The following is a 144179-nucleotide window of genomic DNA, read 5'->3' as shown; positions in this document are numbered from 1 at the left end:
CATCAATTAACCTAACCCCATTAATTGCCTGTCTTTGGACTGTGGGAGAAAGCCGGAGTACCCAAAGAGAACCCACACACACACAGGGAGGGAACATGCAAACTCCACACAGAAAGGTTCCAGCCAGATGTTGGAGTCGAACTCAGGACCTTCTTGCTGTATGGCAACACAGCTAACCACCGACCTTGAAGTGAATTTCCTGGGATGTCCACATTACACATAATAGTTTAATTTTCGTGTGACTCTATATACATATATGCATTTAATGAGATATCGAATCTGGCGCTCCAGGCAGGAGGATGAAGTGACAGTTGGTGACAACAGAGGATGCTAGGGGTAGGGTGAAATGGAGACACATGATGTGTAGTAGAGGCTGCTAATGGGAGCAGCTGAAAGAAGAAGAAAATATTGTCTATATATTGCATCAGTGTATTTCACAGAAATGTATTTTACATAATGATAACAGATAATGTCATTAGCCCTGTCTCTTCCCTCCTTTACCTACACTGTCTGCTCTGATTAGAGCAGACAGTGTAGGTAAAGTTGTAATCATGCAGTCGGGAAGATAACTGTAGTGTCCCACTCCCATGCAGGATTACCTTGTCAAATATCTTTTGGACCTTATTTATCAACTCAAAACAACATATTGCTAGCACATTGCATAAAATACCAGCATGCATTTGGAGGATTTTTCAACAGTTGTAATGGTTAAGTCTGAAAGCACACATACCAGATCGAAAAAAGAAAAATCACAAAGGTTTTTGGGATCAGATCGGTGTTTTGGGACGTTGACTGCATTCGTGGTGTTTTAAATTTATGAGTAACATTAGCTTGGTAGAATTATTCCCATCTAATATATGCCTTTAAATATCTACAAGACTGGAAGCATTTCACATGGCTCAAAGAGTAACACTGTAAAAGGATCTAACCAAATGACTTTTGGTGGATCTCAGTAATCCAGTTGGGAACTTTAAGTTCTGTCCTCTATTAATATAATAATGTGCTTAATAACTGCTTTTCAAAGGAAATTTAAAAAATCACTAGATGAATCCCTCTTCTTGATTCTTCAAACCAAATAGAGAGAAATAGATAAGAAAATTAGATTTTCCTTTTCGGAAATTAATTTTTCAATACAGGGTTAAACAGAAAACTAAATAAAGACCAAATTAAATCAGCTGACTATGTATGTAAACACTTAACTTTTGCCATCTCAAAGATAGACCTCTCAAGTAGATCAGTCTGTGTAGCTGCTTCTGTATATGCTTTCAGCAGACCATTTTATAAGATTAAAGCTCAATATACAACTGTTGTGGAAAGCCTCCACATTTACATTAAATCCAAGTAGAAAAATACAATTTAGCATACAATGGGCAATTACAGCTTGTCACATATCAAAATAATCTGGTTCATGGTGATCATGTGTTATATGGGCTGTTCATGCTCTAAGTCTATACTTTAATTTTCTCACAGAAATAGTTTATGACAAAATTTTTGGAGACTCAGTTCAATTCAATTCAATTTTATTTATACAGCGCCAAATCACAACAACAGTCGCCTCAAGGCACTTTATATTGTAAAGTGGACCCTACAATAATACATACAGAGAAAAACCCAACAATCATATGACCCCCTATAAGCAAGCACTTTGGTGAGAGAAGGAAGGAAAAACTCCCTTTGAGCAGGAAGAAACCTCCAGCAGAACCAGTGGTCATCTGCCATGACCGGTTAGTGTGAGAGAATACTCTGGGAACAACAATTAAGCCTACAGTGTGTACTCCAATGTGGTGATATGGTACTATAAGGTCATTAAAATAAGCTAGGGCCTGATTATTTAAGACCTTGTATGTGAGGAGCAGGATTTTGAATTCAATTCAAACAGATTTAACAGAATGGCATTAGATTGCTAGGAAAATTAAATAAAAATACATTTGCACCAGCAAAAGAAAGCATGACAATATACCTTAATGACAACATACCACTACAAGAGAACCCAATACAATTGGGACTAAAACTTAATCAAATAGAATTTGTGTTTTTCTGATGCACTGTTGAGGTCTGGATGTTTTTCACAGCAACCTCATTTTAATTTATCTTCTAAAAGTCTTCATGTAAGCAGAGATTCTTTGAATTTTTTTCAAAATCATAGGAAAGAAACATTAAACCGGCCTAAGGCCAGACAATGTTAGACCATGCAATTTTGACTGATTAACATTAGGAACACTGTAAAAAATACATAGCTTCATCTCATGTCTCTCTGAAAACAGTTACATGCATTAGTGTACATACAACTATTAGCAGATTACTTTCTATGAAATGTAATCCACTCACACCAACACTGCAGTGTGTCCTATTTGCTAAGTGTTGGTAAATGATCCTGTCTTCCTTATAAGTTGGAGCCGTCTAACTTTCAGCCATTTGTATAGTGTGTCACATTTTGAAAAACGGATTCTGTATGCCACTTATGCAAAGCTAGAATAACACCCCAAAGTATTTGGTTCCATCTGGAGCATAATGAATGTTGCACAGCAAACAGAAACGTGATCAGAGACCTTAAACCAGAAAGACCATAAACCAGAACACCTTTTGTCAAGCAAAAAGTCCTTTAGAAAAAAAAAAACAAAACATGAACTGAGAAATATTATTTTCCATATTGCCGTCAGATTTCGTCAAGCTGGAGCGGGATTGAGACAGCAAATGAAATGAAACGTCTCTACAATTCATCATCATTATCTGCCTTTCTGCACCTGTGAATGTGTCCTATTAACTGTGAAATCTTTTTGTCCTTTCCTTTGAATCACCTTTTCTCTTTTTTAAAAACAGTTGTGCTTTCGATTCTGCAAGTTTTTATAGATATTTCTTTGAATAAATAATTCGATGGCATGTAATTTACTGATAAGCTTAGTTGTTAAAAACTGCAAGTTGTGGATGTCTTCAGTATCTTTTTTAATCAAGACTTGACTGATTTATTAAAAGTTGTGACTTCACTGGAGTTTAACATGTCTGACACTCATACAGTAAGACAAATGGTCTTAAGGTGTGAAACAGCTGTGTACTGCCTTTTGTTCCTGAAGAAGGTATTTAACTGAGAGCCATGCTAGGCTCAGTGAGACTCTGCTGACCTGCCCCGCGGTCATGCAGGCTCTCCACAAGCTTGGTTGTCTGTTCTTTGTGTGTTTTGATTAAAGAATGTTAGCTACCGCTCACCGCTCGTCTGCAGGCTTTATTTAATGAAAAACCTCCACAACAAACACCATGCTTTAATTAGTGCACTCATCACTGGAAGCTTCCACCAACCGAGCTTCACACATGTAGGGATGCTCGGTTGCATTTTATTACATCATACCGGTGTCTGCATTGTGCTATGTTGTGTAGCGCTTTCTAATCCTTAAACCCATGTAATGTATACATCATCAAGAACAAAACAGCATCATCAAGAATGAATTGCCTTTACCTCAATCACACAAACAATCACCCTTTTCCCCCAGTAGTTCTCATTTAGGTATTGCCCATAGATACAATGTCCCAAACAATGCGTGACACCTTTTTGGAACAATTTTGCCTTTTTTTTTCTTACCTTACCTGAAGGATTGGTGCTGCTGGCAAAGATAATACATTTATGATACAAACAAAATATTTATTTTATTGTCCCCTTTGGGGTAGATTTTCTCTACTCAACAGTTTTAATGGTAACATCTCTTTGTTCCAGAACAATTATTTGAACACATACTGACCAGCAGCCTTGCAGACACTGAACAGATAAAACAAGCAGACCTCTAAACACAATAAAAAAATCTATAATAATAATAATTAACAACATAATAATAACAATAATATGTTTTAAATACCAAACTGCACCAGAATATATATTAATTTTACATACAGTCCCAATATAAAGTGCCACCATAGACTATAAAGTTGGATCTCAGAAGAGTGAAGCAAAATCAGTGCATTGACAACCTCCATTTCTTCTAAGGGTCAGGCACACTTGGGCCTTGGGCCCTATACCAAGAATCCATTCCAACATATCTGGGGTATCTTTCCAGTATCTGGATTCATTTATCCTAACACTGGGGATCAGGATAAAGTACTATAACTCTTTAAGTTAACTCAGGGTTTCCTGTTTGTCCTGTTTTTTTAATTTATTCTCTGTGTCTTACTATTTATTTTTTATTTTTGCACAGCTGGTGTGGAGCACTCACAGTTTCATTGGACATGCACAATGACAATAAAGGGCTATTATATTCTAAAGTAGTTTATGCCCCTTAGGGTAATAAGTAAGCTGCACCCCTAGAGGTGCTTATGGCTCTTTTTATCCATCTCCATCAACTCCTGCTTTGACAACAACAAACAAAAAAAATAGCTGAATACATGAATAGGTAAATGAAGAGTGGGTCTTTTTTTACATCTTAATGTTCATTCCTCATTGCTATGTTTATTTATGTTTATTTTATACATGTGCCTTTATTAAAATCCATAGCCTACACACAAAATGTCACCACCAAGACTGCTGGCTTTCTGGTGTGCTGGATCTGCAGCAAGAAACTGGCAACTGTAGCTGTAGCTCAGGTGGTAGAGCAGGTCATCTACTGATCGGAAGGTTGGTGGTTCGATTCCTGGCTTCCCCTAGTCTGCATGCCAAATATCCTTGGGCAAGATACTAACCCCAAATTGCTCTCCGATGCGTCCATCGGAGTATGAATGTGTCAGTTAGAAAGCACCTAGGAAAAATGTGCTTGTGTGAATGGGTGTGAATGGGTGAATGCACAAGTTGTATAAAGCGCTTTGAGTGCTCAGAAGAGTAGAAAGGGCTATTATATTGCTATTGCTCAGAAGAGTAGAAAAGCGCTATATAAGAACCAGTCCATTTACCATTTAACTAACAAAAATAGTAACACAGAAAGACATATCAAGAAAAAAAACTGCTGAAAAGTAGGCATCTGTGGAAAAAGCAAGAGCAGTTTGGGAAATTCTGCAGAAGGCACTGCAGAGCAAAAGCGGTTTTAAGAACTGGATCTCATCTGCACACTTCATAGTGCTGCTGGTTTTGTGGCAGGTCAAGAGAGAGCGAGGCAATAAGAGGAAGGTATTGTATAGGAATTTCTTTCATTTATGTATTAACTTCCATGTGTTTGTCACCCTGAGAAAACAAGCTCCAAAGATCTCTCCCTGAAGACAAGAAATGCAGTTCCAGAACAATGAGATGGATATCAAGAGCTCACAGCAGTATCCTGAGCAGTGAAGAAAAGGTCCAGCAGCAGCAGCTGTGCAAGACAGCGGCAGCAAGGAGAAAAATGGCATCATCATGACTGGATGGATGGATGTGCATTTCCAAGGAGTTGCAACTTCACTGTGTCTGTGTGTGAATGGACCTTTGAAAAGACTGCCTGAGTTGGACATTTGCCACTTTTGGCGCAAAAATGGCAAGATGAGCCTTAAGGTATGAAACAGCTGTGTACTGCCTTTTGTTCCTGGAGAAGGTATTTAACTGAGACCCATGCTAGGCTCAGGGAGAACTCTGCTGATCGTCTGTCCCGCAGACATGCAGGGGCTCCACAAGCTTGTTTGTATGTTCTTTGTGTGTTTGGATTAAAGAATGTTAGCTACCGCTCACCGCTCGTCTGCAGGCTTTAAGTGAAAAACTTCCACAACAGTATTCATAGATGGTGAATGACTCGCGCAGGCTTCTTTTTTTTTTTTAATTGTGACATTGATAGGCTCATTTATATTTTAGCTGGGTAACTGTCATTATAATTATCAGATATGTTGAATTAAAATTGCTCTAAAATTGCTTTTTTGATAGTCAGCGTTATGGACCCCTGCTTTAGCATGTATGGCAAAGTTGCAATAGATTTTATGAACTTGCAATAGATTTTTCAGCTAGAACCAGCAATTGCTCTGGATGTCTAGTTTCAGAAGAACAAGATGGCAACAAGAAAAAATGCTCAAGCCAAGCTTTAAAATGTGACTTTAAAACCCATGAAGTCATGTTTTCCAATGCCTACATCCTTCTTTTATATACTGTCTATACTCCCACCAATATAGCTTTTAACTAAAGGCCTTTCACATGCACTAAATTTAACACCGGTGATTTGGTGATGTGAAAAGCAGGATCTGTATGGATTCTTCAAAGTAGGCCAGTTTAAACATAGCATTATTCCCCCAAAAAAACACATGTGCGAGGTCCTGATATTATCCTGGTGCATTTAAAATGCACATTACTTTTGTGGTTTAAAATTGCAGTTTGTCACATTCTATTTATTTAGCAACTGTATGATAGTCCAATAAGAAATGGTCGTTTAAAAACGTTTATTCCAAAAAATGTCAACATGCAAAGTCGAGAATTTTTGGCAGAGACCGACATCATGGAGCAGAATCCCAGATCAAAGTAGGAAATGGTGATTAAACCCCGTAGAGTCTCAAGGTTGGTTGTGGTGGAGCAGGGTAAGCAGATGGTTGAGAAAGATTTTGGATGAGATGCCCTGAACACTCTGGATAAGAGCTGCATAACAGACAGCCTTAAAGGGAGATTGACAGAGCACAATGAATTTAAAAGCTGGGGGCTGAGGACTAGAGGCTGATTGAGGTGAATTTGAGAGTTACTGAACTTGGATAAAAGGAAGGCTTTCACATCTGTTTGATAAGTACTCCTACATTTTAACTAGGGCTGGGTATCGTCACTGATTTCTAGAATCGATTCAATTCCGATTCACAAGGTCCAGAATCGATTCGATCCACGATTCGATTTAATTCGATTCGATTCACTTCGATTTGAATATGGGAAATTTTGACAGTCAGAAATATTATAATTCAGATCAGTACATTTACATATTTTTGTATCTATAAAAAGGAAGCTGACACACGCAAGACTTTATCAAAGGTGTGAGCGTCACAGCAGATGCCTTTGTGTCAAAGTAGCTGAAGATAAAACACAGAAACACATGAAGGTGATTTTTCCTGGCCTGGGATTTTATAAAAATATTCTGCAGTACATCAAAAACGAAAGAAAACCATTAATCAACATATGAACATTACCTCTGAAGTTACAGCGGTTTTATTAGAGACACGGCTAAGCATTTTGCATTTTGCATAATTTTAAAAAGTTTAAATTTGTTCAGCATTGAACGGCAGAAATTAGGTTTTCTTTTCGGAAGTATATAAAACGGAAAGAAAAAAAAAGTCGGCCGATAGCGCTGTAAACAAAGGTAGACTTGTGCGTAACAAGCAAGCGAATAATGCAGAAAACCATACAGAGAGAGAGAGGGGGAGAGAGAGCTGTGCATCATGGTAGAAGCAAAACAGTAAAAGTAAGAGTGAATACATGACGATGTTTATGTGAAGTGTAGTTTGGATCTTCTTTTGCTGCTGGTTCGGTCAATATTGTTTGGAGAGACATCAAACTAACAGCTTTACAATCAGCGCATAAAGGGCGTGAACACAAAGCGCGGACCCGCCGACAGATCAGAATCAGCGGGCTGTCGGCTTTCAGCCCCGACTGTGAGAAATTCGACATCTGATTCTGATCCGCGGGCTGCGCTGTGTGTTTAAGTCTTTGTGCAGAATCCGTGTTCCTGCTCTCATTTACTGTTTTAGCTGTTTGGTGGTTGTTGAAGTTTTGTGAGATTTCACCTGAGATTCTGGCATTTCGGGCAAAATAAATTTATATTAAAAAATCGATTCAGGATTTTAATGAATCGATTTTACGTAATCCAAGCCAGAATCGATTTTAATCGATAAATCGATTATAAAAACCCACCCCTAATTTTAACACAACAACATCATAAAAGAGGTCAAACATAATGTTTTTTTTCAATATTTTTGTGCTTTGTTTTTGTTTTAACATGCATGAAATATCTCAGTGGCAAACATCTTAGAAGGCTGTGGAAGGAATGAAAAAGGTGTCCTTGTGCGGTTGAACAAGGATTATTCACAACTAAATTTCACTAGCTGGGCCCACGTCCTCATTTTAGGTTTGACAGCATTTTAGTAGGAGAAGGTGAATGCTTGGACATGAATTGAGCTGCGGTTTAGGGAAAGCCTCGTAGGGCACTGGCGACAGCTCCTGCACTGAATAGAAGTAAAGAAGTTAAAGAATTGAAAACAAGGAAGGAGGGACGGTGGGGCACGTAAACAAGATTGAAAAGCTTGCAGACCTGGGTGAACCCATATAGATGACAACCGGAAGGAGCGTGTTTGGAGGCGTGGTCCTACTCCTAAATAGTAAGTATTTAAGTAAGTAAATACATACAGTACCAGTCAAGAGTTTGGACACACCCATTCATTTAATGTTTTTTCTTTATTTGCATGACTATTTACATTGTAGATTCTCACTGAAGGCATCAAAACTATCAATGAACACACTTGGAATTATGTAGTAAACAAAAAAGTAAAATAACTCAAAATGTGTTTTATATTTTAGATTCTTCAAAACAGTCATGTTCATGATCCTGAAATGGTTTTCCAACAGTCTTGAAGGAGTTCCCAGAGATGCTGACCACTTGTTGGCCCTTTTGCCTTTACTTTTTGGTCCATCTTATCCCAAACCATCTCGACTGGGTTTAGTTCAGGTGATGCCCCTGGAGGCCAGGGCATCTGGCGCAGCACTCCATGACTCTCTGTCTTGGTAAACTATTTCTTACACAGCCTGGAGGTGTGCTTGGGGTCATTGTCCAATTAAAAAATAAATGATGGTTGAACTAAACACAAACCGGAAGGGATGACATGTCACTGCAGGATGCTGTGGTAGCCACGCTGGTTCAGTGAATCTTCAATTTTGAATACTTAACACCGTCACCAGCAAAGCACCTCCACACCATTACTCCCCTTCCTCCGTGCTTCATGGTGGGAACCATGCATGTAGAGACCATGCGTTCACTTTTTCTGCATCACACAAAGACACGATAGGTGGAACCAAAGATCTCAAATTTGGACTAATCAAACCAAAGCATAGATTTCCACTGGTCTAATGTCCATTCCTTGTGTTTCTTAGCCAACAAATTCAAAAAAATCTCTTCTGCTTGTTGCTTTTCCTTAGTAGTGTTTTTTTAGCAGCTGCTGTTTTGCACAGTGTCTACTGAACACTTGATGCAGAGATGTGTCTGGTAATGGAACTCTTTCTGGCATTAATCTGGGTATAATCTGAGGTGCTGTTAAGTTTCGATTTCAGAGGCTGGTGACTGGGATGAATTTATCCTCAGCATTAGAAGTGACTCCTGGTCTTCCATTCCTGCAGCGGTCCTCATGTGAGCCAGTTTCATTGTAGCTCTTGATGGTTTTTGTGACTGCACTTTGGGCCACATTCAAAGTTCTAGCAATTTTCCAAACTGACTGACCTTCGGTTCTTAAAGTAGTGATGGACTGTCGTTTCTCTTTACTTAGCTGATTGGTTCTTTGCTGTAATATAATTCTAACAGTTATCAAATAGGGCTGCACAACATACTGATTGTCCCAACCACATGAAAAAGGCAACAAATTCAACAAATGAACCCTGACAAGGCACACCTGTGAAGTGAAAACCATTTCAGGTGACTACATCATGAGGCTCAATGAGAGAAGGCCAAGGGTTTGCAACGCTGTCAAGAAAGCAAAGCATGACTACTGTGAGGAATCTGAAATATAAGATATATTTAGAATTGCTTATCACTGTTTTCTTGTCATCCTTATCTCACCCCAACCAGTCGCGGCATATGGCTGCCACTTCCTGAGCCTGGCTCTGCCGGGGGTTTCTTCCTGTTAAAAGGGATTTTTGATAGCACTGTTACCAAAGTGCTTGCTCATAGATGGTCATGTGATTGTTGGGTTTTTCTCTGTATGCATTATTGTAGGGTAAACCTTACAATATAAAGTGCCTTGAGGCGACTGTTGTTCTGATTTGGTGCTGTATATATAAAATTTAATTGAATACATAATTCCATATCTCTAGCTTTATATATTTGATATTTTTGGAATGTATCTACAATGTAGAAAGTAATAAAATTAAAGAAAAACATCAAATGAGAAGTTGTGTCCAAACTTTTGACTGGTAGTGTATATTAGAGAAATATTGATTGATTACCCCTGTAAACAGCTTAGTAGTAATATGAAAAAAAAAAAGAAATATATGGTTGTCTTGCTGCATTTATAATGTCTCTTAGGTGTATGTAATTTAAAGAAGCCAAAATAAATCCCGGTATTTGCATCAACAGGAGGCACAAAGAATGCATGTCAAATAGTATTGTGAGGTAGATCGATTGAGTTCTGCTACTTCTATATGGCACAGAGTAAATGCTCCTGGCAAACTAAATAGATTTACTTGACAAATACAGACTTAAATACCCTAAAAACCAAAAATATAAAATGAAATATATCTGCATCCTAAAAATAATATTACTGACAAACAGTCCATCTATCTTTTGGAAAAAGGCAAATTTGTTTAGAGCACATATATTTCTGAATCAGCAAAAGCACAGGGTTATGTGTCTCAATCCTATTTATGATGATTCAGAAACTGTAGAGGCTGCAAAAAGAAATGCATATTTGCACAATTTCTCTATGAGCGTTTATTTCAATTATTTTTCTACAACATTAGTAGATACTTAGACGCTAAACAGAAAATACGCAGTATTCTAAATAGAAGTACTTAAGCAAGTAAAATATGATAATGTTGTATTTTAAATTTCCAAAAAAGCACAAGCAGTATTATGCCACTGCTGTTTCAACAATTTTATAATTTGCAGAAAAAGAAATGTTTTAGATACTTGGCTAGTTTTTTTTTTCAGTTCCTGCTCCTCTCTTTCAAATATTATTCCATGGATTTTAATTTATTAAATATAATTTTTAATATCTACCACAATTAAATGTAAACTATTAGGATTACATAAAAAATAGATATAGCAACACTGGACAAGATACACAAATTTACCATAACAATAAAACCACTTACCTAGTATTTTGTGATTGCATGGCATGAAGGCGTGCCCTTGGAAGGCAGAATGTGCAAGAAAAGCCCGGAGCAACAACTCAGGCTCTACACGCTTTAGACAAGCATGGTGTGTTTGGAAGGGTTTCCAAACACATCATGCTTGATTTCTAAATGGAAAATAGCACGACTGCTTAGGTTTCCAAAGTTATTGGGGAAAAAATCCTTTAGATAGATAAGATCAAAGTGGAGATGCTTGGTCACAGTGCAGTGCCATGTTTGGGCTTGTTTTACAGCTACCAGACCCAGGCACCTTGTAGTCATTGAGTCAGCCATTAACTCCTATTTATACAGGAGTTTTGAAGTGTGAAATGTGGAACTATCTGTCCATCTGTTTTTTGTTAAAACAAATAATAATACATTTGAATCTATGTTAGTTTGTTGTTGACCTGAGGTTGTATTTAACCCATTTTAGAGGCCGATTTCTTTTTCTTTCTTTCTTTCTTTTTTTTTTTTTTTTTGGGGGGGGGGGGGGGGGGGGGGGGGTTATATAATTATACATAGAACCTTAGAATTGAAAAAAAATTACTGTGACTGAGCTACTACTTGCCAACTGGTTAACCATAGAAATGAGCACAACACAACTACTGAAAAACAAAACCTTTAATTAAATCGCTAACACCTGCAAACCACATGTCTAGTGTCATTTCTGTCACTTTTTTTACTCTCTAGCATTTGCTGCCAACCCTCCAGTTTTGTTTTGTTTTTTAATTGGATGAATAAAATCAGCTCAGAAATTCTTTCAAAATGATGAGTAACCAAAAACACAATATAACTGGCTCTATATGCAGCATGAGCAGTTTCAGATCTATGTGCAGGTTAGTATATATCAATTCATAAATCAGCAGTAATGTACAGCATGTTTAATCAGCATGTTGGATCAGAACAGCAACGTTATGCTAAACACGAACGATGTTTACAAATCTTGGTTTAATCACATAGTACTATTATTATTTATTTTATTGAGTATGAGTCAGTGAGGAAGTTTCACTGCAAAAACAAACATTTTTCCGTCACAGCACTTTCCACTGTTTTTGAAGTAAATAGGGTGACTGTTCATTTTGTCTTCAGGAATAAAGAAAGCAAAAACTTTTCTTGACTGCTTCCACCAATTTACAGTTTTGTAAAAGGTGACAGCATGAAATGAGATGGTTAGAAAAGCCATTTAAAGTGCAGCGTCAGCAGCATTCACTCCTGCTGGTGTGGCTTCTTATGTCTTTCTGCTTTGCATTTTAAAGGGCTGCATTTCCCTTCTTCCTAATGGTCAAGAATGCTGTTGAAAAAGTGACAAGTAAGTGTCACCAAAGTTCAAAGAAAATATAACAGATTAGCCTTGTGGTGCATGAAAGGGCTTTTAAGTTGAAACAGTTATAGTTTTTCAGTACTTTGAATATCAGAGCCAACAGCTGTCTCCCTAACTCTGTTGTTTTATCATAATAATTATCGGAAAATGTCACCAGAGGTAGGAAATGTGACTTTTTCTGCACTGCACAATATATACTTTTCTTTATTCCTTTATATAGAGATATCCCAGGGCTATGGGCTATGAGTACATGTGAGCGTTTTAGAACTGAAGCCATACTGGCTTAGCCATCTCCTGGATTAACAAGGCCAGCATCAGGTACATGGTGCATGGAACGCCATAACCAGGTGGCTGGTATAGTATACTGGAACATCTTTGTCAAGTGTGGCCAAAATGGGATACACTCACTGAGTGGCTCAGAATGATGGCGCCTCTGGGGTTTGCAGATACAGACAGACAAACTGATGATTTGTGGCTAACCAACAACACATGATAGTGATAGACAAGTAGAGGAAATGTAGTCATACCAACTGGTAGCAACATTGGGAAGAAAGAGAGATTTGAGAAATATCAAGGGCTGAGAGAGAAACTTGATAAGATGTGGAGGGTTGGGGCAACAGTGCTTGCTGTGGTAATCATTGCAGTGACACCCATCAAATTGGGCAATTGGCTCCAGCAGATCCCAGGAACAACATCCACGATCTCTGTCCAGAAAAGCCCTGTCCTAGGAACACCAAAGATAATGCACCAGAACCTCAAGCTGACAGGCCTAAACACCGACCGCAGTGATGGATGGATGGATGGATGGATAAAGCTTTCTTTTTCAAATTAGGTTCTTGTGTTTAAAAAAAAATAATCCAGCAGTAGTGATTTAACACTGGTGGTGCCTTTCTAATTGTACAAACTTCATGTTTTGATCTGTTTGACCACAGAACAGTTTTCTGTTTTGTCTCATTCCCTTAGCCCAGAGAGGACAGCTTCATTTCTGTATCATGTTGTGGAAGTTTTCCATTAAGTAAAGCCTGCAGATGAGCAGTAGCTAACGTTCTTTAATCCAAACACACAAAGAACAGAAAACCAAGCTTGTGGAGAGCCTACATGACCGCGGGGCAGGTCAGCAGAGCCTCACTGAGCCTAGCATGGCTCTCAGTTAAATACCTTCTTCAGGAACAAAAGGCAGTACACAGCTGTTTCACACCTTAAGGTTCACACTCCCTTGCTACCTCCCAGAGTCCTCGAAGAGACAAAAGGCTCTTCCTGTGGAGTGGTCTGCTCCCCCCAACATCCTTACTACACCCCCACCATTTGTCTTACTGTATGAGTGTCAGACATGTTAAACTCCAGTGGCACCAAGGCATTATACAATAAAATAATGTGATTAATACATAAGCAAAATAAATTCTTATACAATCATTTCCACAAATGACTTCTTCGCATGACAGAATACTTGTAGGTGGTAGGTTGGGATTTCGATAACATCTTTTGTAATGCAGTGCAGTCTTTGAGGACCCAAAGATCATGGTCATATTGATTTTCAACCTTGTCCCTTGCACACAGAGATTTGTCCAGATTCTTTGAATCTTTCAATAATATTATACATTGTAGATGATGAGATATTCAGTAAGTAGTTTTATATTGAGGAACATTATTCTGAAATTGTTCCCAACAAGAATGTAGACATGGTGTTCTGTATATTGGTGAAATAATATACAAAATATAATAATAATAATAATAATGATGATGTATACTTTATTGATCCCCGTGGGGAAATTCTTCTCTGCATTTAACCCATTCACTCAGTGAAGCAGTGGGCGGCCACCAGTGCGGCACCCGGGGAGCAGTGTGTGGGGACGGTACCTTGCTCAGGGGTACCTCAGGGTAGTTCAGGGAATTCGAACCCCCAACCTTCCGATCTTGGGGCAACCGCTTTTCCCTACTGAGCTATCCCTGCCCCGATATCAGAGCCATCTTTACTTCTGAGAATTTTTGCCTCTCTAAAGGGCTTTTTCTATACCTCCATAACAACATGTCATGTAACTGACATGTTGCTCCAACCTTTTTTTAGGCATGTTGCGATCATCAAATTCAAAATGACCCCATAAAGGAAATAATAAAATACCAGTTTGATGTTTTCTGTATTTGACTGTATTTTGAAATTTGCCAATCATTGTATTCTGCTTTTATTCACATTTACAGTGGTCCAGCTTTTTTGTTCCAGTTTGTTGTCCTTTGCATATTTCATTGTGGTTTTCTTTAGTTTACTGTAATATCTATCAGTATTGTGTCTCACACGGTGATAGTTTAGATCACACCACAGAGAAAAGCTGTGAAAAAGCTGGATAAGACTGCGATGTGCTATTGAAAGCCAAATGATTTACTATAGGTTTTTGATTTGAAGAATAAAGTCCTTCATATCCATTGTCTAAGGTTCTTTTGGGACTTAAAATTCTGTTGCTGGCTCAATGAGATTTCTTTAAGTGTAAAATTAAAAACAAAACAAAAAACTAGTGACGAAGTTGTTAAAATGCAACATGCAATGATTATAAAACACGTGTTGCTTGTTGCACAGAATTTGTTTGATATTTTGACATTCCCTGAATAAGACCTGTGACTACCTGTACTTGGTGTCAACATCAAATCTCCAGTCTGACAGTTTCTTCTTTCAAGGGCACTTCAGCGGGGAATGGCTGAGCCACATGAGCTTCAGTCTCCATCTTATATTTGAAGGATGACTTCATGGCACCCTGCTGTTTTTTTCACACTCACCATCTTTTTTTTCTCTGTTTTTCATTCAAACGTTTTGTTTCATATTTTTGAGCATACCAACCCAAGTGTATCAGCAATCTGTCACTGCATTCAGGCTTCTCCTATGAAGACATTTTAAATTACTTTTAAAAATGTTATGAACGCTCTTGATGTGACTGTGTTTGTCTCGAAGTCCCATTTCACCCTCATGAATTTTAATAGTTTTTTTTTCACTTAATGTAACATTTTGTGAAACTAAACTTTAGTGATTGAGATTTAGCATAATGAGATTTTTTCTTCTGCAAACATAGCTGCCTTCAATCTCAAGAATGTTTATGTAACAAACAATAAAATCTCCAATGAATGGTAACTTATTCAAACCTAGGCTTTTGCAAAGTGTATTATTTCCCATTTTTGATGTAGATGGGAAAAAACCCAATGAAAAATAAGAAGATGGCAGTTAGTCTTGTCTCTGGACTCATGCAAAGTGTTATATTGATGTCTTTGCTTTGAAATTATTGAATAGCTTAGAGAGAAAGTTGAGAAACTGTGTGAATTTTTTTTGGGCATTAAAAATGTCAAAATATCAAAAATATAACAATATTTAGACACATTTTCAAAGTCTAAGACTTATGTTTAGTTTGTATTAATAATGATGATCCAGTGGGAAGAGAACAGTGAACATTACACAGCCAATAACCATTTTTCACTGAACATCTTTCCAGTTGAATGCAAACGAACGCACTTGGAGCTGATGATAAATAATAATTATAAACTAGTAAGTTAATAAATCAGTAACATGCCAATGCCACAGTCTAATACTGAAGGTGAAGGTTATGCTGTTTTCTCCATTGCATGTATTTTCTCTCTGGACCTCAGTACTGTTTTTTCAAGCGTCTTACATAACAAAAACTACTCAACAAGATTATTCTATCTGACTCTCAGTAAGACAGATGGAAAAGTGTATGTCAAAGATAACAATAATGGAGCACAGCAAGAGACAGAGAAAGAAAGACTCTGCAAAGAAGGTGATAGGAAAACTTAAAAAAGAGAATTTTGAACATCAAAGACTCCCTCTTGAATATTAGGTAGAAAGTAGAAGAACACACTTGCATGTGTGGAATACTTATGACTTATCTCTGTGAATTTTGCAACGTCTTCAAAAGCAGGTATGCCAGTTTTTTATATATTTAAGAGTATCACTTCTGTTCTCTTACAAGTGATTAAAGTACACATTGCTAAAGGGCACACTGATAAAACAGCAATTTCAAAAATAAAAGTGTAAATTATGACATTATGAAATGTAGAAAATGTCCTGTGATGGACTGCTTGTTGTAACCCACTCCTTGCCCGATGACAGCTGCAATATGCTCCAGCAACTAAATTGGTCTGATGTCTTATTGTACTACTATCAAATAAGAGACGTTAATGATTTCTGGTTTTATAATTTGGGTTTCTAAAATGGTAAAAAAGTGGCATTTTAAGGGCAAAAAAGTGGCATTTTAAGTCAGTGTCCTTGTGTTCAATTAAGATTAATTCCTATGCAGAAAAGTGGGCTGAAGCTGTAACACAATGCTTTTAAGTGCACTGTTACTATTATGTCTCTTGTTTATAAGTTATAAATATTTTTAAATATGAAATATGACTGTTTCTAAATTTCAGTGGTTTCCAAGAAATGTACTGCTGTCTAAACAAAAACAACAAAAGGCAACATCTTAGCTAAATATAATCATAAAGTAAAATATTTCTAGCAAAGCTTCCATTAGCCATTTATCCTCTTAATAAGGACTTTGAGTTAGCAGGAGGGGGGTTTAATCATATAAGAGTGTCATATACTCTGCAAGATAGGTCATTCTCCAATTCTCTAAAGCTAGTTTATTATGCTAATATATCTTTACTTCATTCACTTTCATCTCTTTCTGAATCCTTAGTTTCTCAGCAGAAGGCTATGTGGTACTTTGCACTCATTAAGATAAGATTGTTCAAGACCTTGTGTTCAGTTCTGGATTCACCAGGAAGAAAGTAGTCCTACATAATTGTTTAATATGCACATTGAAGGACATATCCTGGTTAAAGATTCCTCACAGTGTTACTTGAGGCCAAGGTAATGCAATTCAGATGTGGTTTGAAACCAATTTCTAAGGTTTTTGATCTGAATAAACTAACCTCAGTTTTAGCTGAATTGAGAAGCAGGAAAGTAGAGGTCAACCAGGTCTTTTTTTCTTTAAGACATGCCTGCAGTTCAACTAAAGTGACTAATCTTGCAACAATATTGATTTTGATGCTGAAGCACCATCAAGGCAATTATATAAACTGATAAAATTAGTTATTTCTTGGTCAGCTCAGATAGATAGATAGATAGATAGATAGATAGATAGATAGATAGATAGATAGATAGATAGATAGATAGATTGCCATTTATTAAAATTATAAATATATATTTTAACTCAAAAGTACAGTTTTTAAATTTAATGTTGCTGAAATAACAAAGTAATAAAAAAAAGAAATCTATCTGATTGAGAAATCACTCATCTTTGGAAAAGAGTTTATTACAGAGAAATGGCTCTTTCCAAACTAAAAGCTATACTATACGCTTTTTCTGGGGTATATTCTCAGCAGCATAAGACTGTTTCAGTAGCTTAACCTTGCAACTTACATGTTTCCCTTTACTTCTTGTTTAATGCTCGTTTTAAAAAAAGAAAGAAAATTGGAATTTTCTGAACTCATTCCAGGCATATTTGCATCTTCCCAGTGATCACCTACTGTACTTTGTTAATCCCATAAGGAGAATCATGTGCTAACGGCTGTCTAAATGACCCGGGTAAAGTTTGTAGCATGCGTGCTTGTTGTTTTTCTCTGCTTCCACTTGTCTTTGCACTAGGATGATGTTGGCATAAATGTGCAGTCATATTCGTTGTGTTCCCACTAGTGCTGTCAGCGTTAATCTGAAATAACATTAACGCCACAACACGGCAAATCTCCGTTAACGAGCTACCGCGGATCGCCCCGTGCGTGGGGCTGGACGGCGTCAACATGTTAACGAGCAAACTGCGCTAACGCAGTAGTTCCCACCCATGTAATTGAGCATTGCGTGGCACATCCGACATACTGTTTTACTTCTGTCCATGACGCGCTTACCTTCAGGGTCATACTTCACATGAAGACCAAAATAGTTCCAAAGGCCAGATCCTAATGAGGGTGGGGGAGGTTCAATTTGCCATGTTGCAACGAGCTTAGCTTCTGTCTTGCAAGCTTGCGCTGCGCTAAGTGGATCTGCGCTCAACAGTGCAGCCTAGGCGGAGTAGTCGAACGCAGATCCACTGAACTCTCAACACAGACAGCATCGTCAGAAGAAAAGTTGATAAAATAAATTAAAAATTTTGTATTGTTCGATACATATGCGCACCGAACCGAAAGCACTGTAACGAACGGTTCAGTATCGATACGAGTATCGTTGCACACCTAATAGATAGATAGATAGATAAACTGCAGTGATTCAAATGTTTCACACTCACAGGCTCCAGTACAACTCTTGCTGCATGACAAATGCACCATCAGTATACATCAGTGGAGTTCTTTGGGTTCAACTGTTATCTACAGCAGGTCTTGATCATTAGTTCATTGGTGAGTAAGTGTTTTAGTTATTCAACAGAAACTACATAGGCATTCAGCCTATGTAAACAATGTAGTCAATAAGATACCAATGCTGTCAAATGTAAACTGTTATTGTATCATCATAAACATGTACATATGACATCCACAGCCCAATGATGATTTGGATGTGCAATTTGGAGTGTTCAATATGTCCAGTTAATTTGCCTAAATAGTGCAATTTGGCTTTCACGGTTGAGAAATAATTTGCAGTGGAGTCATTTACTCCCCTGCAGTTTGAATCATATTCTTCCATCATTAATAACCCAGCGGGGTGATTCTTTCTGTAGCCTGCCACATAAAAACAAGTGAAAAGGCATATAAATACGAGGTCACATAAAAAATAAAAAAACAACAACATACCTTTTTTAAACCTGCTTACAGGAAGTGCTGTTCAGATTGAATGTAATTTCAGATTAAATGAGGACAGTTTGGTTTAGTAATTCATGAGGCTGATCCCAATTCATTCATTCTAATGTTTTGTTTTATTTTATTTTAATTTATTGCAGATGTCTGTATTTTCACATGACAGGTCTCCAATGTGGCAGACTGTGACAATATTTATGACAATATTGATCCATACAAACCCATCTAGAAAATGTGAATATAGCTGAGCTGCAGCAGGTCTTGGTCAATACTGGTGATGATTTTCAGCCAGTTATCACTGATCAAATTATTAGATGTGGCAGCCAGCTGGAGCCATGTCAAGTCTAATTTCAGCAGAAGGCTACAGTAAGTTTTTTTTCTTTGGCCATAATGTAGATTGTGTTTTTGTTTTTTTGAGTGAATGTGAGTATGTTGTGGTTAAAGACTTGTGTTTGTTACTAATATTATAATATTATGAGAAAACATAAAGCCTTTAAATGTGTTAAATGACTAACAAAGCCAGTTGTGTAATAGAAACCTTGCTCTCTTGAGGTGTTTTTCAGATTCTATTATATTAATCGCATCTTTGATGTCTTAGATTCTTGCCTTGATTTGGGTTTTTTTTTTATTATTCTCAAAACCAAGTTTAATAACTTGGGGACTTGTGGTGTCTTTGATTTCTAGTTGTTCTACAAAGGTTTCCTAGTAACAAGCTGTAATTGTTTTGCAAAACTATGTTCTGGTTAATGCTTCCATTGTTCTTTTAGTAGTTTGAGTTTGATTTATTTATCATCTAGTTATTAGGAAGGTTTGATGCTTGTTAAGATGGATTTCTGTTCTTGTGTTTTGTTTCTAGTTCTGACAGGGATGCCATACTGATCTGTTGTGGTGCAGAGAAAGCCAAGCATGAAAGTGAAGATGTTGAATTGACGGTCAGTATTTGTTTCTACCCTCACCTATGGTTGCAAGCTTGCGGATTCAAGCACCAGAAATATGTTTTCTTCTAAGTGTGGCTGGGCTTTCCCTCAGACATACGGTGAGAAGCTTGGTCATTCAAGAGGTTAAAGTTGTTTTTTAGTTCAAGTTCTAAACTCTTGATTTCTATGTAGTTTCAGTTTGTGTTTAGTTCCTTTACTGTTTCCTGTATTGTTCTTTTCTTTGTCACATCGTCATGTTCAGTGAAAACCTGCTTGTCTCCTAGTTTAGATATTGTCTTTTGATTAATTACAGTTTACTTTGAAGGTTTGCCTTCGTGCCATTGGTTAGTTTTACTTGCCATATTATGATTGTCCTGATTGTTGTCACTTCTGTAATACTTTTCATACCCATACATCCTTCCCCACCTGTCTTCACTATCCTATTAAACCATCCATTTATACATACCTCGGGCTTCTCTTTGATCATATATTTCTTTTGCCTGTAGAGCAGCCTTTGTCCGTTAACTAGTCTTTGTGTTTTCATATGATTCACTTGCTTTTTTGGACTCCTGGGAAGTGTATACTACAAAATAAGTTCAATACAGCTTTCTGTGTCATAACTGGCTTGGATAAACCCAAAGGTTATTATCAACTTCTTTTTTAACCGCTGTTAAAAAGGGGCATTTCACATATCATTTAAATTCTTGCACACACAATGATCCCTGTGAGTGCAATCTAATCTAATTAGAGATGTTACCACGTAGTGATGATGATGATGATGTTGATGATAAAATTCTGATATTAATGCTGCAAAAAGGTAAAATAGATATTCTTGGTGAGTGTTCTGTGTTCTGGTAGCTGCAGTTCTAGCACTGTAAAAAGACTTAACAATAGGTTAGAACCAATTATGACAACATAACTATATTTTCTGCACTTAGTTTGTGTTTAATTCAGTTGGTTTAGTAAGGTATAGTAAATAGGTTGCACAGAAAACATAGTCCCCCAGCAGAGAATCTATGGTTCGCCTATAACACAACATTTGAAACACAAAACATAACAGCCTCCCAGCTATTCTCTGTGTTTAGCATAAGATATTTGTTGTTGTTTTTGTTTTGTTTGGTGGGGTTTTTATGGTTGTCAAGTAATTATTTTATGCCACGTTTCTTTATGTCCTGCATTTGGGCCCTCCTCACAATACTCTTCATGACAAACTCAGACTTCCTAGATGCGATGACTAACCACAAAGTCGTCCATTTTCTGTAGCAGATAACAGCATGAAAAATTCCGCAAAAGGGACAACCACACACATGTTTAAGAGGTCCTGTTTTATGGTGTAAAATTATGAAAAGAAAGCCATTGCATGTTTGTTATGAAGGGGTAAATAAGTTATTTTTGTATGAACATGCTTTAGTGTCTGTCATTATAACACAGGGACATTATAACATGTTTTCTGGTGGGCATTTAAGACGAACAGTGGAGTGAAATAGATATACATTTTTCATCACTTTGTTGGCTTGTTCTTTAACTCATCAAGAACACTCATACTTATGGACTGATAGTAGTCATGACCACATCATGGTTGGATGTGGTGAGAGATAAAGTATTTCAGTTTACATAAACAGCTGTCCTGACAAAAGAGCCAGAGCTGCAGCACAACTCCTTTTATGACTGTGTTAGTGTCGTACTGCATGTGTTTCTTCTGTATACCAAAACTGGATACTACATGTTTATGCTGTCAAATGGAGAAACTCTAACCTACTACTGTTTCTGAATTTCCAAGAGCAGGGAGTACTACAGTTTAAACAAAGTTCCATACTTTAGTTGATTTGTTTTGGGGATTTTTTTAGCTTCTTCTCCCAAGTTCTACCAAACAAATTAATAAGTATATTCAGACAACCTTGCTATCTTGTGATGACAGTTTTAGTCTGAGTAATATTCATGACAAGAATTAACAACAGAATTGGAAAGATGAGACAACGCTAATACCAACAAGCGCCACAAAGTGCAGGTCACATAAGGCCAACCTCTAACACAAACCAAAGCTGCTGCTCGCTCAGCTCTTAAAATGATTTTAAATCTCACATTTTTTATGTGTCGCTGGATTTCTTTTTCTACTTCAGTGTTTATCCAGGAAAAAGAATAACATGACATCTATCATTTATTAGCTATACTGACACCACACAGCTTTATCTAATCAGCCCACTGGGTTTTGAAAATGATCTCTTCCTTCTCATTGAAATTAGTAATTCAATTTTCAGCCTGACAAACACTTCTTTGTTCTGTAGCAGATAACAACTTCAGTAGTTTCTTTCATAGCAAAGAATTTGAGTGTGCCAGAAATCTTCTCGGTGCAAAAAGGCATTCAAATTTCACAGATAAAGTTTTAAGGTCATTTTTGTGATACAGTACTTGTGCTCTATAATAACTGAAATATTTATTTATCTTTTAATAGGCCTTAGGGTCCAAACTCATTTTATACATATTATGGAATCATATTAATATTTTCCATATATTTATATATATTTAACATATATTTATATATATTAATTAACTTTTACAATAAAGGAAAGTCACACTGTAGCGTTTTAAAGAACTGAGGTTTCAGTTTTTAATGCACTATCAGCATTCTGATTTAAAATGTCATGGTGATTTTTAGATATCAGACCTTTACCTCTTTAAAATTGATACAATGTCTATTTTTTATAAACATTCCACCAAATCAATACATGATAACACAGGTCCACAACCTGTTCTAATGCTTTTTCTTTATATCTGTAATTAAAATCAAGTGCATTACATCAGCTATGAACATGTTAGAATTCAGGTTTGATAATAGAATAGAAACTTCCCTGGGTTGCTAAAACACTGCTCTTAAAGTCTAAAATGAATTCTAATTAAGTTAACACTAAGTGGGAAATATTAATTTCCAATATGTGAGAAAATATACATGCCTCCCTTAATCCCCCTAAATCTAAATATGTAAAATCAGGGCTTATCATGCACCCACAAAAAGCAACTAAGGGGAAATTTGCATACTAGCAAAGCATAAAAATAAATATGCAATTTCCTTTTCAAAGAACAGCGAAAAGATATGAAGATGAGTTCCTTGAGGAAGCCGTCAGTGGTGTAATGTAAGTAATTCATTGACTGCCAAAATATTACGTAATGCTGCAGCTTGCCAAGCACCCACAGGGCTTGTTTGTATCTGATCTTACAGTCTGAGGCTTGTTAGAAACCACAACACGGTTAAAAACAAAGATATTTAATGCTGTCAGTGGTAAGTGTTGTGGTATTTTCTTTAACCTCCTAAGACCCGAACTCTTCCACGACATGCATTTTTAATTTCTCTTTGATTTCTGGGCATATTGGGGCCCGATGAATGTAAAAACAAAGAATTGCCAGATTTTTTGTTTTTACCTTATTTTTGTTTTTAAGAACAATAAGAGACACATATGAGGATATTCGTTTAAATTTTGATAGAACAGCAGCAGTATAATGTCCTCGTAAGTGGATATCAGGCCCATGTAGAGCAAAATTGAGTATTTTGGTCTAAATAACCCAAAATGTGATGTCCACATATGTGGACGACAGGTCCTAGGAGGTTAACAACCTCGATTAAAAAAAAAACCCTTAAAAGAATTCACCCTCCTGTTTTTAGAAGTACAGTAATGCTCAGCAATTCCAGTACACCATAGCAAATATTGTTTATTCTTTATTTTTCCTGTTTGATAAAGACTTCTTACTGAGGTCAGGGCTGGTTAGAGTTGGTAGGTGGCTTCTTTTGTCTTTTTCCCCCCAAACAGCAGCAATGATTGCTTAATCATGAATTGTGCTGCCTTTATTTTAATTATGTTTCTGACTAGAGATGTAACAATCAATGTCAGCCTTTGGATCAATTAAAGTAACTATAATAGGTGTATTTAACAACTGAGGGACAGCAAAATGACACAAAAATGCTCCTAACAAACACAGTGCAACAATATCACCTATTTTGAGTCATGTTTCTGGTTGTGTGAAGTATACCATTGTGGTCATGCACTCATCATGGACATGAATGTCATGATAATTTGGGGCTTTTAAAGATGTATTTGATATTATATATATTAGCTTGTATTTTGACCCTGTTTGTATGAGAGAAAATGCAAAATAAATTAAAACCGGTGCACCCAACCCTTGTTCCAATCTGTTTTTTAAGCCACTGAAGATGTACACCGTGCAATCATTCCGAAGAACAAAGAAACCAGTAAAAAAGCAGTTACTGGTACATGGAATAATTATTAGAAAAGTCAGTAAAAAGTAAGCCCAAAATTACCATTACATTCATGCCCATGATGACTTCTGACTACAGGTAAGTCCAGGATTTCTTTTAGCTCAGGCTTTGGTCTCACAAAGTGCATAAACCTAAGACTCTTTAACAGCTGATCCATTACATTCACCAGTGTGTGTTTGCCATCAGGCACCAGGCAAGCAGCATACAGTTGGTTCATTGGGGAGTTTATTAGATGAAAATAGCAGCTGTGTCTTGAAATAACACTAAAGTGAGAATGAATCAGAACAGCAAGTCACTACCTTTTAAAGCAAAAGAGTGAAGGATGCGGTGAAAGACAAAATGCAGCCTGCAGTGATAATATTCACAGGTTCTTATTCATTCATACATAATTTATATTGACTTGTTAAAACACACAGACATTAATATGTAAATCTACCCTACATATAATATCTTGTACATCTTTTACACTGGCTTTAACAAGCACTACTAAAAGTATACTTCAACTTACAAGCAAGCTGATGAGTTGTTGTTATCGTGTGATGAACGGCGTTAAAGCTAATAATTAAATCTGATAGTTCAGATATTTGTTTTGTATCTAATTGTATTGATCATTCTTTCTCATGGTCCAAACATACCAACTTTTTTTTATTTTTTTAATTTCTATAATACAGGAAAATGTTTAATGTATGTGTGTGTGTGTGTGGGGGGGGGGGGGGGTATTCAGGGAAAATCGTGTGCGCTATCCCACGCTCAGACGTTTTTTCAGTGATCTCACATACACTCCTCTGATCCTACTAACACATGAATTGTCATTGAGGCTTTTGTAGACTCTGCAGGGTGCTGTGCTGCACAATTAAAGTTTAGCGCTCAGTACAAACACCTACTGATTACAAATTTGATCAGCGAAACTGATTATTGCTTTTGGACTTTAGCTGTTCCTCCTATTCAGAGACCCAGATTGCTCCCCCACCCCCTTTTCTCCTGCGAGCGCCCTCTGCGCGCTGCACCTGTACTGCTGCGGCTTGTGCGTCAGAAGATGGCAACTGGTTCTTTAGACCCCTCTGCTAGTGGAGCTGGCTGCAGACCGAGTCGACTTTGCGAAGTGGCAACGGGTTCTTCTCTAGCTGCATCTGCACCGCACGCGTTTATTACGTAACAGGAACACAAGGGCAAACTTTTGGTGACATTTTTACGCACAGATTCCCAGTTTGCACGAGTAGACGACCAACCGCGCGATATTCAGCAAAAGAAAAAAGAAAAAAAATCAAAGCGCCACGATGCAAGTTTATATAGCTGTGGCATTCGCTTACGGAGTGTGGGGTAAGTTTAACAACTTCTTTCTTCACGAAAATATGGGCTGGCTGTAGATAAGTTATCTTTTTTCAAGTGTTCTAAAATCTATTGTGTTTTTCACACCAATTTTAAAGGGAACATATTTTCTAATAATGCTTTTTAAGAAGTAGCCGCTGGGTAAATCCAAGTAAATATCTTTCACATAAGCACGGACAACAAAAAGGGTAGAGAGGGAGAGAGAATAGTGATTTCCAGGGTTTCTATCGAATGCATGACAGAAGATATAGCAGAATAATTCTGTTGCGTTCACGATAGCTTGAATTGGTCGTATTTAAAATGGTTTTCGGTGCAATGGCTATTCTACCCACTAATAACCACCTCTAATATTATACAATTTAATCTTATCTAAATGTGGACGTAATTGTAATCAATAAACATGCCCAGTTAATGTCTTCAGTCCCATTTCATGTTATTATGCATGTGGGTCTGAGGATGTTTGTTTTGCATGTTTATTACATTTATTGGACTGCAGAGAATTTGCCATTTGTTAGATTTTTTTTGGAATTATCTTCGCTGTTCTTCATCTAAAGCATTCATAATCTAATAAAACTGCAGTGCATTCACTACTGTATCAGTAACTGTCCGCCACTTGTGTGGCATCCTGTATTAAGGTTTAGAGCAGGGGGAAACCTAAAGGGAACACCAAGTTAAGTCTGCCAGTTGTTGTCGCTGATGTAGTCCAAAATGAAGTCACCGACCAAGGAAATGTTTGGGATATTAATATCTCCCTGCGATTTTAAACCTATTTAGTGCATTATTTGGACTGATCATACATCACTCCGTGTTCAGCTGTAGGTTTGAGAAGAAGCTTTTAAGACTGTCATACAGCTTATAAACTAATGGCACAGCAGGGCAGTGATAACCTGTCCCAGGATTTTCTTTGGGATAATTTTCATTCCTTTTTTCCCCCATGACTGCTGTCTTTGGTTCCCTTTGTCTCTCTTAAGGTTTCTTTGCAATGACTTCTTGTTTGATTTTGATAACTTTCTGCGTTTTCTGTTGATTTTTGCCTCATTTGTGATCCTCTGTCCACGCTCATTCATTTCACCTGCGTTCAATTAGCTCTCTGTGTATTTAGCCCTGTGCGTCCTTTGTCAGTTGCAGACTTGTCTGTTTCCCTTCCGCCCCGGTGGTTCTCTGTGTGACTCCCCGAGGCTTTGTTTTCCTTTTTGAACCTTCCAAGTTATTAGTTAGACTTCCTTTTGAGTATGGTGCTCACTCTACGGTGCCTTTTGGTGTGTAGACTTGATTACAATAATTAATGTCAGCTTTGTCTCCATCCTGTTTTCTTGTGTCTGCATTTGAATCACCTCTGAACTCTACGCTAAAACTAGTCATGGAAGAAATGAGCTGCATTTTCTTTGATTAGATTCTAGATACAACCATGCACTGGAAGACAACATGTCTATACTGTGTGCTGTATTGTGAAAAAATGGATCTGTCGCAGCATAGTTCGTATGTTGTCACAGTCAAACAGCTGATTGGCTTTATCCCAGAATCTCACAGAGCATGCCACAAAGCTCTTTGGAACCATAATCCACAATCAGTCAGTAGAAACTGTTGGACCACATCTGTGGCAAACCATCTTCTCTGAGTTTTTTTCAGTGTGCTTACCTCTTTCCTTATCAGCTTTTGTGGGGCTGCAGCATGTTGAAACAATCCCCAAGACAGTCAATATAATATAAGAGCTGTCTGAGTAGTTGCAGATTAATTTTAGAGCATATTTAATGAATTTTCTCACATTTCTTTCACTTGAGTCCATGTTTGAACTTGTTATTAAATGCATTATTATTTCATATGACATATATACAATGTATAAGTAAACATATAAGACATTCATTTGCATAAATGTTGAATATTTGCAGTTGGTCTTTGATGCCAGCTGAAAAGTCAGGGATAGTTAGTTAGGAAAGTAGTGAAATTAAATTTTGGGGAATATGAATATTAAAGAGTTATTTTCTCCATTTTTTCTTCACTATGCTGTAACCCTAACAGCAATTATCCGCCTGAAGGGTTTATGCTCAAAGTGTAAATATCACACTTTTTTAGATGAGCAGCTTATCTGTAATACAAATTGCACGCTCATTTAAGTGAATGTACTTGTGTCAGTCTAAATATTGAGGAACAGCATATTGTAACTGAACGGTTACGTGCAAATATTACAAATAAACAATGTTAGACAAACAACCAATGAAACGAGCTGATATAAGAGTGTATAATTAATAATAGAATAATTTTCACTGTTATTTGTGATATGCTTTATTATTCTTATACTGTGTAGTACAATCACTGAAATGTCCAGTCCTGAAGAGTGATTAATGGGATTATTGATTAGTTAATGTTGAAGAAGAATATAAGTAAGTGAATGTAGAGAAACCTTATCTGATATGTGTCCTAGGAAAGTAAGCAACTGATTCTCAAATCAAGTTACAATTAGAGTAAAAAAAACCCATTTATTGGTATTTATAATGGCTATAGACCTTTTTAAAGAATTAACCATGTGAAAAGTTTTTATCTAGATAAATATTACAGTTTGTTAATTACTTGGTACTTTTTTAATTTTCAGCTTACTGAGAAAGTAAACTGAAAATGTAAAGTACTGAAATGGCTTGTTGTGGCTGTTATTTGTGGATGTCACTTTTAACCAGACAAGTTATCACCAAGGAATTCATATATCATCGGCAGCCAAGTACGTTCAGAATATTTAATTCTCTGTTCAGTTATTATGAACATCGGGCACTGGCAGAGGCACAACGATCACGTCCAGACACTATCTGCCTGACACACATGGCAGAACTTGTGACCGAATTTCCCAGAGGAACCCACCCGAGGGATTAATAAAGTTTTATCTTATCTTATCTTATCTTATCTTATCTTACTATCAGCTGAAGTTTCTTTTTCTTGCATGTTGCACACAAAACAAGGCAAGGACATGTTTTCGCTACAGTAAATAGTCTGGTTAAGGGGTGTCAACAGAGCCTGCAATAGGGGTTTGGCAGAGACAAGACCATTTAATGTCCAGCAATGTGAGCTGAACATTTGACTTCATGTATACAATTCCATTGGCTAATAGCTAGAAACATTTAGGGATTAATTGTGAAAAGTTTAGTCAGTAAATAATCTTAAATGGTAATGCAACAGAAGCATTCCTCCATGTGATTTCTAAAGGAATATTCCCTGCAAGTTGTGCTATATATTTTGATTGGATTTTTTTAAAATAGAAAATAAAATACAATCTAATATATACTATTACAGTGCATGATGCTGTCATACTTTATAGTTCTCCACTGTTAAAGAGAGATTTGTGTGCTAGTAGAAGTCATTAGACATTAGGGGATTAGGGGTTATGTGTTCAGATGCTGGTTTTCAAAGGAGAATTTAATCGTTTACTTCGCAGCCTTTATGCTGCAAGGCTAGCAAGTCTTCCTGTCTGTCTATAGCGAGTCTTTTAGAGTTAACCAGAAATGAATGTGTTTGATCACCCTAGTTTAACCTGATGCAGATGCTTACGTGACATATTCCGCCGTCGCAGAGGAAATAGATTCATGATGAGCAAGGAGAAAATCAGCTGTCACAGATGATGAGCTCAAATTAAATGAAAATATAAACCCTTCCCTGCACAAGTGTCTCAGAAGGCTTCTAGAAACCTCGGTTAAAAGACTAAAAGGGATAAATGAAATGTTAAACTACAAAACTGTTTATTCAATTCTGGAAGCAGTGGATTCAATTGAATCCACTGAATTAAACAAACTGACTTTGCTACTCTGCTTTACAAGTTCAGCAGCAACTAATTATCTGGTATAATTGCCTTTTCCTTGAACTGCAGAGTGGGTCATGCAAATGCACTTCTTTTGAAAAGTTCATTTAAAATTACAGCCACTCATATTTCCTACACCAGCTATTTAAGACTGTTGGCAGTTAGGTTACGTGACAGCATGAGCATCTACAGGCAAAAGCTAACATCTAAGAATTGCTTTAATTTCCGTTCTTTGAGGAGGGAAAAAGCAAGAAGCCAAACATCGGAGGTTTGGGTTATTCTTATTTATGTATTAGACTTTAAACACTGCCAGCATGCCATCTTATTGTGCTGCAGTGAGTAACTACTGATGTGTGAGATCTATATTAGTATTCCCAAACTGATTTCAATTACAGATTGAACTATTTAAAAAACAATAATGGGGTTTTGAAAGCTAAATTTTAATATATTGTTCATAATCCATCACTAACATGGTGATTTAGGAAGAATCAAGAAAAGACTGATAGTGTTAGTGAGTAATATGATGATTTTAACTGTTTTAAATATTAAGGGCATGTGTTTATTTTATGATTTCAAGTGCTGCTAACCCTTCCATGGTATTAGCGCACTGGTGTTGTATTAGTTGCTTTCAGGAAAAACAAAAAGGAGGCAGAAATGTTGGGCACACCAGGTGTTATCAAAATAAAAAGGAGATGAAAATTATTTCCCAGCATTTTCAGCATAATGAAACTGTCCAGCTTGATGTATAAAATTCAGTGACTTTTACTCGACTGAATCTAATTTCATGCCGTCGGGTTTCAAGATGTGAAGCTGATATGGTTTTGTTTTGGGTTTTTCACAGAAAATAAAGTGTGAGGGGAATTTATTGTAAACATAATCAGAAATACGAGCATGTGCAGCATGCCATGAGTGAAACCTTTTGATTAATTTGCACCTTCAGCTGTTCAACTTGTTTGATACCTCAAAGGTGCAATGTTTCAAGTCAGGAGCAGGTCTTTTAGGCCTGCCAACATGAGGCATTGTTTATTATCCCAAAATATTATTTAAAGAACACACACAAACACATTATATAATACCAAATAAAGCACCTGCATTTACTTTACTTTAACAGTTTGCACTAAGGGCAAGAGAAGGGATTGAAGAAAAGGAGTAGATTGTGATTATAATTGGGTGTCAGTCCAGGAATGCCAGTATAGGTTTAATGTATGACCTAAAGTTGGGCCCACGTACTGTTTTTTGAACCAAAGGCAGACTCACTATGGAATTTTAATAGTTAGAGTGCGATTGAAAGAATAGAGAAGATGTCCATGTTTCATAAAGCCCATTTTACATTTGATGCAGATACTAGTTTTTGTTCTGTCTCTGAAGTACATCAGTTATTTAAGATTGCTTAATGAAGTACAGCAGCTTGTTATGGATTGCAGAAAGAACAGCAGCCTGGATGTTCAGGAGCTCACAAAAATATCAAGATGAGGTTGATAAATGTTACATTTTACTGACACATTTGACAGGAATAAAATAGAGTATCAGAAACTTTCTATTCAATCATATTGCTTTTCTGCTTTGTTTACAGCACTCAATATGACAGAGGAGAGGAGGACTTGCCCACTAGGATATTTCCCCTGTGGGAACCTGACCTTTTGTCTCCCTCAGCTCATGCACTGCAACGGTATCGATGACTGTGGAAATCAAGCAGATGAGGAGAACTGTGGTGAGTCATTGTTTCTACTTGAACACTTGTTAATAAACTCATATGCCCTGATGCATACATCTTCAAAATACCAGCTCCAGAAAGCCCTTAGGTAATGGCTGACACATACACAGTGTTTGAGATTTTCCTGGTTTATTGGTTCATGTGATAAATTACTGGTGTAGACACTCATACATACAAACACCCTTGCTTTTGAGTAATAACCACTGCTACTGTATTAGAGAACCTTGTTGATGCAAGCTGTGATTTGTAAATGTATAAACTTAGCTTTCCTCGTCACCTGCTGGTGGCATGGGCAGTGGTATTAATATGCATGCTGGCTGCTGTTTTTTAAAATATGTTAATTTACATCTATGATGTACCTTCGAGTCCTGCACTGGTAAAACTCAGTACTGAACTCAACCCGACCTGGACCCAGAAGCAAAGGTTCAGAGCTGGCTTGAGGCATAAGGACTATAAATACAGCTGATGGGTGTCAGGATACGGTAGGAATGAAGAATTCTGCTCAGAAATAATCATTATTCATAACACTAAATCATTTGCATCTTATGCACAGCTGTCATAGTAGCTCTTAACCCTTTAAGACCTACCATATAACCAAGTCCGCCAGAGCTTATATTATATTTTTACATGCTGTAGTGTCATTTTTGGGAGCATTTCAAGTTGATATACATCAATACAACCATTATAGCCCAAATTTTAATAATATGTCTGCATTAAGTGCATAGTAATTACATACATTGCCAAAAAGTGCAATAAACTACAAAAAAATGTAAAATCGTTTTTGTTTTTTTAACATATATTTCTAGTTAGAGAAATTTAAGAGGCTTATCCCTCAAAACTGTAAATACAAAAAAGTTGCACAAACTAGTTTCCCACCACAGGAAATTTATTTTAAGTGTCTTCATGGTTTTATTTTTGAAATACACCAATTTTTATATACTGCAGGAAAAACGAAAATAAATATTATAATGCAAATTTGCAAAAAAACAGCATATGCATCAAAATAAACTATTTTCAGCAGTGCAATATGAGTCCTAAGCATCCCAGAAACAACACAGAAAGTCATAAACTCAAAGATAACTATACACCAGTATAGGCTCATAAGGCCCTGATGGTAAAAAAAACTACATTTCCGCAAAATGACGTCACTTCCGGTTTCGGAAAGCTGATGGACGTAGGAAGTGTTACAAACAGCTGATCAGATCCGCAAAGCGTGTTTCTGGAATATTATGTTTTTGTTGCCGCAAGTGCTTTTTATCCAGTTTTTGCAAAGCTATATGTGGAAGGAAACTGGGACTTAAAACAAGCTGATGGCATAAGATGTAAGAACAACTCCTCCGGTTTCATATGCAAAAAAATTATTGCGCTAGCTTACGTGGTTGCAGAGCTACCGGGATTTAAAAATAGTTACGCAAAACAGAGCGTGCCTGCTCCTACCGGCTTTAAAGGGTTAAGCATTATATAATATAAAGTTTGAACTATAAAGCAGTTCAAGAAATTAAATTACGATGATAACAAACCAAACTCCTCCAATGTTTTATTTTTAAGTGTGTTTCTCTTTTGCCTCACCCATTGATTTCCTCCTCTGTCCATTTTTTCTTTATTAACCTTGAAATTATATATACACCAAATACCAAGACACAAGTCCAGTTATTAAATTTGCTTTAAAAATATGTGCTTATCTATTTATATCCTACACTGGAATTACATTACTCAAAGTGATTTTTCATCATAACTAACATTTATTGATAACAGAGTGAAAAGGTCCAAAGCACCGTAAAGCATAGAAATGCAAACCTTTTAATGTTGGAACTTTCTCACGTGTGCTGATCTGCAGCTCGGATTGGTAGAGTAGGCTTATGCACGACTGATTTCAAGAATTAATCTTGAGGAGACAATCATCAATCATGACTCCTGTGGTGAAACAGGTGCAGCTTATAAACCAACTGTCACATTATAATGAATGACATTTTTTTTTCTTCATGACTTCTATCCATTCCCCGAGCTTCGTTTCATGATCCTGCAGGAAGAATTATGACGTGATGTCAGTTTTGTTTTCAGCAGGTGCTGGTGTGTAGCAGTTAAAACTATTTCACAGTATGCAATCACAGATTAGTACATTGCCAGATAACACAGTGGTACACTGTAGAAAGAATAGTCAGTTGGTTTGTTTTGTAATCCAGCACCTAACTGTTAAACATATAGCGTCCATAAGTATTTAGACATTGGCACAATTTATAAAAACTGTACAAATGAAACTAAATCATAAGCAAGATGTGATTGAAGTGTAAACTTTCAACTTTAATCCAAGAAGTTTAAAAAAGTTTTAACTTTTTAGGATACTTTAATACATAATACATCAAATGCTGTGTTTCCTCCCTTGAGAAGCTCTGCTAGGCCTTTACTGCAGCCACCTTCAGCTGCTGCTTCATTGTGGGACTCTGTGGCATCAGTATTATCTTTAATAAAGCATGCTCTGTTGGGCTGAGAGGTGACTGACTTGGCCATTGAAGAATATCCAATATTTTTGCCTTGAGAAACTCTGGGGTTGCGTTTCCAGTTTCTTTGGGTCGTTATCTATCTGCACAGTGAAGCTCTCTCTGATCATCTTTGCTAAATTCTGCTGAATATGAACAAAGAGTATCGTTCTCTGCACTTTAGAATCCATCCGGCTATTTCTATCAGCAGTCACATCTTCAATAAACACTAGTGACACATTTCCATTAGCAGCCATACGTGCCCCCGCCATAACATTGCCTCCATGTTTAACAGGTCATGTGGTATATTTGAGATAATGAGCTATTATTTTCATTCTAAATTCTTTGATCTTCTTAACTATGGTACAAGTTAATTTTTCTTTCACTTCCCCCCAATTTTATTTTTTAAATTTCAAACTGTGCACTTCTGGAGAAGTCTTTTGATGTTGCTGAGCTGGCCAGTGCAGTACTTTTTGTTTGTTTGTTTGTTTGTTTTTGTTTTTTCAGATATACCTGATGTTTGGCCATTGCTAAAGTTTTTGCTATCAGATTTTTTGGGTTGTTTTTTTTATATTTTTTTTTATTTTGGTTTTTCAGCCAAATGATTCCTCCCTCACTTGCAGTGACACCTCTTTGGACCTCATATTGACAATTCAAATTCTAGTAAACAGCTGTTAAATATAAATAATCAACACCATATCTTTTTTCTGCTTCATTTGACATGGAAAACAAACAATCCTCTCCTGGCAATGAATTATTAATAATAAGTTATTCAGTTACTTTTGAGCCTCTGAGAACAGGAGACTGTGAAAAAGGCAGTTAATGCAATCTTGTTTTTAAAAAAAGTCTTTAAAGATGAAAATCCAACACGTTGATCCACTTCTATCCAGGTTAATTTTTCGAATATATTTATTTGTACACTGTCAGTAAAAAGTTTGGACACAACTTCTCATTTAATGTTTTTTTCTTTATTTTTACTACTTTCTACTTTGTAGATACATGCTGAAGACATAAAATTTATGAAGCTAGATATATGTGTGTGTATATATATGAATTATTAAAAACTCTAAATATGTTTTCATATTTTAGTTTACTTAAAGTAGTCACACTTTGCTTTGTTGACAGCGCTGCAAACCCTTGGCTTTCTCTCAATGAGCTTCATGATGTAGTCATCTGAAATGTTTTTCACTTCACAGGTGTGCCCTGTCAGGGTTCATTTGTTAAATTTCTTGCCTTCTTAATGGGGTTGGGATTATAAATTGTGTTGTGCAGGTGATGTACACAGCTGACAGCCCTATTTGAAAACTGTTACAATTATATTATAGCAAGAACCAATCAGCTAAGTAAAGAGAAACGACAGTCCATCGTTACTTTAAGAACTGAAGGTCAGTCAGTTCTTGCTAAAACTTTGAATGCAGTCGCAAAAGCCTTCAAGCACTACGATGAAACTGGGGAGCGCCCCAGGAAAGGAAGACCAGGAGTCACCTCTGCTGCTGAGGATAAATTCATCCGAGTCACCAGCCTCTGAAATTGAAAGTTAACTGCACCTCAGATGAGAGCCCAGATAAATGCCAGACAGAGTTCCAGTAGTAGACACATCTCTACATCAACTGTTCAGAGGAGATTGCACGTATCAGGCCTTCATGATCAAACAGCTGCTAAGAAACCACTATTAAGGAGGAGCAACAAGAAGAAAAGATTTGTTTGGGCCAAAAAAACCCCACAAGGAATGGACATTAGACCAGTGGAAATCTATGCTTTGGTTTGATTAGTCCAAATTTGATATCTTGGGTTCCACCTGTTGTATCTTTGTGCAACACACAAAAAGTGAACGGATGGTCTCTACATGCATGGTTCCCACCATGAAGCATGGAGGAGCAGGTATGATGGTATGGGGGTGCTTTGCTGGTGACACTGTTAGGGTATTTATTCATAATTGAAGGCTCACTGAATCAGCGTGGCTCCACAGCATCCTGCAGCGACATGCCATCCATCATTTATTTTTCAACAGGACAATGACCCCAAACACACCTCAGAGCTGCGTGAGACAGAGAGTCATGAAGTGCAGCGCCAGATGGCGTGACCGCCACAGTCAGCTCACCAGAACCCAGCTGAGATGGTTTGGGATAAGATGGACCACAGAGTGAAGACAAAAGCCCCAAAGATCTCTGAGAAACTCTTTCAAGACTGATGGAAAACCATTTTAGGTGATGACTTCATGAATGCCATGAATGGATGCTAAGAGTGTGCAAAGCTGCAATCAAAGCAAAGGGCGGCTGTTTTGTAGAATCTAAAATATAAAACATATACTCACTATGGAAATATGGAAAATACTCACAAATAAAAAATAGTTTTGATGCCTTCAGTGAGAATCTACAATGTAAATAGTCAAAAATTATGAAAAAACATTAAAAGGTCTCTCCTAACTTTACAGACTGCTCTATTAGTGGGTGTTCTGCCTTGCTGTCCATATTTTTGCTAGTCTGCAATGTTGGTCCTGATGGGACGTAAGCACAGATGTCACCAGATGGTCAACAGCTGCTTCTGACTCTTTTATTTCATCATCTGAAAGGCTGCCTCAAATTCATTGATCATTCAGTTCCATTTTTACTCTATGATTCATGAAGTAACTAAAAAAAACTACTGTGATTTTCCATTTCACTGATACAACTGCACAATCAAAGGAAAACACGCTAGGTCATCACTGCTATTACATTTCATTAGACTGGAAGAATAGGTCTTTCAGCCTGTTAATGCCTCACTGTGCTGACTGTCTGATTAAAACAAAGCCAGTTGGGAAAGATTGTCCTTTTGTTTTGTCCACAGATGTAAAAACATAATGAGTGAATCCTAACTCTCTAAAACTGCACACTCACTGCCACTAACTTCTTAAGGGAATATAGGTCTTGGAGATAATTGTAAAGGCGGTTGAGAAAACCTTTGCGTATAAAACCTGGAGGTGCCCAGGTATAAGGATAACAGGATTATCATTGCATTTGCTATGCAAAACCAAAACAAATACAAGCACCTGAACCAGTAATAAGGAGGAAACCACACTAATGAATCCTGACAAAACACTCACAAGAAAACTATACTACTTTATACTACACAGAAAGAAGCTAAACAAGGGCAAAAAACCACCGACACTCACATTTTCTGACATTTATCAATGCCTGTTTGTGGTGAGTACCAACATATCAAACTAATTAAAAATTATAAATCACTTCAAGCTTGCTTTCTGGCATGTTGGACTCTCGGCCACGGAGCTGTGGCTCTGTGATATATGGAGACAAAGATGTTTATATAGTTTTTTGGGTTTTTTTTACCTATTATTTAATGTGTTACTGGAACAATTTTTATGCTTTTTAATGATGTATTTCAGTTTTATATATTTTATTTTATATTATATCATATCACTGCATACAAACAGTACTATGATGTTTTACTTTGGTATTTAGTAATATAACATATAATATCATTGCCATCTATCCATCCGTTCGCTTCCGCTTATCCTTTTCAAGCTGTATTTTCAACAAAAGCATAAAGATTTTCTTTGATTTGTTCACTCCAAGTTAAGTTAGTAACCCAGCAAGTTAACTGATTTATGTCAATGCTTTGAAAACACAAACATACAGTGCCCAAATAATAAATAAATTGAAGGAAGACATCGGATCTGAAAAGATGATGAATATCTTTACTGATATTGAATGAATGATGGTGTCGCTGCCTTGCCTGTAGATGTCTGCGTGTCCCTCCATGGATACGCCTCCCCAGACCATCACTGACCCATTGCCAGGCCGGTCATGCTGAATGATCTTACAGGCACCATAGTTCTCTGTCTGTCATGTGTTGGTGGTGGACCTGCTAATTCTGCTGTTGTGATTTGACGCTATATAATTAAAATTGAATTGAATTGATTTGAAATTAATAACATGTACACTACAGGTGTAACACTGAGACGACTCGTAACAAAGGAATGTAATTTTTCCTGCCTTGCATTTGACTAGGGTCAGTGCCACTACTAATAGTTTAAGTCCTCCATTATTGCACATCAACACGTGCCTTTTCCACTGTGATTTCCGGCACATTCTCAAAAATATGGAGGAGGTTCTAAGAGATAGACAGTTACTCTAGGAGAGTTGGACAGGGCCATGCAAGATCCTTAACTCATCAGCACGATTGGCATCTGCTTGGCCACTGAATGTCTCTGACCAAACAAACAAAAACAGACTTCATTATTTAAGACCTTGTATGTGAGGAGCAGGATTTTGAATTCAATTCTGGATTTAACAGGAAGCCAATGAAGGGAAGCCAAAACAGGAGAAATCTGCTCTCTCTTTCTAGTCCCTGTCACGACTCTTGCTGCAGCATTTTGGATTAGCTGAAGGCTTTTCAGGGAGTTTTTAGGACATCCTGATAATAATGAATTACAGTCGTCCAGCCTGGAAGTAATAAATGCATGAACTAGTTATTTCAGGTGCAGCTGAAACAGATTACGACCTCCTCTCCTACTTAAATGACCAATTCAATATTCCAGGAGTTGAATGTGATACTCTGATGTTTTTAGTTTGTTTTCCAAAATGTTTTTGAAGGTTCAGGATTTTCCTTCTTACAGCTGGTACCTTTCATACATATAGTTTTCATACATTTTACAGCACAGCAACTCACCACTCTAATGTCCACAATTCAACTTTAAGACCCCAAATTGATGTCTCCTCATCAATATACACCTGATTAAAAACCTTTAAGGGTGAGTGACCTGAATTATTCAAAAAAGAACAGTGGTGTATTGCAATATAATTGATCTGAATAGAAACAGTGGTCAGATTCTTTTTTGTCTGTAGAATAACAGCATACAGCTGCCCCACTTGTTTTTATTTTTCCACACATGTGTCTTATTTCTTGCAGACCCGAGCTTAAAAGAGTAGAAAAATATTTACTTCAATCTGTGCATGTAACGAGTTGCACCTTGGTTCCAGAAAGCAGACTCAGACAGCAAAAAAGCCAGAACACTTTTATTATTTCAACATGACAGGGTAGTTAAAAGGTTGGCAATCAGTTCTCAAAGTAAGTGATTGAAATTGAAATATTTAGTTTTAGGAAGAGGTTCTCTTTTTACAAAGATGTCATTTACTTCCTTTTTTTATCAGTACACGTCTTAAATGTTATGCTGATAAGAAGCAAATGTTGTTCACCTCACTGTGAAAGATAAAATACTCTTGTAGTAGTTTGACTGTCTTTTTCTTTTTTTACCAAGCATCGCTAACACCAGTTATGTGTTAAGGTCAATTGCATAAATGTCCTCAGAGATGAGGTGCACAACTGCAAAATTCCACCTGACAGAACTAAAACTCCTAAATGTAGAGAACTAAATGAGATAAATAAAGGTTGTTAAATTTGAATCCACCTGCCAGACAGACAGATAGGCCAAACTATAATTTGGCTTCTTTTTGAGCCAGCAGACTTTTAAAACATGTTGGAACATTAACCACAAACAACTCTGATTGTTTCTTTGTTCCATCATTTTGGAGGTGTTGGAGGAATTTAAATGGTGCGGTTATAGAAAACTGTCACACTCAGTCATAAACACCTGGTTAAAATAGCCACTATGATATGTGAAAAAAACCCCACATAAATCTATGATGACATATATAACTGTAGTAAAGACTGAACCAGCATACCCATTGGTGCAGTAGGGGAATCTCTTCAGACTGGATTGCCATTTCATTATCTTCAGTACTCAGTGTGACACCTTTTAGCCATTTTCAGGGGAAAGCGTTGATATCCTGCTGGTTTGATGTCACTTGCAGTCAAGGCTGATGATGTTGCTCCTCGTTTGCTCGCTTAACCATGTACACTTTATCACAGAGCAGAACAAGCTTAGAGAAAACAGCTGTCAGAAAGCAAAGTCCCATTGCCACTTTCAGGTCAGCGACTGTTCCGTTAGCTTCTGTGGCTCTTTGCAAACAAATCTCATTTATGAGTCCTTCTGGGACATGAATACAATTTTTCTTGGCATATTTGTTCATATTGTTTATATTCTTTTTAAACCATTTGATACTGGGTCAAGTATTGTAGGACAAAACAAAGTAACAAAAAGCTTGTCCTGTGTGGGCACAGCTGCCAAAGGGAGTTCTAATTTAAAGACTAAAGGGATGAGTTATAAAAAAATCCTCCCCATATATTTGTTTTGAAGGGGCAAAGGAAATCAAAGTCAGGTCAGCTATCAGAGTGTCCAGTTTTTGGCACATCTGTGTTGGTTTAATTTATGAGTTGGGTGGTGGTCAGGTGGTTTTGCCATCCCTAGTCCCTCCTGTCCATGTATCTAAGTGTCATTTGGATGTTCAGATCAGGGATTTACTTTGGGTGAACATGAAGCTTCCCAAGTTATCAAAATCAGTTAAACTTGTACTTCTTTTGAGCTAATTAAGATCATTGGATTACGGTTTGCTGTTTTGGATACAGTAATTATGATTGCTTTCATTACGGAAGATATTGAGACTTTTAAACTAATTAAGCAAAAGGCTCTAGTTATGATATTCAGTATTATCTTCTAACTTCATTATTGCCTTTGTTCATCTGATTTTTCCTCCCACGTTTAAACAGCAAGCCAAAATATTGTTTTATTCGTCTCCAAAAGTTGATTCTGTTCATCTGGACGTAGCGTTTTGTGGGAGAAACATTTTGTCACTCATCCAAGTGACTTCTTCAGTCTCATCTGAATACAGCCTCTGTCAGTGCGCCCCAGGGTGGCTGTGGCTACAATGTAGCTTGCCATCACCAGTGTGTGAATATGTGTGTGAATGGGTGGATGGCTGAATATGTAAAGTGCTTTGGAGTCCTTAGGGACTAGTAAAGCGCTATACAAATACAGGCCATTTACAGGTTTCCCCAATCTTATAAACAGTACATTTGCATAATGACTGAAACCAGCCCACTGAAGAAACAATGGGCTGTGAGGTCAGTTCCTTAATCTTAATTATGCAAATTCTTATGGCCATTGATCAGCAACCACTGACCAAAACCCACTGATCAATGGCCATGAGTACCATTCACAGAGAGTTGGGGAATGGCTGCAATCACAGCATTGTAAGATGGTGAAAGATGTACCCTCAGTCCCCCTCCTCAATTCAGAGATGGTCTTTCCCCTTTCACATAAATGGCCTCCTTGACTCCCCGCTCAAACCAGCGTTCCTCCGTGTCCAGGATGTGTACATCCTCATCCTTGAAAGAGTGTCCACTGGCCTGTAGGTGTAAATAGGCTGCAGAGTCCTGGCCTGATGAGGTAGCTCTTCTGTGTCTGTGAAGGTTCTCAGTCATCCAGGTCATCGTAGTCAAAGGAGCTTGCAAAGAAAAGCATCTGGACTTCTGTGTTGTGCCATCCGCTTCGCTAGAGGTTGTTTGGTTTCCCTGATGTATAAATCCTGGCAATCCTCCTGGCACTTAACAGCGTACACTATGTTACTCTGTTTGTTTCGGGGGACCCGATCCTTGAGGTGGACCAATTTTTGGCGCAGCATGTTTTGCGGTTTAAAAGCCACAGAGACCCGGTGTTCAGAAAAAATGCGTTTCAACTGCTCCGATACTTGAGTATGCGTTGAGACGCTTTTTTCCTAAACACCAGGTCTCTGTGAATCAACTTTTGGAGATTTACTTACCTGGATGATTGAGCATGCATCAAGATTGTTTTATTAGTACACAGACTGATGTAGTCCAACCACTTTTAGTCTCAGGAGCACACTGTACTTTTGTAGTTGTAATAATTCAAAGAACTGAACTCTAAGGTGTTTTTATACTGCCAAGAATGTCAGTATGGTTGAATAATATGCATATCGAAGTATGTATTTCTATAAGTTCAGGGACTTTTGAAATGTGCGCCTCCTACTGTGACTCTCAGTCTGGAAAGTTGACAAATAGGTACTGTATCAGCATTAAAATAGTGCTCACAAGATACTGAGTTAGAAGTTATCACTGCTGACAAAAGAGCAGTAATCCTAGTTGGCATCTTTTCAAAATAAGCTGAAAAAAACCCACCACTTGCTTTAATAAATATAGAAAACGTTTCACAATTCAATGAAAAACCTTGTTTCCTCAAATCAGTAAAAACAGAATGCGTTGAGCTTTAAAGCCCTTTAAAATCATATAAACTAACGAAATTGTTATTCTACCTTCTGCTTCTACTTTGCTCATAATCGAATCATCGTCTCGCTTCTTGCTGAGTTTTGCCAGCTGATAACTGAAAGACAAGGGATTAGAGAGCTTTTTCAGAGAGAATAGGAAGAATAAAGAAGAGCCTGGACTGTAACTGAAATGGCAAAGGAAAAAAAAAAGGCTTAACTCTGACTTTGGATTTTGAGAAATATCTCTAAACGTCACACACGTTAAAAGCAGCAGGGGCTTGAGTGGTGAATGTCATTTTAAAGAAATGTATAATATGTGGTTCTGTCAGTATTCTCTGTGTCTGTATTTGAAGTGATGTAGGAGGTTGATAATAAAAAGAGGTTGAGTATATAAGAGGATAAATAATGTTTCACAAGATAAAATGAGAGAGGAAAACTTCTAAGCAAAGTAATGAATTCAGGGAGACTTCTAAATAAAACTCTTGGATGTTTGGAAAGCATCCACACCAGCTCTGTGTGCACAGATTTCTAAAGCCAACAGATTGATAAAACTCTGTGAAAGGACTTGCAATGCATAATGCATTAGCTTTGTGTGTATGTGAATTAAACTGGAATTACACAATAGCAAACATCCATTTTGCCAAATCCTGAATCGAGTGTATAGATTATTAATCCATCCAGATGTTTTCAATGCATTTGTATGAACCTGATATTATAAAAGCGAAACATCAGCATGTTCGTATTGTACTTGTGGGCATTTAAAAGAACCAAAGTTAGATCAAAGAATGGTTACACCATGTACTTGAGTTTCACAGTGGCATTTTCAATGGATTTAGTGAACCAAAAAGTTTCACCAGCTTGTCACAAGTTCAATAAGATGGAGGCAGCTGCCAAAGTTTTGGAATGTGTGAGTGTGGAAAACTAGTGATGGCTGTGTGAGCTTGATGTGGTTGACAGAGTAGGTCAGAAAGGTGAATGAAGGCAAGCAGAGGAATGAAATAGAACTTGGCAGATCACCACAAGAGAAGAATGTTAGTATAAATACGGCTGTTCGATATAACAATATATATCGGATAACGATATATCGATTTTCTATCGTTTGCTTCGTGGTGTCACAAAATAAACTGTTTACGGCAATATTTTTTCATCGTTTTGATGGTCACTGTAGTGGTTATATTAATTTCTTAAAGTTCTCTCTTTCTCTTATATTTTATATAACCACACTAGGGACGGACAAGCACCTGTTTTTATGCGTTGTCGTTAGCAACAATGACGGTAAAACCATTGCATGTCTGCTTGTTTATTTTCCACATAAACCTTTCACAATAAAGCTCAAGATCCTGTTGAGACTTTTCAAAATAAACTGAATCACATGAAAGAGCATGCAGAGTGTTTACGAAAGAGAAGCATAAAAGAGCCGTCAGGTGCTAAAAAATAAACCTTAGACTCAAACGTTAGAACGGGCTTTTCCCCGCAGCACGCCGTGTAATTAATACTTACATCGTTAAAACACTCGACTCCAGGTACACGACGCCCAGCTGGAAACATTTCATGCAAGTCGAGCTGCCCGAGACTCACAGAATTTACAGAAAATGTTAAATTTGTGATTTATATCGTTATCGGACGATACATGTGTTATATCGGGATATGAGCTTTTCGTCATATCGCACAGCCCTCAGTATAAAGCAAAATCATAAGGCGGTAATCAGCCTGTGTGGGCACAGAGGCCTAAGTATAGCGACCATCGTTGCAAGCGAGCCAGGTGTTAATGAACCACAGATCTGTATGTTCATGTGATCAAAGCAGAGCCTGAAAGAATAGAAGTGCCAAACTTGCAACATCATGTTAACTCTCCCTGCTTCTCTGGTCTTTCTATTCCTTTTTTTTTTACATTTAACAGTGAACATTTATATGTATAACAAGTGATTACAAGACTCCAAATTCAAAACTGCTATGAGATTAAAGCCCCATCAAAGAAAGTCTTTTAGGATGTATTATATCCTAGGATATATCCATATTTCCTTTTTCTTACAATTATATTCTGTAGTCATGGTCAAAAGAAGGTATGCCCTGTTTAAATTCCAACATTTTTCTTGTCAGGATATAGTGAAGGTAAACTGATCAGTTATTAAAATTAGCTAAATATGACAGATACTGTCTCATTGTTAACTGAAAAAAAGGAAAATGTGTTTGTATCAAAAATAAATAAATAAGTAGACCTTTACTGCTTCTGTAGGGAATTAAGAGGGTTAATTGGGAGCCAGGTACTGCTAATTAAATGCATTCATATAGAAGAATTTGAGTTTGCCTCACATTTTATAAAAGCAGAAGTTTTGCCAGTTTGCTGGTCTAAAGCATTAGCAAGTGTGACACACTCACAAGGAGGCATGGCATTACCAATGATTTTAAAGATACAATTGCTGCTGCTCATCAAATAGGATAGGACAAACATCTCACGGTGACTATCAAGCATGGTGGTGGAGGCATGATGCTATGCGTTTGTTTTGAAGTCACATGATCTAGGCACCTTAACGTCATTGAGTCGATCATGAACTGTATAACAAAGTATTTTAGAGTTAAATGTGAGGCCTCTGTTCAACAGCTAAAGCATGTCCCAAACTGGGTCACACAACAGGACAAAGCACAGAAGGAAATTTCCGGCATTTGTTACCATGGCCCATTCAAAGTCCACATGCACATGTGCATCAACGAATGTCTAAAAAGTTATTGTTGAAGTTATTGCTGCACCTCAATCATTTCTAAAGGTTCTCCTGTACAAGCTTTTGAAACACAGGATGTGCTTTATTATTCACACACACTGCTTCTGCATTTCAACTTACTTTTGTTAAATAAACAATTACAATGTGGAAAACATCAGAATCAGAATACCTCATTAATCCTAAAGTTAAAGTAAGGAGAAAAAAGCTGGAAAAACCAAAACAGACTGCCTGCCAGTTTATGCATGTGCACAGAATTAACATCATGTGTTTATTATTGTGTTCTAATATGTTAAATTTTAGAATTGGCACAGTGTTCTTTCTTTTTACCAAGGCTTTACATGCCTCTTTCCATTCTCCCCACAAAATAGATGGATAGCTTTAAAGTACTGGAAGCTCCTCAGTGATGACAAAATAGTTTCTGGGTCACAGAAGTGGACACAATCAAATATAAGTTAGCATAATCAAAAGCAAAAGAGAACAGACAGGACAACAAAACAAGCATATGACCCCTTTGGTTGGTTACCTAGCACAGGTTTATTTGAACTCCATTGTAGAGGAGATTTTCAATAAAAGACGATTTATCAGATTTGATGAAAAAGTCTAAACTACTGTATTTTTTGCACTATAAGGCACACTAAAAATCCTTTAATGTTTTCAAAAATCAACAGTGCACCTTATAATCTGGTGCACCCTATGGTCTGAAAAATACTGTAGTCTGTCCCTCAAAAAATGGCTCAAATGAATTTTGCTTTTGTATAAGAACACTAAACCTAATAAATGCATGACACACAATTCAAAATGTTACATGTATGTGAGAATATTTCGCTCCACGTGTGAGAAGCGAAATATTCCAACAATCCATCACTTACTGTCATCTCTAAGAACATTTCCTGTCCTCGCTGTCATGTGTAGAATTAAATTACTTCCACATTCTGACATTCTGCGTGTCTGACGTCGTGAGAGCCATGCTGACTGAAAATATCCTGGTGCTGAGCAGCTCCAGACTGCCATGCACAATCACCTGCTCAAGAATTCCTGTCATTAATCTTTTAAGCAAGTCGAAGAGAAGTGAAAAGTTGCCACTGGTTACATTTTTGCTTTTTCCCTTCGAAGCCTTCACCGAACCAAAAGCCCTCTCTGCTGGCAGTTGATTTATGTCATCTTTCACAGGAATGGCTTCACCTTCTTTCTCTGCTGCTAGCCAAAGTATCTTCCCAGTTGGGGCGATGGGGAAGGGTTACTATAATTTATAGGGTAGATCTGCTCAGTTGCTGAGATGTGCTGACATTTGGTTTTTTGCCGATATTATTTCCAGGAGTTTGCAAGATCTTTTTTTTTTTTTTAACCCACATGGACGTTGGTGTAAAGTACTGTCTTACTGGGGTTTTTTCTATTATTATTTTAGAAAGAGAATGAATATTTTTATCAGAACAACTTACTTTATATCATTTTACAAAATAGCAATTTGCTATTTTCTCATTCAGGGATGCTACTCATTCAAGATCATTCTCAATATTTTCCTGTTTAAAAATTTATTTGAAATGATCAGAGTAGATGTGAAATATTAAAGTCTATAATCCTTCTTCTTTCACCCACCCATTGCCTCTGACTGATCTTCCAGAGCAGTGGAGTTCCTGTAACACGATCATACTTACTTTACTTTTCTCCTTGATCACTGCCTCTGGCTGGTTAACTTTCCATCAGTCTCTCTGCTGGCACCTTTGCTTACAAAAGATAAAAAGTTATCATGGGTCTTTCTGATTTCTCATCCCTTAAGCTTGCAGCAGTAGGACAGAGAGGATGAACTGTCAGAGATATCAGCTAAACAAAAACGTGACTTCAGGGCCAGACCTGAATTTATTCAGACAAATACATCTAATGTAGTATAAAAGGCTTGGCCTGGCTGCCAGCTAGATGCTTCAATAGCGTGAACCTTTCTCTGGTACCTGTGTTAGTGTTAGTGTCTAGTCAATATGTTGCAGATCAATTCCTCTGCTTTTAAGTCTTGAAGCACTGTATTTTCCAAAACTACACAATCTACCATCAATGCTATAATTAAACATGTTATATCACACATATTTATTTGTTCATTTTGCCCTAGATTATCCAACATAATCACTATGTTCCTGTGAATTCCAATAGGGAGAAATGGATATTGTCACTGAATAAATTCCCATTTCAGTAGCCCATAGGCACATCAAAGCAGTGTACCCTGGTTTGTGAAAAAGCATCCTCAAATGGCATAGATCTAGACAATTATTGGCAAATTTCAAAAAAAAGAAGCTTTGGATTTCAGAAATCCAAAGCTTCTTATGGTAGGCCTGTCAGCAGTATTTTAACTGAAACCATTCGTACACGAGAGGCTGTAACAGTGTCCGATGACATAAGGATAAGCATCATTAGGAAAGAAAATGCAAAGCTGGGTCCACGTTTATGAAGCGGCTCAGTGGATTAAATTAGTCTAAAAGCCAATACTTTTAAGCCATGTTTTCTAAGCAACAGCTCTTTTAAGGAAACAGTATATCCACTTGACTTATCTGTCAAAGACTAGTCAGCTGAATAGAATAAGGTACTGTGACAAAAATTGTGACTTTAGGCTGAGACAAGAATTTATAGAGAAAAGCGTGACATAACAACACAAGCAGCTTTATTTTTAAAGTGTACACAGACTGGATGCTTTTTTTATCCAGCAGTCAGAGTCGATAGGGACTGGAGATAAATACTCTAAGATTCTTATGGTTCATTTAAAATGATCAGTTAACCTAACTAGTATGTCTATGGACTATGGGAAGAAGCCAGAGTAGCCAGAGAGAACCCATGCAGGTGCGTGCACCATTACTGCACCACTGCACTGGCCTTAACATCATGTGCTCCCTTAAATACCTTGACCCCAAGTCAATGGATTGAAGTGTTCTGTCACATATGTTACAATCCAGTGAGTGATTTGCAGATCTTTGTCCACTTGTGGGCTTTTATTTTTTTTTGTAATTATCAAAGCAAACAAAACTTGCAGGCCAATGTAATTTACTGACATAAGAATAAGCATTTAATAAAATAAAAAATTAAAATAAAGCTGAACCTTTTTCTCTGAATAAAGCAGAAAAATGTGAATAATTAAAATGATTAATTAATCTAAAACAAATCACCCGACAATATTACATTCAAGGTAACCTACAGCCACAAGCTCTTTCACTTACCTTGGAATTTAGTCAATATCTTGGATTGGTCTCTGCCTTATATTTCATTTATCTTGTTACTAATGGAACATGTTTTGCCATCTAATGGTTATCAGTACAAAAGCAAAACAAAGGAGGAAAATGAAAGTCAGCATGCCATCCAGAGAATTGAATAAACACTATGCCGTACTTTTCCAAGTATACACATTTTCATTTTCTCATTTTTAGACATTTGTCATTTTTGTCATAAGTTTGATGTCCAGTCCAGTAGTAACCAGTTGTTATTGTTGGTTTAGGTATCACAAGCACAGCCATATCCATATTTCATCAACAACATCAAGGTACACTCAAAAAAATGAAATTGGGTGGTTGTTACATGCACAAGATCCAAACTTGTCATTTGAACTAAATAATTCCATGTTTCTATGGCGAACGTAATTAAATCATGTAGCATCTGCATGAAATTCAGCAACTTAATTTTTTCTTGTTGAGATGACATCATACAATCTAGTAAGAGTGGTTAGTTGCCTGGATACAGCCACTCTTACTGGATTGTATCACAAGGATAAGCGGAAGAGAATGGATCGATGGATGGATGGATGGAGCAAGGTTTTACTTCCATGTTTGGTCTGTTGCAGAAAATAGAAACATGCAACCAAGAACTGCTAAGTGAAGAAAAATAGAAGTAAACCTTAGAAGGCCAGAAGATGCAGGATACATTTTAAGACATGGACACCGATTTAAATGTATTTTGTGTGTGTAACTGGGTCCAAATATTATTGACTTGATTCTTTGTTCAGCAGTTAGCATGGTCTCCTAACACCTAAATAGTCCGCTGTTTGAACCTCGTGGTTGGCTGGGGCTTTTCTGTATGGAGTTTTCATGCTCCCTCTGTGCATGTGTGGGTTTCCTCTTCATACTCCAGCTTCCTCCCACAGACCAAAGACATTCATTATAGGTTAAATGCTAGGTCTAAATAGATAGCTAAAATGCTTAAGGTGTATAGAATACTGTATACATGTGTGGTTGAATTGGGCTTGTAATATAAAGTGCTTTGAGTTGTCAGAAAGACTTTGTATAAATGGCAGTCCAACACTTCATAACTTTGCTTTTAATTTTGTCTGTAATTATGGTTAATTATGACAAGTGAAGTCGATCCCTCTTCAAAACCAATAGCATCTAAAGAAGTGACATCAAGTATGACTGTTTCACTGGGTCCCTGAGTTATTAAAAATGTGTTTATGCATCAGTGTCTAAGTGCCTTACTTTGACTTGTCCTGTGCCTGCAATAAACAAGTGTTCACAGACTTTTTTCAGTGTGACGCTGAATATTTGAATGATCCATAGGATCCATAGCAGGATTTGTGTACTGTTAATTAAAATAGACCATTTTTCTTAATAATGGTGACTCAGATGATGCTCTCACTGTATTCCAAGAGATTTGTTTTACATTAATGCAGATAATCCCATAATGTTCCTTTTTGTTTTCTTTATTTTATTTTCTTATATTAAAAATAAAACATTCAGTCTTGTTTTATTATCTTCCACAAACAAATATGGTTCCTACTCCCAGGAGCAGGGCTATCTAATTCAATTTTAGAGCACAATGATACCCAAAGCAGACTCATTCTTTTCTTTATAATGTTGAAGACCACAGCATAGTCACTGTGTGTACCTAACTGACATAAGGAGCAATGAATTTGTGATTATGCTTTGCAGTGAATACACTGCAGTTTTCATCTACACTCATCCTTTCAGTATGGCCTTCAAGTGTTTTGGTAATGTTTTCTAAACATGGTAAAAAGAAAAAAGAGAGGGGTGTGTGCAAAAGGTTTTAGTTAGCTAGCAAGGTGCTGAACTATAATGAGCTACAAGAATAGCTTCAGTGAGCTTTGGCATTTATTTTACTCTTTATTGTAATTTTAGGTTTGGGAACTCTGAACACTCTTCAAAACATATTCACTCATTTGTTGCTTTTATTTTGGTATCAAAAGTACTGCATTAACTGATCAGGAATCACAGGTATTTGTATATATAGTCCTTTTTTTGTAGAGGCTCGAAACAATTGTCAAGCAGTTTCATGGACACAAAAGGTAACTGACTACAGAAAAACAAGGAAATAAGAACTAGAAATGTAGATAACAAAACTCAGGTAGTAGGAAAACTAAACTCGAGACTAACTAATATAGAGCTTGAACATCAATTATTACGTAACTCCAAGAGAATAATTCGTGAGTCCGAAATAAAACTCAAAATGCAGAATCCAAACCCAGCGATCCTAACAGTCTCAAGTCATTAACTGCAGACGACTTACATTGGAATTTTAAAAATAAACCTAACATTCAATATCATGTTAGTTTGTCCATTTGTGAGGCTCTGAAAATGGGGGACTTTTGATACAAATGGCTGTTATCATAAACTTCATTATATGCTAATTGTGCATTAACTTGCAGTGGCCCTTCCGTTGTCTGCTTGTCCCCATCTGAGGGGCCAGACTATGCAAGACAAATGCCACATTGTCTCTTAAGGGGTCAAGCATTAAGGCCCTAGTTCTCTTAGTGCAACAAATGCACTCACCTAATCAGAAAATATGCAGGATGCCTTATCTGACCATGCTGCTTTTCTCTGCATGTCTACAGAGCTGTTAGGATAGCTCCTAGCTTAAAATAGGTGGCTTGAGGAAGAGATGAGGTGCAGACCAACCACATGTTTATTCGCCAACAGTAACAAATGCCAAAAACATAACACAAACTAAAACAATGTAGTCCAGTGGCGGGACATGGTCCCAGCAGCCTCTGATGTTTACTGGCGGCCTTTTATAGACTGCAGCTAATTGGTCCTCAAGCTACACCATTATCTGGGGTTACATGCTAAACTAAACTAATAACTAGACAGACATCTTATCGAATAACCTTTGTTAACATCAAACCAATATTGTAAAAATAATGACAATTATTAAATAAAATATTTTCCCACTTGGCCTACCACCTACAACGACAATGAAAACTAATCTATTCAATCCCCTCTTCAATCACTTGGTGCTATCACCTTTAAAAGGCACTTAGGAACCCTGGGGACTCTTCTGGCTGGCATGCCATTGGGGAAAAACACAGTTAAGACACAATCTCATCATCAAAATATTTACTTAGGATATAAACGGTCTATCCTACCCATTAGGATACACATCAGGTAAAGATTAAAGTAATATTTTCCACCAGCGTCACCACACTTTAGCAAATGAATTTCAGTTTCTGTTCCTAGGCAGACATTAAACAGTACCAGCTAATAGACAAATAACCTGTTGACAAATAAGCAACAAAAACATAACTTTTTGTATGTGTGTCTTCTTTTACACAAATGTTAAACTTCCTCGCGTAATTTAATATGGCTATGTAACAAAGGGTTTATCCCCTAAAGCCTTATAATCTCTGTCTCCATGTAATTGTAAACAAGCTGCTCTTGCTGACACTGATGAAATCCTCTAGTTGCCTAAGGATGAGGTTTTTCTTTTCCTGCTGAAGGATCATAGACATCACAGTTGTGTGCTGTTGGCCACAGTTAACAGTTTTGGGAAAAGCCTGTTTCACTTTAATTACTTTTTTATAGATGCCAAGGGCAGGATTAGAAATGAATCTAGTCCATCACCATACATATTTATGGTTTTTACTTCATAAATGATTGGTATTGTAAGTTAAATGAACATTTATACTTAGGCTCTTTGGTTATATTTGAGCTTTTATAGTGATAGCAATTTGGGGGGGGGGGGGGCATGCTATCTATGTTTTAATCATTCTGATTAAACCTTATTTTGTGAGGTAAACTCAAAAGCTGCTTGTTCTGTCATTCAGCAAAAGATTTTATTTCATACACAACTAATTATAAAATAAGCAGTGACCTTCATGTTTGACTCCAGGCAACAGAGTAAATAACCACTTGTTGTAACCAAGGAAAAAATGTACAATAATAGAGAAAATGTTTAGTCTGATGAGTCTCAGTTTCTGCTGTGAAATTCAGATGCTAGGAACTGAATTTGGTGTAAACAACACGAAAGCATGGACCCATCTTGTCTGTATCAACAATTCAGTGCTGACTTTGGGCCTCTGAGTAACAACTGGGCGTCTTTCAAATACCACAACTGGAGACCATGTTCATTTTTACGATCAGAGTAAACCCATCTTCTGATGGCTGCATCCAGCAGGAGAGTGTGCCATGTCACAAAGCTCGGATCATCCCCTACTGGTTTCTCAGACATGTTAGTGAGTTCACTGCACTGAGTTTCCTCATGGATGTGCAACCAATATATGCGTAGCATCTGTATCATACTATCATGTTCCTATAGACTAAAACCTCTGAGGAGTGTTTTCAGTACGTTTTTGAATGTATGCCACAAAGAATTCATGTACTTCTAGGTATCCAGCCCCAGTACTAGTATGGTGTGCCTAATGAATTGGCGTGTAATTTAAAATGTAACACGAACAATAATAATAATAATATATGAGCAATGAGAGAATAAAAGCTCAAGAATCAAAACCTTAACATAAAATTTTTTCTTCCATCTAAGAGCAGATGGAAGAAAAAATTTCATGTGCTGTTCGAAGCTCTCGGATGATGTATAAACAGTCTTCCACTTCTATTGTGGGCTTGAGAGGGTTTTTTAAACATTACGTCAGAGCTGTATGTCAGAGCTTGTGGAACATGAAAGCCAAAGATTCCGACATCTGAAAGAGGAACGGTTGTTTTAACTCATGGGAGTGCAAATAGTAGCGGACTTGGGCTCAAAGTGAGGAGGATAAAAATGGGTTACATTGTTTGTTTGATTTTTTGGGGAGGGGGTTTGGTATATACAGTGGGGCAAAAAAGTATTTAGTCAGCCACCGATTGTGCAAGTTCCCCCACTTAAAATGATGACAGAGGTCAGTAATTTGCACCAGAGGTACACTTCAACTGTGAGAGACAGAATGTGAAAAAAAAATCCATGAATTCACATGGTAGGATTTGTAAAGAATTTATTCGTAAATCAGGGTGGAAAATAAGTATTTGGTCAATAACAAAAATACAACTCAATACTTTGTAACATAACCTTTGTTGGCAATAACAGAGGTCAAACGTTTACTATAGGTCTTTACCAGGTTTGCACACACAGTAGCTGGTATTTTTGGCCCATTCCTCCATGCAGATCTTCTCAAGAGCAGTGACGTTTTGGGGCTGTCGCCGAGCAACACGGACTTTCAACTCCCGCCACAGATTTTCTATGGGGTTGAGGTCTAGAGACTGGCTAGGCCACTCCAGGACTTTCAAATGCTTCTTACGGAGCCACTCCTTTGTTGCCCGGGTGGTGTGTTTTGGATCATTGTCATGTTGGAAGACCCAGCCTTGTTTCATCTTCAAAGTTCTCACTGATGGAAGGAGGTTTTGGCTCAAAATCTCATGATACTTGGCCCCATTCATTCTGTCCTTAACACGGATCAGTCGTCCTGTCCCCTTGGCAGAAAAACAGCCCCATAGCATGATGTTTCCACCCCCATGCTTCACAGTAGGTATGGTGTTCTTGGGATGCAACTCAGTATTCTTCTTCCTCCAAACACGACGAGTTGAGTTTATACCAAAAATTTCTACTTTGGTTTCATCTGACCACATGACATTCTCCCAATCCTCTGCTGTATCATCCATGTGCTCTCTGGCAAACTTCAGACGGGCCTGGACATGCACTGGCTTCAGCAGCGGAACACGTCTGGCACTGCGGGATTTGATTCCCTGCCGTTGTAGTGTGTTACTGATGGTGACCTTTGTTACTTTGGTCCCAGCTCTCTGCAGGTCATTCACCAGGTCCCCCCGTGTGGTTCTGGGATCTTTGCTCACCGTTCTCATGATCATTTTGACCCCACGGGATGAGATCTTGCGTGGAGCCCCAGATCGAGGGAGATTATCAGTGGTCTTGTATGTCTTCCATTTTCTGATGATTGCTCCCACAGTTGATTTTTTCACACCAAGCTGCTTGCCTATTGTAGATTCACTCTTCCCAGTCTGGTGCAGGTCTACAATTCTTTTCCTGGTGTCCTTCGAAAGCTCTTTGGTCTTGGCCATGGCGGAGTTTGGAGTCTGACTGGTTGAGGCTGTGGACAGGTGTCTTTTATACAGATGATGAGGTCAAACAGGTGCCATTCATACAGGTAACGAGTGGGGGGCAGAAAAGCTTCTTACAGAAGACGTTACAGGTCTGTGAGAGCCAGGGATTTTCCTTGTTTGGGGTGACCAAATACTTATTTTCCACCCTGATTTACGAATAAATTCTTTACAAATCCTACCATGTGAATTCATGGATTTTTTTTTCACATTCTGTCTCTCACAGTTGAAGTGTACCTCTGGTGCAAATTACTGACCTCTGTCATCATTTTAAGTGGGGGAACTTGCACAATCGGTGGCTGACTAAATACTTTTTTGCCCCACTGTATTTCAGGAAAAGGCTCAGAGAAATGTCAGGTTGAGATTATCAGAGAAAACATTGTGTCATCAAAGGGCTCGAGGCTTGATTGCAACAACCTCTTCCCAGTTCCACATGAAAAAAAAAAAAATTGTACCCATTTATAACTACTATCAGAAAAATGTGCCGTATATATAATATGACAAACATATCATCTGGAATACAGCTTACTCCATAAACAAATCAAGTTGTAAAGTGGTATTAGACTGTTATGTACCAAGCAGATGTGAAGCTGCTGATTAATTGAAGGGTGCTGTTTTAGTAGGATTTGTTTTTTGTTACAGCCACAGTGAAATCCCCTGGAATGTAACATGAAGGGTTTTAACTCGAGTAATTTTTGCCACTGCTAAATCAAGTGTCATTTTGATCCCCCTAACTTTATTGCAAAACAATAAAAAGTAATTGGAGCAAACCAAAACAACCCTTACATTTCAGATTTAATTTCCATTAAACACTTAATACCCCAAGTTAATAAGAATGCGCAGTGTGTAATTGTGCTTGACGGCACCCTCTAACTAATGAATGTGCCTCAGTGTGAGCTAACGAGTTCCTGTGAGATGGTGTTGTAAGTGCCGAATGAAGATCTATACCAGCAGCAGTACACTGATTCATAAATAATAAATCATTTTAATTCCAAGAAGATGAAATATCTTGAAAGAATTAACAACAACGAAACTGATGGGCTATTGCTACAATGAAGCTCAGTGTACAGTTTCATGATGCTTCTGTTGCTTGTCCTTGGATATGTTTGTTAGTCTTTTACCCAGTATTTAATTTCTTATTTATGTTGGGGGCATCACAAGGAATGGAACTGTTAAAATAATTATGATGCTCTGGATTATGAATAAATTATAATAATATTTAGCTCATTACGTTTCTTATTTGTTTTTATTTTAATTACATTTTGAGAATAAAGTAGTTCTCCCCCAATAGCTTTTTTGGGGTGGATATTTGGAGGTTTTGCTCAGTTAATGTGAGGCAAATCATTACTTAGCTTTAATTTGAACACACTGGCAATATAGTAAAGCCCTTGCCATCCTCTGTAATGTGATTAATTAACAACTGACTAATATTGACTCAAACATGTCGCTCTCAGCATGCATTGTCTTGTTAGTCATGATATGCACACTAACAATCCAATTGATAATTACTGACAAAGAACACACAGTAAGTAAGCTTGCTGACTAGTGAGTCAGCTGCATTGTAATAAATTCACCACTTCTCTAAGCCATTGCCAGCTTATCTTAGAATTTCTGTAATCCTTTACCATCAGCATCTCCAGAGGGAGACATATTGGTTGGTGTGTACATGTACATCTCTCAAAGGTCATTCTTTGGCACATGGTCGGATATATAATTACACCTTAAAGTGCAGTAGTTACATTGTTCAGTCACTTCCCCACTCAAAGTAACGATGCCAATGCAGTCACTGACCCCCGGTGTCTGAACCCACAATCTTATTTAAGTATTTGTATTTGTTTGGGCAGCAGTACAACTCAGCATTCAGTGCTGTGATGTGTTAACACTTTACCCACGAGGCAGCTAAAGTTGCCATGGGGTGCTTTGCTTTCTTTTACCTTTATTTTTTTTTCCATATTTCTTTTTATTTCCTCTTTTTGCTGATAAAACCCTAAATTGGCAGTGAGGTGCAAAATATGTGTGATTAGCCTTGGTGGATATTTGTCTTGCTTATGCCAAGCAAGACAAATACCCAATTTGAATTATATATTTTTTTCTACTTTTGAATCAATGCAACAGGTATTTTAAGTGTGAGTAATTGAATTCAATCAATCAATCAAGGCTTTATTTGCCACGTGCAGGTTGCCCTGCAGTGAAATAGGACCCCTACAATCAGAAAGGGTTTTATTGCCAAATGTTGAGCAGGTTTACAACAATAGGAAATTGCTGCGGTACTTAGTGCAAACATACTGTCATATAACGCTTAAATAGACATAAAAATAAGAATTTAAAGTGCTAAGTAGATAGATATATACATGAGTGCAGGTGGTGATCAGTGCCAAACATGGAATGATGCAGTGAACACAGTGTAGGGTCATGTGTTAGTGATGGGAACAGTCATATGGCTATTGTTCATGAGTCCAACAGCAGAGGGGAAGAAACTGTTCTTATGGCGAGAGGTTCTGGTGCGAATGGACCAGCCAATCACCTTCTCAGCAGAGCGCACAGTTTGCTGGTCTGATACCAGGTTAATCCTTCTTGAGAGGATCAGATTGAGTGTAATATGAGCAGGCAGACCGAATAGTGTTCACCCTATGAAACATCTGATTTTAGGCATGTCTTTGATACAATTTGATTGTAACACAACGGATAAAAATGAGGCAAAAGTTCCAGGTAGGATTAAAAGTGTCTTGAGTTATCAATGTCAGTGTTCCCACTCTCCTGCTGAGAGATAGAACTTGCACAGATTCAGGGTTTTTTTTTTAACTGACTGTTTTAACTGTCTGCTTCAAAGCATTCTGTGTGTAGAATAACACTCTGCCCAATTAAGCATTTACACATTTAAAAGCTGCATATATGCTCTGTTTATGCTGTAGCTCTCTTGAGATAGCCACAACTCTTCTAAAGATCCTATGATTTTTAAGTGTGCACAATTATAATAATGAATTGTTACGCATGTCCTCTGAAGTAATTTTCAATCCCTGCCCATGCCACCATGCCGCGGAGCTAGTTCCTCTGTCCTACCAATTACCTAATTACATGTACTTGGCATCACAGGTAGCAAATAATTAGATGACTAGAATCAAAGCCACTAAAGACTCCATGTCGTGAGAACCTGAACTAAAGACTGAGGGCCACCACTTTACTGTGTAATTGTAATTCAGGGCCAATGCTGCATGCAGCAATGTAGGTCAGAACTGTTGTTTGAAATCATACTTCTGTACCTTTTGAAAGCTCTTGAACAAATTCATTTTAACACATTCATTCGTAGTCTGTAGAGGAGCCTTTAAAGTAATGCTGCCTTCTTTGAGAGACTGACAGATGGTTGAAAAAAGGGGTCGTTATCAGTCAGATTTTTTATTTTTTTCCTCTAAGTCTAGTGTTTGTATCTGCAGGGTGCCGCGCGTGTCCCTTTGAGTGACTTCAAATAGTGCTTTCACAGATTGCCTCTCCCTGCTTATTTCATATCATTGTGACTGTTCTCTGAACTGCAGTGGCTCCATTTGAATTGTTGGTCTGATTGAGCATCAGTCTGTTTGTGCTTTTTAGCTTGTGTGTATCATCATGATCATATAATGAGTCACAAATTAATCTGTTTTTGAAGGCCAAGTTCAAAGTAACTCAGTCAATTTTTCCCAATTTCACTTCCATGGTTTATCAAACGTGGAAATTCATAATAATTCATACATCTATAGTTTTCTTCTAAGAACTGAAGTTTTGATTGAAGAAATATTGCAAACATAGTTTGGAGTGGATGCGGTATCAATGTTGTATTCTACAAATAGAAATTCTGATATTCATTTTTTTGATGGACGAATTTAAAGAAATTTGCAAACTTATGTAACCAGTTTTTATGGTACAGATATTACAAATTAAAACTTTTTCTAATGCAGAACCCAAACACAACTGTCCTGTCATTGAATGTTCTTGAGCAAACAACGTGAATCTGAAAAGAGAATCAAACAAAGGCATTGTAATGCTATGAAAACAGGTTCTAGTAATAAAAAATAATACCTGTGCATGCTTTAGCTAGAGTAATATGTTTAAGGAACATGGTTTAATTAAAAAATAAATACATATTCACCTTTCTCTCAAGTTTCGCTTGCACACACAGCATTTACATTTTCATTTGCTCAGTTAAACTGTGTATCGCGCTACAAAGCTTGGCTAACATACCGATATATTATAGCAATCCCTCATTTTTTCTGCTTATGTTCATGCACGTAACCATTTGGATTTCCATCAAGTTATGAAAAGAAACGCCAGAAATCAAGGTCATATACTTGTTTACCAGGTGTTCAGCCTCTGGTATGTATAGCATGCTCCTTGTTGTATTGTAAAGTATATATATTTTGGGAGCTTGCAAATTGTTTGGTTTACAGGGTTTCATAAACACCTTGGTAATAAATTGTTAGCTTTCAAGCTTATCTTTTTGCACAGCTTTCCAGAGACATTTTCATCTTTCTCCTTTGCCTCAGTGCTTCTTAGCACATTCTCTGCCTGATGGTGAAGTGTTCCAGTAACCCTCCATCTGTTTTTTCAGTGGGTGGTGAGAAAGAAAGAACTGTTTGATATGTCACATTCCCCTTTGTGAACACCCCAAAAGACACTGTAATGCTTTTTCTGTCATCTTGTGTATACTTGATGCAAGTGTCCCCTATGGATGGGAACTGATAAGGATTTAGCGATTCCAATACCACTATCGATATCGCTTATCACTTCGTTTCCTGGCAAATTCTCTTATTGATTCTTATTGGCTCTGTTTTGAGAGTCACCACTATTGCTAAGTGTTATGACCCGGCTCTGCTATATCTGAGTCACTATTTGTGCACAGTATTTGCATGCTGTATGGTCAAATGTTTGGGCACACCAGAGGTATTTCCCCTTTTTGTTCTGATCACTGTTGGGGTTGTAACTTATACATATTACTCAGAACTCTTTTTTTTTCTTTTTTTTTAAGTAATGTACATGATCATGCAATCATGCAGTACATGATTATGCCCAGGAGAAAGTAACTTGTTTTACTACTCTCTACATTACTTTCACAATTCTCCATAAAGAAGTTCAGGGTCTGTTTGCTGGTCTAGGGTCAGCATTCACTCAGCTTTACCATCACTCTGGGTTCTTGGCTAGCTTAACGTTAGCATGCTGTCTGTGCAGATGCTTGCAAAGAGCTGAAGTTGTGTTAGCAGCATTATGTGGTTCTTTCTGTCCCGAAGTTTGCTTTTCCCTGTCATGCTCTTGTACTTTTGTGCATTAGAAAAAGTGACTAACAGTTCCAAGGAATTGAACTTGATTCACATCCCTAGTGTCTGCTGAGTTACTATTGTGAAAAAGGAAAAATGTATTCTTCAGAGTCATGTTTTAGTAAACAAAAATATAACCCCAGTAACTCAGTACATTTGCCAATCTGAATTTACTATATCTGAATATCCAATCTGAATGTTGCTCAACTCAGGTAAAATGCAGGTAAGCATATCTGCTTTATGTTTGGTAACTGTAATCTTTAGACTGTAAACTTTAGAACAGATCGCCCAAAACTATGCATGCTTGAAAAGAGTTCCAGTCAACTACTGGCATTATGAAAATGACCTGACCCTGATGATGCACTGTGAAAAATTTGAGTTACTTTACTTGGGGCAGGGGTGGAGAAGGAGTGTCTCACGATTAGTCAATTATATAAGACCTTAATAAATATTGTGGATCATTTTTAGTAAGAAACAATGATGTTTTATGTGTGGCGATTATACTTATCACTCTGCTGTGAAATTTAAGCTTGCCCTATTTTATAGTTTATTTGCTGTAGTGATGGGTCGTTCGCGAACGAAATGGCTCTTAGAGCCGACTCTTTGAAGTGAACGACGTGAGCCGGCTCCTTATTGGGAGCCGTGAGGTTTTTTTTTTTTCTTTCTCTCACCCTCTCTCTCGCCCTTTTTTCCGCTAAACTCCGCACGCGCGGCCTGTACTTTGCGCTGGGCAGAGGGGGGAGGGGCGTTACACTCACAGTAGCACAGGAACAGAGCCAGAGAGAAAGAGAGCCAGGGACAACAACGTCACATTAGAAAGGTATAGTAATCATCCACTATTTTCAGTTGCAGATGATAAAGGATTCAGAAATCATGCAGGCCCATATGACAGAGAATATGCATCGTCTTTTTTGTTTTAATATTTTAATTTATATTTAATTGTGTTGTGGTTTGCAGTGTTTTGTGTTGTTTCACGTTAAATTTGTTTAAAAGGAAAAAGCTGAAAATTTAAATAGTTAAAAATTTAAAATGTAAATAGTTGTTTTTTGTATTATATGATTTATTTATTACATTTTATGTGGAGTGAATAAATAAAGTATATTTATGGTGACCCTTAGAGACAAAGCACGTACAAACTCCAAAACACGTACAAACTCCTAAGCATGTACAGAGTTCAAAACGTGTAAAAACTCCAAAACACGTAAAAACTCAGAAGCACGTACAAACTCCAAAACACGTAAAAACTCAGAAGCACGTACAAACTCAGAATCACGTACAAAAGACAACAGAAGTGCTCCAGGATGCCGGGCGCAGTGTTGAGCTTTTGTTACCTAGTGGCTACACAAGCCAGGAAGTATCAACAACCGGATTTGGTGTGTGGTAGTAACAGGTAAATGAACTTTTTTTTTTAAATTATTTGAATAAATATGAGTGCTTGTCTATAAATACACAAACAATACACACATGCTTTCAATTGTGTAATTTAAGTGATCTGGGTAGCTCTGTTTTGAAGTTCAGTAAACGCTAGAAATGTGTTTTGGAGTTTGTACGTGCTTTTTGGAGTTTGTATATGCTTTAGAGTTTGTACGTGCTTTGTCTCTAGGGGCCATATATAAACATATATAAATAAAACCCCTTTTTTTAACATTAGTAATTCCTTTTCTGCATAATTTTATATTATTGCTAATGATTAAATAATTAAAGCAACAAAACAACCTGAAGAGCCGGTTCGGAGCCGAAAGAGCCGGCTCTTTTTAGTGAGCCGAGCCGAAAGAGCCGGATCTCTAAAAAGAGCCGGAAATCCCATCACTAATTTGCTGCTCTTTGTGCTTACCGGGTTAGTAGAAAGTCTGCTGTTTATTTAGCAAACTAAATTGTCTGTCATTTCTTTCTGCATAACCAATACACGCATGAACATTGCATTGATATTCTGCAGGTGACAGAACATAATGCTCTCTGGAACCAAGGCTTAGAAAGGGGCTTCTTTGCAAGTGTCTGGTGGCTGGGCTTTATCCCATGCAGGCAGGTTAGGCTAAGTCTAAATGAGCCACATGTGTTCTCCTGTGGGCCCATCCCCCATGGGAGAAACATGGTTACATTTTGCATTGGGTCATAATCAAAGGCAGATGTCCGGGAACAAAATTTTAAAATTGTATTGTCCTATCAGGTCTTCTGTCATATTGCATGTTTTGGACAAGGTGACAGCTTTTGACCACCTGTTAGCAGGAAAGGAAGCTGTCAACCAGATGTGCCAAAGCATGTAGTTCAGGAGTGTGAAGCCCTAGTTTTGGAGGTCTTCAACTCTTACCTCTAACACAGCTTCAACAGCATTATGATGGATGCTGCTAACATTGAATATAAGTGGACCATGTTATGCATCTCCATTGCTGAGACCAGTGTTGGGTAAGTTACTTTTAAAAAGTAATTAATTACTAATTACTTAATCAATATTGTATTTAAAATACTTATAATTACTGTGTCTGAAAAGTAACTTAATTACTCAATAAGTAATTTAACTAAATACTTTTTAAAATCCCTATAAACCTTGAGTGGACAAACAATAGAAATTAAACTCTTTAAATAATAAATAATTTTTTAAAAGACGTCGACTCTACAGTACGCAGCGGTAGCATCTCTTCCACAATGTAGCCTGCAATCATTTCTAAGCTCACCTGCAGACGCTTTCTGTGCTGCTGAAGTAAAATCACGTTTTGCCTGCTTATCAGGAGTTGCCGCGGTGTTATCCATGGATGATGAACAAGGATCACTCAGAAGTGTTCGTCTATGCTCTCGTGTCAGGCGCTTCAGTAGATTTGTGCTATTAACAACGGCTGATAGTTTTTTCTCCCCAGGACATAGCTTACATATTACTGTAATGTTCTTGTCTGCTTGTTTCAGAAAAGTGAAGAGACGGGAATATGTCCATTTCTCGCTTCAGCCGAGTCCGACATCTTCCGCTTTAGAATACGACTATGCAGCAAACTGGCGCGAAATGACGTGCAGCTGCACTACAGCGATGTTAAAGTGGCAGAGTTTACTTCTACATTTAGAAGACAAATTATTGAAATTAAATAATGATATTCAGCGAGTTTAATTATTTTACAATGTAACGCAAGTACATTGTAAGTAACTGTAATTAAAATACCTAAAAATGAACAGTAATCAGTTACTCTTCTTTTTCAGTGGAAAAGTAATTTAATTAAAGTAATGCGTTACTTAGTAACGCGTTACACCCAACACTGGTTGAGACTATACAGCAATGGAGCAACTAGTTGTGCGAACTACACAAAACTGTGGCTTAACTCTTTCCCCCATAAAGATGACATTTGATGACCTCCTCTGCACCTTTAACACTAAGTTTTGACACATTATATATAATGATAACTCCTCAGGCTTGGCAGGACCCTTGGGTGCCTCCTCCTCCAACTCCGGCTGGTGACGTGTATGAGCCGGTGGTGGGCCTGTCGGTTGTTCAGCGGCCCTCCTCTGGGGAGGAGGAACGGGTGCAGGCCCCTGCCGGGCACCAGCTGCTCCTGCCCAAGGAGTGGGGATGGGTGCGAAGGCAGGCTGCGTCCTGGCTGGTCTCACCCTGGAGGTTGGCACAGGTGCCGGACCAGTCTGGACCTCAGTTCCCGTGCAGTCAAGGGTCGCAGATGGGGGTGGCGATTGTGTCGCCGGGAACCGATCTGAGCTGCCAGCCTCTCGATCATCTGCCTGCGACACTCGATCTGGTCCTGCAGTTAATCCCACTGTTGGTGTGACGTCACCACCTGCTCCCTCCACGTGGCCGCCATCTCGGCCACCATTTGGGCCAGCTCCTTCCCTGTCTGGCCCAGTCCTGGGTTTGTCGTGCCCCTGTCCTGGGTTTCGGCACCACTGTATTAACTCCACGGCAGACCCATCCACACATTCATGCTTTTCAGCATCTTGTTTTTATTCACCAGTACACACGTGACCATGCTGCGCCACATATATCAATATATACACTTAAGAATCTTGTGTTTGAACCAAATGGTGGACAACAGCGTTGTTGGGAGATTGCTTCGCTTGTGGGACTGGTAACTGGTACTAGCAGGCCAAGCAGAGTGCAGCTCTCACGATGGCTGAATCAAAAACTTGAATGTGGTTTGACCAGGATGCTTCCTGGTCACCTCCTGGTGAGGTATTCTGGACATGTCTGACAAGAACAAGGCCTTGGGGCAGACCCAGGAGAGGGTGGAGAAATAAATTGTTTCTCAGCTGGATTGGGAACATGTTTGTCCAGAAGATGTGGGAGCTCATCAGCTATGAAGAAGAAAGTCTGAGCATATCATCTTAGACTAAAACCAGGATCCAGATAAGGGATGGATGGAGTAACTATTTAGTAGTCCGTTTAACTCGCTTCTATTTATCTGTATTTGTCCAGAGTAAAATTACTACGTTGATGGAACAGAATACGATATAAACACAAAAAAATACCAAAATAGTCTTACAAAATAAACTTACTCTCAAAGTATAAATATTATTTTGCATAATTTGCATAGCTGTGCAGATTGAATTCACTGTTTTCTACCCCAACAGGGCAGATTAAAGAAATGATGCAATGTTGTAGAAGCTCAAATTATGCTCAGCGACTTGTGGGTTTACATCATGTTGTAAACAGTCCTTTAAAGGATTAAATAGAAACATTCACATTGCCTTTTGTACTGATTTAGCTTTTCTGAGCTTGGAGTGTTCATGGATACTGAACTCTGGTTACAAAACCCTGTAAAATCTGACTGAGCTAGAATACAAGAGATAAAACACAAGTCAGTGGCTGATAGAACTGAAGTGGATAGCTTCTCCGAAGGGATAACACGGATAATATTATCTTTCAACTTGAATAACTCGCTGACCATCTGGGTATTTGGCATCCCTTGGCTTCAAGCTCAAAGCTGCTTTCTCTACGTACAATAACTGACAACTTGTGACTGAAATTAACACATGAACAGTCATGTGTGGCCAGGATTTAAGCTGAAGAAAGTAGATATCGGAGGCTGCCTCAGGCACCCCTTACCAAGCTTAAACTGGAAGACATCTGCAGTAAATGCATGATTATATAGCTTTACTGTTTTTTTTTTTTTAATTATTATTATTTTTACAATACATTGTAATTTTGACTATTTAATTTAATTAATAATCATTGCAAAAAAATAAATAAATAACTGACATTTTAAAACTTTAAAATTATGCTTTTTTGTTGGACATTTCTTTGTGAATGTGATAGTGTTTAATGCCTAAATCTGGTCTTTTTGAAAATGCTGCACTACTCTAATTTATTTGATGTTTTAGGGTGGAAAGCTAACTCATCACCACTGTTAGAACAACAAAGACAGATGGTTAGAATTTGGTAAAAGGTCATAATCCTTTTGCCATATTTGAGCTCTTACAGTGCTTGAGGATCAATCAAGCAGTTTCTAGTTGAACTTTGCTTAATGCCGCATTATAATGAAGACAGAGATAAATGAAGAGCTGATAATGAGAGCGATCAATATCGAAATCAATACTGGTTTGAGTTAGCAGTCTTATCTTGATCAAAAATGAACAAATCGTTAAAGGAAATTGTGCTTCAAAGGCATCATCAATCATCAGGAAATAGATTCGTCCAATAATAGTCTAAGTTTTACAAAATCTTACACAAAACAAAAACCAACTCAACAGGTGAGTAAAAATACCAAACAGGTAACAGAATATCACCAATTAAAACCATTCTTCAGAATCAGTCATGCCATCTGGTTTCACAGTTCTCACCTTATCAAAAATTATCAATTGCCCTTCAAAAGACAGCACAGCCTGCACTTGTAACAAATGTCATTATAACTTTGTCCTCTTCAGATTGCGAGACTATGTTATGAGTAGTGCAGTGTTGTCTGCCTTTACCTTTTGTAATTAAAGTGTCTTTCAGCTGTCACAGAAGCCACTTATAGGCTGTGGCATCAATTTTCTGCAGCAGCTGTATAGTGTTGAGTGGCGAGCTGCAGCACAAGTGGCAAATTAGCTCATTAATCTAATCTCAAGCCGGAAACTCATATCCACAGCGCCATAGTGCGTGATTATATGCACTGTGGCGCTTTAAATTATCCCAAGAGAGCTCTTCGCTCTCAGATGGGGGCTTACTTCCTGAGAGTTACCAGTGGGAGGTAAACTAAAGCTATCAGGCTCGTCTTCTGTGGTGCCAGCTCCTAATTTTGGTTTTGGAGACAAACATACTCTTGACTTTTAAGATTAGGCTTTAAACTATCAGGTGGCTCCTTAATTATGCTGCTATAAGTATACACAGACTACTTCTGTTCCATGCTTTTTTTGTGTTGTTCCCCATGTATTTAAATGTCACTACTGCAGAGAAAAAGTAAAATATTTTTAGTCTTTTGAATAGAATATCAGTCTTCGCTCCAAGGCAAGATTAAAATGTCTTTTTTTTTGTCCCTTCATTTCTCTCTCACTCTGATCCATAGCAAGAATGACCCAGAAAGTCATTAAGTGATTTCTGCTTGCTGGTAATCCTATTATCAATGTCAAGCAGAGTGGCTTTCTCCTTCATCTGTGCAGATAACTTATTATCTGATCATTGTTTGTCCTGAAATTTAAATTCTTTTTTGGCACTTCCTTGAAAGTATAGTATACTGCCATGTTCAGCGACATTTCTCTCAGTGGCTGTGAGTTGGGTTTACACTTGCACCAGAATATTTAATCAGAAGAATTACCATTTTATCAGCAGATACCATATCTTTATGGTACAGTTGACAGTAGTCACTTTATATTCTTTAAGAGTTTGTATTGAAAACAAACTTTCTGCTGAGTTCCCTTCAGCTCGGAAGCCATTATTCTTTGGAAGTGCATATTAGCATATTTACATCAAGACAAAGAGCATAAACAAAAAGATTGCAATCAGAAAATTTGATCAAATTGTTTACATGTTAAAAAGTTTCTGTAGTTTAGTTTATAATTAGTTTCAATGGAACCTTTTTATTCTGTGTGGGCTTTTCACATGCTTTCAAATCCCTCTGTTAAGTGTTCAAAGATGAATAGGTAGCACTTGCAAAAAACTTGGCTCAACTACTTCCCTGAAGTTTTGTGCAACTGCTACTGGTTTATATTTAGGAACTCAAAATTGGAGTCATATATTTTTTTATAATCACGGATGAATGTACTAGGAAAGAGCATCTTCTTCACAGACTAAATTAGTACTTTGAAATTATGTTGACATGTATAATCCATCAAAACTTGCAGACAATACAGTACATGTCAGTATCATTTGTCTACAGCCGCAGCCTTCAGTAATCCTGCCAGAACCCCAAAACTGCTCAGGAAGAACTCAGGAATGACAAAATACCACAAGACACTGAATTTGCCTCCAGACTTCCCGTATTTCAAGCCAATTCATCCTCATTCTGTCTTTCAAATGGTTTTCAATGTTTGCTTCATGGATCAGCCTAAAACCCAGACATTTTCAAATAATCTATTTTTTAAATGCATTTTAGAGCCCCTCGCATTATGTAGCTCAGGTGCTTCAAAATCTTGATTCCATATAACTTACTGTGACAAATACAGCAGATGGCAAAGTGTAGCATTTAGCAAAAGATAATTACCAATAAATAATATGGTAATCTAACTAATTTCTTTTGTGAGAAAATGTCAAAATGCACAGCCAGTAATCACAAGAAATAAAAAACAGATGAGGAGATTAGAAACCTCTAAGAAAAACAAAAGGTCTCATGTTGTTTTTTTTCTCTGAATCACTCGGTAGACAATCAACCCAATTATTATGAATGTTTTAATAAATTGTTGTTGTTGTTGTTGTTGTTGTTGTTGTTGTTGTTGTTTTAATCATATACCTGACTTTTATCGCATTTAACCCTTTAAAACCGGTCGGAGTGGGCACGCTCTGTTTTGCGTAACTATTTTTAAATCCCGGTAGCACTGCAACCACATAAGCTAGCGCAATAATTTTTTTTGCATATGACTGGAGGAGTTGTACTTACATCTTATGCCATCAGCTTGTCCTCGGTCACAGTTTCCTTCCACATATAACTTTGCAGAAACTGCATAAAAAGCGCTTACAGCAACAAAAACATAATATTCCAGAAACACGCTTTGCCGATCCGATCAGCTGTTCATAACACTTCCTACGTTGGAATAGACGTCAGAGCAAACTTTCGCATGTCCGCCATGACCTGCCCGAAACCGGAAGTGACGTCATTTTCGCGGAAATGTAGTTCTTTACCATCAGGGCCTCATGAGCCTATACTGGTGTTTTTAAAAGTTATCTTTGACTTTATGACTTTCTGTGTCATTTCTGGGATGCTTAGGACTCATATTGCACTGCTGGAAATAGTTTATTTTGATGCATATGCTGCTTTTTTGCAAATTTGCACTATAATATTTATTTTCGTTTTTCCTGCAGTATATAAAAATTGGTGTATTTCAAAAATAAAACTATGAAGACACTCAAAATAAATTTCCTGTGGTGGGAAACTATTTTGTGCAACTTTTTTGTATTTACAGTTTTGAGAGATAAGCCTCTTAAATTTCTCTAACTAGAAATATATGTTAAAAAAACAAAAACGATTTTCAATTTTTTTGTAGTTTATTGCACTTTTTTGCAATGTATGTAATTACTATGCACCTAATGCATACATATTATTACAATTTGGGCTATAATGGTTGTATTGATGTATAGCAACTTGAAATGCTCCCAAAAATGGCACTACAGCATGTAAAAATATAATATCAGCTCTGGCGGACTTGGTTCTATGGTAGGTCTTAAAGGGTTAAGTTATATGGGATACATTCAACAGGTGAGGGGAGGCTCTTTTACCTGCCATTATTTGTTCTTCTGGTTCACTAATCTCTGCAGTTAAATATTAATACATTTTATGTGGTAAATAAAATACTTTTGCATGCTGATTGAAATTTTTACCACACACACGACAACAAACAGGCATTATTACATTTGGAACCATAGCATAACCGGCTTAACTGTTGTCTCTAATAGAGACAGGAAGGCAGAGGATGCCGTCTAAAATGAGCATAATCCTCACAGGTTTTATAGACCTGTATAAATGGTGCGCTGCATTTGAAAAGTGTCTGTTTATAATACGCTGTTATCTAGTGTTTTGTGTCACTTTACTCTCGACATCCTTTCCTTTGCTCATTATTTGGATTTTGTAAGTTTTGTATCCAAACACACATGTGCTAAAGCTTCTCAATTAGAGAACTCTTCTTTTATTGCAGCTGCTTTTATTATAGCCCATGGACGAGTCACATCAACGGCTCTTTGTGAAATTTGCACTTCACACGAAAACTGCTGTGAATATGTGTGGACCTCCTACCTGCTTTGAAGTGCTGCTGCCCACTGAATTGTAACATGCTAAACATAAATCTTAATGGCACAGTGTGGAGAGGTTTCACTGCCCCAGTACTGTCTGCTGTTGCTTTGATCAGAAACCTCAGTGAGCTCTTTAGCACTGCTGCCTAATCCTGGTAGGTTTCTTCTGTAAATACTGACTAAGAAGGCAAGCAAGAACATGTTTATCAATTTATTTAATTGTGTAAATATATTTATTCTTGGGAAAATTTGTTTTAAAAAAACTTTCACACAAAGCTTGTTTGGCTTTATTTTTAGAGGGCTCCCTACTCTTCAAAAATGATGGCTCAAGTTCCAAATACTGTCACCTTTCAAAGAAACATATTTAATAATCTCTTACTATTGCAGAGCATAGTATAGACCAGGGGTCGGCAACCTGCGGCTCTTTAGTCCTGTTAGTGCGGCTCCGCGTGGTTTGGGAAAATAAATAATTTTTTTAAGTAATTAGCTGATGTATATTTTATTTATGTTAGTTCTTTTATAACTTGTAGTTCTAAATTGGAAGATTATTGTGATATTGAAATATAAAAATAAAATTATATTATATTATTTTTTCACTGCTCAAAATAAGCGTCACACTCGCGGAAGCTGGTATACCCACCGAAACGTCATGCATTTATCGAGACTTTCAACCCCAGGTAGGCCAATTATGGATCTTCGGATCCACATTATGTCAGCAGCTCCACCGTGAACTATGTTAAAAACAAACACCGCTCACGCCTCACAGATGACAGCTTACAGTCCTGCGTAAAGATGAAAGTGACTTCGTACAGCCCCGGTTTGCAGACGCTGTGCGCAGAGGTTCAGGAGCAGAAGTTCAATGGTAAAGATATCACGGCAGACCCGACGCTGTTTGCATGAACAAGCTTTTCAGCATCTCTTTATTGACCACTTTTCACACACGGTTGCTGTACGCATATAGCCAGTGTTAAAGCTCACAGCCCGACATACCAACACAACAGCATAGAGAGCACAGACGTTAAGGCGGCGAGGTGTGATTGCAGGTGCCGCTCAGGTGCGTCCGCGTCCCATGCAGCGGCGCTGCAGACCACGCCCCGCCACACACATTAACCAGGTAAAATATATATTTAGGGAGAATTTTGCAAATATCTATTTTTCATTTTTTAGCAGCATAGTGCTTTTTTCCAAATATTTTTTTAAAAGTCAGGTCAAGGCTCCAAAAGTCCAAAGGCAATATAAGGGTGGCGGCTCACAACAGTTTTTGTTTGCTACATGGATCATTTTAGTTCAGCTGGGTGTCTTTCCTTTTGTTATAAATCTCTAAGAGTTCAAAATGTGTTAATTACATAAATAAAATGTAATTTTCTTTGTAGCACTTCATGGATTTAAGCAACACGCCTTAGTTGTTCACACAAAGCATAAAGGTAAAAAAAGCAAACAATATATACAGTGTTATCTTCATTTTAGATGTCAAAAAGTATTTGCGGCTCCCAGTGATTTCTTTTGCGTGGAAATCGCGTCCAAATGGCTCTTTGGGTGAAAAAGGTTGGTGACCCCTGGTATAGACTCAAGGTGTAAATCACAAGTTACTGATTTTAGTCGATGCTTTGCAACAACTGTGGCCTTGTATACAATCACACAGGTGTCAGTGATATGTTATGAGATTTCATAGAAGATTCATTTGGATAAAACCATTTACTGTATGTCTCAAACACAATATATAACCATTGAACTGTGCGATAAAAGAGGCAGCAAACATTGGGAGAGCACGTTAACACCAAATTTAGATCCTCGTGATAACTAGTATTTGTAAGGAACTGTGCCTTTACAAATAATAGGAAAATATTCACCTGTTATTGAATTTCATATGTTATTGAAGTGTCTAAACTAAAGATATTTCACAATATATGCAGTCTTAATGCAGAGAAAAAACATTAACAGTCAAATACTGATTGATGTAAAATACATATCCTTAGCTTGTGAAGATTATTTGATTTATACTGGATGGATGGGTGGGTGTTTTACTACGACCACTAAAACTGAATGTTTACCGGATAACATTTAAAGGGATTTATGTGGGGGTATATCTTCAAGATAGTCTGAATGCCTTACCACTGTAGTTGTGAAGTTATTCAAATAAAACTTTGTGGTAGTTATTCTGAGCAGAACTTGATAAAGTATTATATCAGGGGGGATGGTGGAAGCCCAACTCAATCAGACGTAACAGCGGGGCTCGCTGAGTGTTTATGGAACGGACCCAAAAGCAGACATGGAAGAAAGGAGGTGACAATAAACAAAAAGCGAGCCTTTATTACGGGCGATACAAAACAGAAAAATGGGGCAAGGCGGAAAACTAAAACCTAAACTGGGAAAACTAAAACTAACTATCAAAATGATGACAAAAGACAAGAACATGAAACTGAAGGGGAACACGCGAAAATGTAAATAATCCCAACATGAGCATTAATATGTACCTGAACAGTAGAAAGCAGAAACTCTGTGACATAATGTGACTTGACATAAGGACAAACAGACGACCCAATGCTGAACAGAGGAAGACAGACGACTTCAATACACAGTAATGAGAAGAAACACCTGGGGAGACACAGCTGACACAAATGAACCTGATGCCAAAGGGAAAAGTAAAACTAAACACGCTGGACATGGAAACACCAGACTCTTCAAAATAAGATAGGAAACATGGAGAGACGTGGACATGACAACACAGGCAAGAAACACATGACAGCCTGGGGACATGAAAGCACGGGCATAACTGAAAGTAAAACAGAGGACAAGACAGACTTACACAGAAGACAGGAAAGACACGTAAACAGGAGACATGGACAAACCAAAAACTAGAATAAAACTAATAAATAAATAAAATAAGATTAGCTATGGCAAAAGAAGTAGTGAGTATGAGGTCTCTGTAATTACTAAGTTGGTCATTCTTACTTGTGGTCCGAGGGCAGGAAGTGAGGAGGTCAGTCTGCTGGCAGACACACTTCCAGAGTAGGAATAAGAAGTACAGCAGAGAGTGGGTGGGCAGATGCAAGTCCAGAAGGTAGGGAGTTTCAGGAGCACCGTAAGGCAATTGTAAGCACCTTAGGGCAACTGTTGTGACTTTGTGAAGAAACTGCTGGACATTATGGACAATGCTGGGCATCCTCTGCACATGGCCATAAATAACCAGAAGAGTCTGTTTAGTGACAGGTTGCTTCTCCCAAAGACAAGAACCAACAGACTTAAAAACTCCTTTGTCCCACACGCCATCAGACTGTTTAACTCCTCTCTGGAGGGGAGAGGGAGGGGAAACAGGAGGACAAAGGAGGGGGGAACAACTAAGCTGTAGTGCCTCTTCTGTTCACTGTGCAATTACCTTTTGTGCAATACTTTTTGTTAATAGTCAACGGTGCAATAGACTCCATACTTGAAATGTGCAATTCACTTGTATTTTTATTTTTATTCCTATTTATTCTATTTATCCCCTTTGTATATTTTATCTATATATGTCTTTGTATTTATATATATATTTATATATATATATATATATATATATATATATATATATATATATATATATATAATATTCTGTAACTCTATAACTTCTGTCGGTGCTGTGCTTTTTTGGAAACCAAATTTCCCAGAGGAACCCACCAGAGGGATTAATAAAGTTTTATCTTATCTTATCTTATTATTGAATTGAAAAAGAAGCCAGGAATTAGGACTGGTTGAGAGCTGAAGAATCCACGGGATTAAACTGGAGAGTCTTCTGATGGGTGAGAAGATTGTAGGTCTGGGATTCTAAACAGGATGTGAGAAGCAAGGAAACCAAAGACAAAGAATGGGGCCAAATTACCATCATGGTAAATAGTACAGCCTATTGAGGAATCAGATATTACTGCACAGCCACCTTGTCTGCCCTGAATCCTGACAAATATTTTATAGAGAAAATATGTAGTGGTTGATATCAGTATTTATGGATTCTGTTCCTGCTTATCCCTGAATAAGCAGGAAAAAGATGAGGATGGATGGATGTTTTTTAAGTAGCCAAAAAAATTGTTAGGTGATTTCAAATTAATTTTTAATAGCTTTCTTTTGTCACAACAGCCTGTGTCAGTTGTATTATGTAGTGGTTGTGGGTTTGGTTTTGTTTTGTTTTGTTTTGTTTTGTTTTGTTTTGTTTTGTTTTGTTTTGTTTTGTTTTGTTTTGTTTTGTTTTGTTTTGTTTTGTTTTGTTTTGGGGGTTTTTTTTGGGGGGGGGGGGGGGGTTGCCTCCAGCCTGTTGGCTGCTTGTTGGTGCAGTCACGTTGCAGTTTTTTCTGTTTTTTACACTTACAGCTGTGATTAACTCTGTTCTTAGAGCCATTTCTTTATTTGTACCCATTCACCTTGGGTCTGTACAATGAAACAACTGAAGGATACCCAGAAAAAAAATCTGAACTTGTGAAATCTGAACACCTTCAAGAATGTTCAGAAGAAGATAAACAATGCAGGAACAAACATCCTGCTTTGTAATATAGAACACTGGTATGGACAAGGATGTGCAGATGTTTCCCAGAATGACACCCTGAAGTGATGAATTAATTCAAATTGTATGTCAAATAGCACACTAACTATAATTACAAATAGTGCAACCACTTATGTGTATTTATGTGATCTATTCATGACCAAAAGGTAGCTATAAGAAAGTGAGGATGGGGTGGGGTTACATAATTGAGGGATGCTGTAATTGTGTAATTGTATGCCATCTTGTCAATGTGTTGGCTTTTCCACCTCTTTAGCAATTTGTGGCTTAAAAGGAAACTGCAAAGGGGTTGAGTTGATGAGATGAAAGCATCACTTTGGCAAAGTACAAAGAAAAACTCTAGGTTTAGCTCCAAACCAGCCAAAGGTGCATGCAACTAAAAGGAACACCTAGAAGCACAGTGCTTGTGTTCAAAATAAATATTAATGACATCACAAAGAGGGAACAAGGAACATAGTAGATAGGAATAGCGCCAAAAAAACAAACAAAAAAACCCCTATACCTTCACAAAAAACAATATGAGATAATCTGTTTTACATTTATTGACCAAAAAAATCACACAGGGACAATAATGTGGTACGAGGAGAACGCTGCAGTATCACTGAATAATCTGGAACAGGTGATTATTATTCTGACTTCCAAAAAACACATATTTCACAAACGTACGCAGTCAAACTGGTGGTTGTATAACAAGAATGGTTATCCCAAACTGCTCGAAGCATGCTCAAGGCCTTTTATATCTCGTGTAGGCTTTTGTATCTCAAAGCATCAATGGTGGGAAAAAGTTTTGCCTTTTGTGAATCTGAAATACTTGATTTACCTCAAATTACACGTTTGGTTTTTGAAGGTCAAGAGATGACTCATAACTTTCTGGTGTGTCTGTCATATACTGATTTACAGGAGATAATAATGGATGGCCCCATCTTTTTGACAAGTATTTTGGAATGCCGAGTCATAACGCCAGGACCAAGTCCAATGTATGCTGTGAGTACCTTCATTTTAAATGTTAGAACTTTGTCCTTAAATCGATTATTTGTTTTTCACAATGTTTTATAGCAAATAGTTATTAATATATCAGATGTGCTTTCATGACAGTATTTACTTTCTGCTTTCGCTTGAAATTAAAACAGTAGACATTCCCTCATTATCACATTGCAGGAATATCCTAGATGCGTGTCTTCGTTTGCCACTGAAATGTTTACATTGTGTTTTGTTGCTGTGATAAAATAGTAAAAGAGATGGAGTTCAAGGCAAACATGTTTAATGTTGCAAACTCTACAATAGGGCTGCCACGATTAGTCGACTAGTCACGATTACGTCGACTATTAAAACTGTCGACGACGAATTTAATAGTCGATGTGTCGTTTGAAGCTTTGTAAGATCCCAAAAGACGCAGGAATAAGTAGTAGGATTTAAGAGTGTAATAACGGACTGAAACAGAAGATGGCAGCACTGCATGTACAAGGATGCCAGCTGCCGTTAAACCCCGAAGAAGAAGTAGTGTCCAGTATCATAGCTGTGTCCAAATTCAGGAACCGCATCCTCCTGTGCCCGCATTTGTAGGGCGATTACGTTACAGCGACACGGCGAGGACTGTCCAAATTCGAAGACTCCGACAAATGCATCCGACAAATGCTGGGACACCCAGTTTGTGCTCCCAGTTTGGAGCACAAACTGGGTGTCATCAGGACGCTACAACACAGAGCGAACACCATCCCCACAGACACAGCAGCCAGGGAGGCAGAAGAACAGCACATCAAGAAGGCCCTGAGTAAATGTGGTTATCCCAGCTGGACTTTTGTCAAAGCGGGAAAGGCATCTAAAGAAAGCTCCAGCTGATCCAGGAGAGAAGGACAACCGCTGCCCAAGGGAAAACCTGTAGTGATCCCATATGTGTCAGGAGTATCGGAGCAGTTGAGACGCATTTTTTCTAAACACCAGGTCTCTGTGGCTTTTAAACCCCAAAACATGCTGTGCCAAAAATTGGTCCACCCCAAGGATCGGGTCCTCCGACACAAACAGAGTAACATAGTGTACGCTGTTAAGTGCCAGGAGGATTGCCAGGATTTATACATCGGGGAAACCAAACAACCTCTGGCGAAGCGGATGGCACAACACAGAAGAGCTACCTCGTCAGGCCAGGACTCTGCAGTCTGTTTACACCTACAGGCCAGTGGACACTCTTTCAATGATGAGGATGTAACATCCTGGACAGGGAAGAACGCTGGTTTGAGTGCGGAGTCAAGGAGGCCATTTATGTGAAAAAGGAAAGACCATCTCTGAATCGAGGAGGGGGCCTAAGGGTACATCTTTCGCCATCTTACAATGCTGTGATTGCAGCCATTCCCCAACTCTCTGTGAATGGTACTCATGGCCATTGATTAGTGGTCTTTGATCAGTGGGTTTGGTCCGTGGTTGTTGATCAATGGTCATGAGAATTTGCATAATTAAGATTAAGGAACTGACCTCACAGCCCATTGTTCCTTCAGTGGGCTGGTTTCAGTCATTATGCAAATTTACTGTTTATAAGATTTGGGGAAACCTGCAGTCAGCTGAGACTGAAGAAGTCACTTGGATGAGTGATGAAACGTTTCTCCCACAAAAACGCTACGTCCAGATGAACTTTTGGAGAATGCTCCCTTCATTTCCCCAGATCTGAAGGATGGGTCAAGTGTATACTTCATGACCCAACGTATTCCAGAATTCATAGCGCGGCCCTGCTTAGTTTCCAACAATGGCGGCAGCTAGTTAGTTTTAATATTACTCTTATTATTCTTTCTGGGTCACAAAATAAACATTTAACATATTTCCAGGCAAGAATGTATCTGTGTAAACTTCAAATATCTGCTCAGTTTATCAAGACACCACATATTTTCAAAAGCGCTCCAACATTTTCGGAGACGTCTGTTACCCACCAGCTCGATAGCTTTCAATGCTCACTAGAGAGCGTGAGAACACCGGACTCCCGGCAAATCGTTTTCAAACCCACCGTCGTCTTTTGCTACTCAGGTTAAACATGATATATAAGTCACATAGATAACTTAAAAATGTTATTGTTTGGCTTTTTTCAGTATTTTATTTGTTTCAGAGTAAATCGGTTTGGCTGAATAAACATCAAGCAGACAACTGATTATCAGAAGTGTGAGATGCTTGAGAATATACTCCAGTGTCCCGTTATATCCACCGAAACAATCTGCAAATTTCATTAAAATTAAATAAACTATCATCTTGTATTTATTTTTAGTTAGCACATACCTTAAACACTTAAAGCTGTAAACTAATGATAGTTATATAAGCGCAGACCCATGCTGGTGCAATAAGCTGTAGGTTTTACGTCCAATGGATGATGATCTGATTAGTCGACTAATCAAAAAAATAATCGGTGACTAGTCGACTATCAAAATAATCGTTTGTGGCAGCCCAACCCTACAAGCTATGTTAAGACTACTGGTGGAGATTAAAATTGCCAAAACTTTCAACCTCAGGTTTTGTGTAGTTGGAATGTTTTCATCTGTAAATACAGATTTGTCAAAATCAAAGGAACCCTTTTTTTCAACCCAGTCAAGTCACTGGGGGCTAATAGCCACCACTGTATAAGCGAGATGAAAGAACAATAACAAATGCCCTTTGAAGTTTAATACCTCAGGACAGAAACACAGAATGCCTTTCATTTTTTTTCTTTTGTTTGTCTTGTGAATCATATCCAATGATGTCATTGATGTAAAAGAACACGAGGTGGGAAGATGGGAAAAACTTTTACGTTCTGCGTGTTGTGAGAACAATTTTTTCAGAAAAATGGGCACAAATATGCACAATTTAGACAAAGTTTTGTTTTTCAAGCATTAAACTCATCTTGTAAAGGATATAAACAATAACATTTGCTAATTTTAAAAAAAAGTAAGTACCATTTTGTTTGTTTGTTTTGGGGGATTTTGTGGGATTGACCGATTTACATAGTATGGCCAATAAAATGAGTATACCAGACTTATTTGAGTGTTAGTTTGATATAGCTTTTTTATTCTATTTTGCTGATGTCTTTTCATCTTATTCCATTTCATACATGTAAAAAAGGAATTTTATGCATCATGACAGCTGCAATTTTAGTCTATTGTTGGTTTTGTCAAAATTTTCTGTTTAACGATCAATCATGCATGCATGACCAATCTGTTTATGTAATTATTCTTTTAACTTGCCATCCATACTATAAGTAACAAAGGCTTAAGCATGACAGTCTTAAGAAGATGAAATCAAATTGTCAAGCTTCAATTTTAGTCATCCAGTTTGGATTTTTCTTTTCCCATTATATGCACCTTTTTCAGCTCATGCTTTTTAATCTGCCAGCTGTTTGAAAGCTATGTATTATCCACACTGTGCTCACTGACAAGCAGTGTATTTTCTATTCTACATAGAATAGAAGAGATGCATAACTTTGTGTCCCCAAAAATGAAGCCTTGCAGGCTAAGTTCCTTTTGAGAATGAGAATCAGTAAGATGATAGCTAACATGACAGCTAATTAGAGATGCACTACTGCACTGACCGGTGACCGCCAGTCAACCTCCCAGATGACTCCCATATGGGCATGTGTTACGCACGCACAGCAGTGCAGGCAAATAGTCACATATATATTTTTTGTCATAACACATTGATGTCAGGATCTGAAAGCAGAAGACTCTTCCTCCCATACTACTATTAAACATCCTAGGAATCACAAGTAAGCCTGCTGTCTGAGAGCAAATTACTCTACTGTGAGGTCTTTAAGATTACATGGGGCCTGATTGTTTATTATCTTGTATGTGAGGGGAAGGATTGTAAATTTAGTTCTGAATTTAATAGGGAACCAATGTAGAGTAGACATTATGGAAGAAATACCCTTCTCTTTCTAGTCCCTGTTGCTACTCTTGCTCAATCAACTCAAGGCTTTTCAGGGAGTTTTTACAACAACCTGATAATAGTGAATTACAATAATCCAGTCTAAGTAATAAATGCATGAACAACTCTTTCAGCATCCCTCTGAGACAGGATGTTTCCAATTATTAAACAAATGGATTAACAATGTCCTATATATGTATTTAATGTGCAAACTACAGTACTACTATAGCATACAGTACTATGCTATAGTACATAGTCAAAAATGACTCCAAATTTCATCACAGTGTTACAAAAGCCAAGGTAATACCACCCAGAATAAGTATCTGGTTAGAAACCATATTTCTAAGACTTTTAAGGCCGAGTACAACAACTTCAGTTTTCTAAATTTAAAAGCAAGAAATTGGAGGCCTTCCAGGTCTTTATGTTTTTTCCTGCAGTTTAACTCATTCGTGTGTGTCACCTGTTTTCATAGAGAGATAAATGCATAGCAGTAAAAATGTATGCTATGCTTTCTAATGTCTAATGTAAACAGAATTGGTCCTTGCACGGAACCCTGTGGAACTCCATAATTAACCTTAGTGTATGAAGACTCCCCATGAACATGAACAAACTGGAGTCTATTAGATGCATATGATTTAAGCCACTACAGTGCAGTACCTATAATACCCACAACATGCTCTGTGATAAAATATTATGGTCAACAGTATCAAACGCTGCACTGAGGTCTAGTAGAACAAGCACAGAGATGAGTCCACTGTCAGCGGTTATAAGAAGATCATTTGTGACTTCACTAATGCAGTTTCTCTACTGATGAGCTCTACTGTTTTACAACTACTCTTTCAAGAATTTTGAGATAAAAGGAAGGTTGGAGAATTGCCTATAATTTTCATGTGTTGGTGTCTGTGGCTTCTATACTTTAAGCAGTCACTGACAGCAAATGATTTTCATCAAAGCATTAAAAACTATCCTCGTGTTTAAAATGTTTCTATGTGCCTTTGTGTATTTGATTTTGAGTGTCTGAAAATAGAGGACTATTTATAAAAATGGCTGTAAACAGTGCATTTTTTGTAAAACCCCTTTAATTAAAGCTGAACTTTATTTTTCTTTATTATTTAAAATCCACTGCTGCAAAACTTAAAAAAAAATATGTGCCCAACAAATTATGTATCTAATTGTAGAATGCAGCACAATAACAAGTCTTTTTTTTTAGCTGCATAATAATTTAACTAACCTCTTTTGAACAATTATTCAGATCAGATTTGCCACTCAGTTTCAGGATTGTGAGCAGTGTGACCAAAAGACTTGCGAATATCATCACATGAATCTGATGTTTCAACCCAGAACATTGCTTCAAGTGTTAGTAACACACCTAGCAATGAGCTTAACCAGCAATAGAATCTGTTGTTGAACTAGCACATAGCTACAATTTCTTCTTGAATAATTTGCAGAGCCATTGGCAAGGTATCATAGGGATATGGGGACCATAATTAGACTAATTGTTTTCAAAGACATTGTCACAATTACTGCAATTATAAAGCAGAAGTAAACAAATTACTCTTGTTGGGTTTTCTTTGAAATTAGGTGTTTACTGATAAAAAAAAATCAAAATGTTACAGAAATGTGAGGAAACGGCTGTATGGAATGAGTCATGACCTGCATAAAGACTAACAGTAAATATCAACTGATGGTTCCTTTCTACTGAAGTAACGAAAACCAGAACAAAACATTATCTGTGTGGAGACTGTATTACCTGAAACAGATATAAACACACCTGGATATGATATTTCCCACAGTTTTTCACAGTTAGAGACTTGACACCCTCTGTGAATTTGCATCTCTTAATTTGCTCACTTCCTTTACTTGGTGATTTACGGAGAAGACAAATATGTTTTATATAAATGTTGGGCATACAGTAGCTACTGTGACCTCATCTACTGGTTTATGGATTGATAAACCAATGGATTATCTTAGATTATTTCATGGATAACTTGATAAAATTGTTCCATATTGCACAAACACCAGAAAGAAGGTTCAGCGTTCGATGGTTCAAATTAATTAAGGTGCCTCTTAGCTGACTCTTAGGTGCCTGCATCTACATGCAAGTGTTACTCAAAGATGTCAAACCTGCATGCTAATAAATCAGCCCATCTGTGGTTATCTCAAGGGGGACAGTTAGCTGTCTAGACCAAAACAATTTGTAGCAGGATGTAAACATGTTTATTTCTGGAGTGGATCTGAACATTGGGTCCCAAATGGCCACTTGAGGAACTGCAACTTAGGCCACTTTTGCTTTGGCTTAATTCTTCAGCCCTTAAGGCTGCGACTTCTACAGAATCCATTTCAAAATTTTCTCTCACCATCTCTCTGGTTGAAAATGTGTTTTCTCTCACAGGCAAGCGTTTCATTAACTTCCTTTTATGGCTCATTTTGACACGTCCTCCAAATATAATTTAAATTCATTGGAGCCAGTAAAGTCTGGTTAGACAATTTTATCTGCTTCATTTAATCACATCTTTCATATTCAAATTGGAATTTAATCAAAGGTAATCACAGCTGGCTTATCCTGGGAATATTTAGTAAGTATTTTATTAATAATTGCCCACCTGTTCACCCCAAAAGTCACTTTTAATACATTCTGCTTTCATTTTCTTTTTCTCTCCTGCTTAAACGTCATGGCTTACATAGTCCTCCAGCAGGATTGTGTTGTTGTTCTTCAAAACAGCTCCACTATTGACACTTTTGACCATTTGTTTATCCTTCCCCTTTCTCCTCCGTTGCTCTAGTGCTTGGTGTGGTTCCTGAGCTCTGCCTGTGCCGGGACCTGGAGCTCGACTGTGACGGGGCGCATCTTCAAGATATCCCAGTGGTAGCAATGAATGTCACTATGATGTGAGTAGAAAATAACCCCTGTTTTTCTTCAATACTTTCAAACTCAAGCAATGTCCACAAAGACAGTCATCAGCAGCGATTACTGTCACATCTTGCGAGAATTTTTGTAGCAGACATTTGCCACTTCAAACATCCCTTGCCACTGTGAATGCCTGTCATTGCCACAACTTGAAAGGTAAAAAGTGAAAATTATTGCCTGAGACATGGCACTCAAAGAACTCAAATCTGTTGGACAATTCTCCGAGATGGTGGTAGAAGTAATCATTTTCTGGGCAAAAAAAGTTTTTTAATTTTTTTTTTCTTTTAATTTATCCTTTACATGAAAGTTAAGTTCAGTAATATACTACTTTAAACAAAATGCATGGATATATTTCAACAAGACCACTCAGTGTTGAGACTTACTGTTGAAAGCTATAAAAGCTAGCCCGTACTCATTTAAAATATGGCCTTTTTGATCAGTACAATGTACAACATCCAGAATCAGATCAACTATGCTACCATAAGCCCAACACCTATGTTACAAACTTGAAAATAATAATAATAACAATAATGGATTGGATTTATATAGCACTTTACAATGCCATTATTCATTCACTCTCACATTCACACACTGGTGGAGGCAAGCTACGGTTGTAGCCACAGCTGCCCTGGGGCAGACTGACAGAAGCGAGACTGCCATATCGCGCCATCGGCCCCTCTGGCCAACACCAGTAGGCGGGAGGGAAAAGTGTCTTGCCCAAGGACACAACGACCAGGACAGAGAGCCCGGGGATTGAACCGGCGACCTTCCGGTTACAGATACGCTTCCCAAACTCCTGAGCCACGGTTGCCCAATGTGACATTAAGACAACTATAATGTATGTGGAATAAATAATAAAAGGCTCATTAATCACATGTCCTCACAGACTGACTGGATGGGTCGCAAGCACACTCATTTATAGAATTCCCTGTTCAACAGTTATTTCGAGTGGACCAGCTTCTAAATATATGACACATACAGCACATCTTAAGGTGTGAGTGTATATTCTGAGCATATTAGCAGTAAACGTGTTGCAGTCATTTACAAATGTCAGAAGGTACAGAAAGTACAAAAATGTTAATAATGTAATACTAGTAATATTTCCATAATGTGGAGGGGCCCTTTTGCCAGATCTCAGCCCAAAAGAGCATCTTTGGGTTGTAGTGATCCTGGAGTTATACATTATGGAAGTGCAATCAATACATCTTTAGCAGCTGCTAAATGATGATGCTGTCAAAGTCTCTCAAAACTAAAATCTCAGAAGAGTATTTCCAGCAATTCCTTGAATCTATTCAATGAAAAAAAAGCATTTTTTTTCTTTTTCCCCTTCCCTTCCTTCCTCTCCCCGTCCTTTTTACATAAAATATAATTACCATTATATAAACAATCATATATCTATGTCTATACATACATATTTATATACCTAAATAAGTATATACAGAGGAGGGGGAGAGGAAAAAAAACCCAAAACAAACAACCCCCCCCCCCCCTCAAAAAAAAAAAAAAAAAAAAAAACAATACACCTGCCCAGACCAATGTATATAATCTTGGAGCAGATATGGGAGGAGGCCATACCTCCCAGTTTTACTTATTAGAGTAATCTATAAAGGGTTTTTCTCAATGAAAATTTAATAAAAAAGCAATTTTAAAGGCAAAGTAAGGCCCAACCCTGTTAGTAATCAAGTAATTTTGTAATTTTGTTTAGTTTTGTTTTCATTTCTTTTAATGGATTGTCAGTTCAAATAAATAACACTGACTTTTTGTTCTAATGAATCATCACCTCGCTTCCTTTCATGAGCCCATTATAATTATCTTGCCCACTACAGGGCTATGAAACAATCTAACTAGCAGTCATAATTAACTGCTTGCACAAACAGCCTCTGGGAGAAGACGGTCTCTACTTGCCAGCTATCCAAGAAAAACAAAGTTAAAGTAAACAAAGTTAGAGAATGGTGCACCAAAGGCGATTGCGTTAATCGTAAGACGTTTTCCCAAATGTGAAAAAACTGACTACTTCTGCTTGATAGAATAGTGTGTGAGAAGATGAGCTTTTAATCATCCTTTAATCCTTTAAAAGGCTTGGAATCAGCAGCTGAATCAGTTGGTCAGTTCAGGGTCTCTTGACCCTGATATGGTCTCTTGGCAGAATTTAAAAGACCGCTAAGCTGTAGCTTGTAATGTTTACAGATTAATGTTTCTGGTAACTGGCTTAGTCAGAAAAAGTAAGTTGGACATTATAGGGAGTTTTTGTCTTTTTATATGTATTTTATGTGGATAATCCAGTTAAGATATTAACATATTAAAATATGTATATCAAAAATCTGAGTAAATTAAAATGCCTGCTATGTAATAAATAAATAGAATCAGCGTAGTGATGTTATGTTTCATTTTAAATCGTTTTTAAGATTCACAGCCACAAAATCCCATTAATCATAGTCAGAAGAAACATGCTCTCCAAGTGTCCAAAGGTGAGTGTTGCTTTTGGTTTCAAGCAATAAATATGTAAATGTCCCTGTCTCGCAGGTCCCTACAAAGGAATGGGCTTCAGAAACTTAGAGCGAACATATTCTTTAAGTACCAGAGTCTGCAGAAACTGTGAGTGTTCCATTAATTGTGGATTACATGCTATTTACGTTCTTTTATTGCATTTGTAGTCTTATTGTCTTTTCGAAATATTCTTTTCTGTTTTTTATATTGTTTGTTTTTTTCTTTAAAAATAAAAAAAGCTCCACACACAATAGATCAGGTGCTATAACCCTAAACTATTCATTGAGTAAAGCATCTTCACTCTACCTTGACCTTGGCAAATGCAACAAATAAGCATCACATCTATAAAGCTGGTATGTGTAAGCTAAGAGGACTGCTGGGAACGTTGACAGACGTTTTTGTTCTGCTTTGCATACAAATTCATTCATTGTCGACTTGTGTTGTTTATCACCCTCACACAGTCACACTGACAATGGCAACATGAGAATAGGTCTTATCCCTCGCCAGAAACCATTTGGTTGGTAGCTTTTGCTGGACTGAAAACTTCCCTGAGATGCGTATAAACAAACATTAGAATGAATTGCCGCGTGTGAAAACACAAGACAAAACACAACTGTCAGCAGGGGTTTGTCGAGCTCGTAGTGCGCAATATAAAGGAGCATTCCTGGAAGAGATTATCATTATTTGACATGAATGATTTCATTTACGCAAAAGGTGCACTTGAGCAAAGGCATTCGGGCTTTATGACTTAGTATGTCTGTTTTTTTTTCTTATAGCTATCAAGTAAAAATAAAGAAAATATTTTGTGCTTTTTGTATGGATAGATATCTCCAGCACAACAAGATTCAAGATGTGAGTCCTGATGCATTTAGAGGGCTGTATAACCTGACAAGACTGTAAGTTTGTTACATTTTTGCTTTACATGTAATTTGATAATACACACTCTGAGTTGCATTGGTTTCTTATCTGTTCTTAAAATGCAGAAAAGCATTAGTTCACTTGCAGTAGTTACTTTTGGCAACCTAGCACATCCTGCTTCTTGACATTAACAAGTAGGGCTGCTCAATTAATCGAATTTTAATCACGATTACGATCTGGGCTTTCAACGATCATTAAAAATGACTGAGCCGATTATTAGCCCCTCCCTCGTGCTTTACTCTCGCGCTGCTCCGTGTGGAAAATCGAGCGCACCTCTCTGCATTTCGAACACGTGTCACAACAATTAAGAGGACAGAAGCTCGGCAGAAGTTATTTGGAGAGGAGAGTGACTGCCTTTGGTTGAAAAGAGAGGTAAAAAAAACTTCAGTGGTGTGGAAACATTATGGGTTCCCGGAGTCAGACGTGGATCAAGTAGACACAGTGTGTAAACTTTGCTACAGTGTCGTAGCTGCACCACAGAGCAACACTGCAAAGTTCACTAAACATAGATGTTTACATTTTTCATTTATTTTTTATATTGCAAACATTTCCACTGTTATCAGTATTTGCACACTATTTTATATTATTTTTTGACAATCTTTAAAGTCATTATTCAATACATTGTTATTGTTAAATAAATATCGTCAAATAATCGAGATCTCAATTTCAGTGAAAATAATCGTGATTATCATTTTTGCCATAATTGAGCAGCCCTATTAACACGGTATGCTTGTATATGAACATTCACTTTAAGAGGATAGATTATATAAACTGACCAATGATGAACTGCTTTTGGCAGGTCAACACCACTTACAAATTGTTATCAGCATCCGGTGCAGGTAACCTTCTATTGTCTTTCTGTATGTAGATATCTGAGCAACAACAGGATATCGGTTTTAATGCCTTGGGTGTTCAGGGATCTGCACAAACTGGAGTGGTTGTATGTATCCAGCTTTTATAACATATATCACCTTTTATTTCTTCTTCTTGCTTTGTGGTTGTTTTTTTTTATTACTTTGAGGTATGCACGTCAGTGAATGCAGTTTTGTGCAAAACTGTTGTTTGTTTTTACTCTAGGATTCTTGAAAATAACAACATCCATCAAATATTCCCCACGACCTTTTCAGGACTGAACTCCCTTGTTCTATTGTGAGTCATTATTTTGACTTTTTTCTGCTGCAAAGGCTTTCAGATCATCGAAAGTGGTGCTATTAAGAGTGCTTGGCAGCTACGAGCAAATGAGTGTTCTTTCTTTGAACTTTAAGAGAAAAGCCTTCCACCTTGTTTCATTTTGTCTTGCTGATTGACAGGGTTTTGTTGAACAACTCTTTGACAAAGCTGGATGACATCTGTCGAGAAATGCCCCGACTAAATTGGTTGTAAGTAGAATGTCAAAAGAAAATCTAAACTTCTCCTAACATACAAGTGCCAATTTGCGATCAATCTGTTCTTTGTGAGCAGTTTGGGTGCATTTGTCTGTGTTCATTTGATAATATGTTGTTGCAGGGACCTGGAAGGAAATCTCATTGAAGTGATTGGCAATGCCTCATTCAGCTCATGCACCATGCTGACAGTTCTGTAAGTATAAATCTACATAGTTTATTACATTGCTGAGGTGCAGTCTTTGCATTTACATTTTTTCTTTTGCTGCAGTTCCTGTAAGACGATTGCAAATCAACCTTAGTTTCATACAAATTGATGAACTGTACTATCATATGTGTGGGATCAATTCTGGCAGTTCATTAAATGGGATTAAGGTAGGAAAAATAGTCATATAATTCTTTCTGTGTCTGTTGCCTATCTCCAGGGTTCTGCAGCGAAATAGGATCAGCTACGTACATGAACAGGCTTTCTCAGTCCTGCAAAAGCTTGGAGAATTGTAAGTAAAAATATTTTGCACAAACAAACTTAAAAAAAACTCAACAAAACTCTCAGGATTGTGCCAAAAAAAGCTGAATTGAAGCCATGTAAGATGTGGATTTTGAAGATTCATTGTGATTAATGACTCAAGAAGTTCCAAAAGAACAGAAGGAAACGACAGCATTTAAAAGCACTATAAATGCTCTGTTCTATTAAAAAAGCACTGAAATAGCCAGATCTATGCTTTAATCGCTTCCGAAGATTATCCTAGACGTCATTAAAACCGTCTGTAACATCTAAGATACAGCAGCTTCCTGTCTAAGAAGGACAAACTTCAAACACTGCTCAGTGCAATAACCGACATCATTTAAGGACGTGTCTAATAAAGTAACATTTAGGCTGAAGGGTTTGTAGAAAACCCCTGTGGAAAGGCAGGATGCACCCGGGACAGGTTATCAGTCTCACAGAGACAAACAACCATTCAAGATAATATTCACTCCTGTAGCCAGTTTACAATCAGCAGTTAATTACAATCAGCAGTCCTTGCTGCTCCATCTACTTGACTAACATCTGCATAGACCACTTCAGGTCTCACTTGTATTCTGATACATTATGGAATTTGCACAGGTGTCACATGAATAGGACTGAGTGATTTAGAAGGAAATTTGATTGAGACCAGCGGTTATAATTGAGCATTTTAGAGTCATGTTGATGATATATGAACTTCACATTTTTATTGTGTCTGTGCTTTAATTCTAACAAGCAACAGTCAGTGGCTTTAAATGTGGAACTTCCTAATACTTTTTGACAATGGCAATTTGATCTATATAGCACATTTAATTATATGCAAAGTTCAGAAGATATAAACCCAGTGTAGGTTTTATATGACTTAATGCAGTGAAAACAGCAAAATAAAGCCCCCACATCAATGTCAAAATCATGAATAATCAAAATCACTGACTTTTATCTGGTATTGTTACAGTAGCAGTGTGGATAGAAAGAGTTAATCCATGACTGGGAAACCTCCTGTGTACGGTTAACATCAGTTAGTCTTTGGCTACGTTCACACTGCAGATCTTAATGCTCAATTCCGATTTTTTGATCAAATCCGATTTTTTTTTGTCTGCTCGTTCACACTACAAATAAAATGCGACAGCAAACGCGCTCTAGTGTGAACGCCCAAAGCGGCCCGCATGCGCAAAAGAAAACTTCACACACAACGCACTCTGTTTAGACCCAGAGCAAACAGTATTGTTTGACTGACGGCCCTTAATATAAAGACTTCGGACTTCACGTTTCCCAATTTTTGCTTTAAGTTATTTTGTTATTTACATAATAATGTAGATAACCTAATAATGATCCTTATTGCTGTTTTAGAGGAGCGGTGCTTCAAAGGATAGTTGCAGATTTCTGTCAGAATCTGCAGATTATGCAGTACAAATAAAATGTTAACGTTTCTCCAACGTTGTCCTCCCAACAGTTTCACCGGATGGCCAGGAAGCGTTCACGATGTCTTATCGGGCGCTGATAATTGGCGTCTGTCTTGTGTCAGTGACGTAGAAGACGGATTTAATGCGACTTGACCGTTCACACAGCAGTCGCTTTCTGAAACATCGGATATGTATCGGATTCAGTACCACATACGAAAGTGACCCAGATCGGATTTGAAAATGTCAGATTTGTGCCGTTCACACTGTCACACCATGATCGGATATGGGTCGCATAGGGTCAAAAAAATCGGATTTGATGCGCTTTCGCCTGCAGTGTGAACGTAGCCTTTAATTCTCTTCAAAACTGTGAGTTCAAACTGTCCTTGAAATTAAGTTGTTTTTGGACAGGAATTGTCAGGAATTCAGAAATTTAATGAGGTGTGGCAGTTAATTTGTTTTTCTTGCAACTGTCAATATGGAGTAACTTTAAAGGATGAGGCAGGGGGTTTTCTGTTTTTCTCTGTTTTTCTCAAAATCAGTATGTAGCAAAGAGAAGAATCAGGGGAAGTATGGGAAGAAACTTATTAAAGAGACGTGGGAGAAGAGAAGTAAAACAGAACAGAGCATCATGTCTGTGGCTCTATCACAAACAAAAAAACAAACAAACAAAAAAGATTCTGTTATGGAGTTATCTTGCCAAAATCTAGTTGTTCATCGTTTAGTTTCACCATTTACATAAATGGTAAAAGGCCTGTATTTGTATAGCACTTTACTAGTCCCTAAAGACCCAAAGCGCTTTACACATCCAGTCATCCACCCATTCACACACTGGTGATGGCAGCTACATTGTAGCCACAGCCACCCTGGGGCGCACTGACAGAGGTGAGGCTGCTGGACACTGGCGCCACCGGGCCCTCTGACCACCACCAGTAGGCAACAGGTCAAGTGTCTTGCTCAAGGACACAACGATCAAGACTGTCGGAGCCAGGGCTCGAACCGGCAACCTTCCGATTACAAGGCAAACTCCCAACTCTTGAGCCACGATCGCCCCAGAGCCACATAAGAAACCACTTGGACAAAGACATTTACATTTAATGATGAAGAGGGATAGTAGGGTAAATATCTAATGCATTAAAGCCATACAACCACAACATTCACAGTGCTGCAGTTGGTAACACTGAATCTTCAAAATAGGGTAACTGTGAATGTATTATTAATGCAGTCTGGGAAACCTGCTGTGGATGGTCACTAATGAAAAACGTGGCTACAACAACCTACCATAAGCATAGTGTCAGTATGTCAGTAAATAGAGACATTCACTTTGTTCTTCAAAGGACTTTACATTTTTTGTTATTGCTGTTTTTCAGTTTGCCTGTCATTCTATCCACCCCCTCTCCCCTAACAGAGTTACTGAGGGTGGAGCTTCCTTTGATGATCTGTATGCATCCATCAAATGCCCAGTGTTGTACATCAATATTTATTCATTGTTCTTTATTTTTGGAGAACTGATGTGGATTTGTCTGTGCACACAGAGATCTGTCCAGAAACAGACTGGCAGGAATCCCTCCGAATCTCTTTGTCTTACTTGAGGATTTGCTCCAGCTGTGAGTTGTCTTTACACAAATACCCACAGACACATAGTTCTGTATGCGGATACATTTCCCATAGCCTTCTCTATGGCTATTTATATCTTTGTAGTCATCGAGAATGACAACAGACTGACAGTTTGTGATTTTGCAAAAACTACACATAGTTTCATGTTTGTACAAGTATATTTTCAATGAAAAGTGTGTATACAGACTTTGACAAAACTGTAGTAAATTTTGCTGGGGGTTTTTGTACTACCTTTTAATTTTTAGAACTTAAAAAATAATATATGATTGTATCAGTTTTGAATTAATGTTCTGTGAAGGGGTTATGTACGGCTGGTTAGTTTAATATACAATGACAAGTCATAATTTATTGAGCAAGTACGTGTTATGTAAGCATTAATTTTATGAAGAGTTATTAGAAGCTGAAGCTATGAAACATATGAAAGAGTGAACTGTTTACCTTCTTTTAATTGAAAAATGATAAAATGGTAATAACTAAATTGCTCAAAAAATGCAAAAGACAATTCCTTTATAATAAATTATAAATAGCAAGGATAATATCGTTGTGATATTATTGTGTTTAACATTGTTATACAGAATAATTGTAGATTAAATTACAGAAAATACTACAAAAATAGTGTCAAACTGTGGTATAGCATCTTCCTATGGATTATAAATTTTAAGCAGAAGACAGTCAATACACTGATTCCCTAACCACTAATAAATATGCTGGTGGGAGGATAACAAGATAGAAAATGAACAGAGGAAGGACACACCTTTAAGATGTGAAGCAGGAGGTAATGTGACAGTATGACAGGAAGATAAACATGTGGGAGGCAGCTGACATGCATAAAATGCTTCTAGACATATTTAAATGTCACTAGTGTTCTATTTGTTTTCATGAAACTGCATCACTGAAGATTGCTGTGCTTTGTTTCCGTCCTCCCATGCATAATGTACAGTGAACTGTAATTTCATTAATCATTTATGCGTGTGTGCTGTTCATTGTTGCTTATTTTCCCCCTTTTTCTGCAGAAATATATCGTACAATCCCATCATGGAGCTGCAAGTTGACCACTTTGATAAGCTATACAAGTTAAAATCATTGTAAGTATTTGATGGTGCATCCCTGATAACTTTAAAATTTAAAAAAATCAATGTTTAGCATTAAATAAAACTGAGTTTGTTCTGTAATAAAATAAATTGATATCAAGTAACCACACAAACTCTGTTTACAATCAACCTTTTATGTAAATATACTGTTTTTTTATTCTAATTCATTATTTTTTTACTATATCATATTTATTTTACTTTCATATTGATCTTATCTTATTGGTCTTATCTTTCATGTTGGTGCCTGTCCAATTACTTTGGTCAGCTCCAGTTTTTGATTTGATTAGTTTGACTAGTTTGAAGAAGGTTATCATTTTTTAATGTTTTTCCATTTTTGAGAACCTCAGTATATTCTGCATATTGCTGTTTGAGACATTCCGGCAAGTGATTGTCATACTTTTTCTTCATACTCACAAGCTTGAATTCACAAAAGTCAAAATCTAAATAAACAGAAGACTAAAAATGTCTCTTTCTAGTAGAAATGTCCCCCATTTAGGCCTTGAAAGGCCATTTACCAAGAAGACAATTTGGTGAAAACACGTTTTCACGTTTTTGTGTACAAAACAAATCAGCATACTGTAATGTGTGTGGCATCAAACTAAGACAAAATCATCTTTATATTTGCTAGGAGCATAGAAGGAATAGAAATTGGAAACATTCAGCGAAGGATGTTTGAACCTCTCAAATACTTGACTCATATGTAAGTACTCCATTGTGATGCTCTATGTTTAAACAGTAAATCCTTATTGTTCAGTCTGGACTGTCATACAGACAATGTGTTACTCACACATAGAAATATTATCCTAGTAATGAGCTTTGAGCTAGCCTTATTGAGACTGTCAGACTCCTCTTCCAACCAGGAGATGATTCAGTCAAGCTTAGTGTAATCCTTCTTTTCTGTTGCTAAAACAACTCAAGATACATCCATGTAAGTCCTGAAGAGATGCAACAAGACAGAGAACATGATAAGATGAATGCCTCTTCACCCTTGGATACAGTCACAGAGATTCTTTAACGTTCCCTTTGTAACAGTGCTTCATACAAGTTTTAGTAAGTGTCAGCTGCATTCAAATCTAACTTATTTTGCAGAAGTAAAATGCATTTTAAAGCAGCAGTGCTCAAGCTACTTCATTCATAAATATTTTTGAAATATGCCATCACCCTACCTTAGACATGAATGGAATAGCAATTTTAATTCACAAAGAAATTTAAAAAATAAATTTAAAGTTGCATCTCTATTTGAAGAAACTGTTGCACCTATTATTCAGAAAACTCCAGAAGTAAAGCAGTGAACTGTTTTCAAAGGGATTGTTTCTTTATAAGAGTGCATTTCCATAAAACATGTGCATTGCAGGGACTTAAAAAAAAAACATTTAATTTTTTTTAAATTAATTAAATTAATTACATTAATTAAATTAATTAAATTAATTTTTGAACGTCATGATTTGATCGCAATTTAATTGTCCTAAAAAGGTCATTCCACTTTGGTTTTGAAGAGCGAGCACCAGCATGTGTTTGACATTTGAGAAATGTGAAACTAATATTGGCCAATTATTAATTTTGCACTCAATTCATATTTTCCTGGGTGAATTCTAATAGCACTGAGGATGCTCTGACTTCCCAAATAGAGACTACTGTCATTACTCTGTAAATTAATGGCATTCCTTTAATCCTTTAGCAATAAAATAACTGATTAACATATAGTAAGCAAATTAACATTGTAAGGACAGTAGCATGTTCACTTTGACATTTAGCTATGGGCAATATTGGAAGCTGGAAAATGGTTTGATTTGTTGAAATGTCATTTTTAATTACTGTAAGCACTAGAGCAGGGCAATATGACCAAAAATATTTATCACGATATACATTTGAAAATTTGCGATAACGATATAACTGACGATATAATTGACACTAGACAAAATACTTTACAACTCCACAACTTTATTAGTGGAAAAATCAATCAATGTATTTTCACTTAAACAAGCAGCTGTTTTTTATGTGCATTAAAGTTATATAAAAATTTAACAGTGCAAATGCAAATTCCCTGCTGATATTATGTTGAAGCACAGTACGTATCACTCCGCGAGGCTCCTCGTACGATAGCCGCAATGCTCCGACAATCCATCAAGCAGTCCGGCTTCGTAGCTTAGCAAAGTCGTACTAAAACATTTGACAGATTTTCGAGCGCCGTGTACAACATAAAATCGTTTCGAGGTCAGTAAACACAACCAGAATTCATACATAAGGCACACAGGATTATAAGGGGCACTGTCGATTTTCAGAAAAATCAAAGGATTGATTTTAAATGTGTCGTATTTTCCAAAATACAGCCGTCGCTAGCATGCGCTACCAAAAATAGTGCTTTGTTGTGTATCTGATGGACGAAAGCTAAACCAGTTCCACCACTGAAGTTGCAGCATTTTTACAAACCAATTCTGGTTCATCTGTTTCATTCAACGATCCGCTTTCGCCCTTCTCATTCTCTGTCGTCAGCACGCTTTTTCCGCTTTGTGCGTATGAAAACAAAGGCACTGCGCATGCGCGTTTTACCCATATTCTATCGCAATATTTCATTTTCTTATCTTTGCCCAACATTATACTGGTATTACCGTGAACAGTATGATATGGCCCAGCCCTAGTAAGGACCATGAATGACATGTCAATTTCTATACAGGGGTTGATGGTGGGAGATGGGCAGATAATTCAGCTGAACAAACCCTTTAATTCTTTCTTTGGATAAAATGATTACTGTTAAACTTTTGCAGGTCTACACCTGGGTAGAAAGACAAAAGCACTCATTTTAATTTAAGTTGGCTTCTTGATTAGGTTCACCACCTTTAGAGTCTCACAGCTTCGGGTGCTATTATTTCCGTATAAAATTGGCACTTAAGATCACCAGAATACCCCTTCTTGTTTTATTCCTGTCTCTTATTTCTGCACCTGCCAGTATGTATAAAAAGAAAAGACATTTACAGTGTGGTATTTTCCTGTTGCCTTGATTGACCCGGAACCTTTTTGGTTCAAATAAACAATCTCCTTTTGTCTGTTGCTTAACCTTACACTTTTTTTTGCATGATTACAGCTACTTCAAGAAATTCCAGTACTGTGGCTATGCTCCTCATGTGCGTAGTTGTAAGCCCAACACTGATGGAATCTCATCCTTTGAGAACCTACTGGCCAATATTGTGCTGAGGGTCTTCGTCTGGGTTGTGTCTGCTACCACCTGCTTCGGCAATATCTTCGTCATCTGCATGCGGTCGTACATTCGCTCAGAGAACAAACTACATGCCATGTGCATCATCTCCCTCTGCTGTAAGTCACGTTACTACATTTAAGGTGGAAAACTCGTATAACTTTTAGGATATAACTTTTACTGGCTACAAAGATTTTATTGTTTGCTGTTGCAGTTTCTAGATTACAACTGACATATTCTTCCAACACTGTGTCCTTCTGATAGCCTTGAATGTCAAAGACAGCACAAAGCATGAAATTAGTTTCCACCGTGCCTATCACCATGTTTCAATAATAAAGGTTTAATATTAAATACACTGGAAATCCTCATGAATACTACTAAATGCAAAAAGCTGGCAGTTGATTAGATAAGATATTCTTATCATCCAATGAAATAAAAAGTCCTTAAGATAAGACATGATTAACATGATATGTAAAAATAGTAAATATATATTCAAACTTAACTTTTGTCATAAAACTGATTTTATATATGATGCATACTAAGTGGCAAAAAGCAGTTTTGACTGAGATACAGCTGAACTACACTCGCCGGTCACTTTGATGGGTTCAGCTATTCAACTGCTTGTTAACACAAATCAACCAATCACATTGCAGCAGCTCAAGGCATGTAGGCATGTAGACAGGTTGACTCAAATAGACATTCGCTATAACCAAGGTATCTAGACGTGCACTTCTAAGTGCACAACAAATCACAAATCATTGTTGCTGATCATGCCGACCCGTTTATGATCACAGTTTAGCATTTTCTTTTATCTACTCACAAAAGGATAACAGTCCATGACACACTATGTCACAAAGCTCAAAACATCTCAAACTGGTTTCTTGAACATGACAGTAAGTTCACTTGTTCTCAAATGGCCTCTACAGTTACCCGATCTCAGTCTGTTAGAGCACCTTGGGATTGGAATGGGGAAACTGCATCATGTATGTGCAGCCAACAAATCAGCAGCAAATCTGGTATGATGCTATCATGTTGGTACAGCCTAAACTCTGAAGAATGTTTCCAGCATCATGTTGACTTTGTGCCACAACAAAGTAAAGCCGTTCTGGAGGCTAAAGAGGATCCGACTTGGTTTAAATTAGATTTAAATCTTTCTTTTCTTTTCAGCTTCAAGGCTCTTTATTTGTCACATGCATAGTTATACAAGTATAACACACAGTGAAATGTAGCCTGACACGCTCCTCGACATGTGCAAAAATTGGAGGGGGGGGGGGGGGTAGAGGAAGAACATTATATATATATATATATAGTATATACATTGGGTGAACGTGCAGTAGTAGCAGCAAGCAGGTGAATTCTGTACATTGATATGAATAGACATCTGACTATTTTACAGAATAGACAATATAAACATATTTAAAATTAAAGGAATTTGGAATGTACATTGTGCCGATGGGTTTAGAGTGTCTGGAAGAGAGTCCTGTCTCAGTCAATTATAGATGATGTGAGAGGGCGGGTGTGTGTGTTTAGAGCCCGGATGGCTTGGGGATAGAAGCTCCTCTTGAGTCTCTCTGTCCTTGCCCGGATGATGCGGAACCTTCTGCCGGATTGCAGGAGAACAGTTTGTTGCCAGGATGGGACGGGTCCTTCAGTATCTGCGCTGCTCTAGTCCGGCATCTTCTGGTGTAGGTGTCCTGAAGCGGGGGGAGAGCAATCCTGCAGCAGCGTTCTGCTGTACGGATCACTCTCTGGAGAGCTTTTTGGTCCTTCACACAGCTGTTCCCAAACCACGATGTCATGTTCTGTGTGAGGATGCTCTCCACAGCGCCTGTATAGAAAATCCTGAGGATTTTTGGAGAGACCCTGAACTTCCTCAGTTGTCGTAGGTGATACAGGCGCTGCCTAGCCTTTTTGGTCTGGACCTGAATGTGGGCAGACCATGTCAGGTCTGAGGAGATGTGGACACTAAGATACGTGAAGGACTGCACCCTCTCCACTGGAGCTCCATTGATGATAATGGGCTTGTAGTCTCTGTGCTGACTCCTTCTGAAGTCCACCACCAGCTCCTTGGTCTTGCCGACGTTCAGCTGGAGGTGGTTGTCCTGGCACCATGATGCCAGATTCTTCACTTATAAAGCATATAGTAAGGGCTGGATCAGGTGACATTTAATCTTTAGTTATTATTAATCTTTGGCTTTCTCCCACAGCATATCTTTGTCCTATCTTCCTCCCCTTACCGGTAACCGGTCGCAACTGATGTCCTGAGCCAGAGCTGTTAGTATAAAGCTGTTCACGTGTTTTGTGGTTTCAAACACAGTGGAAAAGTAAATCCAGTCTTTTTGTGGAGTGCACTGGTGTGTGAATGTGATATGAGAACTGTTTTCATTAGCAAGTAGATTTTTGGCCAAAGAAAGCCAAAAATGAAGCTTATGATGATGAGAAAAGTAAAGCATTTTAAATATGACTTATTCTTTGCTACTTTTGCTGAAGAGTTTAAAAAGAGTATCTTAATGCAAGCAGGATGCGTTTGCATATTGCTTTTAATATGGCTATTAAAGGAGCGGAAAGAGTCAAGGAAGAAATGAACCAATAACAAAGTAGAAACATGAAAGTGTTGAGTCATCCGTACTTAGAACTGGAACAAGACTTGACATGAATTAATTATGCTTGTATCAGCCATTGCCTTTTCCTAAGAAAGCCAAAGTATTCATTTAAATAATCTTTAAGTGACTTTATAGGAGCCCCATCACACAGTCGGCAAGTTTAATTTTTGTACCCTTACAATCTTTCTATGACACATTATAACATAAAAAAAACCAAAAACATACAAAAGAAAACTTAAAAGCAGTTTTTAGTTATTTTATTCCAGGTCCACAGTTAATGCCTTCTAAAGAGCTTTGGTCTGATTCAGCATCAAAAGAATTACTAACAGGACTAAAGAGGAGGATTTGAGTAATGAATTCACCAAACTATCAAAGAAATAAACATTAATCCATGACTGATGAAGCAGTGGGCAATTCATCAGAGGATATAAGTTGTGAATTAAATCACTAATTTAGAAAAAAACATTGTGAAAACTTTGAAAACAGAATTGAAACTAGGTATAAAAGAAAATAACAGATGGGGCTCGTAGTTATCTTTTAGTTTCAGTTCTTTTTCTCTCCAAGAGTTTCAAGCATGAAACAATGGTTGGTGTACGATGCATAGTCATGTTTTGTAGATCAAATTCCAATTATTCCAAGAGATGGAGATTGCACATTGAACAGTCTTTTAAGACAGATGTATAACGTCTCAGCTTGCTTTTTGAACTTCTAACCTTTTGTTAGTCAAAGGAGCTTGCAAAGAAAAGCGTCTGGACTTCTTTAAGTTGCTTGAAGACGTTTCACCTCTCATCCGAGAAACTTCTTCAGTTCTAAGGTCAAATGGTGGGGAGTCCCAGATTTAAACCTAGTGGGAGTGTCCCCCCAACAGAGGGACAAAAGGACCCCCTGATGACCCTCTAATCGCCTGAGCCAAGGTGTGAAACTGGGTGTGGGTCCCAATCAGCCAGGGTTTCGGGTGAGCTCATTGTGAAACCTGGCCCCACCTTATCATGCGATTTCCTGAGGTCAGATGGCCCAGGATGTGAGTGGGCGTTAAGGCGTCTGGGAAGGGATCTCAAAACTGGATTATAGATGGCAGAGAGTTGGTGTCGTAAACCACCGCCTCTGTTCAAAGATGGTCGCTCACAGTGGACATAGATGGCTTCTTTCACTCCTCTTTCAAACCATCTGTCCTCTCTGTCCAAAATGTGAACATTGGCATCCTCGAAAGAGTGACCTTTGACCTTTAGATGCAGATGGACAGCTGAGTCTTGTCCTGTGGAGGTGGCTCTTCTATGTTGTGCCATGCGCTTGTGAAGTGGCTGTTTGGTCTCTCCGATGTAGAGGTCTGGGCATTCCTCGCTGCACTGTACAGCATACATCACATTGTTAAGTCTGTGTTTTGGAGTTTTGTCTTTCGGGTGAACCAGTTTTTGTCTGAGTGTGTTGCTGGGTCTGAAATGCACCGGGATGTCATGCTTGGAGAAAACCCTCCTGAGTTTTTCTGATACACCAGCTACATAGGGATGACAATGTTGTTGCGTCTGTCCTTCTTATCCTCCCTCACTGGTGTCTGATCTTCTTTTCTGTGCCTCTTTGCTGACTTTATGAACGCCCAATTAGGATAGCCGCACGTTTTGAGTGCTTCCTTTACATGTGTGTGTTCCTTCTTTTTCCCTTCAGGCTTAGAGGGAACATGTTCTGCCCGGTGGTGTAGGGTCCTAATTACTCCAAGTTTGTGTTCCAGAGGGTGATGGGAGTCAAACAGGAGGTACTGGTCCGTGTGTGTGGGCTTCCGGTAAACTTCGATGTTGAGGTTGCCATTCTCTTCAATGTGCACAGCGCAGTCCAGGAAAGGCAAGCTCCTTTGACTACGATGACCTGGATGACTGAGAACCTTCACAGACATAACCTTTTGTTAGTTTGTTAGTTTTGAAGAGAAAGTTACATGCTCTCAAGAATTTCTGCCCGAGGGGGTACGCACAAGTTTTTCAGTGCATTGTCTACCTCCTCACCTTACTTGCAGCAAGCTGTAATGGGCTCATTACAGCAACCTAACAAAGAGACCCACTGCTTCTTGAGTGAAGGCTGTGAAGTGTATTTTTCGTCAGTTGTCGCAAGGGGTGACAATCAAATTCCACACTGAAAAACGAACTTAACTAAGCAACACAAATTTGAGGTTTGGCCTTTAAATGTTGCTTTTTCTAACGTTTATATAAAGAAAAATGATGTACAGTAGGGTTCGAAGTCTTAACAAGAAGGGCACCTCAGTGTCAACTAATTCATTTGTGTAATATACTGGGATGTTTATAATTTGAGCTATTTGCATAAGAGGTATTTTGTTATGTTTTATAATATTGTAATATAGATTGTAGTAATTACTTTAGTTTATTTAGTTATTGTTCTTACTGTCTTGGAGCAACTGTGACCGCATCATTGCCTCTGGGATTAACAAAGTATTCTGATTCTGATTCAGAAACTCTAGTAGGTCTAGTGATGATACATATAGTTTGCATTTGTTTAGACTTTTTATCATAAAAAATATTGGCTCCGGAGCTTATATTTACATTTGTAATCACATTAATATTTCAAACCCTGGAATCTACAGGTTTGTACAAAACTTCATATCCCATATTATACCATTTCACAACATCCCCAAAAAGTTTCTTGTTTTATCGAGAAAGTTTGGTTTTCTTAGTCTTCAAATGCCCCCACAAATGTTCCGTGGGGATGAAGGTGGGTGGCTTATAGAGCAAAAGCTCTCGGAAAAGCTTGTATTGTGGTCATCATTCTGCTGCTGTATAAATTTTTTTTCTAAAAAACAGGAAAACCAAAAGATGTCTCTGATAAATGAAGTGTTGCTGTTGCAAATAGAACACTTTTTCCAATCAGAGAAATGGTGGTGAATGTTAATATATCCCCCAACTGTCATAGGAACTAATACTAATGCACTTGTGCTGATTAGAGTCTTGCTTTTTCTTCTATAGAAAAATCTGTATCTGTTCATTTTTCTTCCCAACTCTCAGTCTACTGAGCCTTATTATTGATCTTCTTATAGTCCGGTCACTCTAATTCCATTTGATCGTGCTTTGAATGTAAATAAGCAGTTTTACCAGTGCATGTAGAATGCCATAACCTCTTCAAAGGTTTTACTCTAATCATCATTTCACACAGACAAAGCCCTTCTTTACTTTGGATAAAATCAATTTGACTTTGGACACGTCCATTAGTTGATACTGTGTTTCCTTCTATTAAAATGTTGCTCACTGATACTTGCAGTGTGCTTACTTATGTTTTGCTGGAAATCTTGAGCAATGTCCGCAAGTTCATTTATTTGAAAAGGTTTCTCATGAATAGATCAAATCCACTTGTATTACATTGAATGTTTTTTTAATGGAACAGATACTGTCATGGTCACTGTGCTTCAGCCTTGTTTGACCCCCATGTCATCAGCCAAAATAAAGGCTCGCTTTTCATTTGAACTCAGTTTCGTGTCTTCGCCTGTGTCTGAGTCCTCCACACACTCTCCACTCGGTCTGCCACTGCGGATCGTGACAAGATACAACGGAAAGAAATTAACCTTTTTTTTAACATGAATAACATGACCTATTTTTTCAAATTAGACTGAGAGACCCAAGAATACTCTGCAATATTAAATATTTCCCCATTTTACATGTCAGATTTACATTTAAATGTTAATCCTCAAACTCCTTGAACATTTCTTGGTTTAGATAAGATGTTTAGTTTCAAGTTTTGAAATTCAAGTGTAAAACTGAGCTGTTTTATTTTTGTTTTGGGCCCGGTGGCGCCAGTGTCCGGCAGCCTCGCCTCTGTCAGTGCGCCCCAGGGCAGCTGTGGCTACAATGTAGCTGCCATCACCAGTGTGTGGATGTGTGTGTGAATGGGTGAATGACTGAATGTAGTGTAAAGCGCTTTGGGGTCCTTAGGGACTGAGTAAAGCGCTATACAAATGCAGGCCACTTACCACTTTGTTTCATTAAAACTGGAAACAATGAAAAGTTCAGAATCTATAAATATGCATCACTGTTGTATGCTCCATCACGCCTGTGACCCTAAACTGCGGTTAACAGGATGGATGGATGGATGGATGGGTATCCCTTACATGTTCTTTAATATTACGCAACATTTAAAGTGTATGTCGATTTCTTCAAAACTGGCTTCTAACTAGCTTTGATATCATAAATCATTCTCCCCTCAAGTAAAATTTAACTCAGAAGAACCTTCCTCTTTGAGCAGAAGAACAAGAAATCAGCATTCTAGTTTAAAACACTGAACATACATTATTCTGTTTCTCTTTCATAAGGTTTGCCTTGAGTTCTCTAGTTAATGTGTCAGTTTTGTTTCCCTTGAACAGAACAGAGCTATTTTTTTTCCGATTCAAAGTCTTAATGCTAAGTTAAAACGAGCCCAGCCGCTACTCCTTTTCCTCAAGAGTTTCAGCAAGAATGCTAATGGGTATATTTCTGCACCATTTCAAACTGATCATATCATTCATTTCCTTTTCATAACAGTTTAGACCACATGAAAGACTGATGTTAGCCTATAGTATCCATGGTTCCTCTCAATATGCATGGATTTCCGAGGTTGAGTGGCTGCTGTCAGCATGTCATCATTAATCTCCTTCTTACAGATTCAATCCTTTCATGTTGACCAATTTTTTTTTAACTTGTCTTTTTTTTTTTCAGAGCACTGCAGTGTTTATTTGGTGTTAAAATAAGTCCAACTGACGTTGTGCTCACATTTCTTAATTAATCTAAAGTAATGAAACTAAATTTTCTGAAGCAAAGCAGCCCAAATACATCGTTATAGCTATATGTTCAGCCAAATACTCCAGAAATATCAGGATGTAATCTTATACCAAAATTTCATAAGTAATTTGTAAATCAGCTGCTTTTTCTTCGCAGGTGCAGATGGGTTGATGGGCATCTACCTCTTCATGATCGGCGCATATGACCTAAAGTTTCGAGGCGAGTACAACCGGCACGCCCAGGCGTGGATGGATAGCAGCCAGTGTCAGGTCATTGGCTCTTTGGCCATGCTGTCCACTGAAGTATCTGTCCTGCTCCTCACATATCTAACGCTGGAGAAATACATCTGCATAGTCTACCCTTTCCAGTACTTGACTCCTGGCTGGCGACGAACTGTCACCATCCTTCTTGGGATATGGGTGTTTGGTTTTATTATTGCCTTCCTCCCATTAGTTTGCAAGGGGCTGTTTCGCAACTTTTACGGGACCAATGGTGTCTGCTTTCCACTGCACTCTGAACAACCAGAGACTCTATGGGCTCACGTTTACTCCGTCGTTATTTTCCTGGGTGAGGATTTGTTCTTGAAACAGTGCTTTGAAGATTTTTGTTCATGTTTTCACTTGTTTTTTTTTGTTTTTACTTCTTCTCCAAAGGTAACTGTAAAAGTACAGGTTCTGTATTTAGTATATGTGTTTTATATGTGAGGGGTTTTGCATTTATTTATTTGCTCTGGATGCAAAGATTTATTATACATGTACATTCAAGTACTGCAAATTTAAACTTGTTTGTATGAAATCTTTCCATAGGTCTTAACCTGGTGGCATTCCTCATCATTGTCCTCTCCTATGCAAGTATGTTTTATAACATCCATCGAACAGGCACTCAGACCACTAAATATAGCAACCACATCAAAAAAGAGGTGACCATTGCCAAAAGATTCTTCTCTATCGTCATTACTGACTCCCTCTGCTGGATCCCCATTTTCATCCTCAAGATCCTCTCGCTGCTGCAGGTGGAGATTCCCGGTACAGTAAAAGAATGACAAGCATTTAAACAAACACTTTGATGACAAAGAGCATTTTGAGTAAAATACTACCTAATTAGCCTCACAGTTTGCCTCTACAACATTTTTGGCCTCTTAACTCAGCTGTGTCTGCTGCAACTCACTAAAAGAAGCAGATGATTTGATGATGACGATGATGGATGTGACTGATTACCTGTGTATAGATTTTATTATTTTTAATGATTTTTTAATTTTTATATCCTACTGTTTTACTGATTTTTGCTTTAAGATTATTCATGACAGGCTTCATTTTATTATTCATTATTCATTTGATTTTTTTCAGTGACATCATCATTGACCAGGTCATTTGCAGTTTGTAATCACACGTCTTTGGCAAAAGAAAGTGATCATGTGTTGCTGATTTGTGTGTGATGAAGTTACTGTTTTTTAGGGGGAGAAGTGGGTTAAGAATACATTTAAATGCCACGTGATGTGTTTTAGATGATTTTTGAAATTGATTACAGTGAATCAGAGCTGGCTACAGATACATTCTCTTGCAAAGCATCAGGTTGTAAAGTCCTGCCTTTTAAGGTCAAGCGGAGCAAAGTGCTCCCAATATGGATTCATTCTGTGTTCTCTTAAAGAGTTTCCCATAAGTTTTACTACTGCATGAGAATACCATTAAGCATTAGATTATGCATGATGACAATTTATTTTGAGGTTAAGGATAGTATTTGCATATCATTTTTAATTTGTGATGTCAGTAGTTGTTAAATGTAACAATCTAGACAGACTAAGTAATTAACACTGTAATTGTATTTCTTTCTCTGTTCTCTGACAGGTACCATCAGCTCCTGGGTAGTCATATTTATTCTCCCCATCAACAGCGCACTTAACCCCATCCTTTACACACTAACAACACGGCCTTTCAAAGAGACTATTGTGCAGGTGTGGGCTAACTACAGGCAGAGGAAGCCCCTCCTAAGCAGACAACCAGCTCATCATCCATCGCTCACTTGGCAGGAAATGTGGCCCGTGCAGGAAAACAGCCCTAGTGTCAGCGTGGGGCAGGAATTTGAAGCAAATGGCATAAAGCCCAAGCTCACGCCTGTGGAAAATACTAATGAGGGGTACAATGACATTAAAGCATCAACCAGAAAGCAGGAAACACAACATACAGTGCTGTCAGTATGTTCTAAGACTGAAACACCACCACATACACACATTCACACAGGCACACAAACAAATTAACTTATGTAACTGTCTAATGGTAGAGGTACATGTACATGTTTGTATTGTCAACAAAACCTCACCTCAGTCAACTCAGTTTCATTCAAGTTCATTCATCTCAGCAGTTCATATTTACCCTCAGTTTAGTCACTTGTTAGTGCCTACATTCTTTGCATTTTATTTGCAGTATTTTTTTTTTTTTTTTGTCTTTTTTTCCCCAAAATGTAACAGTGCATGTGTGCATGACCGGCAACGGTAACAGCCATCACAGCAGATAGGGGGACCTACTTCATAAAAGAATTTCTTAAATTAAGAAAACATGCTCCCTGTGAATCCTGTTAAAGCCAGACAAGTAAAATCTGGAGAACCGAATCTGTTATCAGTGACAAAAAGCTAATAATGATAATAACAATGGATTAATATGCAAACTGAATGATTCCCATCAATGACATAACTGAGCCTCTATTCAATGGGTGAGACACATTGAATATTCCATAGGATTAAAAAGAGTATAAACATTTAGGACATTAATAGATAGGGCAATGAAGGGCCTCATAATTATGACCTAGTGGCAGAGGCTGGAAAAACAAGGGGATGATTGGTACAGTTAGACAGATGTAAATCTTAGATAATGGTATTTGATAAGGTAAATTGACTGATTCTTATATAGCACTTTTCTATTCTCCCAGAGTACTCAAAGCGCTCTATACAACATGACACATTCAACCAATCTACAAGCACTTTCTCTAAACTGAGTGCTTTCTAACTACATTCACACTCCGACAGATGCATCGGAGAGCAATTTGGGCAATTGATACTTGGCATGCAGACTGGAGGAGCCAGGGATTGAACCACCAACCTTTCCGATCAGTAGGCGACCTGCTCTACCCACTGAGCTACAGCCACCCATTTGACTTTGACTTTATTTTTATTATTTAATTTAATTTTGTGACATATTTGTAACATCCCAAACAAGGGTAGTTGAGAGAATCAGGAAATGCACAGCATGACATTAAGGAAAAGAATGGGCTTGGGATTTCAGCCGCTGAGGGCCATTGAGATCCAATTGTTTGACTCTTTTTTTTTTTTAATATGTAGGTGAGTATCTACTGAAACAGTGCGCATTTGACAGAAAAAACTTTACTTGCTCTGTTTTACTTTCCTCACTGTTGCTCAGCAGTGATTTTTATTGTCAGGAACTCCACAACAAAAGAGACTGTTAAAACAAACAAAAAAAACAAAACAGTATTGCACGACCTCATTTCCATTGGTACACTAATTGACATTTATAAACAAATAACTGTCACCAGCTTACCTGTATACACTTATTTGTCATCTGTATGGCTACAACAGGTCTCTGCCATTCAAAAAAAAATATGCCCAGCTGGAAATGATTAAAACTTTAATTATTTACAAACTTTAGCTTCTGGAAAGTTGAAAAGAACAGAGATATTTTAACACATTGGTTATCCTGATTGTGTCCTTGGAGTAATAAAAGCTTATAGCACTTTTCTTTCCCTAAAGCAAATTTTTTTTTATTGGGGGGGTGAAAAGATAAGGAACTATACATACAGTATAGTACAGTATATGTCTGTCACATAATGTCCACACTTCTTTATGCTGCTGCGCTTAGAATTGCAGTTGGTCACATTTATTACATTGCTTACTATCTGCCTCATTCAAGATTTATCTTGGTTAAGACCCATTGGCATGCCACACATTTCTAAAGCGTAGCTAGCTCGTCGTTATTATGTGTCTCGATACCTTTTCCCTTCAGGTCTAAGGTGCCAGTGACAACCAAGAAAGATACTGCATACTCCACAGGTTTTTTCAGAGATGAATCCACCTTTGAGCCATCTCTTGTGATGAGGATCTGTTGGACTGCAAATAAATGAGATGAAAATAAACCTGCATCCTTGTTTTGCTCAGATGAAACAGGAGATGAGTATTCCAAGCATATTCACTGAGTGTTGCAGTCCTTTTGTTATTTTCTTGGCTCAAGTAGGCCACTCATGCAGCAATGAGTGGTTTGTGATGCAATGTGAATTTGATAGTCCCCATACGTGTATGATATATATAAAACTAGCTGGGTCCCCATGAGTCTGTCACACATTTCTTAGGTTTAGTCGGCTCCTCATTATTATGTGTCCCAGTGTCTTTTCTCCTGGGATGTGCCATCAAAATAAAGAGAAATCCCCAATTTCATTCTGTACATGGCCTCACTTATACGGTAGTGATTGTGTCTCTGAGAGATTTGGTATTTGTTATTGCATGCACTGAAGAGTTGCCTACATTGTTATTCATTGGCTTTTGACACAGTTTGACCCTGGTTTTACTGCTTTAATTTGATCTAAGGTGCTGATTTTATTGTTTTAATTTAATTTATTTTAATGTGCTTATCGTTTTTCGTTTTTCATGTTAGGTGTACGACACTTTGTTTTCAGCTGGGAGTTGTCTGAAAGTGCTATATAAATAAATTGCTTGCTTGCTTGCTTGAAGCAAACCTTTCAGGTTTGCATTAACAAGTTAAGCTTGTAACAGTCAGAAAGCTGGAAATGAGATTGATCGGGTCAAAATAAGATGAAATAGAGACAAAAACAACTCACTGAACTTCTACTTTCTGATATAAAGAAGCACGTATCTGTGCTGCAGTTATGCCATTTTAAATCTACAAGCAAAATAAAACCCTGGACTGCTTGGTTTTGTTTGGGGTTATTTGTATTGACATCATTACAGTTACATCATGGGTTGGAGGCTGCCAATGTTTCTTGGTCACGACTCCAGTTTATTGGTACATCACTCAGAGTGAGAAATGGGTTATGTACAGACATTGATGTGTTCAGAGGACAATACTGGTGTCCACCCTAAACCTAAATAAACAGAAAAGGTTTCACTGACATCACAAACTGAATTCACATGTTCCAAAATAACTGCCCCCAGTAAGTCCTGGACTTTTCAGGGTGGCTGCCACATGGCAACACTTGCTGCTGATTAGGAATCTTAGCTCACAGTGGCTCAAGATAGAGAAATGCGACAACAATAAGCTACTTTTACTGGAGTGCTTGTTTAGTTTGTTTAGTTTTTTATGCTTCCTTGCACCCCTGGAAACCTTGTGGAGCATAACTGTATGTTGTTAACTATGGATAATCCCTTTAAGGCAAAGCAGAGCCTTCATGCTAATCCCAGTGTAGAAAACGTGGATGCAATCCTGCCAAGGCTGCATCTGGAAGTATTTGCAAGATAGCTCACAATGAACAGGAACAAATGGAGCTACAGACCTAAAATAATTATTTGCACTTTCCTTTAGACAAAAACTGCATATTTATTTAAACGGAGGCCACCGCAGTGAATCATCTGCCTCCTATTACACTGTCCTCTGTCACCCCAACCTTCTGCATTCCTCATCCAGTACATCCATGAAACTCCTCTGTGGAGTGGACTTCCTCTTTTGTTCCTCCCTAGTAGCTTCATACTTCATACTGTTCAACATATTCACTATTTCTACTCCGCCTTGCCTCTCTATCTTGGTCTCCAAAACTCCTAGCTTGACCTGTCCCTTCAGTGTACTCATTTCTAACCCTGTCCATCCAAAATTAAAGACTTTGCATCTTTAACTCTGAAACTCTAGCTCAACCTCTTATTTTTTGTTAGTACATCACAGTGGCTATAAGCCTGTGTGCTCCTAGGGTTTCATCAGAAATAGCATCAAGTGAAAAATCTTTTCTAAATCAATGGTGCAGATTGAGAAATGTTCTACTGCTGCTTGTTTCATGTGTGAAATCAAAATGACTTGTGCTGTAAAGTAGCTGAAGGTGTCTGTCCCTCTTAAAAGGGTATTTTACAACAATAAAAATTCAAAATCAAAAGCAATAATCTCTATTGTCTATTATTGCACATTCTGTGTTAACTCTTATGACTATTTCTGGAAGAAAAACATCTATCTCATGAAATCTACATAATTTTGACATGATTTGCCAGGGAGACAGCCTAAGAGTGAGGTGCGGGAGCACAATTCTGCGAAGCTGTGATGTGGACGCTGGCACCGAGGCTGAGAATACTAATATTGTGATTCTCCAGCACCACTGCCAAATTGCCCTTTTTTTTTTTTTCTTAATCAAACATCACATCATATTGTTAGAAAGTTAGCATGTTGACATGATGCATTTAAGACAAAAAGCACCACTGTGCCTAAATAAAGCCTAACAGAGGCGTTAACATTGCTGTGGTGTTGGCATGTGAGCATGCATTTTCAAGTGTGCAACTTAAAACTTGCAATAGATCTGTGATTTGAACTTGTGCATATTTCCTGCTAAAGATGATTGCTCAAGGGCGGTCCAAGTGCAGCAACAAATATTTTCTTTGCGTCTAGGAGCCATTATATATATCTCTAGATCGGCTGCTAATCATTTTCTTTCCTGTAGCTTGGGCAGACTGGCATGCTTAAAGCTCTTCTTGAAATAACCGCACAGCTCCCCTTACTCAAAATTTAAAACTAGCTAGAGATATCTGCGCAAGTTCCCTTTAGTGTTGCAAATTGTAATCAAGTATTTTTGTTGACTGCATTCTGAAAATGTCAATTCCAGCCATTTCAAAGCATTCTATTTAATAAATAATACAATTTGCTATTGTTTATTCATTGCAGTCTACAAGAAGCTTTATTGTTTCATGGGTAGTGTATGAATGTTTGTGTGTTTAGTTATAGCTATTACATGTTTACTGTAGCCAGTGGTTTCCTGCAAAATTTACTGAGTATATTGTGGCAGCTGACTGTAATGCAAATGCTGTAATAACATTGTCATATAGTTTTATAAATACGTGTTTGATACATTTCTTACTGTAAAATTTGCCATTTTGTTGATAATAATGTACCACCCAAAACTTTGGTATCATGATGACCACAAGTTGCATTCATTCTTTTGTCAATTGCAAATGCCAGGTTCAGTGCTCTTTAGGGGAAATGTTCATGTTTCGTATTGTATTGTAATAAAAATGTCCTCCAGTTTTCAAGAGTGATACGTTATAGTTCATTTTGTGTTTTGCTGTTTGTTTGGGGGGTTTTGTTTTGTCCTTGTGTGTTTTCTCTGCCACATAAAATAATTTTGGGAAAATATTGAATGTAATATACTGTATTATATAGTTTCTTTGCAGTATGTTCAACAAAGAATGTATTTCATTTGTATATTTATGAATGGGAGGTTTTGTGAGCAGGATGCAGCCTCACAGGGAGTAGTGGTAAGTCATCTTTTCTGCATCTTGTCTAGAAATTCCCCAGCTGGTCTGGGAGTTTGAACTTTGAACCGTCTCCACAAACCCTACATCATTTTTTTACACTGTGATCTATAAATATATTTGTACAGTGATGAATATGATACAATGAGTGATACAGTCATAGATTCTTCTGTGCGTACTTTGTTCAGTGCAGTGCGGATTCTTGTAAAACTGACTTATTTGGCCTAAGTAAACCTATGACTGTATGGTATAAACATAATACATCATAACAATTACTTGTGGATACATTGTATAGGCCAATTTCTATTTACATTGCACAATGACTGTGTCTTACAATAAAATTAGTTATGAAGTTGCCTTTGTGGTTTCATTTTTCTTAAATTAGGTCTAAAATTGGACCTAATTTAACACTGGACTGGACTACTGTAATTCATTATTCTCAGGATGTCGTAAAAACTCGCTGAAAAGCCTTCAGTTAATCCAAAATGCTGCAGCAAGAGTCCTGACAGGGACTAGAAAGAGAGAGAGCATATTTCTCCTGTTTTGGCTTCCCTTCATTGGTTTCCTGTTAAATCCAGAATTGAATTCAAAATCCTGCTCCTCACATACAAGGTCTTAAATAATCAGGCCCCATCTTATCTTAATGACCTTGTAGTACCATATCACCCTATTAGAGCGCTTCGCTCTCACACTGCAGGCTAACTTGTTGTTCCTAGAGTATTTAAAAGTAGAATGGGAGGCAGAGCCTTCAGTTTTCAGGCCCCTCTTCTGTGGAACCAGCTTCCAGTTTGGATTCGGGAGACAGACACTATCTCTACTTTTAAGATTAGGCTTAAAACCTTCCTTTTTGCTAAAGCATGTAGTTAGGGCTGGACCAGGTGACCCTGAATCCTCCCTTAGTTATGCTGCAATAGACGTAGGCTGTCGGGGGATTCCCATGATGCATTGAGTTTTTCCTTTCCAGTCACCTTTCTCACTCAGTATGTGTTAATATGAATCATATCTGTTATTAACCTCTGTCTCTCTTCCACAGCATGTCTTTCATCCTGTTATCCTTCAGGATGAAAGACATGTTATCCAAGCACTTTGACCCTAACAGCAGCAGATGGCCCCGCCCCTCCCTGAGCCTGGTTCTGCCGGAGGTTTCTTCCTGTTAAAAGGGAGTTTTTCCTTCCCACTGTCGCCAAAGTGCTTGCTCATAGGGGGTCATATGATTGTTGGGTTTTTCTCTGTACCTATGAAGCTTGAGGCGACTTGTGTTGTGATTTGGCGCTGTATAAATAAAATTGAATTGAATTGAAAATTTGCTGATTTGTTTAGTTAAAGGCTGTTTGGTTTAGAAGTGTTATTTTTATTATCATAGAACACATTTGGGTTTTAAGACTGGGGGAAAAAGAATTTTGATTAAATGTGCAGACTGGCCTAAACAACTATAATTAAGACCTCAAATGGAGTTACAAGTTGAAAAAATAATCTGTGAAAATGGAACCAATTAAAGCGTGGCATATTCAAACCTAGTGGTTACACAACAATAAAAAAGAGATTCGATTAAACATGGAATTAAATTAGCACAAGTTTCAACAGGCCCATCAAATGGCAAATCAATTTATGTCCTTTTTTTGGTTAAGGAGATACAAATGTACTGAGTGTGCTGAGAAGATGGAAAGAATACTTTGAGGCGCTGAAAAATGAAGAAAATTAGAAAAAGAAGAGGCCAGCTGGAGGACAGTTAATGAATCAGGAAGAGCAGAGGATTTGTAAGGAGAGGGATAAAGCTGATGATGCCAAGATATGGGGAAAGCTAGGTTAAGAGGAGAGATGATGATGATCAGTGAGTAGCAGTATGACTTCATGCTAAGAAAAAGTGCTACAGATGTGATGTTTGCTCTGAGAATTGACATGGAAATTATGCGGGTCTGTTTCACTGTGTCTTTGTGGATCTAGAGAAAGCATGTAATAGGTTGCCAAGAGAAGAACTGTGATACTGCAGAGAGGAAGTTGGAGTAGCAAAAAAGTATGTGAGTGGGATTGGGATTATATCATGGATCTGCTCTGAGCGCCTTTTTTTATTGCAGTGGTGATGGGAGACTTTGACAGATGACAACAGGCAAGAGCCTCCATGGAGTATGATGTTCAAACAGAGAGCAAATAAAGGAGAGCATGGAGAGGTGGAGGTCTCTCTGGAGAGAAGATGAACGAAAGTTTAATGCAAGACGTGTTAATGAGAGGCAGACAGGTGTAACAGTGACGATCCAAGGAGTTGAGATAGTGAAGGTAGATGAGTTTAAATACGACTTGAGTTTAAATATCGGTTCAACGATCCAAAGCCACAGACAGCACACAGGAGAGAGAACGAAAAGAGTAAAGAAGCTGTGCATCTGTTGAATGAGATCTTAATGTTTGCTGTACTCATAACGCAAATTCATTTGTATTTTAGGAGCAATGAGGATAGGCAGTGCTCACTGAGAAAAGTTGTAGCATGTTTTTCTAACCATTTCCTCTTAAACTTCAGTGTTTTAAGGTGTAAAACTGCATATCTCAGATGAATATAATTTGAGTTAGCCATAAAACTTTTAAACCTCAAAATGTTGATTATAGCACTACAATTTCACTACAATTTAATTAAATACATTTAAGTAAAATAAATTAGAGTCACAAATTGGCGTGACAAATTCATTTAGTTGAAGATGAAAATATTAAAATATATATATATTTTTAAAGAATATATGTGAGTTTTTAACAAACCCAATAACAATAAGGAAAGCTACTGAATAAAAATGAAGAGAAATGAAGAGATTCATCTTCTAGGAGCGAAAAAAAACAAGGCAAAGTTGAGTGAAACAACTAATGAGCAAATAATATTAAATAACTAAATATGCTTGTCTTATTTCTTTTGTTTACTTTGGAATTTAACATTAGGTAGCTTAGCAGCAAAGCAGCATAGTGTGTCCCACTCTGTTGGTTGTGATGTGATGGGGTCAAGTGCAATATATATATGTTTTTTTAGTTAGCGTCAGATTATTTACAACATAATGGTGAGGAATCAAGGGCGTAGATTTGGTTTTGGCATTGGTGGGGACGTATGATTCAACCCTGCCTTGTTTCTTTTTTTTTTTTAACTTTTTGCTTTTGCTTCGTAATAAAAAGAGGAGAAATATACTTGCCTACATATGCTATTCTACATGCTTTTAAACCATTTAAAATCACAATTCATAGTTTTATATGTGAATTATATAATATTAAATTACTATTAAACAAATGACTGACTAAGTAATTTTTGGATTTAGTTTACTTCAGCCATATTCCATATAAATCAGGTATCATACAAAAATAAAAATAGCTTCGAATACAGTCATGACAATAAAAGAACATGACTTTAAGGACTTAACAACATTATGTTACAGTACACCAACATCTGTTATAGTTTGGCACTAAGGGAACACTGAGTGGTTTTTGTCCATAAAACTACTCGTCTAAGATTACCACAAAGTAAAAGATCTCTCAGCAAAATTATGCAACATTTTAGGCACTCTTGCCCCGATCAAATCAGTGAGCTGGGATGTTTTATTCTAAACATGAACTACTGTTAGCAACAGACATGGACTAGTGGTGTCCCACACAACAACTCAATGTCCACTATGTGAAGGAGCCAAACACATGCCTTCTCCTCTCGTTAACTGAGATAAACTGCTGGCATATTTGTTTTACATCTATACTGTCCAGTTTCTCCTGGTGGACAAACAGCAGCATTGTTTAATCTCATTTGAGTCATTGTTAACCTTAGCCAACTTTTTAGTCTTCTGAGAGCACTGAAGCTTCTTTCAGCCTCAGTACATGTGTTTTATCCTCAGATTACAATTATTATTCTGTGCTTGATGTGCCTCATGTTTGGCCCTGGCTCTTCCCCTCTGACTGCACTAGGACATATTGCCACCTGATAAAATAACACATGGATTCGTGCCATATAAAAAGTGAGACATGTCAATTCAGATTCTTTGCCAAATATACACTAATGAATCAATTTACATCAGCAGCCTACCAAATGTCATGATAATAAATACTAGTTAATCTATAGCACCAAAACATTAGTCACTCACCTGTGACCTCGCCTCTTCACCTCTGTCTGAGCTACAACATGGCAGAGCTGCCTCTGTCACCTGATAAATAAGTGAGAAATTCCAAATACATGCAGTCACAGATGTGCTTCAAATACAGTCATGAACCACCAAGTCATCATCCAGTTTCACCTGTGATCTTGTATCACCATTGCTCTCTGAACTTTGTGTTGGTTCTTCTGTCACCTAACAAATAGGACATACATGACAATAAGAATAAAATGTGTAGCTGCTTCAATGTTTCTGTCAATTTGTGAAGATCTTGACTCATCAGTAATGTTTGTAAGGTGAGTGCATTTTTAAAACAATTTGTGCAAACTGCACTACAAGGTGGATATTTGCAAAATCATGACTACCTCATTACATTTTGTCTCAGAAATGAACCCTATGAATATGTCAGTACCATTAGGATGAAATTATTGTGTCACCAACATTTTAATGTTAGACATATATTTTTAACAGCCTCTGTAAACTAATATCCGGGCTTGCTCGAGGCTGCCGTTTTCTCCGACAGTTTCAATCAAAATTAGAAATGCTACTCTGGGAGACTGAGATAACTAATAGTGCTGCCTGTTGTGCAGTTAGTTTCCAAAACACGCTATTTATGGTTACATACAATTTTAGACTGATGTGGGCCAAAGCCTAGTATAGCCTGTAACATTATTATGACGGACACATTATATGAGTGAACTTGACTGAAAAATACTTTCTTATATCCAGGTTCTTCCTTTTTGCTGCCGTCCTCTCTCCACCTTGCAGCGCAGACTTGCCGCTGCTAAAACTAAACAGAGGTCCCTGAAAGGCACAGCCAATCACATTGGCCATATTTGTCACATGAGGTAGGACTCCAGTAGAGAAGGTAATTTAACTCTTTCTGCACCGCTGGGTGAATGAGACGCTGACAGATCGTTTTTCTTTTCTTTCTATCGGGCTTGATTTTCTTTACTCGAAGAGATCAAATTATTGTTGGGGACAATTCAATAATCGCTGGATATTGGTGGGGACATGTCCCTTCCGTCCATGCCAAATCTACGCCCTTGTGAGGAATGCTGGTTGGAGGGCTCCCCTGTGAATTTTTGCCTAGGGCTCCAACAGACTCTAGAATAGCCACTACATGAATATATCAACAATAGGCATAACAACTCTGTGATATGCAGTGAATTGGTATACATAGGGGTTGTTTTTATTCCCAAAACATAAAGGTGTAGATACACATCATTCCTGACAGTGGACCATGTATTCTCAGACCAACTGCATCACTGTGGTATCTCATGAGTTCTACAATGCCATCAGCAGGTGTTCTTTGGGTTTTGCTAACCAGGCTGTCAAAAGGTATCCACAAACTATTTGTTGACTCATTTGCTTTGGCTCCTCCTGCTGATGACTCCTGGGGTTTATGAGAGTTTGTAGGACAGCTCTACACCTGTCAATCAAACCTAAGACAGAAGGTAAGCCATTTGTCCAAACTGGAATTAAATGGTCATGTGTTTTGAAAATTCACACTGGCTAAACCTGGCTGAAAAAGCTGATGTTTAAGCCATGTGTGCTGGGTTAAAATTACTCCCAGCAGTTTTGGCTCTCCATTCATCGGCAGCTATGGATTAACTAAATTGTATCAGATAAGATGATGATATTCCAAGGGGAGTTGTGGCTTAGACTGGTTTAACTTCAAATTCAAATTCAAATTTTATTTGTCACATACACAGTCATACACAGTACGATATGCAGTGAAATGCTTATCGTACTGTGTATGACTGTGTATGTGACAAATAAAATTTGAACTTGAATTGAAACTTAGACACGTACGTGCCAGTAAAAACTAAACCAGCTGGACATTGGCCTGAGGACACACCTTTAAATAATGCCCGACTCACACTTTACAATCTCATAACACTGCTCTGACAGAGGGCGAGTTGCACAGTTGTGGCTATCTTAAGTAAGCGACGCCGCTGCAAGAGCAGCGCAGTTTTTGACGCTCCTGAATGTATCAGTGTTATGAGAGCCCTTTTGTAAGCTACATAACCTCACTGGTCGTTTGCGTAGCAGGTGTGCGGGTTTCATAAGCGTTTAAACTGGCAGCAAAGTAAGGACGTAATAGCTTCTCTTCAGGCTGCATTTTTTTTTCAAAAGACAACCCGCTGTCTGCTTGTGAGTTTGCACTGGCAGACACACAATGTTTCCAGCTAGCAGATACTCATGCCAAGGTACGTCAGCTAATAGCCGGTTAGCTAACACATTTCGAGCTTGCACTGTTTGACGTTAGATACCGCTGTTGGATTTCACCAGCATTTTTTTTTTACTCTAGCATTTAGTACGTAATTAAGTCGTGAATATGTTTTTCTTGTTGTTAAATGCGTTTAGCAATTATTTTTACAAATGCTAAGCTTAGCATTAGCCCAAACAGCCTAGCACCCTCTCCTGTGTTAGCGTGAAGCTAATAAGTAGGTTAAAGGTGAACTAGTATATAGGTCAGTTGAAATGAGTCCTAGGCCTAAGAAACATTCACTGTTACGACTTTTCAGAGGTTAGGTACTTATTTTAAGGTCCCGTCATTGTTTTGAAACTTAACAAGCTGTTTATTAACGGGAGACCGATGATAAATCGCAGTCTGTCTTTGCAGCAGTTAAAGAGTAGCTCTGCAAGCTTGGCACTTAGAAGTGCAGCAGCTGCGCAGGGTAATTACTTCATGATCTAATTGTTGACGTGTTTTGTTTCACAAGTCCTTTGACTACATAAGATGACTTATGAACCTGCCTAAACCCATAGGCTTTGACTATTTGTGCTGGTTGAAAGTCTTTTAATTTGTGTCTTTTATTTTTTAACCCACGCAGGCTGAAAGCAGTCAAGTTAGAACAGTATTTTTGTTGACGTTACCACCAGCCGAAACTGGTCTTGACTGGCAGCTGTTTTCTGTCTTGCAGCCCACAGATGTGCCAGGTTATTACATAAAATAAAAACAGAGCATGCTACCCCTCAGCTCTACACAACACTACACAGAAGAGCATGCTCTACAGTGTCAACACCCCGCATTACCACACACTACACCATCCATCCTCGAGATAATGATCCAAGATGGGAAGGTAAGCAACTTTGTTATAAGTTAATTAAGACGTTAGAATCATGTGATTAATTACTTAGTTAGAAAATTATTTTTTAAACACCTTCTGCCCGCTCTATGGAGTCTGGTTTTTGCAAGAGTCACAGAATTGTGCCTGCCCCCAACCCCCAAGCTAAATGCTATTGAGTTATATGCTCCTGATAAATCATTATTTTCAATCCATGTATTCAATACATTCAATCCACTGTACCCTCATCCTACCTTTGACACAAATAAAGACTGAAATACTGGGTAGAAATCTTTTGTACAGCTTTCAAATGAAACTGCATACGTACTTGTCAAAATCCATTTTCAGGTTTTTCTCCTAGTGTGTTTCCACATCAGCAATCAGTTTTAGAAGCGTTTATTTTTTTAATAGCCCTTTTCCACTAGCACCTACTAGAAATGGACCGATCCGATATTATGTATCGGTACTGATACTGACCTAAATTACGATACTGACCTAAATCACTGGATCGGATATTGGAGAGAAAAAATGTAATCCGATTAATTAAATATCACGAAAGCACCTCACAAAACTTGCGACATGGCGTAACTCAACTTATAACCTTAGCACGTAGGAGCAGTATGCATAACGTGATAGAGCGGCTGTGGCGTGCGTGACCTCTCGGCGGTCTGGTTGAGCATTTGGAGCCTCGCTACCAAACCGGCATTTCATCTCAGAGAAAGTTATCCCAGAGAGAAGTAAAGCAAGTATGTAAGTTCATCTCTGAATGTTTGTAAAGCGTTCCCACGTTAAGCTTAACAACTGATATATGGAGCGACTGCCTCTTCTCTCTCCCTCCCTCTTCTGTTGCTACTTCAATCATGAAACTGATCAATAATCGGCTGATCGGCTTTTCTGTCGCAACTCTCGACTCTCTTGTTTGTTTTTGGCCCGCTTTTTTTCCCACACTGCATCAAATTAAAGCTGATTACGTCGATTAAGCATCATGAGGTGGAGGTGGGGGTGGTTCCCTATTTTTTTTTTTGCTGGGAGTTGGCAACCCTATTAGTTACGTTGCTTAATATTTCCGCTTAGTACTCTTTAAAATACCAGGATAGGGAGGATGGTGTAGGTTTAAGTTTATTAGATTGATCAGTATTGCTGAACTATGAAATATTTTGGGTGCAGTGTATTTTTTGCATACAGGTATAACAGAATAGCTTGAGTGTTTTGTTTTGTTTTTTTTAACTTGAGTATGAAATTATACAAAATGCAGCAAGATATTTTTAAAAAAAGTATTATTGATTAAAAAATACATTATCGGATTCATATCGGTATCGGACATAAAAAAGTGGTATCGTGCCATCTCTAGTAACTTCTGGAATCGGATTGGCTCAACTCGACTCAATTTTTAGACTTTTCTATTAGGTGGTACTCAGTTGTAATAGAAAACGACTGAAACCACAGGTAGTGAAAAGGGGCTCTTCTTGTCATCAGTTTCTCTCAGCATTTCATCACACCTCTTGCACTCAGTGTTTCTGACACACACTTGAAAAGCAGTTTGGCAGACTTCAGTTAGGTTAATGATTTTATGGATTTTGTACACACTATATTTGTATATCTTCTAATTAGTTAAAGCAAATTTTCCAGAGGTAGCTGTATTTGAGGAATCATTGGAGTCTGGTGCTGAGTGCACAAAGCCTGAGTCAACTGCATGCAGCAATCATAAAAAGAAATCAAGCTGAGTACACTCAAAGAGAAATTGCAGTGTGGATTTGGTATGCTTGTCAACTCTTAATCATGAATAAAACAATAAAATTATTTTTGTTTTTTGTGAAGTCTTATCGTTGTTCTTAAGTCAATCCAAATTTAAAGTTCACTGTGTTCATTTATTGCCATTCAGTAAATAGTTTTGTTGCTTTTTTCACTTTTAGTGTTTTCTATAGCTACATTGATTCCAAAAATTCTCAATATTTGGTTTGGGGTGGCATTACTTTGGCTTTAACCAAAGTAAGACCATCTGGGCACACAGAGTTGCTATTTTCATCCTAGATATTTAAAACTAGCTATGTACTGAGCGGCGTTCTCTTCCACATGAGTAATCATTGGAGTCTGGTCTGAGTATCTCTTCTATATTTAATGTTCTTCTTGCAGGTGTTGAAATGGAGAGGTTTGCAGATGAGGCAGATGTGGTGATAGTTGGTGGAGGTCCTGCTGGTCTTGCAGCAGCTATTCGTCTGAAACAGCTAGCCAACAAACATGAAAAGGAGCTGCGAGTGTGTCTTGTGGAGAAAGCCCCTCAGATTGGAGCACACACTCTGTCAGGAGCCTGTCTGGAGCCCAGTGCCCTTACTGAGCTCATTCCTGATTGGAAGGAGCGCGGGGTAGGTGACTTAAAAAACATGTGATTGATGTTTTGTAGATTGTGTAATGCATGTGACATGATTGCATGTAGGGAACGCTGTATTTAAAAAAGGCAACATATTGTGCATACTATCACATACAGTAGTGTGCAGGTGTCGGGAGCCACCCCTTATTTCTTTATATTTTTCTAGGAAAACAGGAAATATGACCAGCAGCTTATTAGATGTGCAAACATGGAAATACATGGAATACTGGAAAATACAGTATATGTGACAGAAACATAATTTGTACAATTCTGTGAAGCTTGAAAAAATGTTTGGTATGTTAGAGTACAGTACAGGTATAAGAATGTAATTTTTTAATATTAGAAATTGTTATAATTATAATTGTTTTATTATATTGTTATTATAGTTTATATTATTAGAAATCCTTTGGAAGTCAAATCATCAATAATAATCTTTGTACTACAGGCACCATTGAACACACCGGTGACTGAAGATGTATTCAGCATTTTAACAGAGAAATACAGAATCCCTGTTCCCATACTGCCAGGTAAAAGCCGCACGTATTAATTTTTAATTAAAATGTTATAACACTGACTTATGCTGTATGTCTCAATAGAGTACTGGCAAAGGGATATTTTAGTTAGGGTTACGTGGTTTAAGGCAGAAATCTGAATTGCACAAATTGGTAAATTCTGGGACTTTCTTGATTACACTCTATTTTCACCAAAAATCTTCATGTAGTCAATAACAGACTGATTCATTAATTGTATATTTGTGTATATTCATGTTCATAGATTCTTAATTTTTTTTATTTATTTGTTGTTTGTTTGTTTTCTGTGTGTTTGTTTGTTTTTTACATGCTGCTTCATATAGAAATGTGAAAATATTTTTTTAATCAAGTATCCGGTCTTTAAGTCTGAAGTCATAAGCTGTTTCTGGGTCCAAACTCCACTTCAGGTCCCAAAGTCAAACAAGCACTGCATCATCACTGAGAGTTACAAATTATCTAAATTCTTTCATCTCTAATAAAATGACCAGTATGGCTGCTCTACCAGGTTTCCCATGCAGACATCCACAAAAACAGAATTGGTCAAGTTGTGACAAATGCAATTGCATGACAGGATGCTGTAAATGGACCAAACTTCAGTCAGGGAAACAACTGAGATAATCCATCCACAATAGGAGGTTAGTCATTAATATACTGCTGCATGGGCTGAGCTGTAGTTCCATCGTAAGGTTTTAAAAACTGAGCTTTAAAATGTGCTGCAAATGAATATTGGCAATAAAACCGAGAGACGCCAACAGTGATCACTGACTTTTTTTTAAGGGGCTTGTTTAGATTAAATAGAACAAGATACAAAAAATTAAAACATTTTAAAAACACAACAGTCTTAATAAATGCAGAATAGTTTGGACTCTGAAGCAGGGTTTATACGTCATCACTTAAAAACCAGATTATATCATTCCAAATCTTATATCTTTAGGGTGTCTACATGCCCTTTTACAATAAATGTAATAAAAGACCTTAAAAGTATAATAAGCTATACTCCTGATCTCTACCTGTTTAGAAGCATTTTAAATTATTTCAGGGCACGTCACTGCAGAAAGTTTCATGGTAGGCTCACGATGTGCATGTGCAAACTTGCCTAAAAGAAAACAATTGCACTATAAATATAAGGTGTGATTCCAAAAGTCTAGCTGAGACCGTAGAATAGTTGGAACCCTAATGGTATGAGCCAGCCTGTTAGTCTTAAGGTTAAAGGTTAATTTTAAAGGGTCTTAAAATGGACTTTGACCAAAATATCTTCACAAAAAGACACAGAGGTTTACACTTGATATGGTTGTTTTTGTTTTGTTTTTTTATTTTGCACTGAGATTGTCAAGTCCAAAGACTCGAAAACCTGTAATTCAGCTTATTGACAAAACTCTGGAGAATTCAAGGTGCTCACTTAATCTGTGGATGACCTTTCTTACCGTTCATAGGCCTGCCCATGCAGAATCATGGTAACTATATTGTCAGGTTGGGGAACCTTGTGCGCTGGCTGGGGGAACAGGCTGAGGAGCTTGGCGTTGAGCTGTACCCTGGTTATGCTGCAGCTGAGGTACGATGGTCTTTGATTTTTCATTGATGTACTATATGTCATTGGCATTCAAAACTTTGTGTGATTGATGTCTTGTTCACGAGACACGGTATCTAAATTACCAGTGGTAAGATATTTACGAAACTTGGTGAGTGCCTTGCTGATCTTGTTTATTCTCTTGAAATTGTTTGTTTGGCTTCTATGAGGCTATCAAACTTAATTAAAACTTACTATTATTGCTTACACTACTGGTCTGGTTTTATGAGTTATAAAAGAATAACAAGAGACTGACATCACAAACCTTGTATGTCTTACTTTACACGATAGGCTTAAAGATGGTAGGAATTTACAGAATTAGGAATGTATAGACATCCAGTTTTCAACCGTCTTAATTAATTGAACATGTAGTGATTAGTGCTCTCACGATGTGTAAAGTGTTCATTGTTAACTCTGTTATGTTAAGGTTTTATTTCATGAAGACGGAAGTGTAAAAGGAATTGCCACCAATGATGTAGGCATTGCCAAGGATGGATCACCAAAGGTAATGTTCTGTGAAAAGTTCATTTAATAATACTGTTCCACTGTTGTCTTTGGTGTGTTAGCTTAATGAAAATTAGAACCATTAGGGAGTTTCTTGTAATCTACACATGAATAGCTTTGCTATATCAGGTCTTTATGTTAAAGATATATAAAACAAACGGAACCATCAGGCATAAAAATGTGCAGTTTATTCATTTATACCTGGGAAAAAGGTCTACAAAACAGTATAGAGCATTATATATGTTGGTTTTGTGTTTCATACGCTTCATGTAGAAAATCATATTTGGCTCTGAGAGTGTAGGGTTTGATCTATTTCAAGGTTTTTTTTTTCCCCCCATTCTGCATCATTAGTGTCTACAAAAAAGCAATTCAGTGTTTGTCACCAGGACAACCTAACTGTTCTCTGTAATCTATTCAGTTACTTGTCTTTCATCTACGAATCCTCCTCCTCTCTTGCATCAGGAGGGGATTTTTGAGAGGGGAATGGAGCTCCATGCTAAAGTCACGTTGTTTGGTGAGGGCTGTCACGGCCACTTAGCCAAGCAGCTGTACAACAAATTCAACCTGCGTGAAAACTGTGAACCCCAAACCTATGCCATTGGCCTGAAGGAGGTAAATACCATACACTGTCTTTATCAGCTTAGTATTTCAAGACTGGATGACATTGTGGTTCTATAAACATAAATAAGAAGTCACTATAAGCTTCAGGCTTCATCGGGCTTCAGGTTGCTCTAAATGCTTAGTTTCAGGCTTTTTTTTTTTTTTTTTTCTTGTCTGTTTATGATTCTCTTAATATGGTCATCACAGGAACATAGCACTGGCTCTAGCCACAAACCTTTTGTTTTCGAGACATTGTCAATCAGAATAAAGCCATTGTTATAGGTGGCTTCAGCTTGCAACAAAAGACGGAGTCCACTCAAGTTTACTGGGGTTTAACTGGTTTATTTACAAAGGAAAATGCAATGAGTTGTTTGATGTGTGCTTACCTGAGTGAATGGTGAGTCTGTGTCCATCAGCCTAGAAGTATCACTGCCATATTAAGGAGAGGTCACAGTCTAGGATACAATCAGTCCCTGACAATAAAAAGCTGGGCTAGGCTTCCTTAGCTCCACCCGGGTCATATGACTTACAAAAGCAAACTGACAGGAGGATGATGACAGTTGACTTTAAAGGAAGAAGTGCTAAAACAGAAAATGGATGAACTGAGGCTCTTTACTAAGGCCTAGGATAAGATAAATATTACCATTTTCAACTTTGAGTTATGCAGAGTTACTAAAGGTTATAATATGGCACTATAATACTAAAGGAATAATATAGTAAAGATGCGTCACGATTTGTAACATCTCATTTGTCTTTGTTTTTGTGTCTTTTGTCGTTAGCTGTGGATGATTGATGAGAAGAAGTGGAGGCCAGGCAGAGTGGAGCATTCTGTGGGTTGGCCCCTGGACAGAAACACGTATGGAGGATCCTTTCTGTATCATCTAAATGAAGGAGAGCCTCTAGTGGCCTTGGGCTTTGTTGTGAGTGGTTTTGTGCACATTTTACCAATCCATACAGGATAGCTGGATGTTCCATGCAGTAAAAAAATGTCAGGATATTGTTTGAGCTCTTCAATAAAGGCTTTGGCATTTTACATTATTAGTTTTTATTATTCAGTCTGTAGAGTATGAATAAATAAAAGCAATTCATTCTCAACATTCATTCTTCCAACTAGATCATATGTGTTGTAGGATTACATATTATGTCTGTGTGCTGTATCTGATGTAGAGATAATTCGAAATTTAAATTGCGCATGTATCATGATTTTAGCAGTAAACTAAGAAAAAAAAGGTCTCAAAGCAACCCTGATGTGATCACAGCTTCTGCACACATGCACTGAGACAGTTGATATCACTGGGTTTTGGGGGGTTTTTGCAAATTTTCTCCAACTCTGTCAGACTGGATTATGAAGCTCTCCACTGGTCATTAATTAAGTTAATTTTGCATTTCATTTTACCACCAAAAGACACACGCACACAGTCTCGCTTGAGGCTGATCTCATATTTTGTCCTGATTGCGTGATGCCATTTTGAGTTGTTAACTGGATATTCAGAGCTACTGCCATAAATGCCAGGCAGGTTTCACATCTATGACCAATGCCTTTCATGTGCAGTCAGTGAATGTGGCCACACATCAAGCACAGAGGAGTCTGTTTCCATATTTGCCACGCTTTAAACTTTACCCTCATCCTTCTTCAGACAACTCAACACAAGGTAACCTTGTGTTGCGTTTTAGAGGACATTAGAAGTCCTGGTATTTTTTTGCTTCAATGTCCAATGTGAGCTTTCATACCCAAAAAACTTCCTACCATAGTTTCACTCTGGAACTTTCAAAAAATTTCAGTATAAGGTTCAGAGTGATCTGAACAGGTACAAAGAATAAGTAGGGTCTCTATTTTAAGTTTAAATGATCTGGCAGGCATAGATTGGTGGCAGAAAATGTTTTCAGCCTGCATTTGTCTTCAATGATTATTATTATTATTTTTTTTTCCGCTCAGTCTGTTGAAGTTACAATTTCTCTCACGTCAGGTCGGTCTAGACTACACTAATCCGTACCTGAGCCCATTCAGAGAGTTCCAACGCTGGAAGCACCATCCCTTTGTAGCTCCAACACTGGAGGGAGGCCAGAGGATTGCATATGGAGCCAGGGCCCTGAATGAGGGAGGATGTCAGGTATGTTTGTACGCTGCGTAATTGCGTCATTCAGAAAAAAAATGCTCACATTTGTCTGATGTGAACCAAGTATTTGTGATTTAATGCAAATTTCACCTTCGGTGCTGAATTATTATGAATGTCCAAAGAGTGAGTACAGCTCATCACAAGATGTACATCACAACTTAGGTTTACTCTAAGGACTGTTTTAATCTATTAATTAAAGTCATGAGCAATCAAGAGTAAACAAATTAAAGTTGTTAACTCCATATTAACAGCAAACAACAACAAAGAATTGATTACAATATTGTGTGTTTGGTTATTAATTGTATAAAGCATTTGCATTTGTGAGTCTGTAAAGTGGTTGTCTTGATCTTTCTGTTTATGATTCCTTCCTGGTCAATTAGAATTTTAGTATTAGTGTATTTTAATAATAAAAGGTCTGAAAAGAGATTAGGTAATATCACTTGAGCTATCAGAGATGGAGAGGACAAAAGTAGAATATTAATAATATAAACACAGCTTTTTAATTAGTAATCATTGTCATTTGTTTTCCATGGGGCAGGGGTTTTGAGCCACATGCAGCTCTTTTGTCCATTTTCCATGGCTCCCTCTGGCTTTTAACATAAACACTAGATGGCTAAGTTGTTACCCTTGGTAACTGCCTTAACTGTGTGCGGACCAGTTGTGCTTAATGTGTTTAAAAAATGTTCAACATTACTATATTGACCAAGCATTACATTCTACTTGTACAAGTGCTGAACAAGGTGGAAAGTTAACACTGCTCTCTAATCCATATGTACAGCAAAAGTGATCACCTGGGGTTTTATCTGGCAGAAAAAAAAAAGTTAAAAAAAAAATATGACTGCTCAGCCACTCCTCATTCGCATAGACAGGAAAGCTGGGGCCTTTGCTCATCCCTGAGGGGGTTTTACATAAATAGATGCCTGAATATTAATTAAGTCTTACTTTGTCATGGGCCAGAAATGTGTTTAGACATAGTGACACATTTTCCCAGGTTACATCTGATTAAATGGCCAAATTCCAAAAATCCAATTAAAAGTTTACTTAAAAGTAGAACAGAAGAAAGTTAAGTATGAACTACTTCCTGTTTCTTTTCAGTCCATCCCAAAGTTGACTTTCCCTGGAGGACTGCTGATCGGCTGCAGCCCCGGTTTCATGAATGTACCAAAGATCAAAGGCACCCACACAGCAATGAAGAGTGGCATGTTGGCTGCTGAAGCCATTTTCCCCAAACTCACAGCAGAGACACTGGACTCGGAGACAGCAGGTACAGAGTTTAAGACCTAGCAATGATCATGGTAGCTACAGCACCTGTGTGTATTACATTTACTCAGTCATGGGATGTTGAGGATTCTACCTCTCTAAATTAAATTCTGAAACAACATAGGGGAGACCCTACAAACCTCGGTTACACAAGATTGAATGGCAGGTAGCAGTTCTGAAAGGTTGAAAAGGTCAGGCAATAAAGGCTTATGAGTTTTCAATACACAATGAGAAAACTTCTTTCCTAAGGGGGCATCATCTTTGTGCTCAAACTGAAGGTGCATCAATCAGGGAACTGCAGTATCAATAAAAATGTCAAGTGTAAGCAGTTTCAAGGGTCATAACTCACTTTCTGAAAGGACAGAATTCATTGACAATGATTTATCACAGGTTCAACCTAACCAAAAGGGAAATAATATACACTTGCCTAAACAAAACCTTTGCATAGGCAACGAAATGGATCTCGTGAGTACAGTGCTTACTCAGTTAATAAAGGTTATGTTTCAAATCTTGTACTCTGGAAAGAAACATTTTTTTTTAAAGGGTTAGTTAACCAAATTGCGTTTTTACACCTAATGGTAGTGCCCAGTTTCAGATTTACATGCAAGGGTTTGGTGTAACATTGTTTTTTCCACTTTCATTCATGTTCATTCAGCCTAAAGTCCTTAAATTTGTTATTGTTAATTATCATTTCTATTTTATTATTTCTCCTCATTAGGGCTTCATGTACCTGAGTATGCTGAGAACCTAAAGAATTCTTGGGTGTGGAAGGAGCTGTACGCAGTAAGAAATATTAGGCCATCATTCCACAATTACTTTGGCCTCTACGGTGGAATGATCTACACTGGCATTTTCTATTGGATCTGTAGAGGAAAAGAGCCTTGGACCTTAAAACACTGTGGTGAGTATTGTAGAACAGATTCTTTGTTTTAGGGCTGCAGCAATTCATCGAGTAATTTGATAATAAAAAATTCTTGACACATTTTTTGCTTAGATGCTTCGATTAACACGTGGCTCTGTAGCGCATCATTGTCACCATGAAAACGCAAGCGTTCTAAACAATTATAAGATCTCTTTTCAGCAGCACAGAAACTTTGCATCAAAGCATGTAGCAAACTTCAGATATGCTCGCTTTTCTTCATTTTAGCCACTACATTCTCCTTTAAAGGTGTAAAGACAAACTCACTCTTTACTTGTCTTCTTCACACTTACACACAAGCACAAAAACTCATGAACCTGAACACACAACAAACCTACCTCATCAGAGAGTACTTGAGAGTATTTATATTTTTTTTTCCATCCATCCATTCTCTTCCACAGGGGAGCTGGAGCTACCATAGGGTGAGAGGCAGTGCAATGTTTTAAAATTTTAAAACATTGCAATTTCTAAAATAGAAAACCAATGAGCAGTTCATTTAGAAAGACCTGTGCTTTTCCTCTTTTGAGTATTTATTATTGCTCATTAATAAGGCAAAAGTATTTCTTATCCAATTATGTGATTAATTGATAGATTACTCAATCACTAAAATAATCGGTGGCTGCAGCTCTACTTTAACTCTTTACCAGGCTGTAAAAAGTCTGTATTGCCAGTGACCTTGACTTAATGTGCAAAGATTGCAAAGTAGACTACTGTAGGTTTTCCACTTTGTTCAAGTTTGTTGCTGCAGACCAGCAGAAACCGCAAAATACCAGTGGTTTGTCTTTACCTGAGGTCTGAGGTTATCTTATCCTAGCGGATAAATCAGCATTTTGTGACCAACTCTGCAAAATCTTTTTCAGGTACTGATGCAAACCAGCTGAAACCAGCTAAGGAATGTACACCGATTGAGTACCCCAAGCCTGACGGCAAGATAAGCTTTGACCTGCTCTCCTCTGTGGCGTTGAGTGGGACCAACCATGAGGGGGACCAGCCCCCACATCTTACCTTAAAAGATGACAGCGTCCCGGTCGCCAGGAACTTGGGTATTTATGATGGACCCGAGCAACGTTTCTGCCCCGCAGGTAACGCCACTACAGTCCCTAAAGAGAATTGCAACATGTTTTCCACATAGTAAAGTAAGAAGGTGAACAGGGCATGTTAACATTAGTAACACAGAAGCAATGTGCTTAGAGGGCAGAGTTACATAATCTAATCATTGTAGTTTAAACATAATAGTCTTGACATTCAGTCTGTTCAGAAAAGCAAAGCAAACACTTGTACCTGAAAACTGGAACCAGCAATGATTTTGTTCTTTTATGTGTTAAATGGTCAATGCTTTATCAGAATTGCTCTCATTTAGTGTTCTCTTAAACCAGTTATGTGTAGTTGTTTCACCAAACATGGAGCACACATGTACTAGTTACTAGAGCAGGGCGATATGACCAAAAATATTTATCACGATATACATTTGAAAATTTGCGATAACGAAATAAATGACGATATAATTGACACTAGACAAAACACTTTAAGACTCCACAACTTTATTAGTGCGCAAAAAAAAAAAAACCCAACAATGTTTCACTTAAACAAGCAGCTGTTTTTTTTATATCCATTAAGTTATATAAAAATTTAACAGTGCAAATGCAAATTCCTTGCTGACAGTTTAACCAAAAGGCATTTCCAGTGGAAATTGGCCGACATATCCTCAGCATAACCATGTATAAAATCCACAAAACTTAAAAAGAGGTTATACACAAACAATACGGTAATATTATGTTGAAGCACAGTACGTATCACTCCGCGATGCTCCGACAATCCATCAAGCGGTGCGGCTTCGCAGCTTAGCAAAGTCGTACTAAAACATTTGACAGATTTTCGAGCGCCGTGTACAAACCGGATTCCAAAAAAGCTGGGACACTAAACAAATTGTGAATAAAAACTGAATGCAATGATGTGGAGATGGCAAATGTCAATATTTTATTCAGAATAGAATATAAATCATGGAACAAAAGTTTAAACTGAGAAAAGTTATCATTTTAAGGGAAAAATATGGTGATTCAAAATGTCATGGTGTCAACAAATCCCAAAAAAGTTGGGACGAGGCCATTTTCACCACTGTGTGGCATCTCCCCTTCTTCTTACAACACTCAACAGACGTCTGGGGACGGAGGAGACCAGTTTCTCAAGTTTAGAAATAGGAATGCTCTCCCATTCTTGTCTAATACAGGCCTCTAACTGTTCAATCGTCTTGGGCCTCCTTTGTCGCATCTTCCTCTTTATGATGCGCCAAATGTTCTCTATAGGTGAAAGATCTCGACTGCAGACTGGCCATTTCAGTACCCGGATCCTTCTCCTACGCAGCCAAGATGTTGTGATTGATGCAGAATGTGGTCTGGCATTATCTTGTTGAAAAATGCAGGGTCTTCCCTGGAAGAGATGACGTCTGGATGGGAGCATATGTTGTTCTAGAACCTGAATGTATTTTTCTGCATTGATGGTGCCTTTCCAGACATGCAAGCTGCCCATGCCACACGCACTCATGCAACCCCATACCATCAGAGATGCAGGCTTCTGAACTGAGCGTTGATAACAACTTGGGTTGTCCTTGACCTCTTTGGTCCGGATGACGTGGCGTCCCACATTTCCAAAAAGAACTTCAAATCGTGACTCGTCTGACCACAGAACAGTCTTCCATTTTGCCACACTCCATTTTAAATGATCCCTGGCCCAGTGAAAACGCCTGAGCTTGTGGATCTTGCTTAGAAATGGCTTCTTCTTTGCACTGTAGAGTTTCAGCTGGCAACGGCGGATGGCACGGTGGATTGTGTTCACTGACAATGGTTTCTGGAAGTATTCCTGAGCCCATTCTGTGATTTCCTTTACAGTAGCATTCCTGTTTGTGGTGCAGTGTCGTTTAAGGGCCCGGAGATCACGGGCATCCAGTATGGGTTTACGCCCTTGACCCTTATGCAAAGAGATTGTTCCAGATTCTCTGAATCTTCGGATGATGTTATGCACAGTTGATGATGATAACTGCAAAGTCTTTGCAATCTTTCGCTGGGTAACACCTTTCTGATATTGCTCCACTATCTTTCTGCGCAACATTGTGGGAATTGGTGATCCTCTACCCATCTTGGCTTTTGAGAGACACTGCCACTCTGAGAAGCTCTTTTTATACCCAATCATGTTGCCAATTAACCTAATTAGTGTTAATTGGTCTTCCAGCTCTTCGTTATGCTCAAATTTACTTTTTCCAGCCTCTTATTGCTACTTGTCCCAACTTTTTTGGGATTTGTTGACACCGTGAAATTTTGAATCAACATATTTTTCCTTTCAAAGGATACATTTTCTCGGATTGAACTTTTGATCTGTCATCTACCTTCTATTCTGAATAAAATATTAACATTTGCCATCTCCACATCATTGCATTCAGTTTTTATTCACAATTTGTTTGGTGTCCCAACTTTTTTGGAATCCGGTTTGTACATAAAATCGTTTCGAGGTCAGTAAACACAACCAGAATTCATACATAAGGCACACGGGATTATAAGGGGCACTGTCGATTTTCAGAAAAATCAAAGGATGGATTTTATTTTCCGAAAAACACTGTAATAACGACGCCCCGCTAGCATGCTCTACCAAAAATAGTGCTTTGTTGTGTCTCCGGCGGACGAAAGGTAAACCAGTTCCACCACTGAAGTTTCTGCATTTTTACAAACCAATTCTGGTTCATCTGTTTCATTCAACGATCTGCCTTCTCCCTTCTCATTCTCCGTCACCGCCATGCTTTTTCCACCATGTGCATATGAAAACAAAGGCACTGCGCATGCGCGTTTTACCCATATTCTATCGCCATATTTCATTTTCTTATCGTTGACGAACATTATACCGGTATTACCGTGAATGGTATGATATGATCCAGCCCTACTACTTAGCATTGTTACCTCACTAGATTTAAACGTCCAGGTTGGTTGGGGGCTTTTGAGAGGTTTTTATGTTCTCCTGTAAGTTTTTGTTGGTTTCGCTCCTGTTACATTAATTCAAAGATGATGTGAGTGTCTCTTTGTATTAGCTGTGCCTTTTACTTGACTTAAGCAGGCATAAGCTTCAGCCCCACTATAACCTCTTTCTTTGAATTATTAGCAAAGAAACCTTGACCTCTAAATAAGGGATTCAGGCCCCTCTTTTACCCTCCAAGGAAGAGTCTCTCCTAATCAATAAAACATTGTTCTGAATTTATCACCTTTGTCTTAAAGTAAAACATCTCTATCCTGGTTTTACTAGTCTGAAAATGATGTGACTATTCCTGTGAGCATCCTACTCAATAGATCTTGAACACAGTTGAATACCTTTTAGGAGATTTTGGACCAGTGAATTATGAAGCACTACCCACAATGATTAAAACAGCAAATGAAGTAAAGTCTGGTAGTAAATCACTGCAATATTGTTCCCGAGAGTTGTACATTCAATTCCAAGGCTCATTGAAGATGTTCTGATGGGTTAATGTCTTATTGAGAAGCTATTTTGACATATGCAGGCTTTAATGGCATAAATGTTGGGTGCAGTAAGCTCAGATATTAGGTGAATACCTGTGTGTTTGCTGCTTCTTACAATTTCTTTCCAGGAAACTTCCACACCTTAATCATAGGATGTTAAAAAAACCACCCAAGTTTACCAATTCCTTCTGCGTGCTACATGTGAAAAAAGGAGGCTGTCAAAAATCTTGTATCCTGATTTTCTTTTTCTTCCCCAAAAATATTTTAAGGTCATTTGCAAAAACTGACAGACTGTAAATATCTATAGGTGCCGTAGGTTTTGCATGCACACCAGGCAACGTTGCAAGCAAGCGAAGTATTTTTAAAAAAGAGAGCGAGTTGAGGCCAGCATTCCTGGGTGTCTCTGTGGTAATGAGTAACATTTTCTTGTTTTTAAAAGCTTCAGCCTCCGTTTAAAACCAAATCTCACAACAAATGTAATGACATTATTATCAGTAGGTTTAGGCTATGAGTGAGTTTGTTTATTAAGCCAGGTAGACAGGCTCAGGTTCTGCGTGTTTATCTCTATTTAAGTTAAGCTGAACTCATTATTCTGTCTCTCAGACTGTGGCTCCCTTTGAATTCTCTGGAAACTGAAACTTAATGATGTGAGGTCTACGAGAAGCAAAGTGCAGCACAAGTTGAGACCCAGAAACGCAAGCCCTAAAGAGCATGGGAGACTGGATATGAAAGGCCAGCAGTTACATTAACACCCCTGTACACAGTGCAGCTTTAGGTCAGCAAGGTCCAAATGCTTTTTTAATAGTTATGGGAATACCAGGGTTGGCTGGCGAATAGCAGCAGAGAACTTACACAGCTTAAATCTATCACTTGCTCCCAACCTTACAGCCTATAAACTATCCTTGAGGTTGTGTTGTTTTTTTGTGTTTTTTAATCACAACTATGTTTGGAGTATAATCAGTCAGCCTTACACTGTTGCATATAATAAGGCCACAAAATGTAGAACCTGCTACATGTTTAAAATTTAAAATGTAGTTACAGAAGCACTGTTAGGTTTTGCCCTGCACTCATCATTACCAGTTTCAGGCTGTTGTTTGGAGGCTTAAATTATTATATTTACCACAGCCTACATTCATCTGGGCACAAACACTTATTAACCATGATTAGTTGAACTAATTTCGCAAGCACTCATTAGGAATATGGTTTTTAAAAAAATCTACAACTTTACCATCACTGTGTGCACCTTTGGTCTTTATCATCCACCCATCCATCATCTTCCACGTCGTTCAGAGTAGAAGTGGGGCTGGAGTCTATCACTGGGCTTTATAGGGTTTGGTAATAGTTAGGTCTATGTGCTATTAAAATTAAAGCAGGGAGCAGTAATGTAACTAGGAGATGGGGAAAATTAGATTTGCTGCTGAAAAGCTGATTAAACTATCAACTTTTACTCTCATTATTTCATCTTGTTAACCTTTGTGGTAGAAACAAAACATTCTTTTAATGAGTGAAAAAAAATGACCAATTTTAGCTAATGGTTCTTCCTACATTAAAAAGATTTATAATTTATGAAAACTTATGAAAATAAAAACCCACAACATTTAGACATTTTGCCTGCAGGTGGGGCAACCATTAAAAGAAAGACCTGAAGCAGACATAATGACTTGACTATTTTCAGAAAGCAACTTTAAACTGACCCATGAGTCATTCGTGCAAACTCAAGGGATGAACTTAGCAAAGAACAGATTGAAATGGGAACTTTCTTATACCAAGAAAAAAAATAGTGTAGCTGTAGATAGCTCTGGGTGTGTCCAGACTATCTGGCATTGTTTGTTCCAGCTTCCTTAAATGCCAAATAGTGTGCTCTTTGCTATCATCCAACTACACTTCCACAGTCCAAATGATGTATGCTGTAGGCTGCCGCCGTAGTGTAGATCAGTTACTCCCACACTCAACAATCCTTTCTTCTATCGCATTTGGGGTGACGAGATCTCCCCCTTTGTCCTGTCGGCCTGGCTCCCCCTTGCCGTAGCACTCTGGATCCTCATATTTATGTCACTCATGTCTGGAGTGGGGGATCTAGGACTACTGGATACAGACACCCCCAGGCGGGAATCAAACTCCCACTCCCAAACCCAAGGCATGTAGTCTTATCACTGCACTATCCAGCTGCTACAATACCTAGCATAATGGATAATGGCTGGTCTTACTTAGGCTAAAATAAAAAAGGCATAAAAACAGTCTCACTGTAAAAACATATTGAACTAGTCATTGCCCATACATAGTTTATAATTGACCTCATCACATTCACTGAATGGACACATTTTAGGAAAAGTCATAAAATATAAGTGTTGGTGTTTTATTTCAACTTTCACAAGATTTTTAAAATGCAAGGGGGTCTGTTCTAGCTAAAGCAGTTCTAGTGTTAAGAAATAGGAAATAATAAATAATAATAATTTGCTGAAGCAGAAGTAGAAGAAAAGGCTGAAAGATGGATTACACAAACACTGGACTGAAAAATCAGTGGCAACCGGTCTTAATGATTGTCAATATATACAGGGGAGGTCAGGAGAGAGTACAACAGTGTCTAGAGCCATCTGTCACATTTGGGGATCTTGTCAAAACTGATGAAATTATGAATGCAGACATGTACTGTCAGATTTTGATCCTCCATCTGGAAAGAATGTAACAACGGCTTCTTTATTCAGAATGACAGTGATCCCAAACATGCTGTCAGAGGGGTAAAAGCAAGCACCTAGACAGAAAACTATCAGTGCAGCAACCATAACAGAAACTATAAAAGGAAGAACTCCTCAGTATCCATGTAAGGATTTGATATAAAAAGTATCTCACATAGATAATCATGTCATTATGTCACTCAAGCAGCTTTTCTTCTGGGTCTGTTTTCTAACTCGTTTACTCTCTCTCCCCCACAAACACTCAGGTGTGTACGAGTATGTTCCCCTGGACACAGGTGATGGGATGAGGTTGCAGATTAATGCTCAGAACTGTGTCCACTGTAAGACCTGTGACATCAAAGACCCGAGCCAGAACATCAACTGGGTTGTGCCCGAGGGTGGTGGCGGACCAGCCTACAATGGAATGTGACCATCTTGGGTGTTTTTCTGCTTTTTGTGTTGAAAGATTACTTGAGTATGGAAAATGTGCCTGAGTATATAGAGATGTAGTTATTTGAGGGTACAAAAAAGGACAAAGGATGTTTAAAAACTTGGTGTTGGAGAAATTGTTTTGCAAGGCCGTGTAAAACTGAAGTCAGAATTTGCAGTTTTTGCTGCTTTGGAGGTGTTTAAGTGTTTTTTGTTTTTAAGAAGTACTTGACCAATTGTAATAGTGTATATATGATCACCTCAGGTTCATATCAGCACTACTGGTGGTATATACAGTATTGTATATATTATGATAATGTCCCAGTACTAATAAAGAAACCTGACAGTTGTGCCTTTTGTTTTATTGACCTCAGTTTAAAAAAAATAAACACAAAAAACACCATAAATAAACACAAATGGATATCCTGCTTGTAGCCAAGAGCACTCTTAAAATCCCTACCATGGAATAACACACACAAAATTGCTTTGCTAATCTTCAAACCATTAACATGAGTTGGTTTTCCAGCACCGTGCAATCAGACCAATGTTCACAATATTTATTACAGTAAAGGCAGGTCCAAGCTTACAGACATTAAGAAATGTGCATGGTGTAAAAACATGAGAGGACCCATGAAATGAAAACACTGAACATTTTCACCTGGATACACTCCTTATCTGTGGGTACAGCTTCCACTGTAAATAATGACAGCCAATTGCATCATGAGGTCAGATAGTTTAGGCAAACATTTTGGCATAGATTTTCTTCTCTCTCTCTTTCTCCTCCTGGATTTTAAGATGGACTTTCTTCAATTCATTGGTGATTGCTGTGAAAAAGAAGAGATTTGAAATTTTATAGGTCGGTTCTAGTTTCTATTAACATTTCCCCTCAAATATCCAGTTTTCAGAGCAAGTTTTAGTTCCCATACATCCACTTTTTGCCCGGCTAGTGAGTTTAAAAAGACAGCCTGCTCCTAAAGGCACAGAGAGAGCATGAAGCACACTGATAGCTCTTATCTTCTAGCCTGCAGCCAATGAACTGAAGCTTAACATATCAAAAGGGCTATGAAACACTGTCAAAAAGCTGGAAAAAGCTGCAGTTTTGCAGTGAGCCTGATGCACCCAGCACACTTTAACGTACATAGTGAGGATGTGGTTCCTTGAACACTCCCTCCTCCCTCTTACAGCATCCTATTTTCCTACTAGCTATGCAAAATCCAACCATTAAAGAAACTGATTCATTGGTGTGTTGTAGTTGACCTTTCAGGGGACCATACTTTTTCATTTTCTGCAAAAAGTCCAATTAGGAGGAACAGAAATCTTTTGGGGAAAAACTATTGTCTTTCTCCAGCAGGACTATGACCTCTTTGCTAAGTTTGAATAACACGAATATATATTGAAAAATAAAACATAAACTTAGTGTCCCAAAAGGTCGATTCTGTTCATCCGGACGTAGCGTTTTCAGTGGGAGAAACGTTCCTTCTTCAGACTCAGCTGACTTGCAGGTTTCTCCAATCTTATAAACAGTACATTGCACAGTGACTGAAACTAGCCCACTGAATGAACAATGGGCTGTGAGGTCAGTTCCTTGATCACTAATATGCAAATTCCCATGACCATTGACCAACAACTATTGATCAAAGACCATTGATCATAAACTTGGTGTATTCTTGCTATGAGGACAAATCAAACCAAGACTTTAGTTAAAACAAAACCACTGCAGACCTTACCTTTATCCTCTGGAGCAGTTTCCTGAGCTTTCTTCAGATCAGACTATCGAGTTAGAAGCACAATAAAAATAATTAGTTAAAATCAGTTCTGCTAATTGGTTTAAAATATTTTTAATGTTAATGCCAAATTGCGAAATGCTAAACTTCATGTTTAATTTTCACTGCAATTGTTTACAGATAACTGACATATAAAAGGCAGTGTGTTCATGCTGTGCTGCTGGGTTGTACAGTCTCTAACACAAGAGGCTGTTCTGTAGACATTACCATGGCTTTGTTATATTCCTTTAACCCCTGCCAGGCCTGAGCCCTGCGGAAAAGTGCCTTAGTGTTTCCTTCACTCAGCTCCAGAGCCTGTAAGACAAGAAAAATTATTCTTTGGATGATTTGATAAAATTTTAAGGTCACATTTCACAGAATCTAAAAGATTTCCACATGATTTTTTGAAGTAGACAGAAATAAAACATCAAAGAGACTAAATAGACACTTTTCCCCCCCTAAAATGCATGTAATCTACAAGGAATATATAATCGGTTTGACAAATTCTTTTATTTCCTTTGTAACTCCAGACTGATGACGAGTGCCCAAATTTGTTAAAGGTGCTGGTAGACAGATTTTAGTCTCTGTAGACAGAATCAGGCTAAGCACTCGTGGGTGCTATCTTCAGCAACAGAAACTGGGTACTGATTGATATCTTCAAACCTAATCATATAAGCCGTTTTCCAGAAGTAAGAGGACATAAGCTTAGCATGCGAAGCCTGAAAAGTTCACCAGCGGTAAACCCTAACAGCCACACAGGAGCACTCGGCTGAATCTGTGATATGTGCTACAGTCTGCTTTGTTCCAGCTCATGTCACCTCATTGCAGCTGTCCAGAGCTTCCTGCCACAGCTGCATCTTCAGTTTGCAGGCTGCTGTGTTGAGATAGCAGCTGAGGGCTGTGGGCTCCAGCTTCTTCTGTGCCTCCTCTTCCACTTGTTCTCCACACACCTCCAAGTACCTATGAACATAAAAAGATCATTTGTTAGCTTTTGGAATTATTCTTTGCTACTGTTTCCTTTGTTTGAAAATCAGGCTCATACACCACAACAATCCTCACAGAGCACTTTGACAGATGAAAATCATCTCTGGGTTACTGGGAATAATATTTAATTCCTGTGGAATATCTTTTCAAAGTGACTTCTCTTTAAGTCAAGGTGATTATGACTGCAAGTAAATCAAAACCACCTTACCTGAGAGCTTTACTATATTTTTTGACCGCGCCTTTCCAGTCTTGAGACTTAAAAAGGTTGTTTCCCATAATCTTCACATCTTCAGCAACAGACAGAACTTTCTCCATCTGAAAAGAAGCACAGGCCAAAGTGAAACTGGAGCCTTTGATCTTATTTTTGCAGTTTTTGCCATCATTCCTCTTGCTTATAATAACACTGTGTTTCGAGCACAGACCGACACTGGGAACAAGGAGACATTGCTAACATTACAAACGCAAAGTCTAACCTCCACAATTTCAAAACGACTTTATTTCAAAGTAAAATTGATAACATGCACAACAATGACCTCAGTAATAATCTGACTCATTATTACTGGGAACACTTTTCCCCCTGCTTCCATTATTTATCAGACTAAACATGACCTGGATTTGTGATATTGATTTTTTTTTTATCCACATTCTCATTTGGCTTTGGATAAGCCAGCAAACAAGCATATTAAAAAAAATGCCACAGTGCTCCTTGCAGAGCAGTTATCTGCAAACCCGAGTCCTTGAAGATCAAAGACAGCGCTGATACTTACATCTTTAAAGTCGATGTCGGAGTCCTCGGGGAAGTCTGGGTGGGCATCTCCTGTTCCATCGCTTGGTGCAGCGCCCCAGCTGTCCCCATCCTTATGCTCACCACAGTCGGCTATGACACATGGCTGCAAATGCAGATGTTAGCAGAAACTTTAAGATCGCTTAACAGACCAAATGTGTTTTGGCCTTAACACGAAAGAAAAATAATGGGCAGATTGGTATCATTAACTTCTAAGAGCAGGTGTTATCTTGGTTAAATAGTAAATGTCAGTAAAGACTCATTTACCTTCACAGGGGCATCATCTGTAGTGTCAATGCTCTCCAGCATTTTTACCACTCCGATCCCTTTCAACACTTGTCCAAAGACCACATGCTTTCCGTCTAAGTGCGGCGTGGGGACAGTTGTGATGAAGAACTGCGAGCCGTTGGTGTTTGGCCCTGCGTTAGCCATGCTCAGAAGACCCACTTTGCTATGCTACATGGAGAAAGAAAATAGGTTGGATAAAGCAGCTGGAACATCAAACATGAGCCATAAACACAGCCATCGTTTCTGAGTAACTTTGAATTCCTTTGCTTTAGTAGATAATGAAAGCAAAAGAAAGACAAGAAGCACTAAGGGCACAAATATCCAAGCCAAGCATTTCATTTTTAAAATGATAAAACTTCACAAATCAACGTGGCGCATGAAGAAATTCAGCTAACTCTTTAAAATCGCCTGATATAGAATCATAAGCCATTCTCACACATGAGCATCCGACAATTTCAAGAGAATCAGGTTCGGATTATTTCCACTGTTCTCCTTTCTCACGTGTGGCACGAGGAGGGGTTAAAGCAGGCCGGAAACGATCTGGAACGGCATTTCGGCACCTTCGCTTCACAAGTAATTAAACCTGCATTACTGTTGGCATTACTGCTGAATGAGGTCATTTTTCGTGTGCTGTAGCCTGACGTTGCTTCGCTTGCTCAAACATAACGACATCCCACATAGCCCTTACATCCCCTGTGATGCATGCATGAAGTAGATGTAAATAAAAATAAATAAAACTGCAGTCACTATTCAACATCTAATTAGCTACAAGAGACGAGAAATATAAAGTAACATTTAGATGTTTTTAGGTGGGAGGTCATGACAAGTACACAAAGTGTTTCTGTGCATCTCATCTGTGATTTCCCAGGAAGAGAAAAAATGTTTATGTGGAACACTCAGAGACGTGTAAAGATGTAAAACGAGAGAGCGGGAGGGGAAGATACGATTAATTTTAAAGATAAGAATTGTTCAACAAGTTGGAAATTTGATCTATTACATGTGACCTCCTAGAGCTTTTAAATCAGATATGGGATCTATACATCATGTGTTGCTCAACCATGTTTTTTTTTAAAGTCTTGCAAAACAAGCTAACTTTGTGTTATTCAAATTGCATAAAAATACTGCACTGGGCAGTTTGCCACAATGTGGTGCAGGATAAACTGGTTAGTTTGCAACATTGTGGTGAAGTTTACAGTAATACATGTTATATCACAATGGTACGGGTTAAGTTAGACTAAAGGTAGCGGATATTAATTTAAATTTAAGCTAGAGATGCTGATTAAATCCAGTCAATGAAGTTTACCTTTTCTACCAGCTTTATACTTTATATATATATATGAAGCAACATTTACTTATGTCTTGCTGAATTCAGGTGGCTAAATGCCAGGAAAATAGTGCGCAGGAGGCAACACACACTCAACACACTCAAGGACAGCTTTTACAACAGGGCAATAGTCCTGATCAATGCAAAAAATAATTATATTTATAACAAGGTGCAATAATAACAGTGTGCAATACAAATGCACTTATTCTTCTTTTTTATTACTAAGTTATTATACTGTGTTGTGTTGTTTGTGTTGCGTTGTGATGTGTCATATCGTGTCGTGTTGTGTTACATGTATTGCCGACGTAGGACAGTTTTCCAATTTCATTGTACTATTGTACTATGTATGACTGTGCAATGACAATAAAGAGTTATCTTATCTTATGTCTATTTGTCCTTTGCTGCAATCCAACATTACACATACTCTGTGACTGAGAGCTGGCAGGTTAAAGACTGGATAATGTTCTCTCATGCACTTCTGTTGGGTAAGTCCTAGAAAAGTTTGGAGCTGCAGTGCATGTGTGAAAATGGCTACAAATTTGCAGTCCTGGTGATAGGTCGTGTACCTTGTAGTGGAAGTTTTCATCCTCAAACTTCTCCCCATAGATGCTTTCACCCCCTGTGCCATTATGGTTTGAGAAGTCGCCTCCTTGGATCATAAACTTCTTGATGACTGGCAAGAACAAATTTACAGCGACATTACTTTTCCTATATTAAACAAACTTAATATTAACACTGTTCCGGGCTTCTTATTATGAAACTTGAACTCTCAAGGGCTCAACAATCCCAAAAGAATCCAGGTACTTACTCTGCATATTAAATGCTTTGTCGCACAACTATTAAGAGAGATCATTTGTGTGAGCAAAAAACAATTCATTTTATAATATACACTACCTCATACTTTGTGTAAATTTGGAAACTGTAGGCCTTAACATTATATATTTATTATCTCTTACTTGTCTATATTAAATTTAGCCATGCAAGCAGTATTATTTAAACTCACAGTTTAAAAAAAAATAGTACTCATAGACCTAGTTTCCAAGCCACTGATTATGCCAAGACTTGGGATTTTCTCCTAGGAAATGTACTGAATATCCAATAAACGATATATTCTCCAAATGCTTCGCCACCCTGGATGTCCTTTCAACTACTCAGCTATTCATCTTCAAACTCTCCTTCCAAAGTTAAGAAGGCTATTTACTTCTATGAAACGGGCATCCTTTGAAGTGCAGTGGTTTCCCAGTCGATTTGCCAGTGCCCTTTTCTCCAGTGCACAGAGCCCGGAAGTTTTCAGCAGTCTTTGGGGTTATGTCAGCAAACAGCTCGAGAACAATTCGGCCAGCTGAGGACAGAAAGCAGCTCGGTTTAATCAGTTACAACACCAATGATATTAATCTGGACTATGTTATCAAGCGTCAGTTTCTATATTGAAATATCATCATTGTTTAGGTAAATTGAAATAATAAGATTGAAAACATTTTAAGTGACCCAAACTTATAATTATAATACAATAGACTGTGTACTCGTTCCTCTTTTAACCTTTCATGTTTCACTTATAAGATTATGGTAACACTCGACAAAAGCACACGTGGTGCATACACTCACAAAACTGGCTCACAAAACGTTTTAATTTGCCTTAATGCTCTTAAATGGACAAACACGTGTAATTTACAGCTTGGTTTATTTCTAGTTGATAGCGTCTTTGGCATGTGGTATATAAATCAGTTTCTAGAAGTCACTAGAACGTGCCAGGATGGTGCTAAGCTAACAAAGCTAAGACTTAAAGTGGCGCAAATAGATGTTAAACAACAGTCGATTTCAGATGTCCTGACCTCTCTCCCCATCAATGTCTACGTCCAAGAAGACGCGGGGGTTTGCTGGGTTTGAAGGCTTGTCGGATGGTGTTGGGTAAGACATGTTTTAATAAAAATCAACACTTAGTCTAGCAATACTAGCTAAATCCGACCGGTGCACTGGAGCAGGTTGAACGGGATGAATGGGAAAGACTTACGACTTCCGATTACTAAATTCAAAATAAAAGCCGGCTGATTACGGTCTATGTTAACTCTCATTTAATTTCTAGTGACTCTCACGCGGTTTTAAAAACAAACAATGTTTATCTAATTATGACTGGCAGAACAAAAATAACAGATACAAAATAATAGATACAAAGGTAGAAGATCAGTGAGTATGACTGTACGCGTATTCCGGTTGCGATTTCCAAAGTAAAACACCAAAAAGACGAGATCACCGGTCTCCACTGTTGTGTGTTGTGCTGCACATGGATTCAGTCAGAGATAAAAGTATACATGTGTAGTTATACCACTGACACCAACAGTTGGCTTAATTTAAAGCCAATCTTAACTATAACTATGCATATGACCAACAACAAATGCATAAATAAAGCACCACAAAGACCAGGCATAAGCATAATCTTTGGTTTATTAAGAATAAAAGTGGCTAACACAGGGAGATGAGACTCAGAGGGAGGATGCTGTCTCACTGCAGTGACTCTTCGAGCTGCATCCTCCTGTGGTTACTGTACTGAGAGGAAAAATAATAGAAGAAGAGAGAAGACAGGAAGTTAGATATGACTGTGCAACCATTTTTAAGTATCTAATTGAAATTATGGAAATTAAGTATTAGTATTACCAATACATCATTTATGTTAAAGAAAGTGTGACAAGTTTCATTGTTATTATGAATTTCTGTAGAGGATTAGTACTCTAATACATTATTAAAATGATAACATATAATGTCATGTATGTAGTATAATTTCTCATTTAGTTATAGTCAGACATTTAATGATTTCTTTCCACTTTTCCTTTTCCTGGAATGACTGTACAGCATACATCTCTGATCATTTAAAAAAAATAAAAAACAGGAAATGGGTATTAACGTTTGAATTTACTCTGAATTTTCCACACAGGGTCTAGATTATTAATAATTGGATTAAATGTCCTTTAGCAAGTTTCATCTCAACTGCTTGCTTTCAGTAGCCAACAGCAAGCTTCTGGCAAAACTGGCTGGATATTTGACCCTTTTTTGGCAGAACTGGTAGAGTTTATTTAAATGGTTAGTATCCTGGCACCAATCCTGCTTTTAAATCAAAACATTTTCAATAAGGTTGAGGCCATTCCCGAAGTTTAATATGAAGCTACTGTCATGGTGGAGGTCTCTGAAGCATACATGATATGAACAGTGGTACAGGTTTCTGGACTTCATTAATTCAACGGAAGCACTGGGGAAAGGATGGCCAGAGGGGGAATTGAACAGGATGCTGGTTTCATGGAGAGGATTCAGCTAGGGAGAGAGAGGAGAGAGAAGTTAGTTCAGTCCTTCAAGGGAGATGCAGGGAGTTGTTTTGTTTGTTTGTTTTACTTTTTTTTGTACTTTTTTCCAATTTTATAGTACATGCAAACAAAAATATGAAAAAGGAACACAAAAGAAACAAACTAAAAGGAATAAAGGACACCTAATCTGTGGAAGAGAAAAAAAAAACAAAGAGGAGAGGTCGCTGCCTTATGGGGCTGAGTGAGTCTTATAGGCTATTTTGTCCACTGTTTTCGGTGTTTGTCAGATTTCAGTCTCAAAGTGTAAGTCATTTTCTCCATTATATATATGTCCTCGATTACATCAGTCCATTCTTCCAATTTTAAAGGGTCACTTTTCAGCCAGTTTTTTGTTATTACCTTTTTGCTTGACAACAACATAATTTTAAACAAGTAATGGTCCTCCTTTGTTACATTTTCCCATATTCCAAAATACATTACTTGTGCCTCACATGGCACGTCATACCCCAGCACTTTCTTCATTGTTACTGCAATGCTTTCCCAGTAAGGTTTGATATTTTTACACTTCCAAAACACGTGAGAATGATTGGCGTCCCGGTCTCCACATAATCTCCAGCATCGTTGGGGTGTTTTCAGCTGCTTGCTTTTGATATAAGGAGTAATAAAGAACCTAATCACATTTTTCCAGCCATATTCTCTCCATCGTCTAGAGCTGGTGGAATTATGCTGTGTGAGACATACGGATCGCCAGTCATCCTCTGACAACTCAAGATGTAATTCAGATTCCCACTTTTGTTTGATATATAATGTTTCATTCCTATTCAAATTTTGCTGGCCATTATATAATTTCGATAAAATTCTTGATGGAGGATTTTTATATGCACCTGTTATTATTTCTATTATATGGCTTCCTTCTCTCAAGAGCTTCTTCCTAATTTCTGTATTGTAAAAATGTCTTAATTGAAAATACCTAAATAAATCTGATTTATCCAGTCCAAATTGTCTCTGTAGATCCTCGAAGGATTTGAATGTTTTCCCGTCTATTAATGTGCACATTGCTGTAATTCCTTTATTGACCCATCTTAAAAATGTACTATCCCATTTTCGAGAATATGCAGGCCAAATCAGCAATTTACAGTCTTCTATAATTCTACATTTCTTCACTATAATCCACCAGAGTTTAATAGTGAATTCAGTAATGAGATTTGTGTTCGTAGACTGTATAGTTTCTTCTCCCAATCTTGCTTGTGGATGACATGATGAGCAATAATTTATCTCCATATGCTTCCATTTTGAGGTGTAATCCGGTGAACACCAGTAAACAATATATCTCAGCTGGGCTGCATAGAAATATTCCTTGAAATTCGGGAGGGCAAGTCCTCCTTTTTCTTTTCTTAATTGGAGTATTTTAAATCTTATTCTTGGCTTTGTCCCTTTCCAAATAAATCTACGAACTAATTTATCCCATCTACCAAATTGTGCATCTGGTATATGGACTGGCAATGAAGTGAATAGATACAGTAGTCGTGGAAGCACATTCACTTTTATTACCTCTATTCTTGAGCTAAGGTCCATGACAAGTGGAGCCCATTTAATCAAATCTTTTTGGATTGTATTACTAATCTTTACATAATTTGCCTCGTATCGTGTACTTATTTATATAGTTAGATAGACACCTAAATATTTGATCTTATTTGAGTCCCATTTTAATTTATATTCGTTTTGAATTGAATCTTTGGGGAAATAATTCAGACAAAGTACTTGAGTCTTTACGATATTTAGTTTATACCCTGAATTTTTGCCAAAATATTTTAATGCTTTAATCAACCGAGGAAAGGTCGTGTCAGGATCCTGTAGGTATCAGCAAAGAGACCTATTCGTTGTTCAATTTTAGAAACTAAAACCCCTTTTAAGTCTGCACTTTGCCGTATATACTGAGCCAAAGGCTCGATATACAGAGCAAAAAGGGCTGGACTCAGGCAGCAACCCTGCCTGGTTCCTCTGAAGAGCTCAAAGCTGTCTGTCAGGTCCCCGTTTATTTTAACTCTAGCCCATGGCCTGTGGTACAAGGATTGTATACACTCGATGAAGATACTGTTAAAGCCCATTCTTTTCAAAACTCTATCAAAGGCCTTTTCAGCATCTAAGCTCACTAAGGCTGTTGGGATTTTCTCTTTATTAACTTCGTTAATTATATGCAATGTGCGTCGTATATTATCTTGTGTCTGTCGCCCCTTAATGAACCCTGTGTGGTCTTCATCCACCAGATCTGGGAGAAACAGCTCTAAGCGTCTTGTGATTATGGAATATAAATAATTTATAATCCACATTTAAGATAGAGATTGTGTCATGGTCCCCGTGTCTGCCCGGCCAGTTCCACAAGGCCACATGTGTTTTGTGTACATTCTCCTCTCTCCTCCCTGCCAGGGCGGAGCTCACTACAGGCTCCCGCCCTTGGCACACACCTGCATCTCGTCAAGCTCTGATTACGGGTTGGACTCTTAAGGCTGGGATACAGACAGCCTCACCGCTGGATGATTATGCTAGACACGTTAGTGAACCTCTGCCTCGAATCCTTAAGCTTTGTAGACTTGCTGCGATCTCCGTGTAACCTTATTTTCTCCTGTGCACAGTTTTCCCCGGACCCGTGACTAACCTGTTATTTCTACTGCTGTAAAGAAGAAGAGCCAGCGTGTTTGTGACTCCAATCCCGGACCTCCCTTTCGGACCTAGGACCCCCGTTCCCCTCACTGTATATATCTGCACCTGGTGGTTGTGTAAATAAACGTTGCTTTCCCCTGAACTCTGCTCTGCGCCTGAGTCCTACTACACCGCATGACAGATTGGGTGATAAGAGTCACAGTTTTCCTTGTTTTTACCTTCTTCTTCAGGGAGTTTAACGGATGGTGTCATAGTGATTCTCCTACTTGTTGGTGGGAGGTTGTCCAAGTAGGGGTATCCAGAGACAGAGCATAGTGAGTGGACTAATTCCAAGGGACAGGTAGTGTACTGGCTCTTGAGCCCGACAAGGATAATGCTTGGTAGAAGCTATCTGGCAGATTCTGGAAGCACCGACTGGTCCTTTAGTACTGGGAATTAATTCAGATCTGATGGGG

The 144179-nt window shown here is 37.9% G+C and overlaps 3 protein-coding genes across 3 annotated transcripts; 2 read left to right on the top strand and 1 right to left on the bottom strand.

The window, feature by feature from the left end:
- Nucleotides 1–24928: 24928 nt before the first annotated feature.
- Nucleotides 24929–104110, top strand: rxfp1 (relaxin family peptide receptor 1). Its single transcript, XM_085179332.1, has 18 exons — nucleotides 24929–25526; nucleotides 30890–31027; nucleotides 73700–73783; nucleotides 80452–80557; nucleotides 83100–83171; nucleotides 83888–83959; nucleotides 84850–84921; nucleotides 85059–85130; nucleotides 85292–85360; nucleotides 85488–85559; nucleotides 85789–85860; nucleotides 88804–88875; nucleotides 89899–89970; nucleotides 90605–90676; nucleotides 93059–93288; nucleotides 100677–101087; nucleotides 101327–101545; nucleotides 102365–104110. Exons 1-18 carry the CDS (start codon nucleotides 25484–25486, stop codon nucleotides 102772–102774), a joined length of 2358 nt encoding a protein of 785 aa, XP_085035458.1. The 5' UTR covers nucleotides 24929–25483; the 3' UTR covers nucleotides 102775–104110.
- Nucleotides 104111–113999: 9889 nt separating this feature from the next.
- On the top strand, nucleotides 114000–132976 carry etfdh (electron transfer flavoprotein dehydrogenase). The gene is made up of 13 exons (XM_085180874.1): nucleotides 114000–114301; nucleotides 115019–115177; nucleotides 117296–117525; nucleotides 117976–118057; nucleotides 119494–119612; nucleotides 120055–120132; nucleotides 120594–120743; nucleotides 121511–121651; nucleotides 122699–122842; nucleotides 123944–124112; nucleotides 124827–125009; nucleotides 125888–126109; nucleotides 132465–132976. Exons 1-13 carry the CDS (start codon nucleotides 114271–114273, stop codon nucleotides 132626–132628), a joined length of 1872 nt encoding a protein of 623 aa, XP_085037000.1. The 5' UTR covers nucleotides 114000–114270; the 3' UTR covers nucleotides 132629–132976.
- Nucleotides 132975–139787, bottom strand: ppid (peptidylprolyl isomerase D). The gene is made up of 10 exons (XM_085180885.1): nucleotides 139603–139787; nucleotides 138972–139112; nucleotides 138337–138443; nucleotides 136426–136614; nucleotides 136142–136264; nucleotides 135583–135689; nucleotides 135209–135350; nucleotides 134619–134705; nucleotides 134355–134397; nucleotides 132975–133451 (listed from the first exon to the last, which is right to left on the bottom strand). The coding sequence occupies exons 1-10, from the start codon at nucleotides 139685–139687 to the stop codon at nucleotides 133363–133365; spliced, it is 1113 nt and encodes a 370-aa protein (XP_085037011.1). The 5' UTR covers nucleotides 139688–139787; the 3' UTR covers nucleotides 132975–133362.
- Between the last annotated feature and the right edge of the window lie 4392 nt (nucleotides 139788–144179).

This window comes from Neolamprologus multifasciatus, chromosome 2, assembly GCF_963576455.1.
Source record: "Neolamprologus multifasciatus chromosome 2, fNeoMul1.2, whole genome shotgun sequence".
Lineage (NCBI taxonomy): Eukaryota > Metazoa > Chordata > Actinopteri > Cichliformes > Cichlidae > Neolamprologus > Neolamprologus multifasciatus.
The sequence above is the reverse complement of the archived record's forward strand: the minus strand, read 5'-3'. Positions and strand labels throughout refer to the sequence as shown.

Excerpts from the sequence above, each read along its gene's own strand:
- rxfp1 (XM_085179332.1), top strand. The coding sequence starts at position 25,484 with ATGCAAGTTTATATAGCTGTGGCATTCGCTTACGGAGTGTGGG. Across the intron at positions 80,558-83,099 it reads GCAATGAATGTCACTATGAT|GTCCCTACAAAGGAATGGGC; the intron begins GTGAGTAGAAAA and ends CCTGTCTCGCAG. Across the intron at positions 101,088-101,326 it reads CTCCGTCGTTATTTTCCTGG|GTCTTAACCTGGTGGCATTC; the intron begins GTGAGGATTTGT and ends ATCTTTCCATAG.
- etfdh (XM_085180874.1), top strand. The coding sequence starts at position 114,271 with ATGTTTCCAGCTAGCAGATACTCATGCCAAG. Across the intron at positions 118,058-119,493 it reads CCCTGTTCCCATACTGCCAG|GCCTGCCCATGCAGAATCAT; the intron begins GTAAAAGCCGCA and ends TACCGTTCATAG. Across the intron at positions 124,113-124,826 it reads ACTGGACTCGGAGACAGCAG|GGCTTCATGTACCTGAGTAT; the intron begins GTACAGAGTTTA and ends TCTCCTCATTAG.
- ppid (XM_085180885.1), bottom strand. The coding sequence starts at position 139,687 with ATGTCTTACCCAACACCATCCGACAAGCCTTCAAACCCAGCAAACCCC. Across the intron at positions 136,615-138,336 it reads ATGAAAACTTCCACTACAAG|CATAGCAAAGTGGGTCTTCT; the intron begins GTACACGACCTA and ends TTCTCCATGTAG. Across the intron at positions 133,452-134,354 it reads AACTGCTCCAGAGGATAAAG|CAATCACCAATGAATTGAAG; the intron begins GTAAGGTCTGCA and ends TCTTTTTCACAG.